This window comes from Vipera ursinii (assembly GCF_947247035.1).
Source record: "Vipera ursinii genome assembly, chromosome: 1".
NCBI lineage: Eukaryota > Metazoa > Chordata > Lepidosauria > Squamata > Viperidae > Vipera > Vipera ursinii.
In genome coordinates this window covers 160,963,506-161,107,684 of record NC_139512.1, presented here as the reverse complement: position 1 = coordinate 161,107,684, position 144,179 = coordinate 160,963,506, and the positions used below count along the sequence as shown (strand labels likewise).

General features: G+C 39.7%; 2 protein-coding genes and 2 long non-coding RNA genes across 12 annotated transcripts; 3 read left to right on the top strand and 1 right to left on the bottom strand.

The window, feature by feature from the left end:
- Positions 1–46,443: 46,443 nt before the first annotated feature.
- Positions 46,444–66,469, top strand: LOC310631727. 5 transcript variants are annotated; one of them, XR_014490681.1, is made up of 6 exons: positions 46,444–46,948; positions 47,199–47,304; positions 51,685–51,827; positions 54,282–54,364; positions 54,632–54,721; positions 66,362–66,469. It is a non-coding gene; the product is annotated as an uncharacterized lncRNA (long non-coding RNA). The 5 variants fall into 5 exon arrangements; XR_014490682.1 differs by lacking the exon at positions 46,444–46,948 and having other exon boundaries at positions 47,282–47,401; XR_014490684.1 differs by lacking the exons at positions 46,444–46,948; positions 47,199–47,304 and adding an exon at positions 52,191–52,276 and having other exon boundaries at positions 50,738–51,827; positions 54,290–54,364.
- A 6,969-nt stretch (positions 66,470–73,438) lies between these two features.
- NFE2L2 (NFE2 like bZIP transcription factor 2) lies at positions 73,439–105,320 on the top strand. 2 transcript variants are annotated; one of them, XM_083348182.1, is made up of 6 exons: positions 73,439–73,675; positions 99,177–99,446; positions 99,594–99,686; positions 100,923–101,120; positions 101,938–101,988; positions 102,742–105,320. In XM_083348182.1, the coding sequence occupies exons 1-6, from the start codon at positions 73,655–73,657 to the stop codon at positions 103,918–103,920; spliced, it is 1,812 nt and encodes a 603-aa protein (XP_083204308.1). In that variant the 5' UTR covers positions 73,439–73,654; the 3' UTR covers positions 103,921–105,320. The 2 variants fall into 2 exon arrangements, with proteins under 2 accessions (XP_083204308.1, XP_083204309.1); XM_083348183.1 differs by lacking the exon at positions 101,938–101,988.
- Positions 85,546–92,806, top strand: LOC310631607. Its single transcript, XR_014490669.1, has 2 exons — positions 85,546–85,713; positions 92,560–92,806. It is a non-coding gene; the product is annotated as an uncharacterized lncRNA (long non-coding RNA).
- Positions 105,321–107,989: 2,669 nt separating the features above from the next.
- HNRNPA3 (heterogeneous nuclear ribonucleoprotein A3) lies at positions 107,990–127,375 on the bottom strand. Of its 4 annotated transcripts, none has more exons than XR_014490667.1 (15): positions 127,296–127,358; positions 123,404–123,507; positions 118,881–119,003; positions 118,603–118,749; positions 118,268–118,478; positions 116,601–116,690; positions 116,420–116,512; positions 116,254–116,331; positions 115,530–115,667; positions 113,487–113,612; positions 113,122–113,193; positions 109,676–109,731; positions 108,879–108,940; positions 108,430–108,533; positions 107,990–108,149 (listed from the first exon to the last, which is right to left on the bottom strand). XR_014490667.1 is itself a non-coding variant. In XM_083348184.1 (12 exons), the coding sequence occupies exons 2-11, from the start codon at positions 123,464–123,466 to the stop codon at positions 113,138–113,140; spliced, it is 1,125 nt and encodes a 374-aa protein (XP_083204310.1). In that variant the 5' UTR covers positions 123,467–123,507; positions 127,296–127,358; the 3' UTR covers positions 112,672–113,035; positions 113,122–113,137. The 4 variants fall into 4 exon arrangements, 2 of the variants coding, with proteins under 2 accessions (XP_083204310.1, XP_083204311.1); XR_014490668.1 differs by having other exon boundaries at positions 108,430–108,481; XM_083348184.1 differs by lacking the exons at positions 107,990–108,149; positions 108,430–108,533; positions 108,879–108,940; positions 109,676–109,731 and adding an exon at positions 112,672–113,035.
- Between the last annotated feature and the right edge of the window lie 16,804 nt (positions 127,376–144,179).

Below are 144,179 nucleotides of genomic sequence, written 5' to 3'. Positions count from 1 at the left end.
GGGGTTGAATTTCACCCTTGAAAATGGTGTTTTTCATAGATTTTAAAAATCAAGATTTTTTGGTGTCAGGGGAAGAAAATTCGTGATGTCAGGGTCAGGGATTTTTGTTCCCAGGAGTTGAATTTTTTTTGTTGACCCAAATGTAAAAACGGATGCCAGAATTACATTCGGAGTTTAATTTCACGCTTAAAAATGGTGTTTTTTATACTTTTTAAAAATCAAGCATTTTTTGGTGTCCGGGCTAGTAAATTTCTGATGCCGGGGTCAGGGATTTTTGTGCCCAGGGGGTGAAATTTTTTTTTTGACCCAAATGTAAAAATGGACACTAGAATTAGTTTTGGGGTTGAATTTCGTCCTTAAAAATGGTGCTTTTTATAGTTTTTAAAAATCAAGAATTTTTTGGTGTCCGGGCAAGAAAATTCGTGATGCCGGGGTCAGGGATTTTTGTGCCCAGGAGGTAAATTTTTTTTTTGACACAAATGTAAAAACCGAGGCCAGCATGAGATTCGGGGTTGAATTTAATCCTTAAAAATGGTTTTTTCATAGATTTCAAAAATCAAGATTTTTTGGTGTCCGGGGAAGAAAATTCCTGATTCCGCAGTCAGGGATTTTTGTGCACAGGAGGTGAAATTTTTTTTTTGACCCAAATGTAAAAACGGACACCAGAATTAGATTCGGGGTTGAATTTCTTCCTTAAAAATGGTGTTTTTTACAGATTTTAAAAATCAAGGTTTTTTAGTTTCCGGGGAAGAAAATTCCTGATGCCGGAGTCAGGGATTTTTGTGCCCAGGAGGTGAAAAAGATTTTTTGACACAAATGTAAAAACCGAGGCCAGTATGAGATTCGGGGTTGAATTTCATCCTTAGAAATGGTGTTTTTTATAGATTTTAAAAATCAAGGTTTTTTGGTGTCCAGGGAAGAAAATTCCTGTTGACGGGGTCAGGGATTTTTGTGCCCAGGAGGTGAATTTTTTTTTTGACACAAATGTAAAAACCGAGGACAGTATGAGATTCGGGGTTGAATTTCATCCTTAGAAATGGTGTTTTTTATAGATTTTAAAAATCAAGATTTTTTGTGTCCAGGGAAGAAAATTCGTGATGACGGGGTCAGGGATTTTTGTGCCCAGGAGGTAAAATTTTTTTGACCCAAATGTAAAAACAGACACCAGAATTAGATTCGAGTTTTAATTGCATCCTTAAAAATGGTTTTTTTCATAGATTTTAAAAATCAAGTATTTTTTGGTATCCGGGCAAGAAAATTCATGATGCCGGGGGTCAGGGATTTTTGTGCCCAGGAGGTGACATTTTTTTTGACCCAAATGTAAAAACGGATGCCAGAATTACATTCGGGGTTGAATTTCACGCTTAAAAATGGTGTTTTTTATAGTTTTTAAAAATCAAGCATTTTTTGGTGTCCGGGGAAGAAAATTCCTGTTCAGGGATTTTTGTGCACAGCGGGTGAAATTTTTTTTGACCCAAATGTAAAAACGGACGCCAGAATTAGATTCAGGGTTGAATTTCATCCTTGAAAATGGTGTTTTTCATAGATTTTAAAAATCAAGATTTTTTGGTGTCCGGGGAAGAGAATTCCTGATGCCGGAGTCAGGGATTTTTGTGTCCGGGAGGTGAGATTTTTTTTTGACCCAAATGTAAAAATGGACGCCAGAATTAAATTCGGGGTTGAATTTCACCCTTGAAAATGGTGTTTTTCATAGATTTTAAAAATCAAGATTTTTTGGTGTCAGGGGAAGAAAATTCGTGATGTCAGGGTCAGGGATTTTTGTGCCCAGGAGTTGAATTTTTTTGTTGACCCAAATGTAAAAACGGATGCCAGAATTACATTCGGGGTTTAATTTCACGCTTAAAAATGGTGTTTTTTATACTTTTTAAAAATCAAGCATTTTTTGGTGTCCGGGCAAGTAAATTTCTGATGCCGGGGTCAGGGATTTTTGTGCCCAGGGGGTGAAAATTTTTTTTTGACCCAAATGTAAAAATGGACACTAGAATTAGTTTTGGGGTTGAATTTCGTCCTTAAAAATGGTGCATTTATAGTTTTTAAAAATCAAGAATTTTTTGGTGTCCGGGCAAGAAAATTCCTGATGTCGGGGTCAGGGATTTTTGTGCCCAGGAGGTGAAAAAGATTTTTTGACACAAATGTAAAAACCAAGGCCAGTATGAGATTCGGGGTTGAATTTCATCCTTAGAAATGGTGTTTTTTATAGATTTTAAAAATCAAGATTTTTTTGTGTCCAGGGAAGAAAATTCGTGATGCCGGGGTCAGGGATTTTTGTGCCCAGGAGGTAAATTTTTTTTGACCCAAATGTAAAAACAGACACCAGAATTAGATTCGAGTTTTAATTTCATCCTTAAAAATGGTTTTTTTCATAGATTTTAAAAATCAAGATTTTTTGATGTCCGGGGAAGAAAATTCGTGATGCCGGGGTCAGGGATTTTTGTGCCCAGGAGGTAAATTTTTTTTTGACACAAATTTAAAAACCGAGGCCAGTATGAGATTCGGGATTGAATTTAATCCTTAAAAATGGTTTTTTTCATAGATTTTAAAAATCAAGTTTTTTTGGTGTCCGGGGAAGAAAATTCCTGATGCCGGAGTCAGGGATTTTTGTGCACAGAAGGTGAAATTTTTTTTTTGACCCAAATGTAAAAACGGATGCCAGAATTACATTCGGGGTTTAATTTCACACTTAAAAATGGTGTTTTTTATACTTTTTAAAAATCAAGCATTTTTTGGTGTCCGGGCAAGTAAATTCTTGATGCCGGGGTCAGGGATTTTTGTGCCCAGGGGGTGAAATTTTTTTTGGACCCAAATGTAAAAACGGACACCAGAATTAGATTCGGGGTTGAATTTCTTCCTTAAAAATGGTGTTTTTTTATAGATTTTAAAAATCAAGAATTTTTTGGTGTCCAGGAAAGAAAATTCCTGATGCCGGGGTCAGGGATTTTTGTGCCCAGGAGGTGAATTTTTTTTTTGACCCAAATGTAAAAATGGACACCAGAATTACATTCGGGGTTGAATTTCACGCTTAAAAATGGTGCTTTTTATAGTTTTTAAAAATCAAGAATTTTTTGTTGTCCGGGAAAGAAAATTACTGATGCCGGGGTCAGGGATTTTATTTGCCTAAGAGGTGAACATTTTTTTTTTTACTCAAATGTAAAAACGGACGCCAGAATTAGATTTGGGGTTTAATTTCATGCTTAAAAATGGTGTTTTCTATAGATTTTAAAAATCAAGGTTTTTTGGTGTCCGGGGAAGAAAATTCCTGATGCCGGGGTGAGGGATTTTTGTGCCCAGGAGGTGAATTTTTCGTTGTTGACCCAAATGTAAAAACGGATGCCAGAATTACATTCGGGGTTTAATTTCACGCTTAAAAATGGTGTTTTTTATACTTTTTAAAAATCAAGCATTTTTTGGTGTGCGGGCTAGTAAATTTCTGATGCCGGGGTCAGGGATTTTTGTGCCCAGGAGGTGAAAAAGATTTTTTGACACAAATGTAAAAACCAAGTCCAGTATGAGATTCGGGGTTGAATTTCATCCTTAGAAATGGTGTTTTTTATACTTTTTAAAAATCAAGCATTTTTTGGTGTCCGGGCCAGTAAATTTCTGATTTCATAGTCAGGGATTTTTGTGCCCAGGAGGTGACATTTTTTTTGACCCAAATGTAAAAACGGACGCCAGATTTACATTCGGGGTTGAATTTCACGCTTAAAAATGGTGTTTTTTATAGTTTTTAAAAATCAAGCATTTTTTGGTGTCCGGGTTCAGGGATTTTTGTGCCCAGCGGGTGAAAAATTTTTTTTGACCCAAATGTAAAAACGGACGCCAGAATTAGATTCAGGGTTGAATTTCATCCTTGAAAATGGTGTTTTTCATAGATTTTAAAAATCAATTTTTTTTGGTGTCCGGGGAAGAGAATTCCTGATGCCGGAGTCAGGGATTTTTGTGCCCGGGAGGTGAGATTTTTTTTTGACCCAAATGTAAAAATGGACGCCAGAATTAAATTCGGGGTTGAATTTCACCCTTGAAAATGGTGTTTTTCATAGATTTTAAAAATCAAGATTTTTTGGTGTCAGGGGAAGAAAATTCGTGATGTCAGGGTCAGGGATTTTTGTGCCCAGGAGTTGAATTTTTTTTGTTGACCCAAATGTAAAAACGGATGCCAGAATTACATTTGGGGTTTAATTTCACGCTTAAAATGGTGTATTTTATACTTTTTAAAAATCAAGCATTTTTTGGTGTCTGGGCAAGTAAATTTCTGATGCCGGGGTCAGGGATTTTTGTGCCCAGGGGGTGAAATTTTTTTTTTGACCCAAATGTAAAAATGGACACTAGAATTAGTTTTGGGGTTGAATTTCGTCCTTAAAAATGGTGCTTTTTATAGTTTTTAAAAATCAAGAATTTTTTGGTGTCCGGGCAAGAAAATTCCTGATGCCGGGGTCAGGGATTTTTGTGCCCAGGAGGTGAAAAAGATTTTTTGACACAAATGTAAAAACCGAGGCCAGTATGAGATTCGGGGTTGAATTTCATCCTTAGAAATGGTGTTTTTTATAGATTTTAAAAATCAAGATTTTTTTGTGTCCAGGGAAGAAAATTCGTGATGCCGGGGTCAGGGATTTTTGTGCCCAGGAGGTAAATTTTTTTTGACCCAAATGTAAAAACAGACACCAGAATTAGATTCGAGTTTTAATTTCATCCTTAAAAATGGTTTTTTTCATAGATTTTAAAAATCAAGATTTTTTGATGTCCGGGGAAGAAAATTCCTGATGCCGGAGTCAGGGATTTTTGTGCCCAGGAGGTAAATTTTTTTTTTTTGACACAAATTTAAAAACCGAGGCCAGTATGAGATTCGGGGTTGAATTTAATCCTTAAAAATGGTTTTTTTCATAGATTTTAAAAATCAAGATTTTTTGGTGTCCGGGGAAGAAAATTCCTGATGCCGGAGTCAGGGATTTTTGTGCACAGAAGGTGAAATTTTTTTTTTGACCCAAATGTAAAAACGGATGCCAGAATTACATTCGGGGTTTAATTTCACGCTTAAAAATGGTGTTTTTTATACTTTTTAAAAATCAAGCATTTTTTGGTGTCCGGGCAAGTAAATTTTTGATGCCGGGGTCAGGGATTTTTGTGCCCAGGAGGTGAATTTTTTTTTTGACCCAAATGTAAAAATGGACACCAGAATTACATTCGGGGTTGAATTTCACCCTTGAAAATGGTGTTTTTCATAGATTTTAAAAATCAAGATTTTTTGGTGTCAGGGGAAGAAAATTCGTGATGTCAGGGTCAGGGATTTTTGTGCCCAGGAGTTGAATTTTTTTTGTTGACCCAAATGTAAAAACGGATGCCAGAATTACATTCGGGGTTTAATTTCACGCTTAAAAATGGTGTTTTTTATACTTTTTAAAAATCAAGCATTTTTTGGTGTCCGGGCAAGTAAATTTCTGATGCCGGGGTCAGGGATTTTTGTGCCCAGGGGGTGAAATTTTTTTTTGACCCAAATGTAAAAATGGACACTAGAATTAGTTTTGGGGTTGAATTTCGTCCTTAAAAATGGTGCTTTTTATAGTTTTTAAAAATCAAGAATTTTTTGGTGTCCGGGCAAGAAAATTCCTGATGCCGGGGTCAGGGATTTTTGTGCCCAGGAGGTGAAAAAGATTTTTTGACACAAATGTAAAAACCGAGGCCAGTATGAGATTCGGGGTTGAATTTCATCCTTAGAAATGGTGTTTTTTATAGATTTTAAAAATCAAGATTTTTTTGTGTCCAGGGAAGAAAATTCGTGATGCCGGGGTCAGGGATTTTTGTGCCCAGGAGTTGAATTTTTTTTGTTGACCCAAATGTAAAAACGGATGCCAGAATTACATTTGGGGTTTAATTTCACGCTTAAAATGGTGTATTTTATACTTTTTAAAAATCAAGCATTTTTTGGTGTCTGGGCAAGTAAATTTCTGATGCCGGGGTCAGGGATTTTTGTGCCCAGGGGGTGAAATTTTTTTTTTGACCCAAATGTAAAAATGGACACTAGAATTAGTTTTGGGGTTGAATTTCGTCCTTAAAAATGGTGCTTTTTATAGTTTTTAAAAATCAAGAATTTTTTGGTGTCCGGGCAAGAAAATTCCTGATGCCGGGGTCAGGGATTTTTGTGCCCAGGAGGTGAAAAAGATTTTTTGACACAAATGTAAAAACCGAGGCCAGTATGAGATTCGGGGTTGAATTTCATCCTTAGAAATGGTGTTTTTTATAGATTTTAAAAATCAAGATTTTTTTGTGTCCAGGGAAGAAAATTCGTGATGCCGGGGTCAGGGATTTTTGTGCCCAGGAGGTAAATTTTTTTTGACCCAAATGTAAAAACAGACACCAGAATTAGATTCGAGTTTTAATTTCATCCTTAAAAATGGTTTTTTTCATAGATTTTAAAAATCAAGATTTTTTGATGTCCGGGGAAGAAAATTCCTGATGCCGGAGTCAGGGATTTTTGTGCCCAGGAGGTAAATTTTTTTTTTTGACACAAATTTAAAAACCGAGGCCAGTATGAGATTCGGGGTTGAATTTAATCCTTAAAAATGGTTTTTTTCATAGATTTTAAAAATCAAGATTTTTTGGTGTCCGGGGAAGAAAATTCCTGATGCCGGGGTCAGGGATTTTATTTGCCTAAGAGGTGAACATTTTTTTTTTACTCAAATGTAAAAACGGATGCCAGAATTACATTCGGGGTTTAATTTCACGCTTAAAAATGGTGTTTTTTATACTTTTTAAAAATCAAGCATTTTTTGGTGTCCGGGCAAGTAAATTTTTGATGCCGGGGTCAGGGATTTTTGTGCCCAGGAGGTGAATTTTTTTTTTGACCCAAATGTAAAAATGGACACCAGAATTACATTCGGGGTTGAATTTCACGCTTAAAAATGGTGTTTTTTATAGTTTTTAGAAATCAAGAATTTTTTATTGTCCGGGAAAGAAAATTACTGATGCCGGGGTCAGGGATTTTATTTGCCTAAGAGGTGAACATTTTTTTTTTACTCAAATGTAAAAACGGACGCCAGAATTAGATTTGGGGTTTAATTTCATGCTTAAAAATGGTGTTTTCTATAGATTTTAAAAATCAAGGCTTTTTGGTGTCCGGGGAAGAAAATTCCTGATGCCGGGGTGAGGGATTTTTGTGCCCAGGAGGTGAATTTTTCGTTGTTGACCCAAATGTAAAAACGGATGCCAGAATTACATTCGGGGTTTAATTTCACGCTTAAAAATGGTGTTTTTTATACTTTTTAAAAATCAAGCATTTTTTGGTGTCCGGGCAAGTAAATTTTTGATGCCGGGGTCAGGGATTTTTGTGCCCAGGAGGTGAAAAAGATTTTTTGACAAAAATGTAAAAACCGAGGCCAGTATGAGATTCGGGGTTGAATTTCATCCTTAGAAATGGTGTTTTTTATAGATTTTAAAAATCAAGCATTTTTTGGTGTCCGGGCAAGTAAATTTCTGATGCCGGAGTCAGGGATTTTTGTGCCCAGGAGGTGAAAAAGATTTTTTGACACAAATGTAAAAACGGACACCAGAATTAGATTCGGGGTTGAATTTCTTCCTTAAAAATGGTGTTTTTTATAGATTTTAAAAATCAAGGTTTTTTAGTTTCCAGGGGAAGAAAATTCGTGATGTCAGGGTCAGGGATTTTTGTGCCCAGGAGTTGAATTTTTTTTGTTGACCCAAATGTAAAAACGGATGCCAGAATTACATTCGGGGTTTAATTTCACGCTTAAAAATGGTGTTTTTTATACTTTTTAAAAATCAAGCATTTTTTGGTGTCCGGGCAAGTAAATTTTTGATGCCGGGGTCAGGGATTTTTGTGCCCAGGAGGTGAATTTTTTTTTTGACCCAAATGTAAAAATGGACACCAGAATTACATTCGGGGTTGAATTTCACGCTTAAAAATGGTGTTTTGTATAGTTTTTAGAAATCAAGAATTTTTTGTTGTCCGGGAAAGAAAATTACCTATGCCGGGGTCAGGGATTTTATTTGCCTAAGAGGTGAACATTTTTTTTTTACTCAAATGTAAAAACGGACGCCAGAATTAGATTTGGGGTTTAATTTCATGCTTAAAAATGGTGTTTTCTATAGATTTTAAAAATCAAGGCTTTTTGGTGTCCGGGGAAGAAAATTCCTGATGCCGGGGTGAGGGATTTTTGTGCCCAGGAGGTGAATTTTTCGTTGTTGACCCAAATGTAAAAACGGATGCCAGAATTACATTCGGGGTTTAATTTCACGCTTAAAAATGGTGTTTTTTATACTTTTTAAAAATCAAGCATTTTTTGGTGTCCGGGCAAGTAAATTTTTGATGCCGGGGTCAGGGATTTTTGTGCCCAGGAGGTGAATTTTTTTTTTGACCCAAATGTAAAAATGGACACCAGAATTACATTCGGGGTTGAATTTCACGCTTAAAAATGGTGTTTTTTATAGTTTTTAAAAATCAAGAATTTTTGTTGTCCGGGAAAGAAAATTACTGATGCCGGGGTCAGGGATTTTATTTGCCTAAGAGGTGAACATTTTTTTTTTACTCAAATGTAAAAACGGACGCCAGAATTAGATTCGGGGTTTAATTTCACGCTTAAAAATGGTGTTTTTTATACTTTTTAAAAATCAAGCATTTTTTGGTGTCCGGGCTAGTAAATTTCTGATGCCGGGGTCAGGGATTTTTGTGCCCAGGAGGTGAAAAAGATTTTTTGACACAAATGTAAAAACCGAGTCCAGTATGAGATTCGGGGTTGAATTTCATCCTTAGAAATGGTGTTTTTTATACTTTTTAAAAATCAAGCATTTTTTGGTGTCCGGGCAAGTAAATTTCTGATTTCGTAGTCAGGGATTTTTGTGCCCAGGAGGTGACATTTTTTTGACCCAAATGTAAAAACGGACGCCAGAATTACATTCGGGGTTGAATTTCACGCTTAAAAATGGTGTTTTTTATAGTTTTTAAAAATCAAGCATTTTTTGGTTTCCGGGTTCAGGGATTTTTGTGCCCAGCGGGTGAAAAATTTTTTTTGACCCAAATGTAAAAACGGACGCCAGAATTAGATTCAGGGTTGAATTTCATCCTTGAAAATGGTGTTTTTCATAGATTTTAAAAATCAATTTTTTTTGGTGTCCGGGGAAGAGAATTCCTGATGCCGGAGTCAGGGATTTTTGTGCCCGGGAGGTGAGATTTTTTTTTGACCCAAATGTAAAAATGGACGCCAGAATTAAATTCGGGGTTGAATTTCACCCTTGAAAATGGTGTTTTTCATAGATTTTAAAAATCAAGATTTTTTGGTGTCAGGGGAAGAAAATTCGTGATGTCAGGGTCAGGGATTTTTGTGCCCAGGAGTTGAATTTTTTTTGTTGACCCAAATGTAAAAACGGATGCCAGAATTACATTCGGGGTTTAATTTCACGCTTAAAAATGGTGTTTTTTATACTTTTTAAAAATCAAGCATTTTTTGGTGTCCGGGCAAGTAAATTTCTGATGCCGGGGTCAGGGATTTTTGTGCCCAGGGGGTGAAATTTTTTTTTGACCCAAATGTAAAAATGGACACTAGAATTAGTTTTGGGGTTGAATTTCGTCCTTAAAAATGGTGCTTTTTATAGTTTTTAAAAATCAAGAATTTTTTGGTGTCCGGGCAAGAAAATTCCTGATGCCGGGGTCAGGGATTTTTGTGCCCAGGAGGTGAAAAAGATTTTTTGACACAAATGTAAAAACCGAGGCCAGTATGAGATTCGGGGTTGAATTTCATCCTTAGAAATGGTGTTTTTTATAGATTTTAAAAATCAAGATTTTTTTGTGTCCAGGGAAGAAAATTCGTGATGCCGGGGTCAGGGATTTTTGTGCCCAGGAGGTGAATTTTTTTTTTGACCCAAATGTAAAAACGGATGCCAGAATTACATTCGGGGTTTAATTTCACGCTTAAAAATGGTGTTTTTTATACTTTTTAAAAATCAAGCATTTTTTGGTGTCCGGGCAAGTAAATTTCTGATGCCGGAGTCAGGGATTTTTGTGCCCAGGAGGTGAAAAAGATTTTTTGACACAAATGTAAAAACGGACACCAGAATTAGATTCGGGGTTGAATTTCTTCCTTAAAAATGGTGTTTTTTATAGATTTTAAAAATCAAGGTTTTTTAGTTTCCGGGGAAGAAAATTCCTGATGCCGGGGTCAGGGATTTTTGTGCCCAGGAGGTGAATTTTTTTTTTTGACCCAAATGTAAAAACGGATGCCAGAATTACATTCGGGGTTTAATTTCACGCTTAAAAATGGTGTTTTTTATACTTTTTAAAAATCAAGCATTTTTTGGTGTCCGGGCAAGTAAATTCCTGATGCCGGAGTCAGGGATTTTTGTGCCCAGGAGGTGAAAAAGATTTTTTGACACAAATGTAAAAACCGAGGCCAGTATGAGATTCGGGGTTGAATTTCATCCTTAGAAATGGTGTTTTTTATAGATTTTAAAAATGAACATTTTTTTGTGTCCAGGGAAGAAAATTCGTGATGCCGGGGATTTTTATGCCCAGCAGGTAAATTGTTTTTTCACCCAAATGTAAAAACAGACACCAGAATTAGATTCGAGGTTTCATTGCATCCTTAAAAATGGTGTTTTTTATAATTTTTGTAAATGAAGATATTTTTGGTGTCCGGGGAAGAAAATTCCTGATGCCGGGGTCAGGGACTTTTGTGCCCAGGAGGTGAATTTTTTTTTGACCCAAATGTAAAAATGGACACCAGAATTACATTCGGGGTTGAATTTCACGCTTAAAAATGGTGTTTTTTATACTTTTAAAAATCAAGCATTTTTTGGTGTCTGGCCAAGTAAATTTCTGATGCCAGGGTCAGGGATTTTATTTGCCTAGGAGGTAAACATTTTTTTTTTTACCCAAATGTAAAAACGGACGCCAGAATTAGATTTGGGGTTTAATTTCATGCTTAAAAATGGTGTTTTTTATAGATTTTAAAAATCAAGGTTTTTTGGTGTCCAGGGAAGAAAATTCCTGTTGACGGGGTCAGGGATTTTTGTGCCCAGGAGGAGAATTTTTTTTTTTGACACAAATGTAAAAACCGAGGACAGTATGAGATTCGGGGTTGAATTTCATCCTTAGAAATGGTGTTTTTTATAGATTTTAAAAATCAAGATTTTTTTGTGTCCAGGGAAGAAAATTCGTGATGCCGGGGTCAGGATTTTTGTGCCCAGGAGGTAAATTTTTTTTGACCCAAATGTAAAAACAGACACCAGAATTAGATTCGAGTTTTAATTGCATCCTTGAAAATGGTGTTTTTCATAGATTTTAAAAATCAAGATTTTTTGGTGTCCGGGGAAGAGAATTCCTGATGCCGGATTCAGGGATTTTTGTGCCCGGGAGGTGAGATTTTTTTTTGACCCAAATGTAAAAATGGACGCCAGAATTAAATTCGGGGTTGAATTTCACCCTTGAAAATGGTGTTTTTCATAGATTTTAAAAATCAAGATTTTTTGGTGTCAGGGGAAGAAAATTCGTGATGTCAGGGTCAGGGATTTTTGTGCCCAGGAGTTGAATTTTTTTTGTTGACCCAAATGTAAAAACGGATGCCAGAATTACATTCGGGGTTTAATTTCACGCTTAAAAATGGTGTTTTTTATACTTTTTAAAAATCAAGCATTTTTTGGTGTCCGGGCAAGTAAATTTCTGATGCCGGGGTCAGGGATTTTTGTGCCCAGGGGGTGAAATTTTTTTTTTTGACCCAAATGTAAAAATGGACACTAGAATTAGTTTTGGGGTTGAATTTCGTCCTTAAAAATGGTGCTTTTTATAGTTTTTAAAAATCAAGAATTTTTTGGTGTCCGGGCAAGAAAATTCCTGATGCCGGGGTCAGGGATTTTTGTGCCCAGGAGGTGAAAAAGATTTTTTGACACAAATGTAAAAACCGAGGCCAGTATGAGATTCGGGGTTGAATTTCATCCTTAGAAATGGTGTTTTTTATAGATTTTAAAAATGAACATTTTTTTGTGTCCAGGGAAGAAAATTCGTGATGCCGGGGATTTTTATGCCCAGCAGGTAAATTGTTTTTTCACCCAAATGTAAAAACAGACACCAGAATTAGATTCGAGGTTTCATTGCATCCTTAAAAATGGTGTTTTTTATAATTTTTGTAAATGAAGATATTTTTGGTGTCCGGGGAAGAAAATTCCTGATGCCGGGGTCAGGGATTTTTGTGCCCAGGAGGTGAAAAAGATTTTTTGACACAAATGTAAAAACGGACACCAGAATTAGATTCGGGGTTGAATTTCTTCCTTAAAAATGGTGTTTTTTATAGATTTTAAAAATCAAGGTTTTTTAGTTTCCAGGGAAGAAAATTCCTGATGCCGGGGTCAGGGATTTTTGTGCCCAGGAGGTGAATTTTTTTTTTGACCCAAATGTAAAAACGGATGCCAGAATTACATTCGGGGTTTAATTTCACGCTTAAAAATGGTGTTTTTTATACTTTTTAAAAATCAAGCATTTTTTGGTGTCCGGGGAAGAAAATTCGTGATGCCGGGGTCAGGGATTTTTGTGCCCAGGAGGTAAATTTTTTTTTTGACACAAATGTAAAAACCGAGGCCAGTATGAGATTCAGGGTTGAATTTAATCCTTAAAAATGGTTTTTTCATAGATTTTAAAAATCAAGATTTTTTGGTGTCCGGGGAAGAAAATTCCTGATGCCGGGGTCAGGGATTTTTGTGCCCAGGAGGTGAAAAAGATTTTTTGACACAAATGTAAAAACCGAGGCCAGTATGAGATTCGGGGTTGAATTTCATCCTTAGAAATGGTGTTTTTTATAGATTTTAAAAATGAACATTTTTTTGTGTCCAGGGAAGAAAATTCGTGATGCCGGGGATTTTTATGCCCAGCAGGTAAATTGTTTTTTCACCCAAATGTAAAAACAGACACCAGAATTAGATTCGAGGTTTCATTGCATCCTTAAAAATGGTGTTTTTTATAATTTTTGTAAATGAAGATATTTTTGGTGTCCGGGGAAGAAAATTCCTGATGCCGGGGTCAGGGATTTTTGTGCCCAGGAGGTGAAAAAGATTTTTTGACACAAATGTAAAAACGGACACCAGAATTAGATTCGGGGTTGAATTTCTTCCTTAAAAATGGTGTTTTTTATAGATTTTAAAAATCAAGGTTTTTTAGTTTCCAGGGAAGAAAATTCCTGATGCCGGGGTCAGGGATTTTTGTGCCCAGGAGGTGAATTTTTTTTTTGACCCAAATGTAAAAACGGATGCCAGAATTACATTCGGGGTTTAATTTCACGCTTAAAAATGGTGTTTTTTATACTTTTTAAAAATCAAGCATTTTTTGGTGTCCGGGGAAGAAAATTCGTGATGCCGGGGTCAGGGATTTTTGTGCCCAGGAGGTAAATTTTTTTTTTGACACAAATGTAAAAACCGAGGCCAGTATGAGATTCAGGGTTGAATTTAATCCTTAAAAATGGTTTTTTCATAGATTTTAAAAATCAAGATTTTTTGGTGTCCGGGGAAGAAAATTCCTGATGCCGGAGTCAGGGATTTTTGTGCCCAGGAGGTGAAAAAGATTTTTTGACACAAATGTAAAAACCGAGGCCAGTATGAGATTCGGGGTTGAATTTCATCCTTAGAAATGGTGTTTTTTATAGATTTTAAAAATCAAGGTTTTTTGGTGTCCAGGGAAGAAAATTCCTGTTGACGGGGTCAGGGATTTTTGTGCCCAGGAGGTGAATTATTTTTTTTTTGACACAAATGTAAAAACCGAGGACAGTATGAGATTCGGGGTTGAATTTCATCCTTAGAAATGGTGTTTTTTATAGATTTTAAAAATCAAGGTTTTTTGGTGTCCAGGGAAGAAAATTCCTGTTGACGGGGTCAGGGATTTTATTTCCCTAGGAGGTGAACATTTTTTTTTTACCCAAATGTAAAAACGGACGCCAGAATTAGATTCGAGTTTTAATTTCATCCTTAAAAATGTTTTTTTTCATAGATTTTAAAAATCAAGATTTTTTGATGTCCGGGGAAGAAAATTCGTGATGCCGGGGTCAGGGATTTTTGTGCCCAGGAGGTAAATTTTTTTTTACCCAAATGTAAAAACGGACGCCAGAATTAGATTCGAGTTTTAATTTCATCCTTAAAAATGGTTTTTTTCATAGATTTTAAAAATCAAGATTTTTTGATGTCCGGGGAAGAAAATTCGTGATGCCGGGGTCAGGGATTTTTGTGCCCAGGAGGTAAATTTTTTTTTTTGACACAAATGTAAAAACCGAGGCCAGTATGAGATTCAGGGTTGAATTTAATCCTTAAAAATGGTTTTTTCATAGATTTTAAAAATCAAGATTTTTTGGTGTCCGGGGAAGAAAATTCCTGATGCCGGGGTCAGGGATTTTTGTGCCCAGGAGGTGAATTTTTTTTTTGACCCAAATGTAAAAACGGATGCCAGAATTACATTCGGGGTTTAATTTCACGCTTAAAAATGGTGTTTTTTATACTTTTTAAAAATCAAGCATTTTTTGGTGTCCGGGCAAGTAAATTTCTGATGCCGGAGTCAGGGATTTTTGTGCCCAGGAGGTGAATTATTTTTTTTTGACACAAATGTAAAAACCGAGGACAGTATGAGATTCGGGGTTGAATTTCATCCTTGGAAATGGTGTTTTTTATAGATTTTAAAAATCAAGATTTTTTTGTGTCCAGGGAAGAAAATTCGTGATGCCGGGGTCAGGATTTTTGTGCACAGGAGGTAAATTTTTTTTGACCCAAATGTAAAAACAGACACCAGAATTAGATTCGAGTTTTAATTGCATCCTTAAAAATGGTTTTTTTCATAGATTTTAAAAATCAAGAATTTTTTGGTATCTGGGCAAGAAAATTCATGATGCCGGGGGTCAGGGATTTTTGTGCCCAGGAGGTGAATTTTTTTTTTGACCCAAATGTAAAAATGGACACCAGAATTACATTCGGGGTTGAATTTCACGCTTAAAACTGGTGTTTTTTATAGTTTTTAAAAATCAAGAAATTTTGTTGTCCGGGAAAGAAAATTACTGATGCCGGGGTCAGGGATTTTATTTCCCTAGGAGGTGAACATTTTTTTTTTACCCAAATGTAAAAACGGATGCCAGAATTAGATTCGAGTTTTAATTTCATCCTTAAAAATGGTTTTTTTCATAGATTTTAAAAATCAAGATTTTTTGATGTCCGGGGAAGAAAATTCGTGATGCCGGGGTCAGGGATTTTTGTGCCCAGGAGGTAAATTTTTTTTTTGACACAAATGTAAAAACCGAGGCCAGTATGAGATTCAGGGTTGAATTTAATCCTTAAAAATGGTTTTTTCATAGATTTTAAAAATCAAGATTTTTTGGTGTCCGGGGAAGAAAATTCCTGATGCCGGGGTCAGGGATTTTTGTGCCCAGGAGGTGAATTTTTTTTTTGACCCAAATGTAAAAACGGATGCCAGAATTACATTCGGGGTTTAATTTCACGCTTAAAAATGGTGTTTTTTATACTTTTTAAAAATCAAGCATTTTTTGGTGTCCCGGCAAGTAAATTTCTGATGCCGGAGTCAGGGATTTTTGTGCCCAGGAGGTGAATTATTTTTTTTTGACACAAATGTAAAAACCGAGGACAGTATGAGATTCGGGGTTGAATTTCATCCTTGGAAATGGTGTTTTTTATAGATTTTAAAAATCAAGATTTTTTTGTGTCCAGGGAAGAAAATTCGTGATGCCGGGGTCAGGATTTTTGTGCACAGGAGGTAAATTTTTTTTGACCCAAATGTAAAAACAGACACCAGAATTAGATTCGAGTTTTAATTGCATCCTTAAAAATGGTTTTTTTCATAGATTTTAAAAATCAAGAATTTTTTGGTATCTGGGCAAGAAAATTCATGATGCCGGGGGTCAGGGATTTTTGTGCCCAGGAGGTGAATTTTTTTTTTGACCCAAATGTAAAAATGGACACCAGAATTACATTCGGGGTTGAATTTCACGCTTAAAACTGGTGTTTTTTATAGTTTTTAAAAATCAAGAAATTTTGTTGTCCGGGAAAGAAAATTACTGATGCCGGGGTCAGGGATTTTATTTCCCTAGGAGGTGAACATTTTTTTTTTACCCAAATGTAAAAACGGATGCCAGAATTAGATTCGAGTTTTAATTTCATCCTTAAAAATGGTTTTTTTCATAGATTTTAAAAATCAAGATTTTTTGATGTCCGGGGAAGAAAATTCGTGATGCCGGGGTCAGGGATTTTTGTGCCCAGGAGGTAAATTTTTTTTTTGACACAAATGTAAAAACCGAGGCCAGTATGAGATTCAGGGTTGAATTTAATCCTTAAAAATGGTTTTTTCATAGATTTTAAAAATCAAGATTTTTTGGTGTCCGGGGAAGAAAATTCCTGATGCCGGAGTCAGGGATTTTTGTGCCCAGGAGGTGAAAAAGATTTTTTGACACAAATGTAAAAACCGAGGCCAGTATGAGATTCGGGGTTGAATTTCATCCTTAGAAATGGTGTTTTTTATAGATTTTAAAAATCAAGGTTTTTTGGTGTCCAGGGAAGAAAATTCCTGTTGACGGGGTCAGGGATTTTTGTGCCCAGGAGGTGAATTTTTTTTTTTTGACACAAATGTAAAAACCGAGGACAGTATGAGATTCGGGGTTGAATTTCATCCTTAGAAATGGTGTTTTTTATAGATTTTAAAAATCAAGGTTTTTTGGTGTCCAGGGAAGAAAATTCCTGTTGACGGGGTCAGGGATTTTATTTCCCTAGGAGGTGAACATTTTTTTTTTACCCAAATGTAAAAACGGACGCCAGAATTAGATTCGAGTTTTAATTTCATCCTTAAAAATGGTTTTTTTCATAGATTTTAAAAATCAAGATTTTTTGATGTCCGGGGAAGAAAATTCGTGATGCCGGGGTCAGGGATTTTTGTGCCCAGGAGGTAAATTTTTTTTTACCCAAATGTAAAAACGGACGCCAGAATTAGATTCGAGTTTTAATTTCATCCTTAAAAATGGTTTTTTTCATAGATTTTAAAAATCAAGATTTTTTGATGTCCGGGGAAGAAAATTCGTGATGCCGGGGTCAGGGATTTTTGTGCCCAGGAGGTAAATTTTTTTTTTTGACACAAATATAAAAACCGAGGCCAGTATGAGATTCAGGGTTGAATTTAATCCTTAAAAATGGTTTTTTCATAGATTTTAAAAATCAAGATTTTTTGGTGTCCGGGGAAGAAAATTCCTGATGCCGGAGTCAGGGATTTTTGTGCACAGGAGGTGAAATTTTTTTTTTGACCCAAATGTAAAAACGGACACCAGAATTAGATTCGGGGTTGAATTTCTTCCTTAAAAATGGTGTTTTTTATAGATTTTAAAAATCAAGGTTTTTTAGTTTCCGGGGAAGAAAATTCCTGATGCCGGGGTCAGGGATTTTTGTGCCCAGGAGGTGAATTTTTTTTTTGACCCAAGTGTAAAAACGGATGCCAGAATTACATTCGGGGTTTAATTTCACGCTTAAAAATGGTGTTTTTTATACTTTTTAAAAATCAAGCATTTTTTGGTGTCCGGGCAAGTAAATTTCTGATGCCGGAGTCAGGGATTTTTGTGCCCAGGAGGTGAAAAAGATTTTTTGACAAAAATGTAAAAACCGAGGCCAGTATGAGATTCGGGGTTGAATTTCATCCTTAGAAATGGTGTTTTTTATAGATTTTAAAAATCAAGCATTTTTTGGTGTCCGGGCAAGTAAATTTCTGATGCCGGAGTCAGGGATTTTTGTGCCCAGGAGGTGAAAAAGATTTTTTGACACAAATGTAAAAACGGACACCAGAATTAGATTCGGGGTTGAATTTCTTCCTTAAAAATGGTGTTTTTTATAGATTTTAAAAATCAAGGTTTTTTAGTTTCCAGGGAAGAAAATTCCTGATGCCGGGGTCAGGGATTTTTGTGCCCAGGAGGTGAATTTTTTTTTTGACCCAAATGTAAAAACGGATGCCAGAATTACATTCGGGGTTTAATTTCACGCTTAAAAATGGTGTTTTTTATACTTTTTAAAAATCAAGCATTTTTTGGTGTCCGGGCAAGTAAATTTCTGATGCCGGAGTCAGGGATTTTTGTGCCCAGGAGGTGAATTATTTTTTTTTGACACAAATGTAAAAACCGAGGACAGTATGAGATTCGGGGTTGAATTTCATCCTTGGAAATGGTGTTTTTTATAGATTTTAAAAATCAAGATTTTTTTGTGTCCAGGGAAGAAAATTCGTGATGCCGGGGTCAGGATTTTTGTGCACAGGAGGTAAATTTTTTTTGACCCAAATGTAAAAACAGACACCAGAATTAGATTCGAGTTTTAATTGCATCCTTAAAAATGGTTTTTTTCATAGATTTTAAAAATCAAGAATTTTTTGGTATCTGGGCAAGAAAATTCATGATGCCGGGGGTCAGGGATTTTTGTGCCCAGGAGGTGAATTTTTTTTTTGACCCAAATGTAAAAATGGACACCAGAATTACATTCGGGGTTGAATTTCACGCTTAAAACTGGTGTTTTTTATAGTTTTTAAAAATCAAGAAATTTTGTTGTCCGGGAAAGAAAATTACTGATGCCGGGGTCAGGGATTTTATTTCCCTAGGAGGTGAACATTTTTTTTTTACCCAAATGTAAAAACGGATGCCAGAATTAGATTCGAGTTTTAATTTCATCCTTAAAAATGGTTTTTTTCATAGATTTTAAAAATCAAGATTTTTTGATGTCCGGGGAAGAAAATTCGTGATGCCGGGGTCAGGGATTTTTGTGCCCAGGAGGTAAATTTTTTTTTTGACACAAATGTAAAAACCGAGGCCAGTATGAGATTCAGGGTTGAATTTAATCCTTAAAAATGGTTTTTTCATAGATTTTAAAAATCAAGATTTTTTGGTGTCCGGGGAAGAAAATTCCTGATGCCGGAGTCAGGGATTTTTGTGCCCAGGAGGTGAAAAAGATTTTTTGACACAAATGTAAAAACCGAGGCCAGTATGAGATTCGGGGTTGAATTTCATCCTTAGAAATGGTGTTTTTTATAGATTTTAAAAATCAAGGTTTTTTGGTGTCCAGGGAAGAAAATTCCTGTTGACGGGGTCAGGGATTTTTGTGCCCAGGAGGTGAATTTTTTTTTTTTGACACAAATGTAAAAACCGAGGACAGTATGAGATTCGGGGTTGAATTTCATCCTTAGAAATGGTGTTTTTTATAGATTTTAAAAATCAAGGTTTTTTGGTGTCCAGGGAAGAAAATTCCTGTTGACGGGGTCAGGGATTTTATTTCCCTAGGAGGTGAACATTTTTTTTTACCCAAATGTAAAAACGGACGCCAGAATTAGATTCGAGTTTTAATTTCATCCTTAAAAATGGTTTTTTTCATAGATTTTAAAAATCAAGATTTTTTGATGTCCGGGGAAGAAAATTCGTGATGCCGGGGTCAGGGATTTTTGTGCCCAGGAGGTAAATTTTTTTTTACCCAAATGTAAAAACGGACGCCAGAATTAGATTCGAGTTTTAATTTCATCCTTAAAAATGGTTTTTTTCATAGATTTTAAAAATCAAGATTTTTTGATGTCCGGGGAAGAAAATTCGTGATGCCGGGGTCAGGGATTTTTGTGCCCAGGAGGTAAATTTTTTTTTTTGACACAAATGTAAAAACCGAGGCCAGTATGAGATTCAGGGTTGAATTTAATCCTTAAAAATGGTTTTTTCATAGATTTTAAAAATCAAGATTTTTTGGTGTCCGGGGAAGAAAATTCCTGATGCCGGAGTCAGGGATTTTTGTGCACAGGAGGTGAAATTTTTTTTTTGACCCAAATGTAAAAACGGACACCAGAATTAGATTCGGGGTTGAATTTCTTCCTTAAAAATGGTGTTTTTTATAGATTTTAAAAATCAAGGTTTTTTAGTTTCCGGGGAAGAAAATTCCTGATGCCGGGGTCAGGGATTTTTGTGCCCAGGAGGTGAATTTTTTTTTTGACCCAAGTGTAAAAACGGATGCCAGAATTACATTCGGGGTTTAATTTCACGCTTAAAAATGGTGTTTTTTATACTTTTTAAAAATCAAGCATTTTTTGGTGTCCGGGCAAGTAAATTTCTGATGCCGGAGTCAGGGATTTTTGTGCCCAGGAGGTGAAAAAGATTTTTTGACAAAAATGTAAAAACCGAGGCCAGTATGAGATTCGGGGTTGAATTTCATCCTTAGAAATGGTGTTTTTTATAGATTTTAAAAATCAAGCATTTTTTGGTGTCCGGGCAAGTAAATTTCTGATGCCGGAGTCAGGGATTTTTGTGCCCAGGAGGTGAAAAAGATTTTTTGACACAAATGTAAAAACGGACACCAGAATTAGATTCGGGGTTGAATTTCTTCCTTAAAAATGGTGTTTTTTATAGATTTTAAAAATCAAGGTTTTTTAGTTTCCAGGGAAGAAAATTCCTGATGCCGGGGTCAGGGATTTTTGTGCCCAGGAGGTGAATTTTTTTTTTGACCCAAATGTAAAAACGGATGCCAGAATTACATTCGGGGTTTAATTTCACGCTTAAAAATGGTGTTTTTTATACTTTTTAAAAATCAAGCATTTTTTGGTGTCCGGGCAAGTAAATTTCTGATGCCGGAGTCAGGGATTTTTGTGCCCAGGAGGTGAATTATTTTTTTTTGACACAAATGTAAAAACCGAGGACAGTATGAGATTCGGGGTTGAATTTCATCCTTGGAAATGGTGTTTTTTATAGATTTTAAAAATCAAGATTTTTTTGTGTCCAGGGAAGAAAATTCGTGATGCCGGGGTCAGGATTTTTGTGCACAGGAGGTAAATTTTTTTTGACCCAAATGTAAAAACAGACACCAGAATTAGATTCGAGTTTTAATTGCATCCTTAAAAATGGTTTTTTTCATAGATTTTAAAAATCAAGAATTTTTTGGTATCTGGGCAAGAAAATTCATGATGCCGGGGGTCAGGGATTTTTGTGCCCAGGAGGTGAATTTTTTTTTTGACCCAAATGTAAAAACGGATGCCAGAATTACATTCGGGGTTTAATTTCACGCTTAAAAATGGTGTTTTTTATACTTTTTAAAAATCAAGCATTTTTTGGTGTCCGGGCAAGTAAATTTCTGATGCCGGAGTCAGGGATTTTTGTGCCCAGGAGGTGAAAAAGATTTTTTGACACAAATGTAAAAACCGAGGCCAGTATGAGATTCGGGGTTGAATTTCATCCTTAGAAATGGTGTTTTTTATAGATTTTAAAAATCAAGGTTTTTTGGTGTCCAGGGAAGAAAATTCCTGTTGACGGGGTCAGGGATTTTTGTGCCCAGGAGGTGAATTATTTTTTTTTGACACAAATGTAAAAACCGAGGACAGTATGAGATTCGGGGTTGAATTTCATCCTTGGAAATGGTGTTTTTTATAGATTTTAAAAATCAAGATTTTTTTGTGTCCAGGGAAGAAAATTCGTGATGCCGGGGTCAGGATTTTTGTGCACAGGAGGTAAATTTTTTTTGACCCAAATGTAAAAACAGACACCAGAATTAGATTCGAGTTTTAATTGCATCCTTAAAAATGGTTTTTTTCATAGATTTTAAAAATCAAGAATTTTTTGGTATCTGGGCAAGAAAATTCATGATGCCGGGGGTCAGGGATTTTTGTGCCCAGGAGGTGAATTTTTTTTTTGACCCAAATGTAAAAATGGACACCAGAATTACATTCGGGGTTGAATTTCACGCTTAAAACTGGTGTTTTTTATAGTTTTTAAAAATCAAGAAATTTTGTTGTCCGGGAAAGAAAATTACTGATGCCGGGGTCAGGGATTTTATTTCCCTAGGAGGTGAACATTTTTTTTTTACCCAAATGTAAAAACAGACGCCAGAATTAGATTCGAGTTTTAATTTCATCCTTAAAAATGGTTTTTTTCATAGATTTTAAAAATCAAGATTTTTTGATGTCCGGGGAAGAAAATTCGTGATGCCGGGGTCAGGGATTTTTGTGCCCAGGAGGTAATTTTTTTTTTACCCAAATGTAAAAACGGATGCCAGAATTAGATTCGAGTTTTAATTTCATCCTTAAAAATGGTTTTTTTCATAGATTTTAAAAATCAAGATTTTTTGATGTCCGGGGAAGAAAATTCGTGATGCCGGGGTCAGGGATTTTTGTGCCCAGGAGGTAAATTTTTTTTTTGACACAAATGTAAAAACCGAGGCCAGTATGAGATTCAGGGTTGAATTTAATCCTTAAAAATGGTTTTTTCATAGATTTTAAAAATCAAGATTTTTTGGTGTCCGGGGAAGAAAATTCCTGATGCCGGAGTCAGGGATTTTTGTGCACAGGAGGTGAATTTTTTTTTTTGACCCAAATGTAAAAACGGACACCAGAATTAGATTCGGGGTTGAATTTCTTCCTTAAAAATGGTGTTTTTTATAGATTTTAAAAATCAAGGTTTTTTAGTTTCCGGGGAAGAAAATTCCTGATGCCGGGGTCAGGGATTTTTGTGCCCAGGAGGTGAATTTTTTTTTTGACCCAAGTGTAAAAACGGATGCCAGAATTACATTCGGGGTTTAATTTCACGCTTAAAAATGGTGTTTTTTATACTTTTTAAAAATCAAGCATTTTTTGGTGTTCGGGGAAGAAAATTCGTGATGCCGGGGTCAGGGATTTTTGTGCCCAGGAGGTAAATTTTTTTTTTGACACAAATGTAAAAACCGAGGCCAGTATGAGATTCAGGGTTGAATTTAATCCTTAAAAATGGTTTTTTCATAGATTTTAAAAATCAAGATTTTTTGGTGTCCGGGGAAGAAAATTCCTGATGCCGGAGTCAGGGATTTTTGTGCCCAGGAGGTGAAAAAGATTTTTTGACACAAATGTAAAAACCGAGGCCAGTATGAGATTCGGGGTTGAATTTCATCCTTAGAAATGGTGTTTTTTATAGATTTTAAAAATCAAGGTTTTTTGGTGTCCAGGGAAGAAAATTCCTGTTGACGGGGTCAGGGATTTTTGTGCCCAGGAGGTGAATTTTTTTTTTTTTGACACAAATGTAAAAACCGAGGACAGTATGAGATTCGGGGTTGAATTTCATCCTTAGAAATGGTGTTTTTTATAGATTTTAAAAATCAAGGTTTTTTGGTGTCCAGGGAAGAAAATTCCTGTTGACGGGGTCAGGGATTTTATTTCCCTAGGAGGTGAACATTTTTTTTTTACCCAAATGTAAAAACGGACGCCAGAATTAGATTCGAGTTTTAATTTCATCCTTAAAAATGGTTTTTTTCATAGATTTTAAAAATCAAGATTTTTTGATGTCCGGGGAAGAAAATTCGTGATGCCGGGGTCAGGGATTTTTGTGCCCAGGAGGTAAATTTTTTTTTACCCAAATGTAAAAACGGACGCCAGAATTAGATTCGAGTTTTAATTTCATCCTTAAAAATGGTTTTTTTCATAGATTTTAAAAATCAAGATTTTTTGATGTCCGGGGAAGAAAATTATTGATGCCGGGGTCAGGGATTTTTGTGCCCAGGAGGTAAATTTTTTTTTGACACAAATGTAAAAACCGAGGCCAGTATGAGATTCAGGGTTGAATTTAATCCTTAAAAGTGGTTTTTTCATAGATTTTAAAAATCAAGATTTTTTGGTGTCCGGGGAAGAAAATTCCTGATGCCGGAGTCAGGGATTTTTGTGCACAGGAGGTGAAATTTTTTTTTTGACCCAAATGTAAAAACGGACACCAGAATTAGATTCGGGGTTGAATTTCTTCCTTAAAAATGGTGTTTTTTATAGATTTTAAAAATCAAGGTTTTTTAGTTTCCGGGGAAGAAAATTCCTGATGCCGGGGTCAGGGATTTTTGTGCCCAGGAGGTGAATTTTTTTTTTGACCCAAGTGTAAAAACGGATGCCAGAATTACATTCGGGGTTTAATTTCACGCTTAAAAATGGTGTTTTTTATACTTTTTAAAAATCAAGCATTTTTTGGTGTCCGGGCAAGTAAATTTCTGATGCCGGAGTCAGGGATTTTTGTGCCCAGGAGGTGAAAAAGATTTTTTGACAAAAATGTAAAAACCGAGGCCAGTATGAGATTCGGGGTTGAATTTCATCCTTAGAAATGGTGTTTTTTATAGATTTTAAAAATCAAGCATTTTTTGGTGTCCGGGCAAGTAAATTTCTGATGCCGGAGTCAGGGATTTTTGTGCCCAGGAGGTGAAAAAGATTTTTTGACACAAATGTAAAAACGGACACCAGAATTAGATTCGGGGTTGAATTTCTTCCTTAAAAATGGTGTTTTTTATAGATTTTAAAAATCAAGGTTTTTTAGTTTCCAGGGAAGAAAATTCCTGATGCCGGGGTCAGGGATTTTTGTGCCCAGGAGGTGAATTTTTTTTTTGACCCAAATGTAAAAACGGATGCCAGAATTACATTCGGGGTTTAATTTCACGCTTAAAAATGGTGTTTTTTATACTTTTTAAAAATCAAGCATTTTTTGGTGTCCGGGCAAGAAAATTCGTGATGCCGGGGTCAGGGATTTTTGTGCCCAGGAGGTAAATTTTTTTTTTGACACAAATGTAAAAACCGAGGCCAGTATGAGATTCAGGGTTGAATTTAATCCTTAAAAATGGTTTTTTCATAGATTTTAAAAATCAAGATTTTTTGGTGTCCGGGGAAGAAAATTCCTGATGCCGGAGTCAGGGATTTTTGTGCCCAGGAGGTGAAAAAGATTTTTTGACACAAATGTAAAAACCGAGGCCAGTATGAGATTCGGGGTTGAATTTCATCCTTAGAAATGGTGTTTTTTATAGATTTTAAAAATCAAGGTTTTTTGGTGTCCAGGGAAGAAAATTCCTGTTGACGGGGTCAGGGATTTTTGTGCCCAGGAGGTGAATTTTTTTTTTTTGACACAAATGTAAAAACCGAGGACAGTATGAGATTCGGGGTTGAATTTCATCCTTAGAAATGGTGTTTTTTATAGATTTTAAAAATCAAGGTTTTTTGGTGTCCAGGGAAGAAAATTCCTGTTGACGGGGTCAGGGATTTTATTTCCCTAGGAGGTGAACATTTTTTTTTAACCCAAATGTAAAAACGGACGCCAGAATTAGATTCGAGTTTTAATTTCATCCTTAAAAATGGTTTTTTTCATAGATTTTAAAAATCAAGATTTTTTGATGTCCGGGGAAGAAAATTCGTGATGCCGGGGTCAGGGATTTTTGTGCCCAGGAGGTAAATTTTTTTTTACCCAAATGTAAAAACGGACGCCAGAATTAGATTCGAGTTTTAATTTCATCCTTAAAAATGGTTTTTTTCATAGATTTTAAAAATCAAGATTTTTTGATGTCCGGGGAAGAAAATTCGTGATGCCGGGGTCAGGGATTTTTGTGCCCAGGAGGTAAATTTTTTTTTTGACACAAATGTAAAAACCGAGGCCAGTATGAGATTCAGGGTTGAATTTAATCCTTAAAAATGGTTTTTTCATAGATTTTAAAAATCAAGGTTTTTTAGTTTCCGGGGAAGAAAATTCCTGATGCCGGGGTCAGGGATTTTTGTGCCCAGGAGGTGAATTTTTTTTTTGACCCAAGTGTAAAAACGGATGCCAGAATTACATTCGGGGTTTAATTTCACGCTTAAAAATGGTGTTTTTTATACTTTTTAAAAATCAAGCATTTTTTGGTGTCCGGGCAAGAAAATTCGTGATGCCGGGGTCAGGGATTTTTGTGCCCAGGAGGTAAATTTTTTTTTTGACACAAATGTAAAAACCGAGGCCAGTATGAGATTCAGGGTTGAATTTAATCCTTAAAAATGGTTTTTTCATAGATTTTAAAAATCAAGATTTTTTGGTGTCCAGGGAAGAAAATTCCTGATGCCGGAGTCAGGGATTTTTGTGCCCAGGAGGTGAAAAAGATTTTTTGACACAAATGTAAAAACCGAGGCCAGTATGAGATTCGGGGTTGAATTTCATCCTTAGAAATGGTGTTTTTTATAGATTTTAAAAATCAAGGTTTTTTGGTGTCCAGGGAAGAAAATTCCTGTTGACGGGGTCAAGGATTTTTGTGCCCAGGAGGTGAATTATTTTTTTTTGACACAAATGTAAAAACCGAGGACAGTATGAGATTCGGGGTTGAATTTCATCCTTAGAAATGGTGTTTTTTATAGATTTTAAAAATCAAGGTTTTTTGGTGTCCAGGGAAGAAAATTCCTGTTGACGGGGTCAGGGATTTTATTTCCCTAGGAGGTGAACATTTTTTTTTTACCCAAATGTAAAAACGGACGCCAGAATTAGATTCGAGTTTTAATTTCATCCTTAAAAATGTTTTTTTTCATAGATTTTAAAAATCAAGATTTTTTGATGTCCGGGGAAGAAAATTCCTGTTGACGGGGTCAGGGATTTTTGTGCCCAGGAGGTGAATTATTTTTTTTTGACACAAATGTAAAAACCGAGGACAGTATGAGATTCGGGGTTGAATTTCATCCTTGGAAATGGTGTTTTTTATAGATTTTAAAAATCAAGATTTTTTTGTGTCCAGGGAAGAAAATTCGTGATGCCGGGGTCAGGATTTTTGTGCACAGGAGGTAAATTTTTTTTGACCCAAATGTAAAAACAGACACCAGAATTAGATTCGAGTTTTTATTGCATCCTTAAAAATGGTTTTTTTCATAGATTTTAAAAATCAAGAATTTTTTGGTATCTGGGCAAGAAAATTCATGATGCCGGGGGTCAGGGATTTTTGTGCCCAGGAGGTGAATTTTTTTTTTGACCCAAATGTAAAAATGGACACCAGAATTACATTCGGGGTTGAATTTCACGCTTAAAACTGGTGTTTTTTATAGTTTTTAAAAATCAAGAAATTTTGTTGTCCGGGAAAGAAAATTACTGATGCCGGGGTCAGGGATTTTATTTCCCTAGGAGGTGAACATTTTTTTTTACCCAAATGTAAAAACGGACGCCAGAATTTGATTCGAGTTTTAATTTCATCCTTAAAAATGGTTTTTTTCATAGATTTTAAAAATCAAGATTTTTTGATGTCCGGGGAAGAAAATTCGTGATGCCGGGGTCAGGGATTTTTGTGCCCAGGAGGTAATTTTTTTTTTACCCAAATGTAAAAACGGATGCCAGAATTAGATTCGAGTTTTAATTTCATCCTTAAAAATGGTTTTTTTCATAGATTTTAAAAATCAAGATTTTTTGATGTCCGGGGAAGAAAATTCGTGATGCCGGGGTCAGGGATTTTTGTGCCCAGGAGGTAAATTTTTTTTTTGACACAAATGTAAAAACCGAGGCCAGTATGAGATTCAGGGTTGAATTTAATCCTTAAAAATGGTTTTTTCATAGATTTTAAAAATCAAGATTTTTTGGTGTCCGGGGAAGAAAATTCCTGATGCCGGAGTCAGGGATTTTTGTGCACAGGAGGTGAATTTTTTTTTTTGACCCAAATGTAAAAACGGACACCAGAATTAGATTCGGGGTTGAATTTCTTCCTTAAAAATGGTGTTTTTTATAGATTTTAAAAATCAAGGTTTTTTAGTTTCCGGGGAAGAAAATTCCTGATGCCGGGGTCAGGGATTTTTGTGCCCAGGAGGTGAATTTTTTTTTTGACCCAAGTGTAAAAACGGATGCCAGAATTACATTCGGGGTTTAATTTCACGCTTAAAAATGGTGTTTTTTATACTTTTTAAAAATCAAGCATTTTTTGGTGTTCGGGGAAGAAAATTCGTGATGCCGGGGTCAGGGATTTTTGTGCCCAGGAGGTAAATTTTTTTTTTGACACAAATGTAAAAACCGAGGCCAGTATGAGATTCAGGGTTGAATTTAATCCTTAAAAATGGTTTTTTCATAGATTTTAAAAATCAAGATTTTTTGGTGTCCGGGGAAGAAAATTCCTGATGCCGGAGTCAGGGATTTTTGTGCCCAGGAGGTGAAAAAGATTTTTTGACACAAATGTAAAAACCGAGGCCAGTATGAGATTCGGGGTTGAATTTCATCCTTAGAAATGGTGTTTTTTATAGATTTTAAAAATCAAGGTTTTTTGGTGTCCAGGGAAGAAAATTCCTGTTGACGGGGTCAGGGATTTTTGTGCCCAGGAGGTGAATTTTTTTTTTTTGACACAAATGTAAAAACCGAGGACAGTATGAGATTCGGGGTTGAATTTCATCCTTAGAAATGGTGTTTTTTATAGATTTTAAAAATCAAGGTTTTTTGGTGTCCAGGGAAGAAAATTCCTGTTGACGGGGTCAGGGATTTTATTTCCCTAGGAGGTGAACATTTTTTTTTTACCCAAATGTAAAAACGGACGCCAGAATTAGATTCGAGTTTTAATTTCATCCTTAAAAATGGTTTTTTTCATAGATTTTAAAAATCAAGATTTTTTGATGTCCGGGGAAGAAAATTCGTGATGCCGGGGTCAGGGATTTTTGTGCCCAGGAGGTAAATTTTTTTTTACCCAAATGTAAAAACGGACGCCAGAATTAGATTCGAGTTTTAATTTCATCCTTAAAAATGGTTTTTTTCATAGATTTTAAAAATCAAGATTTTTTGATGTCCGGGGAAGAAAATTCGTGATGCCGGGGTCAGGGATTTTTGTGCCCAGGAGGTAAATTTTTTTTTTGACACAAATGTAAAAACCGAGGCCAGTATGAGATTCAGGGTTGAATTTAATCCTTAAAAATGGTTTTTTCATAGATTTTAAAAATCAAGATTTTTTGGTGTCCGGGGAAGAAAATTCCTGATGCCGGAGTCAGGGATTTTTGTGCACAGGAGGTGAAATTTTTTTTTTGACCCAAATGTAAAAACGGACACCAGAATTAGATTCGGGGTTGAATTTCTTCCTTAAAAATGGTGTTTTTTATAGATTTTAAAAATCAAGGTTTTTTAGTTTCCGGGGAAGAAAATTCCTGATGCCGGGGTCAGGGATTTTTGTGCCCAGGAGGTGAATTTTTTTTTTGACCCAAGTGTAAAAACGGATGCCAGAATTACATTCGGGGTTTAATTTCACGCTTAAAAATGGTGTTTTTTATACTTTTTAAAAATCAAGCATTTTTTGGTGTCCGGGCAAGTAAATTTCTGATGCCGGAGTCAGGGATTTTTGTGCCCAGGAGGTGAAAAAGATTTTTTGACAAAAATGTAAAAACCGAGGCCAGTATGAGATTCGGGGTTGAATTTCATCCTTAGAAATGGTGTTTTTTATAGATTTTAAAAATCAAGCATTTTTTGGTGTCCGGGCAAGTAAATTTCTGATGCCGGAGTCAGGGATTTTTGTGCCCAGGAGGTGAAAAAGATTTTTTGACACAAATGTAAAAACGGACACCAGAATTAGATTCGGGGTTGAATTTCTTCCTTAAAAATGGTGTTTTTTATAGATTTTAAAAATCAAGGTTTTTTAGTTTCCAGGGAAGAAAATTCCTGATGCCGGGGTCAGGGATTTTTGTGCCCAGGAGGTGAATTTTTTTTTTGACCCAAATGTAAAAACGGATGCCAGAATTACATTCGGGGTTTAATTTCACGCTTAAAAATGGTGTTTTTTATACTTTTTAAAAATCAAGCATTTTTTGGTGTCCGGGCAAGAAAATTCGTGATGCCGGGGTCAGGGATTTTTGTGCCCAGGAGGTAAATTTTTTTTTTGACACAAATGTAAAAACCGAGGCCAGTATGAGATTCAGGGTTGAATTTAATCCTTAAAAATGGTTTTTTCATAGATTTTAAAAATCAAGATTTTTTGGTGTCCGGGGAAGAAAATTCCTGATGCCGGAGTCAGGGATTTTTGTGCCCAGGAGGTGAAAAAGATTTTTTGACACAAATGTAAAAACCGAGGCCAGTATGAGATTCGGGGTTGAATTTCATCCTTAGAAATGGTGTTTTTTATAGATTTTAAAAATCAAGGTTTTTTGGTGTCCAGGGAAGAAAATTCCTGTTGACGGGGTCAGGGATTTTTGTGCCCAGGAGGTGAATTTTTTTTTTGACACAAATGTAAAAACCGAGGACAGTATGAGATTCGGGGTTGAATTTCATCCTTAGAAATGGTGTTTTTTATAGATTTTAAAAATCAAGGTTTTTTGGTGTCCAGGGAAGAAAATTCCTGTTGACGGGGTCAGGGATTTTATTTCCCTAGGAGGTGAACATTTTTTTTTTACCCAAATGTAAAAACGGACGCCAGAATTAGATTCGAGTTTTAATTTCATCCTTAAAAATGGTTTTTTTCATAGATTTTAAAAATCAAGATTTTTTGATGTCCGGGGAAGAAAATTCGTGATGCCGGGGTCAGGGATTTTTGTGCCCAGGAGGTAAATTTTTTTTTACCCAAATGTAAAAACGGACGCCAGAATTAGATTCGAGTTTTAATTTCATCCTTAAAAATGGTTTTTTTCATAGATTTTAAAAATCAAGATTTTTTGATGTCCGGGGAAGAAAATTATTGATGCCGGGGTCAGGGATTTTTGTGCCCAGGAGGTAAAATTTTTTTTTGACACAAATGTAAAAACCGAGGCCAGTATGAGATTCAGGGTTGAATTTAATCCTTAAAAATGGTTTTTTCATAGATTTTAAAAATCAAGATTTTTTGGTGTCCGGGGAAGAAAATTCCTGATGCCGGAGTCAGGGATTTTTGTGCACAGGAGGTGAAATTTTTTTTTTGACACAAATGTAAAAACGGACACCAAAATTAGATTCGGGGTTGAATTTCTTCCTTAAAAATGGTGTTATTTATAGATTTTAAAAATCAAGGTTTTTTAGTTTCCGGGGAAGAAAATTCCTGATGCCGGGGTCAGGGATTTTTGTGCCCAGGAGGTGAATTTTTTTTTTGACCCAAGTGTAAAAACGGATGCCAGAATTACATTCGGGGTTTAATTTCACGCTTAAAAATGGTGTTTTTTATACTTTTTAAAAATCAAGCATTTTTTGGTGTCCGGGCAAGTAAATTTCTGATGCCGGAGTCAGGGATTTTTGTGCCCAGGAGGTGAAAAAGATTTTTTGACAAAAATGTAAAAACCGAGGCCAGTATGAGATTCGGGGTTGAATTTCATCCTTAGAAATGGTGTTTTTTATAGATTTTAAAAATCAAGCATTTTTTGGTGTCCGGGCAAGTAAATTTCTGATGCCGGAGTCAGGGATTTTTGTGCCCAGGAGGTGAAAAAGATTTTTTGACACAAATGTAAAAACGGACACCAGAATTAGATTCGGGGTTGAATTTCTTCCTTAAAAATGGTGTTTGTTATAGATTTTAAAAATCAAGGTTTTTTAGTTTCCGGGGAAGAAAATTCCTGATGCCGGGGTCAGGGATTTTTGTGTCCAGGAGGTGAATTTTTTTTTTGACCCAAGTGTAAAAACGGATGCCAGAATTACATTCGGGGTTTAATTTCACGCTTAAAAATGGTGTTTTTTATACTTTTTAAAAATCAAGCATTTTTTGGTGTCCGGGCAAGAAAATTCGTGATGCCGGGGTCAGGGATTTTTGTGCCCAGGAGGTAAATTTTTTTTTTTGACACAAATGTAAAAACCGAGGCCAGTATGAGATTCAGGGTTGAATTTAATCCTTAAAAATGGTTTTTTCATAGATTTTAAAAATCAAGATTTTTTGGTGTCCGGGGAAGAAAATTCCTGATGCCGGAGTCAGGGATTTTTGTGCCCAGGAGGTGAATTTTTTTTTTTTGACACAAATGTAAAAACCGAGGCCAGTATGAGATTCGGGGTTGAATTTCATCCTTAGAAATGGTGTTTTTTATAGATTTTAAAAATCAAGGTTTTTTGGTGTCCAGGGAAGAAAATTCCTGTTGACGGGGTCAGGGATTTTATTTCCCTAGGAGGTGAACATTTTTTTTTAACCCAAATGTAAAAACGGACGCCAGAATTAGATTCGAGTTTTAATTTCATCCTTAAAAATGGTTTTTTTCATAGATTTTAAAAATCAAGATTTTTTGATGTCCGGGGAAGAAAATTCGTGATGCCGGGGTCAGGGATTTTTGTGCCCAGGAGGTAAATTTTTTTTTACCCAAATGTAAAAACGGACGCCAGAATTAGATTCGAGTTTTAATTTCATCCTTAAAAATGGTTTTTTTCATAGATTTTAAAAATCAAGATTTTTTGATGTCCGGGGAAGAAAATTCGTGATGCCGGGGTCAGGGATTTTTGTGCCCGGGAGGTAAATTTTTTTTTTGACACAAATGTAAAAACCGAGGCCAGTATGAGATTCAGGGTTGAATTTAATCCTTAAAAATGGTTTTTTCATAGATTTTAAAAATCAAGGTTTTTTAGTTTCCGGGGAAGAAAATTCCTGATGCCGGGGTCAGGGATTTTTGTGCCCAGGAGGTGAATTTTTTTTTTGACCCAAGTGTAAAAACGGATGCCAGAATTACATTCGGGGTTTAATTTCACGCTTAAAAATGGTGTTTTTTATACTTTTTAAAAATCAAGCATTTTTTGGTGTCCGGGCAAGTAAATTTCTGATGCCGGAGTCAGGGATTTTTGTGCCCAGGAGGTGAAAAAGATTTTTTGACAAAAATGTAAAAACCGAGGCCAGTATGAGATTCGGGGTTGAATTTCATCCTTAGAAATGGTGTTTTTTATAGATTTTAAAAATCAAGCATTTTTTGGTGTCCGGGCAAGTAAATTTCTGATGCCGGAGTCAGGGATTTTTGTGCCCAGGAGGTGAAAAAGATTTTTTGACACAAATGTAAAAACGGACACCAGAATTAGATTCGGGGTTGAATTTCTTCCTTAAAAATGGTGTTTGTTATAGATTTTAAAAATCAAGGTTTTTTAGTTTCCGGGGAAGAAAATTCCTGATGCCGGGGTCAGGGATTTTTGTGTCCAGGAGGTGAATTTTTTTTTGACCCAAGTGTAAAAACGGATGCCAGAATTACATTCGGGGTTTAATTTCACGCTTAAAAATGGTGTTTTTTATACTTTTTAAAAATCAAGCATTTTTTGGTGTCCGGGCAAGAAAATTCGTGATGCCGGGGTCAGGGATTTTTGTGCCCAGGAGGTAAATTTTTTTTTTGACACAAATGTAAAAACCGAGGCCAGTATGAGATTCAGGGTTGAATTTAATCCTTAAAAATGGTTTTTTCATAGATTTTAAAAATCAAGATTTTTTGGTGTCCGGGGAAGAAAATTCCTGATGCCGGAGTCAGGGATTTTTGTGCCCAGGAGGTGAAAAAGATTTTTTGACACAAATGTAAAAACCGAGGCCAGTATGAGATTCGGGGTTGAATTTCATCCTTAGAAATGGTGTTTTTTATAGATTTTAAAAATCAAGGTTTTTTGGTGTCCAGGGAAGAAAATTCCTGTTGACGGGGTCAGGGATTTTTGTGCCCAGGAGGTGAATTTTTTTTTTTTGACACAAATGTAAAAACCGAGGACAGTATGAGATTCGGGGTTGAATTTCATCCTTAGAAATGGTGTTTTTTATAGATTTTAAAAATCAAGGTTTTTTGGTGTCCAGGGAAGAAAATTCCTGTTGACGGGGTCAGGGATTTTATTTCCCTAGGAGGTGAACATTTTTTTTTAACCCAAATGTAAAAACGGACGCCAGAATTAGATTCGAGTTTTAATTTCATCCTTAAAAATGGTTTTTTTCATAGATTTTAAAAATCAAGATTTTTTGATGTCCGGGGAAGAAAATTCGTGATGCCGGGGTCAGGGATTTTTGTGCCCAGGAGGTAAATTTTTTTTTACCCAAATGTAAAAACGGACGCCAGAATTAGATTCGAGTTTTAATTTCATCCTTAAAAATGGTTTTTTTCATAGATTTTAAAAATCAAGATTTTTTGATGTCCGGGGAAGAAAATTCGTGATGCCGGGGTCAGGGATTTTTGTGCCCAGGAGGTAAATTTTTTTTTTGACACAAATGTAAAAACCGAGGCCAGTATGAGATTCAGGGTTGAATTTAATCCTTAAAAATGGTTTTTTCATAGATTTTAAAAATCAAGATTTTTTGGTGTCCGGGGAAGAAAATTCCTGATGCCGGGGTCAGGGATTTTTGTGCCCAGGAGGTGAATTTTTTTTTGACCCAAATGTAAAAACAGATGCCAGAATTACATTCGGGGTTTAATTTCACGCTTAAAAATGGTGTTTTTTATACTTTTTAAAAATCAAGCATTTTTTGGTGTCCGGGCAAGTAAATTTCTGATGCCGGAGTCAGGGATTTTTGTGCCCAGGAGGTGAAAAAGATTTTTTGACACAAATGTAAAAACCGAGGCCAGTATGAGATTCGGGGTTGAATTTCATCCTTAGAAATGGTGTTTTTTATAGATTTTAAAAATCAAGGTTTTTTGGTGTCCAGGGAAGAAAATTCCTGTTGACGGGGTCAGGGATTTTTGTGCCCAGGAGGTGAATTTTTTTTTTTGACACAAATGTAAAAACCGAGGACAGTATGAGATTCGGGGTTGAATTTCATCCTTGGAAATGGTGTTTTTTATAGATTTTAAAAATCAAGATTTTTTTGTGTCCAGGGAAGAAAATTCGTGATGCCGGGGTCAGGATTTTTGTGCACAGGAGGTAAATTTTTTTTGACCCAAATGTAAAAACAGACACCAGAATTAGATTCGAGTTTTAATTGCATCCTTAAAAATGGTTTTTTTCATAGATTTTAAAAATCAAGAATTTTTTGGTATCCGGGCAAGAAAATTCATGATGCCGGGGGTCAGGGATTTTTGTGCCCAGGAGGTGAATTTTTTTTTTGACCCAAATGTAAAAATGGACACCAGAATTACATTCGGGGTTGAATTTCACGCTTAAAACTGGTGTTTTTTATAGTTTTTAAAAATCAAGAATTTTTTGTTGTCCGGGAAAGAAAATTACTGATGCCGGGGTCAGGGATTTTATTTCCCTAGGAGGTGAACATTTTTTTTTTACCCAAATGTAAAAACGGACGCCAGAATTAGATTCGAGTTTTAATTTCATCCTTAAAAATGGTTTTTTTCATAGATTTTAAAAATCAAGATTTTTTGATGTCCGGGGAAGAAAATTCGTGATGCCGGGGTCAGGGATTTTTGTGCCCAGGAGGTAAATTTTTTTTTACCCAAATGTAAAAACGGACGCCAGAATTAGATTCGAGTTTTAATTTCATCCTTAAAAATGGTTTTTTTCATAGATTTTAAAAATCAAGATTTTTTGATGTCCGGGGAAGAAAATTCGTGATGCCGGAGTCAGGGATTTTTGTGCCCAGGAGGTAAATTTTTTTTTTGACACAAATGTAAAAACCGAGGCCAGTATGAGATTCAGGGTTGAATTTAATCCTTAAAAATGGTTTTTTCATAGATTTTAAAAATCAAGATTTTTTGGTGTCCGGGGAAGAAAATTCCTGATGCCGGAGTCAGGGATTTTTGTGCACAGGAGGTGAAATTTTTTTTTTGACCCAAATGTAAAAACGGACACCAGAATTAGATTCGGGGTTGAATTTCTTCCTTAAAAATGGTGTTTTTTATAGATTTTAAAAATCAAGGTTTTTTAGTTTCCGGGGAAGAAAATTCCTGATGCCGGGGTCAGGGATTTTTGTGCCCAGGAGGTGAATTTTTTTTTTGACCCAAGTGTAAAAACGGATGCCAGAATTACATTCGGGGTTTAATTTCACGCTTAAAAATGGTGTTTTTTATACTTTTTAAAAATCAAGCATTTTTTGGTGTCCGGGCAAGTAAATTTCTGATGCCGGAGTCAGGGATTTTTGTGCCCAGGAGGTGAAAAAGATTTTTTGACAAAAATGTAAAAACCGAGGCCAGTATGAGATTCGGGGTTGAATTTCATCCTTAGAAATGGTGTTTTTTATAGATTTTAAAAATCAAGCATTTTTTGGTGTCCGGGCAAGTAAATTTCTGATGCCGGAGTCAGGGATTTTTGTGCCCAGGAGGTGAAAAAGATTTTTTGACACAAATGTAAAAACGGACACCAGAATTAGATTCGGGGTTGAATTTCTTCCTTAAAAATGGTGTTTTTTATAGATTTTAAAAATCAAGGTTTTTTAGTTTCCAGGGAAGAAAATTCCTGATGCCGGGGTCAGGGATTTTTGTGCCCAGGAGGTGAATTTTTTTTTTGACCCAAATGTAAAAACGGATGCCAGAATTACATTCGGGGTTTAATTTCACGCTTAAAAATGGTGTTTTTTATACTTTTTAAAAATCAAGCATTTTTTGGTGTCCGGGGAAGAAAATTCGTGATGCCGGGGTCAGGGATTTTTGTGCCCAGGAGGTAAATTTTTTTTTTGACACAAATGTAAAAACCGAGGCCAGTATGAGATTCAGGGTTGAATTTAATCCTTAAAAATGGTTTTTTCATAGATTTTAAAAATCAAGATTTTTTGGTGTCCGGGGAAGAAAATTCCTGATGCCGGAGTCAGGGATTTTTGTGCCCAGGAGGTGAAAAAGATTTTTTGACACAAAAGTAAAAACCGAGGCCAGTATGAGATTCGGGGTTGAATTTCATCCTTAGAAATGGTGTTTTTTATAGATTTTAAAAATCAAGGTTTTTTGGTGTCCAGGGAAGAAAATTCCTGTTGACGGGGTCAGGGATTTTTGTGCCCAGGAGGTGAATTTTTTTTTTTTTGACACAAATGTAAAAACCGAGGACAGTATGAGATTCGGGGTTGAATTTCATCCTTAGAAATGGTGTTTTTTATAGATTTTAAAAATCAAGGTTTTTTGGTGTCCAGGGAAGAAAATTCCTGTTGACGGGGTCATGGATTTTATTTCCCTAGGAGGTGAACATTTTTTTTTTACCCAAATGTAAAAACGGACGCCAGAATTAGATTCGAGTTTTAATTTCATCCTTAAAAATGGTTTTTTTCATAGATTTTAAAAATCAAGATTTTTTGATGTCCGGGGAAGAAAATTTGTGATGCCGGGGTCAGGGATTTTTGTGCCCAGGAGGTAAATTTTTTTTTACCCAAATGTAAAAACGGACGCCAGAATTAGATTCGAGTTTTAATTTCATCCTTAAAAATGGTTTTTTTCATAGATTTTAAAAATCAAGATTTTTTGATGTCCGGGGAAGAAAATTCGTGATGCCGGGGTCAGGGATTTTTGTGCCCAGGAGGTAAATTTTTTTTTTGACACAAATGTAAAAACCGAGGCCAGTATGAGATTCAGGGTTGAATTTAATCCTTAAAAATGGTTTTTTCATAGATTTTAAAAATCAAGATTTTTTGGTGTCCGGGGAAGAAAATTCCTGATGCCGGGGTCAGGGATTTTTGTGCCCAGGAGGTGAATTTTTTTTTTGACCCAAATGTAAAAACGGATGCCAGAATTACATTCGGGGTTTAATTTCACGCTTAAAAATGGTGTTTTTTATACTTTTTAAAAATCAAGCATTTTTTGGTGTCCGGGCAAGTAAATTTCTGATGCCGGAGTCAGGGATTTTTGTGCCCAGGAGGTGAAAAAGATTTTTTGACACAAATGTAAAAACCGAGGCCAGTATGAGATTCGGGGTTGAATTTCATCCTTAGAAATGGTGTTTTTTATAGATTTTAAAAATCAAGGTTTTTTGGTGTCCAGGGAAGAAAATTCCTGTTGACGGGGTCAGGGATTTTTGTGCCCAGGAGGTGAATTATTTTTTTTTGACACAAATGTAAAAACCGAGGACAGTATGAGATTCGGGGTTGAATTTCATCCTTGGAAATGGTGTTTTTAATAGATTTTAAAAATCAAGATTTTTTTGTGTCCAGGGAAGAAAATTCGTGATGCCGGGGTCAGGATTTTTGTGCACAGGAGGTAAATTTTTTTTGACCCAAATGTAAAAACAGACACCAGAATTAGATTCGAGTTTTAATTGCATCCTTAAAAATGGTTTTTTTCATAGATTTTAAAAATCAAGAATTTTTACGTTTACGTTTACGTTTTATTTAATTTATATACCGCCCTTCTCCCTGGGGACTCAGGGCGGTTCACAGGGCATTTTTGGTATCCGGGCAAGAAAATTCATGATGCCGGGGGTCAGGGTTTTTTGTGCCCAGGAGGTGAATTTTTTTTTTGACCCAAATGTAAAAATGGACACCAGAATTACATTCGGGGTTGAATTTCACGCTTAAAACTGGTGTTTTTTATAGTTTTTAAAAATCAAGAATTTTTTGTTGTCCGGGAAAGAAAATTACTGATGCCGGGGTCAGGGATTTTTTTGCCCAGGAGGTAAATTTTTTTTTACCCAAATGTAAAAACGGAGGCCAGAATTAGATTCGAGTTTTAATTTCATCCTTAAAAATGGTTTTTTTCATAGATTTTAAAAATCAAGATTTTTTGATGTCCGGGGAAGAAAATTCGTGATGCCGGGGTCAGGGATTTTTGTGCCCAGGAGGTAAATTTTTTTTTTGACACAAATGTAAAAACCGAGGCCAGTATGAGATTCAGGGTTGAATTTAATCCTTAAAAATGGTTTTTTCATAGATTTTAAAAATCAAGATTTTTTGGTGTCCGGGGAAGAAAATTCCTGATGCCGGAGTCAGGGATTTTTGTGCACAGGAGGTGAAATTTTTTTTTTGACCCAAATGTAAAAACGGACACCAGAATTAGATTCGGGGTTGAATTTCTTCCTTAAAAATGGTGTTTTTTATAGATTTTAAAAATCAAGGTTTTTTACTTTCCGGGGAAGAAAATTCCTGATGCCGGGGTCAGGGATTTTTGTGCCCAGGAGGTGAATTTTTTTTTTTGACCCAAGTGTAAAAACGGATGCCAGAATTACATTCGGGGTTTAATTTCACGCTTAAAAATGGTGTTTTTTATACTTTTTAAAAATCAAGCATTTTTTGGTGTCCGGGCAAGTAAATTTCTGATGCCGGAGTCAGGGATTTTTGTGCCCAGGAGGTGAAAAAGATTTTTTGACACAAATGTAAAAACCGAGGCCAGTATGAGATTCGGGGTTGAATTTCATCCTTAGAAATGGTGTTTTTTATAGATTTTAAAAATCAAGGTTTTTTGGTGTCCAGGGAAGAAAATTCCTGTTGACGGGGTCAGGGATTTTTGTGCCCAGGAGGTGAATTTTTTTTTTTGACACAAATGTAAAAACCGAGGACAGTATGAGATTCGGGGTTGAATTTCATCCTTAGAAATGGTGTTTTTTATAGATTTTAAAAATCAAGATTTTTTTGTGTCCAGGGAAGAAAATTCGTGATGCCGGGGTCAGGATTTTTGTGCCCAGGAGGTAAAATTTTTTTGACCCAAATGTAAAAACAGACACCAGAATTAGATTCGAGTTTTAATTGCATCCTTAAAAATGGTTTTTTTCATAGATTTTAAAAATCAAGAATTTTTTGGTATCCGGGCAAGAAAATTCATGATGCCGGGGGTCAGGGATTTTTGTGCCCAGGAGGTGAATTTTTTTTTTGACCCAAATGTAAAAATGGACACCAGAATTACATTCGGGGTTGAATTTCACGCTTAAAACTGGTGTTTTTTATAGTTTTTAAAAATCAAGAATTTTTTGTTGTCCGGGAAAGAAAATTACTGATGCCGGGGTCAGGGATTTTATTTCCCTAGGAGGTGAACATTTTTTTTTACCCAAATGTAAAAACGGACGCCAGAATTAGATTTGGGGTTTAATTTCATACTTAAAAATGGTATTTTTTATAGATTTTAAAAATCAAGGTTTTTTGGTGTCCGGGGAAGAAAATTCCTGTTGCCGGGGTCAGGGATTTTTGTGCCCAGGAGGTGAATTTTTTTTTTACCCAAATGTAAAAACGGACGCCAGAATTATATTCGTGGTTGAATTTCACGCTTAAAAATGGTGTTTTTTTATAGTTTTTAAAAATCACGCATTTTTTGGTGTCCGGGGAAGAAAATTCCTGTTGCAGGGTTCAGGGATTTTTGTGCCCAGCGGGTGAAAATTTTTTTTTGACCCAAATGTAAAAACGGACGCTAGAATTAGATACAGGGTTGAATTTCAAACTTGAAAATGGTGTTTTTCATAGATTTTAAAAATCAAGATTTTTTGGTGTCGGGGGAAGAAAATTCGAGATGCTGGGGTCAGGGATTTTTGTACCCCGAGGTTAAATTTTTTTTCACCTAAATCTAAAAACGGACATCAGAATGCGATTCGGGGTTGGATTTAATTCTTTAAAATGGTGTTTTTCATAGCTTTTAAAAATCAAGAATTGTTTGGTGTCCGGGGAAGAAAATTCCTGATGAGGCAGCAAAACCAACTGAATGGTAATAGGGAACATGTTTCACTTAGTGACGTGTTTCACTTAGTGATGGTCAGACCATGTCAATGGTAACAGCCAGTGCATGTTTAGCTCACTCAGATGTGGGAAGACCAACTCAATGGTAACAGACAACACGTGTTTCACTTAGTGACGTGTTTCACTTAGTGATGGTCAGACCACGTCAACGGTTACTGTCAGTGCACATGTAGGTCACTTAGAGATAGCAAGATCAACTCAATGGTAACGGACAACACATTTGTTTCACTTAGTGACGTGTTTCACTTAGTGATGGTCAGACCAAGTCAATGGTACAAGCTAGTGCACGTGTAGGTCACTTAGAGACGGCAAGATCAACTCAATGGTAACAGACAACACATGTGTTTCACTTAGTGACGGTCAGACCAAGTCAAAGGTAACAGCCAGTGCACGTGTAGGTCACTTAGAGGCGGCAAGATCAACTCAATGGTAACAGACAACACATGTGTTTCACTTAGTGACGTGTTTCACTTAGTGACGGTCAGACCAAGTCAATGGTAACAGCCAGTGCACGTGTAGGTCACTTAGAGACGGCAAGATCAACTCAATGGTAACAGACAACACATGTGTTTCACTTAGTGACGTGTTTCACTTAGTGGCGGACAGGCCATGTCAATGGTAACAGCCATTGCACGTGTAGGTCACTTAGAGGCGGCAAGATCAACTCAATGGTAACAGACAACACATGTGTTTCACTTAGTGACGTGTTTCACTTAGTGACGGTCAGACAAAGTCAATGCTAACAGCCAGTGCACGTGTAGGTCACTTAGAGACGGCAAGATCAACTCAATGGTAACAGACAACACATGTGTTTCACTTAGTGACGTGTTTCACTTAGTGACGGTCAGACCAAGTCAATGGTAACAGCCAGTGCACGTGTAGATCACTTAGAGACGGCAAGACCAACTCAATGGTAACAGACAACACATGTGTTTCACTTAGTGACGTGTTTCACTTAGTGGCGGACAGTCCAAGTCAATGGTAACAGCTATTGCATGTGTAGGTCACTTAGAGACGGCAAGATCAACTCAATGGTAACAGACAACACATGTGTTTCACTTCGTAACGTGTTTCACTTAGTGACGGTCAGACCATGTCAATGGTAACAGACATTGCACGTGTAGGTCACTTAGAGGCGGCAAGATCAACTCAATGGTAACAGACAACACATGTGTTTCACTTAGTGATGTGTTTCACTTAGTGAAGGTCAGACCAAGTCAATGGTAACAGCCAGTGCATGTGTAGTTCACTTAGAGACCACAAGATCAACTCAATGGTAATAGACAACACATGTGTTTCACTTAGTGACGTGTTTCACTTAGTGACGGTCAGACCAAGTCAATGGTACAAGCCAGTGCACGTGTAGGTCACTTAGGGACGGCAAGATCAACTCAATGGTAACAGACAACACATGTGTTTCACTTAGTGACGTGTTTCACTTAGTGATGTTCAGACCAAGTCAATGCTAACAGCCAGTGCAGGTGTAGGTCACTTAGAGACGGCAAGACCAACTCAATGGTTACAGACAACACATGTGTTTCACTTAGTGACATGTTTCACTTAGTGGCGGGCAGGCCAAGTCAATAGTAACAGCCAGTGCACGTGTAGGTCACTTAGAGACGGCAAGATCAACTCAATGGTAACAGACAACACATGTGTTTCACTTAGTGATGTGTTTCACTTAGTGACGGTCAGACCAAGTCAATGGTAACAGCCAGTGCACGTGTAGGTCACTTAGAGACGGCAAGAACAACTCAATGGTAACAGACAACACATGTGTTTCACTTAGTGACGTGTTTCACTTAGTGACGGTCAGACCAAATCAATGGTAACAGCCGGTGCACGTGTAGGTCACTTAGAGACGGCAAGATCAACTCAATGGTAACAGACAACACATGTGTTTCACTTAGTGATGTGTTTCACTTAGTGGCGGACAGGCCAAGTCAATGGTAACAGCCAGTGCACGTGTAGGTCACTTAGAGACGGCAAGATCAACTCAATGGTAACAGACAACACATGTGTTTCACTTAGTGACGTGTTTCACTTAGTGGCGGGCAGGCCAAGTCAATGGTAACAGCCAGTGCACGTGTAGTTCACTTAGAGACGGCAAGACCAACTCAATGGTAACAGACAACACATGTGTTTCACTTAGTGACGTGTTTCACTTAGTGACGGTCAGACCAAATCAATGGTAACAGCCGGTGCACGTGTAGGTCACTTAGAGACGGCAAGATCAACTCAATGGTAACAGACAACACATGTGTTTCACTTAGTGATGTGTTTCACTTAGTGGCGGACAGGCCAAGTCAATGGTAACAGCCAGTGCACGTGTAGGTCACTTAGAGACGGCAAGATCAACTCAATGGTAACAGACAACACATGTGCTTCACTTAGTGATGTGTTTCACTTAGTGATGGTCAGACGAAGTCAATGGTTACACCCAGTGCACGTGTAGGTCACTTAGAGACGGCAAGACCAACTCAATGATAACAGACAACACATGTGTTTCACTTAGTGACGTGTTTCACTTAGTGGCGGACAGGCCGTGTCAATGGAAACAGCCATTGCACCTGTAGGTCACTTAGAGTCGGCAAGATCAACTCAATGTTAACAGACAACACATGTGTTTCACTTAGTGACGTGTTTCACTTAGTGACGGTCAGACCAAGTCAATGGTAACAGCCAGTGCACATGTAGGTCACCTAGAGACGGGAAGATCAACTCAATGGTAACAGACAACACATGTGTTTCACTTAGTGACGTGTTTCACTTAGTGACGAGCAGGCCAAGTCAATGGTAACAGCCAGTGCACGTGTAGGTCACTTAGAGACGGCAAGATAAACTCAATGGTAACAGACAACACATGTGTTTCACTTAGTAACGTGTTTCACTTAGAGGCGGGCAGGCCAAGTCAATGGTAACAGCCAGTGCACGTGTAGGTCACTTAGAGACGGCAAGATCAACTCAATGGTAACAGAGAACACATATGTTTCACTTAGTGACGTGTTTCACTTAGTGACGGTCAGACCAAGTCAATGGTAACAGCCAGTGCACGTGTAGGTCACTTAGAGACGGCAAGATCAACTCAATGGTAACAGACAACACATGTGTTTCACTTAGTGATGTGTTTCACTTAGTGAAGGTCAGACCAAGTCAATGGTAACAGCCAGTGCATGTGTAGGTCACTTAGAGACCACAAGATCAACTCAATGGTAACAGACAACACATGTGTTTCACTTAGTGACGTGTTTCACTTAGTGACGGTCAGACCAAGTCAATGGTACAAGCCAGTGCACGTGTAGGTCACTTAGGGACGACAAGATCAACTCAATGGTAACAGACAACACATGTGTTTCACTTAGTGACGTGTTTCACTTAGTGACGTTCAGACCAAGTCAATGGTAACAGCCAGTGCAGGTGTAGGTCACTTAGAGACGGCAAGACCAACTCAATGGTTACAGACAAAACATGTGTTTCACTTAGTGACATGTTTCACTTAGTGGCAGGCAGGCCAAGTCAATAGTAACAGCCAGTGCACGTGTAGTTCACTTAGAGACGGCAAGATCAACTCAATGGTAACAGACAACACATGTGTTTCACTTAGTGACGTGTTTCACTCAGTGACGGTCAGACCATGTCAATGGTAACAGCCAGTGCACGTGTAGGTCACCTACAGACGGCAAGATCAACTCAATGGTAACAGACAACACATGTGTTTCACTTAGTGATGTGTTTCACTTAGTGACGGTCATACCAAGTCAATGGTAACAGCCAGTGCACGTGTAGGTCACTTGGAGGCGGCAAGAACTACTCAATGGTAACAGACAACACATGTGTTTCACTTAGTGACATGTTTCACTTAGTGACGGTCATACCAAGTCAATGGTAACAGCCAGTGCACGTGTAGGTCACTTGGAGGCGGCAAGAACTACTCAATGGTAACAGACAACACATGTGTTTCACTTAGTGACGTGTTTCACTTAGCGACGGTCATACCAAGTCAATGGTAACAGCCAGTGCACGTGTAGGTCACTTGGAGGCGGCAAGAACAACTCAATGGTAACAGACAACACATGTGTTTCACTTAGTGATGTGTTTCACTTAGTGGCGGACAGGGCAAGTCAATGGTAACAGCCAGTACACGTGTAGGTCACTTGGAGGCGGCAAGAACTACTCAATGGTAACAGACAACACATGTGTTTCACTTAGTGACGTGTTTCAGTTAGCGGCGGACAGGGCAAGTCAATGGTAACAGCCAGTGCACGTGTAGTTCACTTGTAGGTGGCCAGAACAACTCAATGGTAACAGACAACACATGTGTTTCACTTAGTGACGTGTTTCACTTAGTGACGGTCATACCTAGTCAATGGTAACAGCCAGTGCACGTGTAGGTCACTTGGAGGCGGCAAGAACAACTCAATGGTAACAGACAACACATGTGTTTCACTTAGTGACGTGTTTCACTTTGTGACGGTCATACCAAGTCAATGGTAACAGCCAGTGCACGTGTAGATCACTTGGAGGCGGCAAGAACTACTCAATGGTAACAGACAACACATGTGTTTCACTTAGTGACATGTTTCACTTAGCGACGGTCATACCAAGTCAATGGTAACAGCCAGTGCACGTGTAGGTCACTTGGAGGCGGCAAGAACAACTCAATGGTAACAGACAACACATGTGTTTCACTTAGTGACGTGTTTCACTTAGCGACGGTCATACCTAGTCAATGGTAACAGCCAGTGCACGTGTAGGTCACTTGGAGGCGGCAAGAACAACTCAATCGTAACAGACAACACATGTGTTTCACTTAGTGACGTGTTTCACTTAGTGACGGTCATACCTAGTCAATGGTAACAGCCAGTGCACGTGTAGGTCACTTGGAGGCGGCAAGAACTACTCAATGGTAACAGACAACACATGTGTTTCACTTAGTGACGTGTTTCACTTAGTGACGGTCATACCAAGTCAATGGTAACAGCCAGTGCACGTGTAGGTCACTTGGAGGCGGCAAGAACTACTCAATGGTAACAGACAACACATGTGTTTCACTTAGTGACGTGTTTCACTTAGTGACGGTCATACCAAGTCAATGGTAACAGCCAGTGCACGTGTAGGTCACTTGGAGGCGGCAAGAACTACTCAATGGTAACAGACAACACATGTGTTTCACTTAGTGATGTGTTTCACTTAGCGACGGTCATACCAAGTCAATGGTAACAGCCAGTACACGTGTAGGTCACTTAGAGGCGGCAAGACCAAGTCATTGCTTCAGATGTCTCAGAATCAAAAGCGGGTCATGGAGGCAACAGGAGACTTGAGTCTTTGCAGAGTCTGGCTTGCAATTTTGCTAGTTCCTCCCAGTCGCAGCTGCCTTCACTGATCTATTGGGTGTGGCCAAGGTAGAAGGCTGAGGCCAGTGCTATAAAAGGCTGCTGGCTGAGCAGAGCGGTTCAGTCTTTTGGAGCCAGCTCTGGGGAAAGAAGCGCTGCTGGATGCTGACCTGTCCTGCAGGCTGTTGCAAAGGAGCTCAGGAAACTGGATAAGTAGTCAATGGGGAATTTGGGGTGTCTTTCTTTCTTTCCCAGTTTTATTGAGGTTCAGGCTTTTTCCTTTTAAAGTGATGGGGATGGAAATTGAGTATGTTTGGGAGCCAACTAAAAGCTGTAACAGGTGGCTAACCCTGTTTCCCACTGCCTGTTGTAGCTTTTAGTTGGCTCCCAAACATACTCAATTTCCACTCTACATATTGCAGTTTGGGTGGGAAATAGCAGGATGGACCTTTTGAAATGTCTTCCCACAGCCCAGGTCCGGAGTTTTGCAGTCTACTGCAAAGGGCCCTTTAGCTTGCCTGCCAGGTGGTGCTCGTGGGCCCCACTTTCCAGGTATTTAGAGACAAGGTAGGAACGCATCTCTTTTGCCGAGCTTTTGATTTCTGAATGATTCTCTTGTGTAATTTTAAGAGCAATTTTAATTGCATTATTTATAGATTACCTGTTAGTATTTTTTGAGGCACTTAGATGGTAGAAGAAACAAAAGCTGGATAGACATAAAGCAACTTAGAAACGTACAAATGTACAATTAGAAATAACTCTAAATGTAGGTTATACCTTAACCTTAGTCTACTAAACAATAGGAATAAATGTAACCTAAACTTTTAAAATTGCTAAGGTTAATTGCTGCCCACAGTTATAACATAAAAAAAAACAGAAATGTAACCATCACTGTGCCTGCAGCACCAGTACTTTTGTTTTTTTAAATCATCAAGGTGCCTACCATGATAAAAAAAAATACCAATTGAAAATTGGAGCAATTGAAATTAGTTCAAATTAAGCTTTGGGAATAAGTTTCAGATTGAAGCTCGGTCAAAGAGATGTACGATTATCCTATTCTCAAATCCTCTGAGGGTTGGGCAAAGAGGAGAGATTTAGAAAGACCTCCAGGGGCCATTTTAGCAACAAAATCCAAAACAAAGTGATAGGACAAGGTAGTTGAGTAGCTTTGTGGCAAGCTAGTGGCTGGTGAAACGCAGAATTGTTCCAATATTTTGGGTCCTATTCACTTCACACACTTTTTTTCTGAGCATAGATAGGGTCAACTTCAGTAGCTGTTTTGCATTAATCAATTTGCATTTAGCCCTCTTTTGGGACAAGAAGCAGTCTTTAACCACCTGTTTCTTCCTCTTTCTAGAATTAGCCTGCTCGATGGATGGACGTAGAGCCCTTCTGCGAAGACCTTTCATCAGCCTGCCTTTTGGAGAAGAGAGATACCAAGATGACCACGTTTTCCTTTGTGTGGCGGGACAGCGAGAGCTTGGAGTTTACAGGTAAGGAGCAGGTGATTTGAGTCATATTTCTTAATGGGCACTACTGGGTTGGGTGATGTAAATACTGGCCCCTCAAACCCATTGAAAGCTTGTCTTTTCCCCACCGGGACACTGCATCAGTTGGTGTTCCTAGTAGAGGCAGAGGAGAGGAGAGGCTAGTGCTGTTCCCCAAGCTTTACCTTCTTGAGAAATCCTGAGAATAACTTTTGTTTTTTACTTATTTAGGCTTTTTTTGTACTTTTTTTTGCAGAGTAAACGTATTCAGCTGGAGTCATCCTGCTCAGAAGATATTGCACCTGCATGTTTCCGGATGAAGGAAGGGGGGCCCCCCTACGTCGTTGCAGATGGAGTTACTTGTATGCTGCTGCAGCTGCTGCTACGAAGGAACCCTGGGAAAAAGCTTTGACACGTGCCCAGAACGATTGAGATGGAGGATAACAGAGCAGAGATTGGGTGGGGTGATGGGTGGGGTGGCACAGCTTCCCTTAAGTGTAATGTTTTTTTTCTTTCGTTCCCTTCCTTGACTTTGGTGCCGCCATTGTTTTCTCTCGCCGCCAGCATACCCGCCGTATCTTCTCTTCCTCTTCTTCTTCTTCTTCTTCTTCTTCTTCTGATCTTCAGAGGGCCTGCGTGCCTCGCTTCTGGCACTACACCTCTCTGATGCTTTCATTCCCTTCCTTGACTTTGGTGCCGCCATTGCTTTAACTTGCCGCCAGCATACCCGCCGTATCTTCTCTTCTTCTTCTGATCTTCAGAGGGCCTGCGTGCCTCGCTTCTGGCACTACACCTCTCTGATGCTTTCATTCCCTTCCCTGACTTTGGTGCCGCCATTGCTTTAACTTGCTGCCAGCGTACCCGCCGTATCTTCTGTTCTTCTGATCTTCAGTGGGCCTGCGTGCCTCGCTTCTGGCACTACACCTCTCTGATGCTTTCATTCCCTTCCCTGACTTTGGTGCCGCCATTGCTTTAACTTGCCGCCAGCGTACCCGCCGTATCTTCTCTTCTTCTGATCTTCAGAGGGCCTGTGTGCCTCGCTTCTGGCACTACACCTCTCTGATGCTTTCATTCCCTTCCCTGACTTTGGTGCTGCCATTGCTTTAACTTGCCACCAGCTTACCCGCTGTATCTCATTTTTTTCCTGATGTTCTCATCGCCTGTGTGGTTCCATTCTGGCACCGCCACCACTTGGCATTGACTCTCTGATCTTGGCACTCTTTGTCTCTTAAGTGTAGTCTGCCTTTTGTTCCCTCCCTTTGGTGCCACCATTGTTTTCCTTTCCTGCCAGAGTACCCGCCGTATCTTCTCTAACCGATGTTCTCATTGCCTACATGCCTCAATTCAAGCACTGCTATCATTAATCAGAGTGTCAGTGCCCAGGGGTGGCAGGGCCACAATGGAGACACGCAGGCAATTACAACATGAAAGCTAGAGAAGATACGGCAGGTAAGCTGGCGGAAAGGAAAAGCAATGATGGTACCAAAATCAAAGAAGGGAACAAAAGAGTCCGGTGGATTATACACTAAAAAGACAAAGAGTGCCAAGTTCAGAGAGTCAATGCCTACTGGTGGCAGTGCTGGGATTGAGGGAATGTTAGGCAATTTGAACATGAGAGCTGGAAAAGATCGGGCAGGTACGCTGGTGGCAAGGGAAAGCAATGGCGGCACCAAACTCAAGGAAGGGAACGAAAGGCAGACTACACTTAAGAGACAAAGAGTGGCAAGATCAGAGAGTGGTGACAGTGTGGCTGCTTTTTCTTGCCACCAGCTTACCCGCCATATCTTCCCTTGTTCTGATATTCCCAGGGCCTGCGTACCTCGATTCTGGCACTGCCACCATGGGACATTCACACTCTGATCCTGCCAATCTTTGTCCCTCAAGTGTAGCCTGCATTTTGTTTGCGTTGCATGGAAGAGTGCATCCGCTTCCCGCAGACCCGGCCCATTCCAAGGGGGGCTAGACTCACGCATACACTCAGCTTCTTACAAAAACCATAGCTCTCCTCAGCTGATCAGGAGAAAAATGTGTCTGGTTTTTATTTTAAGGCAGAAAAGCAAACTGTCGACTCTATAAATAAATAAACTGGCTACAGCCATCTTACTAGGTTTTGGTTGCCACAAGAAGGGGAAGGGGGAAAAGCAAGGCAAGGGCAAGGGCAAGGGCAAGGGCAAGGCTCCAGAGAATAGCTAGAAGAGATAAGAATGCCTACTTAAATGAACAGTGCAAAGAAATGGAAGAAAAAAAATAGAATAGGGAGGACCACAGATCTTTTCAAGAAAATTGGAGAGATGAAAGGAACTTTTCATGCAAAAATGGGCATGATAAAGGACCAAAATGGCAGGGACCTAACAGAGGCAGAAGAGATTAAGAAGACGTGGCAAAATTACACAGAAGAACTATACAAGAATGAGCTTAACATTCCTGATAATCACAATGAGGTGGTCACTGACCTTGAGCCAGACATCCTAGAATGTGAAGTGAAGTGGGCCTTAGAAAAGCTGAGCAACAACAAAGCTACTGGAGGTGACAGTATTCCAGCTGAGCTATTCAAAATCTTAAAAGACGATGCAGTAAAAGTGCTACACTCAATTTGCCAGCAAATTTGGAAAACTCAACAGTGGCCACAGGGTTGGAAAAGATCAGTTTACATTCCAATTCCAAAGAAAGGCAGTGCCAAAGAATGGTAAAACTATTACACCATTGCACTCATTTCTCATGCTGGTAAAGTTATGCTTAAAATCCTACAAGCTAGACTTCAGCAGTATGTGGATCGACAACTACCAGAAGTACAGGCAGGATTTTGAAGAGGCAGTGGAACTAGAGATCAACATATGCTGGATCATGGAGAAAGCTAGAGAGTTCCAGAAAAACATCTACTTCTGCTTCATTGACTATGCTAAAGCCTTTGATTGTGCGGATCACAACAAACTGTGGCAAGTTCTTAAAGAGATGGGTGTACCAGACCATCTTATTTGTCTCTTGAGAAACCTATATGTGGGCCAAGAAGCAACAGTAAGAACTGGACACGGAACCACTGATTGGTTCAAAATTGGGAAAGGAGTCCAGCAAGGCTGTATACTGTCGCCTTGCCTATTTAACTTATATGCAGAGCACATCATGAGAAAGGCAGGGCTAGATGAATCAAAAGTTGGAATTAAGATTGCTGGAAGAAATATCAACAACCTAAGATATGCAGATGATACCAGTCTAATGGCAGAAAGTGAAGAGGAACTAAAGAGCCTCTTGTTGGGAGTGAAGAAGGAAAGTGCAAAACCTGGGTTGAAACTGAACATTAAGGAAACCAAGATCATGGCATCCGGCCCTCTCAATTCCTGGCAAATAGATGGGGAAGAAATGGAGGTAGTGACAGATTTTATTTTCCTGGGCTCCAAGATCACTGCAGATGGGGACTGTAGCCAAGAAATTAAAAGACGCTTGCTCCTCGGGAGGAAAGCCATGGCAAATCTAGACAGCACACTAAAAAGCAGAGACATCACCCTGTCAACAAAAGTGTGTATAGTCAAGGCCATGGTCTTCCCAGTTGCAATGTATGGCAGTGAAAGTTGGTCCATAAAAAAGGCTGAGCGTCAAAGAATTGAGGCCTTTGAACTCTGGTGCTGGAGAAGACTCCTGCGAGTCCCTTGGACTGCAAGGTGATCAAACCGGTCAGTCCTAGAGGAGATCAACCCTGAGTGCTCTTTAGAAGGCCAGATCCTGAAGCTAAAACTCAAATACTTTGGCCACCTAATGAGAAGGAAGGACTCACTGGAGAAGAGCCTAATGCTGGGAAAGGTTGAGGGCAAGAGAAGAAGGGGACGACAGAGAATGAGGTGGCTGGATGGAGTCACTGAAGCAGTAGGCGTGAGCTTAAATGGACTCCAGAAGATGGTAGAGGACGGGAAGGCCTGGAGGAACGTTGTCCATAGGGTCGCAATGGGTCGGACACGACTTCGCAGCTAACAACAACAAGCTAAAATAGTAATCTAAAACAATTTTAAAAACCTCATTGTTCTTCTATTGTTGTTCTATTTTCTTTGTTTTGTTTTCTATCATAGTGTTCTGGACACATTTAATCAGTTCAACTTAGTCCTGTTTCTAGTCCTCCTGGTTGCATCACAAACTCAATTAGAATTGGTACTATTTATAGTTAACTTCTCCAAAAAGATGCAGGCAACATTTCAGAAAATAGATCTGTAATCAACTTTGGGGAGACTTCACTTTTTACATGTTAGGATTGAACCTAGTTTTTCTCAGCCACGGTAGTTGGAAAGGCAAAGAGAGGGTTATCTATTTATAAGATTTTTAATCCCACTTTTATTACTTTAATAGTAACTTAAGGGGCAAGCATATCTAGTACTCCTTCCTCCTCCTATTTTCTTCGCAACAACAACCCAGTGAGATGAGCTGAGCTGAGAGACAGTGACTGGCCCAAAGTCACCCAGCCAGATTTCATGCCTAAGGAGGACCTCATGATCTTCTGGTTTGTAGGCCAGCACTTAACTATCACCCCAATTGATTCTTAGTTTGAAGGAGGCTTCTGCTTCCCTTACGGGGAAAAAAATCTGTTTAGGAATTCTTAAATCTTGATGACATAAAATTCCAGCTATTCAATGAGAAAAAAGATCACTTTGGGAACCCAGGCAGTATGTAATGTGTAAACCAGGTCGTCTCTCTCTGATCTGTGACCGTGATTTCAGTAATTTCTAACTAGTTTCCACATTTTTATTTATGAATATGAGGCAAGAACAATGTGAAGCTGGAATGCAGGAAAGTCTCTATGATCGTCTTATTTCCCAAACTGCTTTGGCACCCAAACGAGCTCCATGAACTTTCTTAGAGGATAAAAGCCCTGAGTGTCTACCTATCCTGAATGGGGATAAAGGTAAGCAGGGGAAGAGGAGCATCCATCTTGTGAGAGGGAGGAAGGTGAAGTGTGGTAGGTTTGCCAGTGCACAGCTGCAAATTTCAGATGGCTACTGGATGGGAGCAAAAAGCTACACTTTGCTGTGGTGTTTTGCTGCCTTCCAGTGCTAGCAAATGTTTTTAGTCTAGATCTGGTAGTCCTACAAGATGGGAATACAGGGAGGATTTTGGTAAATCTCACTTTATATTTGGTTATGTCCCACATGGTATAGTAAAGAACCCATTTAGAATTTTCAAAATTCTAAATGTACCCATCAGCCCAAAATTAGGATACCTGATTCATAGTAACACCAATGCAAAAGTATCCTTCTTCTCGATTTAGGCTTCTAAGAAAACAGCATGGCTTTGCAGATGGTAGTGTCAGTAAGGATCCCAAACTGAGCATTTGCTCGGAGAAATTCTAATCTGGTACGTCCTACTTCTTTGCATCTAGCATGGGATTTGTGTTACCAACCACTTGTTGATCCAGTGCAGTTGAAAAGTAAATTACTAACTCATGACTAGAAGTGGCTTCTGTGGTATGAGCGTAAACCGTGGCAATATGGCAGTAGTAGTATTCTAATGCAAACCTTACTCCCTTTGGTATGTTATCATGTACATGTACACCCAGAAGGACTAGGGCTTGCATTGCAATGTTCCATCTGCCAGTTTACAGGTAATCCTCAAGGTATGAATATCAATAGCACTTAGACTTATATACCTTTCATAGTGCTATACAGCACTCTCTGAGCAGTTTACAGAGTTGGCATATTGTCCCCAACAATCTGCGTCCTCATTTTACTGACCTCAGAAGGATGGAAGGCTGAGTCAACCTTGAACTGCTCAGGATTGAGCGCCTGGCAGTGGGCAGAGATAGTGCATTCTAATGACTGTGCCACCACAGCTCCTGAATAGCATTTATTTATTTTATTTTATTGGATTTGTATACCGTCCTATTCCCGTAGGACTCAGGGCGGTTTACAGGGCAGTTAAAACCATGAATACAAAAAATTAAAAACAATTAAAACAATTAAATTAAATTCAAGCCCCAAGAGTAAATCTAAAACCCAGTTAAATTAACCCCACAGTCTGGACCAAACAGATCGAAGAGCCAAGTTTTCAGGTCCCGGCGAAATGAGCGAAGGTCGGGGGCAGTCCTAAGTTCTGTGGTTAGTTGGTTCCATAGGGCAGGCGCACTCACAGAGAACGCCCTTCCCCTGGGAATAACCCGCTGGCATTCATTAACCGGCGGTACCCTGAGAAGGCCCTCCCTGTGGGGGCGTACAGGACGATGGGAAGATGATGCCGGCAGCAGGTGTTCCCTTAGATAGTCCGGACCCAAGCCATTTAGGGCTTTATAGGTCATTACCAGCACCTTGAATCTCACCCGGAGGGCAACCGGAAGCCAATGTAGCTCAAGGAGAAGAGGTGTTACACGGGAGTATCGGGAAGCTCCCATCAAAACTCACGCGGCTGAATTCTCCACCAGTTGAAGCCTTCGCATGGTCCTGAAAGGCAGCCTCATGTAGAGGGCATTTCAGTAGTCTAACCGGGAGGTCACGACCGCATGAGTGACTATACATAGAGCATCTCGGTCCAGATAGGGACGCAACTGGTGCACCTGGTGAATCTGGGCAAAAGCCCCCCTGGTCACGGCTCCTATATGATCTTCCAAACTGAGCCGTGAATCCAGGAGGACGCCCAAGTTGCAAGCCCTATCAACGGGGGGTAATACCTCATCCCCTATTGTTAATGATGGAGAAGGCTGGTCAGCCCGAGATGCCGGTATGAACAGCCACTCAGTCTTGTCAGGATTGAGACGAAGCCTGTTTCTCCCCATCCAAACCCGGACTGCCTCCAGGCAACGGGACATCACGGTGAGGGCATCACTGGGCTGGATCGGGGTGGAAAGAAAAAGTTGGGTATCATCAGCGTACTGGTGATACCCCACCCCGAAACCACGAATGAGCTCACCCAGTGGCTTCATGTAGATGTTGAACAGGAGGGGAGAGAGGACCGACCCCTGAGGGACTCCACAAACGAGAGATCTCGGGGTGGACCTCTGTCCTTCCGTCAACACCGACTGCGAGTGGCCCAGGAGGTAGGAGGAGAACCACTGTAAAACAGTGCCTCCCACTCCCAGCCCTGTTCAAAGTTATAAATGCATCCCTAAAGCATGCTTGTGATAAGAGTTCAAAATTGCAACCAACATGAAGTCTCTGCAACCATGTGATCTGGATTCCATCACTCCTAGAGCAGTGGCCATTTTTAGTCCCATGACTGTCCTTTGTCACCTGCCATTATGACAGGCAACTTCTGATGCCCATATGTTTGCTGCATTTTTTTTGCCCCTGGTCTCATGGGCAATCAAGATCCAGGAACTTTGCATCAGGTTTTTCTCTTTTTTTTTCTTCCTCATCACTGCTGGATGGAGGACTAAAGGAGTGAATCATTCATTGCTGCCCTGCTGCTTCTTTTGTTGCTGTTCACTTGAAGACGGGAGTACTGTTTTGATTTGTAAGTACTCTAAAATTTTCTTTTCCATTATAATACTGTGCTTGTTTATAAATACTTTACAAACTGCTAGGGGGGGGGGGAGGCAGGCAGTTTGATACGAAAAATCAGTGACAGTAGCCTAGTGAATAATTTAGCAATTTCTGATCCTGCAAAGAAGAGGGGATAGTACCTCAATAGCTAAATGGAACAATCTTTTTTTTAATTTAAAAGCCAAAAAGAATTTCAGGTTGTGGGACAACTGTCCTCTTTATTTCTCCTCTATTTCAGCTTGTGGGACAACTGTACTCCTCTTATTTCTCCTCTATTTCTATTTCTGTTCCTGAAATTGATACGGTTGAGAGATAGACCTGAGTGAAGGTAAGAAACAAATCAAATATAGCTTGTCTGTCATTTTCTCTCCATGTGAATTATTCAAGGTTTACCTAGCAGCAAAGAGGGAAAAGAAAAAGAACTAAAACATACTGTATCAAGGAAGCCCTCAGAACTTGTGGCTATCCCACATGGGCCTTCATCAAATCCAGGAAAAGATCCAGTAGGATTATTTCCATAACAGATAAAGAAGAGAACAAACAGAGCAACATTCCATTCCATATGTTGCAGGAATATGATGATGATAACTTTATTGTCAGTTTGAATGTACACCAATCGGCATACATCAAAATGAAATTTCGTTGCATACAGCTCTCAAAGGGTCACCACCTCCGATATATACTTCTTGTTTGTGGCCCGCTCAAATTTCACATTGTCCATTTTAGTCTCTAGGGAGTGAACGATGGCACACAGGACAGATGGAAATGGGGCTCCATGTGGATTAGCCCTCAAATTCGCTTGTATTCTGACAACCTCGCCTTCTTTCCTTTTTCTGATCCTGACTCTTCCACCTTTTCCTTAAAGAGGCCTTGCTTCTTTTCGCCCCTGGAGCACGCTGCTGCCGCCGCCACCAACTCCTCCAAAAGCCTCTCTCTCTTCCTCTGGGCCTGCCGACAGCCTTATCCAGTTCCTTTGCTCCATAAGCTCCAGGTCCTCTCCTCCTCTGCCTCCTCTGGAAACAGCCCTGATTTGCAATACAATCCATCACTGGGCCAGCAGTCAGATCTTGCTGCTGATAGAACAAATTCAAACAGTGCCAACGACTTTTTTTTATTGAAAAGTTTTATCATACATTTTATCTTTAACAATCCCCCCTACCCCTCCCCTATCCCTCCCTCCCTACCCCTCCCCCCCTCCCCCCCACTTCCCAGAGCTAAGTACAAGGTATAAAGAACAAAAAAAAAACCAATCGTAAACATTCATATGCTAACAACCATAAACTCTGAAATCCATCTCTCTCTAGCTCATATAGGGTAATTACAAACACTATTAATATAAGATATATAAAAAAAAGAAAAGAGAAAAAAAGAGAAAAAAAAGGAAGACTTATTCAAATGCTACATGAAACTTCTTAGTCCCATATTTGTTCTGGATATACTCAATCCATTTTCTCCACTCCATAACATAACGTTCTTGCGAGTGATCTTTCAAATAAGCCGAGATCTTTGCCATCTCTGCCAGGTCCGAAACCTTTAAAGTCCATTCTTCTACAGTCGGCAGTTCCTCCTTCTTCCAATATTGGCCTATTAAGAGCCTTGCTGCCGTAATTAAATTCAACATCAGCTTAGTGTCCACAACCGTAGCATCTGTAATTATACCCAGCGGCGTAGCGTGGGTTGTCAGCACCCGGGGCAAGGCAAGTAATTTGCGCCCCCCTAACCCGTGGATTTCTAGCACTCGCGTCTCTTCCACTAGATGAGTTAAAGAAACCCTTACCCCCTAAGCACATGTATTGTTTGTGATGAAAATACTGATGTAATTAAAGTAAAATGCATCTAATGCGCCCCCCCAGATGTTGCGCCCGGTGCGGCCGGCCCCCCCTGCACCCCCCACGCTACGCCACTGATTATACCCAACAAAAAAAGTTGCAGACAAAACTTTATCCTTTGCTTGAAAATCTTCTGCATGTTCCACCAATTTTTTATCCAAAAGGCCTTAACCTTTTTACAAGTCCACCATATATGAAAATATGTTGCATCTTCTTCACCACACCTCCAGCATTTAGGCTGATAGTTCGGATGCATACTTGCCAGCTTTTTAGGATCTAAATGCCATCTGTAAAACATTTTATAAAAAAATTTCTCTTAAATTTTGAGCTTGTGTGAATTTTACGTTCCTCACCCAGATCTTTTCCCATGTGTCCATTGTAATAACTTCTTGGATATTTTGGGCCCATTTAATCATACAATCCTTAACGAGTTCTGTTTCTGAGTCAATTTCTATCAAGGCAAGATATATCCGTTTAATATGTGCTGGACCCTGATTTCTGATTTGCTTTATCAGATTTTCATCAGTCATTGTAAAACCATTTTTCTGATCTTCTTTCCACCTGGCCCGTAGCTGAGTATATTGAAACCAAGTCTGAACAATCTTCTCATCTCGCAAGAGACTATATGGTTTCAAACACCAGACATTTCTTTCCAAGCTTAGAATCTCCTTGTACGTAGTCACATCATGTTTGAAACCAGCATGTATATTTTCTATTGCGTGTTTTGGGATTGCCCACAATGGTATCTTACAATCTAATTTATGTCTGTACTTCTTCCAAACCCTCAACAATGCCTGTCTTAAAATATGCACTCTAAAAACATTATCTACCTTCTTATCATACAACAAATATGCATGCCAGCCAAACAACAAGTCATGGCCCTCAAGATTTAATAATCTCTCTTGTGTCAAATTGATCCAATCACTTATTCCTGCTAAAGCAGCAGCTTCATAATATAATTTAAAATTAGGCATTTTAAGACCACCTCTTTCATGAGTATCCTGTATTATCTTTAGTTTAACTCGTGGCCTTTTTCCTGCCCATACAAATTTATTGATACCTCGCTGCCATTCCTCCAAATTAGAATCTTTCTTAAGAACCGGTATCATTTGAAATAAAAATAAGAATTTAGGCAGGACATTCATTTTCACTGCTGCGATTCGCCCCAACAAAGACAATTGCAATTTTTCCCAACTCTCCATTTCTTTTTGAATTTTCCCCCATAATTTTTCATAGTTATTTTTATATAGCTTTGTATTAGAGGGCGACAAAAGCACCCCCAAATATTTAACCCTTTTAACAATCTCAAATCCAGTTAATCCTTCTAGGAGAGCCTTTTGCGAAGCTGTCATATTTTTGGCCAGAATTTTAGTTTTTTGTGTATTAACTTTAAATCCAGAAACCTTCCCATATTGTATTATTATCTCCATCAGGTCCACAACAGAGTTCTCCGGCTGGGTCACTGTAACAACCAGATCGTCGGCGAACGCTCTCAATCTATAATCCTGATCTCTAATTTTTATACCCTTAATTTTTTCCGAATTCCGTATTTTAACCAACAATATCTCCAATGTTAGTACAAATAACAAGGGCGATAACGGACACCCTTGCCTTGTGCCCTTCTCAATATTACATGCTTCTGTCAGGCTATTATTAACTATTATTCGGGCAGTTTGTTTTTGATATAATGCCCTAATTGGTTGCAAAAAATTATCCCCAAAATTCATTTTATCCAAGACTTTCATCAAAAATTGCCAATTCAATTGATCAAAAGCTTTTTCAGCATCTAAAAAAATTAGCGCCGCAGGGATCTGGTTATTCCTTTCCAAAAACTCTAACACATCAACTATATGCCTCACATTATTTTTCATTTGCCTACCACTAATAAACCCCGTTTGGTCCCCATGAATCGTCTGTTGCAGAACCCTCATCAATCTATTAGCCAACACCTTAGCAAATATCTTGTAGTCTGTATTTAAAAGCGATATCGGTCTATAATTTTTAACTTGAGTAGCATCTTGGTCTTCCTTCGGAATCAAAGAAATAAAAGCAGTTCTCCAAGATGGAGGCACCTTTCCCCCCCTCTGAATTGTCTGGAACAGTTCCTTTAACGGTTTTATCATCTCTAATTGTAGATTTTTGTAATAAGCCGCAGTCAAACCATCCGTGCCTGGCGCTTTGTCCACCTTCAATTCCTTAATTGCTATAAGAATTTCTTCTTCTGTTATCAATTGATTAATCCCCTCTTTTTGTTCTTGCGTAAGAACCGGGATGCTAGCATTCTCCAAATATATATCAATGTCTTTTTCATTAATCTTCTCCTTAGCATATAATTTAGAATAAAAATCCACAAAAGCATCCTTAATAAGATCCTGTTGAAACACAACCCTTCCCTTATGCTCAATTTTATCTATATTAGAAGCCCTTTGCTTTTTCCTCAGTCTATAAGCTAACCATCTACCTGGTTTATTAGCATTGCAAAAGGTGTTGTGCCTGGCAAACCGCAAATTGGTTGCCACTTGGTCAGCCATTAATTTATCAAATTGTCCTTTTAATAGCTTAATAATCTCCTTAGTCTTCACATCCGCTGGATTCAAAATCAAAGCCTTTTCTTTTTCCTTAATTTCATTCTCCAATTCTTTCCTCCTGGCTTCCAAAATACGTCTATGTTTATTATTCATATATATCAACACCCCTCTCATATAGGCCTTGCTAGCATCCCAAACCATGTCCATAGAAGTGTCTTTGTTCATATTAATTTCAAAAAAATCCTTCATCCGCTGTTTACATTCTTCCACATTTCTATGATTTCTAAACAAATTCTCATTTACGCGCCACGAGCGCCTATCTCTATTCTCCTTATTAATCTCTAGCCAGACTGGGCTGTGATCAGAAATAGTTCTTGCACATATCTTCACCTTTTTAATCCTTGAAAAAAAGTCATTAGTCAGCAAAATAAAATCGATCCTGGAAAAAGATTGATGTCTGTCAGAAAAAAAGTATAATCCTTTTCATGCAAATGTATTTCACGCCAAATATCTCGCAGTTCCAAGTCATCCTTCATTTCAAAAAAGGATTTAGGCAGTCTAGCATGACTTGGAACGTGTTTAAAAGAACCAGCCTTATCCATCTGTACATCCAAAACACCATTCCAGTCCCCCATAAAAATGAACGATTTATAATCCAACTGAGTAAGCTTTATGTGAAGTAAACTAAAAAAATCAGCTTGTTGTTGATTAGGAGCATATAATCCAACTAAAAGCGTCTTTTTACCTTCTAACAGCAACTCTATCATAACGTATCTTCCATGCTTATCTGCTTCAATTAAGTCCGCTGTTAAGGCACTTTTAACATAAACAACCACTCCATTTTTCTTATTCATTGCAGAAGCAACAAATTGCGTGCCCAACCTTAAGTTCAATAAATACTTTTGGTCCATAGCCCTAATATGCGTTTCTTGCAAACATATAACATCTATCTTGAATTGTTTTAAATATTGAAAAACTTTCTTCCTCTTCTGTGGTGAATTTAGTCCATTAACGTTCCAAGTTAAGAATTTAGTCGCCATGCATGTCATCCCAAAGCTGTTGGAGCACATCTTTAATAGGCTCTCCTTTAGGCCGTGCTCCTCCCACTGCTTGGCTGTAAGTACGTTTTGGAAGTTCCATAGACTTCTGCTGATCTAGTTCTTTTATTTTTTTTGCTCGTTTTAAAGCAGCACGCATCACCCTCTGCTCTCCAGGATCAACCAAAGAAGTTGTAGCTTGATCTCCTCCAGCACCATTCTCCTCTGTCTGTCCAGCTTCAGCCTCTTGAAGTTTTCCTTCTCCAGATCCCTTTGCAGCTTCCAGAAGTGATAGTGGGGTTGCTTTTAAAACATTGTTATAAAAATCCCGCGCCTGTGTCACAGTGACCAGACGGTACCTTTTGCCTTCATGCATCGCCACCAAACCAACTGGAATCTCCCATCTGAACCTTATATCACGTTGTTTGAGCTCCTGCACAAGAAATGCATAATCTTTTCTTCTCCTTAAGATCTTTGGAGGAATTTCTTTTAAAACCAAAACTTCTTGGTCAGCAATCACAACTTTAGTATCATAGGCAGCTTGAATAACTTCATCTCTAATTTCCCTCTTTGCAAAATATACCACCACATCTCTAGGTAACTTTTTCTGTCTAGCAATCCATGAATTAACACGGAACACTTTATCCATGCCTCCCTTTATTTCAGATGCTGGCTGACCCAATACTGCTTCCAGAGCTTCAGAAATCAGCTGCTTTAGATCTTCCTTAACATTTTCTTTTAAACCTCTGATTCTAACAGCATATTGCATCTGGTAATATTGAACTAGACACAGTTCTCTGTCCATTTTGTCTCTTAAATCTTCATTCTCCAATACCTTTGCTTCTAATATGGCATTCTTTTGAGTCAGGTCCTCCACTTTTTCATCCAGATCTTGCACACATTCAGCCACACTACGCACTGTAGACAAAATGTCTACCCTCATCGCACTAAACTTCTCCTCCATCCTCTCCTCCAATTTCTCCTCCATCTTTGCCAATTTATCACCCATTGATTCCAAAATTACCTGGGCATGTTTTTCAAGAGCATCTTGTAAGTCCTTCGATGTCAGTGCAGCAGGAAGAAGCAAAGCTTGCAATGATGTCTGTTGCACCGGAGAAGTTCCAGCACTCCGAAGAGTTTTTGGGGGAGGTTTAGCCGCCATCTTTTTACTTTCACTTGTGACGCACTTTCACTTTAAGTTTATAAAGTCCATTAAGCTAGAGAGCAAAAATAAAAGTCCTCTTCACCTTGTCCTCCTGTACCGCTCTGCCTGCTCTTTTTATCCCATGGTCTTTCCTTCTGGCAGGGGTGGTCGCAAACGCCTGGCTCCGCTCCAGAAATCACGGAGCAGAGACGCTGAACAGCTGGGAGCAACCCAGGCTACGGGGGAGTTCGATCCTTCAGCCGCCCAAGCTTTAAGCTCAGGCGGCCCCGGAGAACTCAACCCCTACCTGGGGCCTCTCCCCCTCCTCTTCTCCCGAGGAGGGGGCTTCAAATTCACCCGAACAGCTGATCGGCGCTGTTTCGGGTGAAAACAACACAGCTGAGCCGCGGGCAGCCCGAAAAGGCTGTCTCCGGTGCCGCGCCGCCACCGGAAGTCCAGTGCCAACGACTTTTAACGGTCTCACCAACAGTTCCAAAACAACTAGAAACTTGCCATGCCAGCAAAGATTGTCGGTCGTATGTCGTATGTTACCTTAGTTCCACCATGTTGCTGAAAAGCTCAGATCTATCTACTGCATTTCCCCAAAAGTAAGAGCAGATCTTTTTTTTTGCATCCAAAAGAGGCACCAGGTCTTATTTTCAGGGGATGTCTTACCTTTGGCACTGACAGCCCCACTCAGCTGGTCTACTTCTTCTGCAGCCGAAGAAGCAGCTTCATTCTGTAGCTACATTCCGGTCTGCATTTTGCAGTCAGGCCTTTCCGAAAGGCTTCTGCAGCTGAGCACCGAGCTATGAATTGAATCCATAGCTTGGTTCTCGACTGCAGAGGTCTTGCAAAACCGAGCTATGGATTGAATTCATAGCTCGGTGCTCAGCTGCAGAGGCTTTCTGGAAAGGCCTTTGATTGAGAAATGCAGGCCTGGCTGCAGAAGATGCCACAGAAGAAGTGGGCCAGCGAGGAGGCCTGGCTGCAAAGTAAGTGGGTGCAGAGCGCATGCCTCACCCCAAAACTAGGACTTATTTTGGGTAGGGCTTATATTGGGCCCACCCTCAAAAATCAAGCTAGGCTTACTTTCGGAGTAGGCTTTACTTTCGGGAAACACGGTATCTATCTATCATCTATCTATCTATCTATCTATCTATCTATCTATCTATCCATCCATCCATCCATACATCCAACTCTAACTATACATATTTATAACAGACATAAAACTTGGTTTTTAAAGAAATTAAACCTTACCATTCAATTCATCAATCTTTCCTTTATATCAGTAAAGAGCTAACCCAATTTATTCACTGTTCTTGAATGGTTATGTAGTGAAGGTAGAGACACAGGGACTACTGCCCTTGTGAGCCACTAAGTGGCGCTGTTTAGTAGAAATCCAAAAATGGGGATGCTGGAAACAGGATTCCCCAATCTTGCTAAATGTCTATGGAGTTTCTCAAGTCATCTAGGTCACGGTTGTCCTAAAGGTACTTTTTCAAGAGGCAGTTGGACTTCCTTGTTTTTCTTTGAAGACGTTTCGCTTCTCATCCAAGAAGCTGAAGCTGAAGAAGCCTCTTGGATGAGAAGTGAAACGTCTTTAAAGAAAAACAAGAAAGCCCAGTTGCCTCTTGGAAAAGCACCTTTGGGAAAATTTTGCTAAAGTACAGGCAACCTCAGGACACTTTTCCAACATGGCTGTATGCATTGCAGCAGCTGTATTTGTGCAAGGCTACCTGATTCGGGCTCCAAATATCAGGATTATCTCTAAATAGCGGCACAAACACAGAAAATCTTAAAATGTTAACTACCACCTAGTGGCCATCCAGATATTTGCATCCCAGATATGGTAGTCCCAATCACAGCCCCTTGAGGATGGAATATTTTCCTATGCCCTTCTTGTTTCCTTCAGACACTGCCACCTCCATTATAGACTTTCAAACACCAAATAAAAACATTTGTTTTATGGCCTCAGTTCATCAAGTTTTTTTTCCCCACTATGCAAATGAGATACACTATTTTGTTTGTTGTATTCAACTGGTTCCTTTGACTGGAGCTCCACAGGCTTTTTTTTTCTTCCTTATCTTGAAAAACAGCTGCATTTGGCTTTGGCTGAGCACAGCAGCCATCTGAGCTGCTTATTCCCCTGAGCTAAAGCTTATTTTGTACCCAAGAGGTAAAAGAGATGAGGACCAGCTAAGAAGATGGAAAATTTAGGGAAAAAAAGAAATGGAAATGGTAAAACAGCCTTTTAGCTGGTACTCCAATCAGCCATAATGTAAAATAAATCAGTTTATGTTTGGAAATGAACATTAGATAAGTTTGCCTCAGTACAGGAATATATTTTGCTTTCTATAATCAATGAATTTTATTAAAAAATTGATATTCAAGTTCAAGTTTATTTCATCTCGGGTCAACATGCTTAGGAATAAGCAAACAAAATTCACAGACACATACAGTGTGTATATATATATATATATATATATATATATATATATATATATATATATATATGTTTTCTGAGGTTTTCGTGGGTGTTTGTATGTAGATCTTTGGTCATTCTACCTTCAATTCTACGTGGGAAAAACCCCGAATGACCAAAGATCTATCTATCTATCTATCTTTCTATCTATCTATCTATCTATCTATCTGTCTGTCTGTCTGTCTGTCTGTCTGTCTGTCTGTCTGTCTGTCTGTGTAAATTTTAGATTACACAAATATGAGCTGTCACTGTTGTGACTACTGCGTGGTATCGGCTGACTGAAGGGATCTGAGTGCTACTGGCTGGCTGCCCTTCCTGACGCCTACATGGAGCTCCCAGCAGATATTTTCTCTTTGTACCCAGAGAAGGAAATATCTGCCGATACATAGGATTGAATTCACAGCCTCCTGATTGTGTGGTGAGAGCTCCACCTCTAGGCCACCATGCCACTCATTTATATGTTATATACTGTATACACACACACACACACACACTTATTCACAGATGTGTATGTTTGTGTATGTGTATGTATGTATGTGTCTATGTATATATATCCTCCCCACACCTAAAAAAAAAATCAGAAGCATGGGCATCCATTCCTAAATTTGATGATGCCAAAATGGCAAAATATGTACTGTTACATCATAATGCAAACTCTGCCCTTTTGTATTTGTGCATGTACAGTACATAGTGCAGAGTTTGCATTGTGATATTTCCTCAATCCCCCAAAGATGCCTATGGCAGTATTGGTAGGGATAATACTTTTAACATCAGAAACTGAAACTACGTAAACAATATTTCAAGTGTCAAAATACAGATTCTGAGTCTTGGTTCCTCCTGGTTTTTCCCTTGAAACTTTTTTTACTGTAGGTTTGGAATATCTAACTTTGCTTTAGTACAATGCGGAAATTGATTTCTTCACTTTCCAGTGTTAACTTTTTTGTGCCCGTTTCTCCTAATCAGGAAAAATGAAGAAATATTACATTCCTTGAGATTCAACAACTTGAAAAACAAGTATTACATATATTGTAAAGTATCTCACTCTGTGGATGTACTTGACTATGCTGCCAGGTGGACTGGTGGGAGCTACAGTCAAGTTTTGGCTGGAGGGTTAATGAATTTGAGCATCAGGGAACATACTGCTCTGAAAATGATTTCCAAAATACATTCAAGGTAGAGCATGCTTCACACAGCAGTCTGCTCATTAAGTAGGGGTATAATTATAATTGCTTCTCCTAGCACAGGGGTAGGCAACCTCGGCTCTTTTATGACTCATGGACTTCAACTCCCAGAATTCCTGAGTCAGCTATGCTGGCTCAGGAATTCTGGGAGTTGAAGTCCATGAGTCATAAAAGAGCCGAGGTTGCCTACCCCTTCCCTAGCAGTACAAGTAGTTCTCAACTTACAATTATTATTATTATTATTATTATTATTATTATCCCAACAATCATATGACAGGCTAAGGCCTTAAGGAGTTTTCCAGGTCTTTTTAACCTATTTAAACTTTTTAAACTAATCAAGCCCAGAATATTATCGAAGGAGTTATCATGTCCCATCCCTATGGGCCAGGAACCTCAATTGCAGCACAAAGAACATACAATATTCATTAATGTAAGAAATTGAACAATTAGAACAATTAACCGGTGGAACAACCTGCCTCCAGAAGTGGTGAATGCTCCAACACTGTAAGTTTTTAAGAAGAGACTGGACAGCCATTTGTATGAAATGGTATAGGGTTTCCTGCCTGAGCAGGGGGTTGGACTAGATGACCTCCAAGGTCCCTTCCAACTTCAACAACTTCTTCTTCTTCTTCTTCTTCTTCTTCTTCTTCCTCTTCCTCTTCCTCCTCTTCTTCTTCTTCTTCTTCTTCTTCTTCTTCTTCTTCTTCTTCTTCTTCTTCTTCTTATTATTATTATTATTATTATTATTATTATTATTATTATTATTCTCCCAACAATCATATGACAGGCTAAGGCCTTAAGGAGTTTTCCAGGTCTTTTTAACCTATTTAAACTTTTTAAACTAATCAAGCCCAGAATATTATCGAAGGAGTTGTCATGTCCCATCCCTATGGGCCAGGAACCTCAATAGGCTTTTTTGATGACCAGACTGGTTGAAAATAATGTTTTGTAAGTTTACCCCTATATATCCCAGCACCACATTGAAAATTGTTAAACATAGCTGGATCAAAAGAGCTCTCTTCAGGAAAGGATGAACATCTCTCAAAGAAACACTAACCATCTTCTGATCTAGCCATCCAGGCCCCATTCTGGCACACAAAGGAGCCAGCAAGACAGGGATGAAGCCTACCTGTGGCAGACCTTATACCAGGGGTGTCAAACTCAATTTCATTCAGGGCCGCATCAGCATTGCGGTTGCCCTCAGGGGGCCGGGTGGGTGTGGCCATGGTGGGCGTGGTCTACTGGGTGGGCATGGCCAGCTCTACATCGTTCACATCAAGGGTGCCTATGGGGGCCTGGGCAGGAGTGGGACAGATCTGGGGATCTCTGGCAGAAGGAGGGTCTCTGGGCCAGGGCCAAGGCAGTGGGGGCCGTTCCCTCCCTGTTTCTAGGATGGCTTTGTGGGCCACATGAAAACACTTTGTGGGCCGAATCTGGCCCCCGGGCCTTGTGTTTGACATGTCTGCCTTATACCAAAGGCCCCACAATACACAATGGGCCCTGACCCTGATGGTCTTTTGAAAGATAGTTAAGACCTTTGAAAGGTCTTTGAAGGGGAAAACACTGTTGGTTGTTTTGATCAATTTGGTTAGTTCACGATTATGCACATTTGGGTTACTTTAATGAGATATGGCTTTGTTTTGTTTCCCCAACACCACCGTTGTTTACTTTGTTGCATAACACCCAGAGTCACCTTATTTTAAATTGGGTGGCCATATGAATGCTTGGGATAAAAGTGTATTAAACCCTTTTTTGCCTCCTCAGATTCCACAAGTTCAGCAGCCTCCAGATCATAATGCAAGATGCTGTCCCACTTACCTCACTTGAACATGCCAAGGCAAAGGAAATACAAATTATTTTACCTACAAGAAACCGTGTATTAATTTTTTCTGAACCATTGTGATTTGGCTGCTTCATTAGTGATCTGGTACTTTCTACCCTTTTATTCATGGAAAAACTGGACCAGCAGTGTCGGGGGGGGAGGGGGGATGGAATATTCTGATATTTCTGGAATGTCCTGTCCCTGGAACAGTGAGTACTGCATATTTCTAGTAATGGTAAGGCACTTATGGTAAGTATTAAAGGCAACCATGTTAACAAGAAACTAGTTCCTCAGAAGTCATTGTGCAAAAGTCTATTTGGACCTCAATATATCTCCATCTAGACCAGATATAAAGTATTGGGACAGATCAAAAGATAGCAGATGATGTTTCTACTAGAAACTTGATAACAAAAATACTTAAGTTGATAAGAAAAGATAGTGACATAAATGTTAGTATGTGAATAGATAAATGAAGAATTACTATAAGCATCCTATGGAGTCAAACATAACTGCACACTTGAGGAGTATCAGTAGTTACATAAAAGATAATGTCTTAGAAAAAAGATAGTCTTCTAAATTCTGCTTCCTGAAAGTCTGGCTTTCCACCCAGTAGCAGGAAATTTGTCTATGCCTTTCCTGTTTGTACAGTCTTCTTCAATATTCAACAGCATAACTTGAGGACAATCAATTCTACATCTGAAATCAAATTATTGCCACAGAGTTTGGAGAGGCTACTGAACAGATGAAACAGGCTTACATCTTACACATGGAATTTCTGGAGTGTGAGACTCCCCAGTTATACTTCAGTTTTCATGCAAAAGAAATAGGAGAGTTGCCACTGTCATTCTAACCAGGATGTAACTGCTTATTAAAATATGTTTGATATGCTTAGGAGACTTCAAGAGGCTACCTGAACAGACAAAACAACTCTTTATTTTCTTGCCTCTATGAGAGTAGAATTATGAAGCAATGGATCACAGATCAGTCATTTCCTTCAGTTATAGACTAAATTGATAATGCAAGTTATCAAATGTCTTAAATAAACAAACATGGGCATTAGCTTTGTGCTAATTATGCATAGTGATCAGCATTATGCTAATTATGCCTAAGAACAGGTCCCCCCTGGTCCTCCAGATATTGCTGTACTAGATTTCTGAGCACCTGTTATTTATTTATTTATTTAATTTCATTAGACTTATATACCGCCCTTCTCCCATAGGACTCAGGGCGGTTCACAAGGTTTTTTTTAAAAACAATACAGCAAATTACAAAAATTAAAAACAATTAACATGATTACATTAACCTTGACATAAATACCCCAATTAGAATACAATTGAAGCCCCAGTTAATACTCTCAGTCCAGGCCAGAAAGCTTGAAGAGCCAGGTCTTCAGGTCCCGGCGGAATGAGCGAAGGTCAGGGGCAGTCCTAAGCTCCACGGGCAGCTGGTTCCAGAGGGCAGGCGCACCCACAGAGAAGGCCCTCCCCCTGGGTATTCTCCGCCGACAATCTTTTACCGGCGGCACCCTGAGAAGACCCTCCCTGTGGGAGCGCACAGGACGAAGGGAGCTTGATGCCGGCAGCAGGTGTTCCCTCAGATATCCCGGACCCATGATAGTTTGGGTTACAGTGCCTGGGACTGGTAGGAATTGTATTTAGTAATATCAGAAGGCCTGATAGGTAATATGACCAATTGTTAATCTTTTAAGAAATGTTAGTAAGCCTATACTTGGTCGAAGCACGGTATCCACACACAAAGGCAAGCTCTGATATGCTAGAAGCTTTCAATGTTTTTCCTAAACTTTATATCAAAAAGGTATTGCTTCACACCTCCTCTCTCTGAGCCTCTGGGCTAATTCAATCTCCATGACCAAGCTAATAATGCCTCTTGAGAAGATCTGGGTTTTGTTTTGGCAGGTGGCTCTTGGCTATGGCCACTGTGTACTGCAACCAATTTGCAATTCAATCCACATTTATTGTGCTGTTACTCCACCAACCTCTGGCAGCATTGCAATGATATTGTTGACAATCCACTTAGGTGAATTGTTACGTGATATTTCATCACATGCAGAACTCTCTGGAGTCACTCAGTCTAAATTTTCAGGACATTTAATCAAAAAAAGCAACCTAAATTAAAAGGCATGCATTAGGCTCCCTCTCCCTCTAGGTAAATATTGGCTTTGAAAAAGCTGCTATGTAGGGAAGATTAGAAAAACAGTGCATGTGTTTTCGCTCCCAAATTTATCCCACAATCAACAGCTGTTCCCAAACTAATTTCTCCCTGTTCCCATGGATTCCAATAAGGCAGGCATGTCAAATCATGCCGAAACCGCACCCACCCCATTGCCGGCAATGGGGAAAAAGTTGTGATACGTTGCGTGACATCACGTGAAGTCGCAGGTTTGACATGCCTGCAATAAGGCATTTCCTCTCACATAAATCCATATTATTCCTCAAACATGTGGACAATTAGGGAACAATAACATATCACCAATATGTTACGTACCCAAAGCTTTGATATAATGCCAACTCAGTGGCCTAAAATGCCAAGTAGATTAGCTTTTAAGTTTCCACTGTTGGAATCCATTGCCATCTATTTCATTTGTGAAGTGTCCTAAACATTTCACACCAAGATGTCTACTGGTTTAAGTAGTATTGTCATATAATGTATAACTTATTATAGTGTACACTACAGGGTAAGGAAAGTCTCATCAGTCAATAAATGATCTAAAGGAGACCGTCACATTAGAATTTGTGAACATTGGAGAAAATATTCCTATCCTTCAAAGATCATGTATCAAACAAGTTTAGAAGAGAATGGCAACCAACTTGACCATTTGATATAATTTAAGTAAAACTGTCTGTGGGGCCTGACTTTTAGTACACCATCTATTGCATACTAAGGGACGCGGTGGCTCAGTGGGTTAGGACGCTGAGCTTCTCGATCAGAAGGTCGGCAGTTTGGCGGGTCGAATCCCGAGTGCCGCGTAACAGAGTGAGCGCCTGTTACTCGTCCCAGCTTCTGCCAACCTAGCAGTTCGAAAGCACATAAAAATGCAAGTAGAAAAATAGGGACCACTACGGTGGGAAGGTAACAGCGTTCCGTGTGTCTTTGGCGTCTAGTCATGCCGGCCACATGACCACGGAGACGTCCTCGGACAAGCGCTGGCTCTTCGGCTTTGAAACGGAGATGAGCACCGGCCTCTAGAGTCGGAAACGACTAGCATGCATGTGCGGGGGAACCTTTACCTTTTTTACCTATTGCATACTAATTTACTAATGTTTGTATGCTGTGGCTGGCAGGCAGTCTGGAGGCCTCAGAATGGTTTCAAATTACATTTAACAATCCCACAATGTTGTCAGTTTTTCCCTCTTGCAAGTGATTCATCTTTTATATACATCACTGTCATGGCAATAAGATTACAAAGCTTGTTTGCATACTGCAGTATTTCTCAAATTTTCTGTTTCTACAAGTTGTGGTAAGATCTTACAAAAATCAGGAAATTATTTTATCTATTTATAATATTCTACTCCTACTTTCCCACTGAGGAAGGCAGGGCACATTAACCCTATCTCTTCCTCTTCTGCTCACCACCAGCACTGGAACTGTGCATTATAGCTTTGAAAGCTAAGAACCGTGCTGGAATTACTCATTGACCTTCAGGACTGATGAACATCAGTCTGCAGCATCCTAGGCTAGCATTCTGAACTGCTATATTATGCTGGTTCATGTCCCAATGAGAAAGATTATGACTGGAGCTCTCATATCTTGTATAAATGGGTTGTCTGGTTTGGATTTGCTGTGTTGAGAGAAGCTTGTTAATGTGATTTGCAAATGCTGGTTATGCCTTAATGTGGAATATTTATTTATTAAATTTATGTCATTTGTCTCACTGTCATGTGACTCTAGGCAGCTTACCTCATCATAAAACAGGGGTGTCAAACTGCCGGCCTGCGGGCCGGATGCGTCACAACAAAACCACGCCCACCCCATTGCCGGCAATGGAGAAAAAGCTCTGTGACGTCGCGAGTTTGACATGCCTGTCATAAAAGGACAATATAAAATAATGAAACCATTAAAAACATATTATATTTATATAGCCTCCCATCTTTCAACCTTCTCAGAACACATAAAACAAAATAATAATAATAATAATAATAATAACAATAACAATAACAATAATATTAATATTAATAATAATAATAATAATAATAATAATAATAATAATAATAATAAGCGCCTTGGGTGCAATCCCAAAACAAATGGAGCACCACTTGAACACCATTGGTACTGACAAACGGGCCATTAGTCAATTGCAAAAGGCGGCCTTACTAGGAACTGCTTCCATCCTGCGACGATACTTATTAATACCATCAAATATCCACATCTGCCTATCCCAGGTCCTTGGTAAGGACTCGATAGGTAGACAAAAATGCCAAATCCAGTCTGAACATCTGGCTGACTGTGCAATGATCAATAATAACAATAATAATAATAATTTGGAAGGGACCTTGAAAGTCATCTAGTCCAACCCCCTGCTCAGGCATGAAATCCTATACCATTTCAGACAAATGGCAGTGTTGGCGCATTCACAACTTCTGGAGGCAGGTTGTTCCACTGATTAATTGTTCTGTCAGGAGATTTCTCCTTAGTTCTAGGTTGCTTCTCTCTTTGATTAGTCCTGCCTTCAGGTACTTTGGAGAATAGCTTGACTCCCTCTTGTTTGTGGCAACCCGAGATATTGGAACACTGCTATCATGTCAACCCTAGTCCTTCTCTTCATTAGACTAAACATACCCAATGCCAGCAACCATTCCTTATATGTTTTAGCCTCCAGTCTCCTAATCATCTTTGTTGCTCTTCTCTGTACTCTTTCTAGTGTCTCAACATCTTTTTTACATCGTGGTGACCAAAACTGGATGCAGTATTCCAAGTGTGGCCTTACCAAGGCATTGTAAAGTGGTATTAACACTTCACGTGATTAGATTAGATAACCTGTCCTATATTGTCATTTTTTCCCCTTTGGGGACGACACACATTAAAAATAAAATTTAGTTGCTTGCTCTCAAAGTGTACACATACATAACACACATTTAAAACATTATATATCAGGGGTGTCAAACTGCCGGCCCCCAGGCCAGACGTGTCATCAGGAAACCGTGCCCACCCCATTGCCGGCAATGGAGAAAAATACGTTGTGCAACATCACAATTTTGACCTGTCTGTGTTATATGATCTTGATTCTATTTTTAATCCCATTTATATCCCGCCCTTCTCCGAAGACTCAGGGCTGCTTACAATTTAAGGACAAACCAATGTTAATGCAGCCTAGCACTGTGTTTGCTTTTTTGGCAGCTGCAACACACTGCTGGCTCTTATTTAAGTGATTGTCCACTAGGGCTGCAGGATCCCTCTCACAGTTACTACTACTGAGCAAGGTACCACCTATACTATATCTGTGCATTTGGTTTTTCTTGCCTTGCCTAAATGTAGAACCTTAGTTTTTTCACATTGAATTTTATTTTGTTAGATATGAAGAGACCAGGCTTGTTGAGCATAGGTTTCTCTCTCTCTCTCTCTCTCTCACACACACACAAACACAAAGAGAGAGAGAGAGAGCAATTTTCTTGGCAAGTTTTCAGAAGTGGTTGCTTTGCTTGCTTCCTAGGGCTGAGAGAGTGACTGGGCCAAGGTCACCCAGCTGGCTTTATACTTAAGGGGAGACAATTCTCTGGTTTGTAGACTGGTACCTGCCCCAAACTAGTTCTCACCCACCCTACCTAGCTCTTTACAAAGAATGAGCCATATGAAGGGCTTGAAATTGAACAGCATTGCTTCAGTTCAATTTACTTCTGAAATGCATCTTTTCAAGTTTTTTTTTAAAAAAACACCTCCTTCCAGTTTTAAGGAATGTGGATACAATTTATATGGGATCAGATACCGGCATCTGCTTGAGAAGTAAATATCTGCATCCACAGGCTCTTTCAGAAGCTCAGCTGGCTCATCCAGGAACCTTCCAAAGCTAAATCCTATCAGCTGTCCAAGAGAAGCCACCAAAGGTCCTAGGGTGGCCTTTTTTTGTGGACAACTCCCTTGCCCTTGGCAGTGGTGCTTCTTTCAGGCCTCCGTTCCCTTCAGTGTGAAAGCGGCCAAGTGAATGTTAGATCAGAGAATAAATCTGTTTCTTTTCATCATTCTCATCTTCGCCTCAGCGGACGCCCAGGTCCAGTGACAATCTGCTTGACCAGAGAAGCAAGGCATTTGGGCAAGAACCAGCTGCCTCCTCCACTGTGTGCCGAAGTCAAAAAAAGGGCAAGAGCCAAAAAAGGAATTGCAGCCCTGCCAGTTTAGGAGAGGAACCAGGGCAGGGGTAGGCAAACCTCGGCTCTTTTTTGACTCATGGACTTCAACTCCCAGAATTCCTGAGCCAGCTTGGCTGGCTCAGGAATTCTGGGAGTTGAAGTCCATGAGTCATAAAAGAGCTGAGGTTTGCCTACCCTTGAACCAGGGAAAGAAAGCAGCTGCAAACAGCTGCCGCTGACTTATCCCTGGACCCTCTGGACTAGGGGTCTTCAAACTCGGCCCTTTTATGACTCGTGGACTTCAACTCCCAGAATTCCTCAGCCAGCATGCCTGGCTGTGGAATTCTGGGAGTTGAAGTCCACAAGTCACAAAAGGGCCCAGTTTGAAGACCCCCTGCGTCTGGACGGTCCCAATCCCACCCATCACATCTTCCCCGCTGCTTCTCGACACTTAATTCGATTTGCCTCGCAAAGAACAGCTCCCGCCGCTTCCGCGCGCTGCCCCGCTTTCCTCCGGGGGTCCAGGCTGGCCACAAGGAGAGGCCTCCGGCTGCCACCCGAAATAACACCCCCCCCCCGACTCCACCAGCGGACGAGATGGGGCGAATTGGCTTCCGCCAGCCAGTCCCGCCGGATCTCGGCTCCGCAATGGAGGAGGAGGAGGAGGGGCTTTTTCCTAAGCCGCCTTCCTTCCTCTCCAGGGCAGCGAGTGGCTCGGGAGCAACGGGGCGGGGCAGCCGGCCTTTTCCCGGCAGTCTGGGACGTAGGAAGAACGGGAGGGCCGAGAAAGCGGCTGGCTGGGCGCGGAGAAGTTCAGTGGGCGGCGGCGGCCGAGGATCTGGAGCTTTGGACGCCGCGGCCCGGCTAGCTCCGTCGTCTAGGAACGGGGAGTTTTGAAGACGCTGCTGGCAGCCGTGGCCAGCGCCGGTCCCCATGGAAGTCGAGATGCCGCAGGTGAGATCCAGCACCCTCGCGGGCAGAGGGTCGGTATCGAGGCGGACATTTCCCCAGCGGAGCGGGGGGGGGTTTTGGGGGGTGGGGAAGACGGGTCTAGCAGCTAACTAGCGAATTTAGTTCTCTGAGTCGGACCCAGAGGTCGCGTTAAACAGGCGGCGTTCCGCCCACTCTCCCCCCCCCCCGCGACTAACTCTGGACTCTCTGGCTTCCGCCTAGCTCCGCCCTCCCGTCGTGACGTAACAGTCACGTTGCACCGCGCTGACTCATCGACGCCTCTACCGGTCTCGTCGGCGAGTGGGGCTGGTGTGGGGGGGGGGAAGGTTGGAGGAGTGGGGAAAAGCTTTGGGACTTTAGGATAGAATCGAGCTGGAGGGGACCTTGGAGGTCTTCTAGTCCAGCCCACCCCACCCTCGCTCAAGCAGGAGACCCTATACCAGGGGTATTTATTTGTTTGTTTGTTTGTTTGTTTATCTATCTATCTATCTATCTATCTATCTATCTATCTATCTATTTATTTATTTATTTATTATTTATTTGATTGGATTTGTATACCGCCCTATTCCCGTAGGACTCAGGGCGGTTTACAGGGCAGTTAAAACCATGAATACAAAAATTTAAAAACAAATAAAACGACAATAAAATTAAATTCAAGCCCCAAGAGTAAATCTAAAACCCAGTTAAATTAACAACCCCACAGTCTGGACCAAACAGATCGAAGAGCCAAGTTTTCAGGTCCCGGCGAAATGAGCGAAGGTCGGTGGGGCAGTCCTAAGTTCTGTGGGTAGTTGGTTCCATAGGGCAGGCGCACCCACAGAGAATGCCCTTCCGCTGGGAATAACCCGCCGGCATTCATTAACCGGCGGTACCCTGAGAAGGCCCTCCCTGTGGGGGTGCACAGGACGATGGGAAGATGATGCCGGCAGTAGGTGTTCCCTTAGATAGTCCGGACCCAAGCCATTTAGGGCTTTATAGGTCATTACCAGCACCTTGAATCTCACCCGGAGGGCAACCGGAAGCCAATGCAGCTCACGGAGAAGAGGTGTTACACGGGAGTATCGGGAAGCTCCCATCAAAACTCGCGCGGCTGAATTCTGCACCAGTTGAAGCCTTCGGGTGGTCCTCAAGGGCAGCCCCATGTAGAGGGCATTGCAGTAGTCTAACCGGGAGGTCACGAGCGCATGAGTGACTGTACGTAGAGCATCTCGGTCTGGCTCAGGAATTCTGGGAGTTGAGGTCCACGAGTCATAAAAGAGGCGAGGTTGCCTACCCCTGCCCTATACCATTGCAGACAAGTGGCTGTCCAATCTCTTCTTAAAAACCTCCAGTGATGAAGCACTCGCAGCTTCTGTGGATGAAGCGGCGGGTCCCGACGTATTGTTTTAATGCGTTTGTTTTCCCCCTCCAGTCCTTCATTTCTAGTGATACCTGGAGTTGGGATTTTAAGATGTAGTGTACAGCTTTCCCCCCCCCTCCTCCGAATAGCTGCAAAAGTGAGGACTGAGAACAAGGTTGGCTGCGGTTCCAAGGAAACTTGACAGCAACGTAGAGTTCGTTTTAGAGTTTACACAACTATAGAAATCCGCGTCTTTCATATTGTGATGGACAATTCACGGCTTGCATGGTGACTTGTAGGCACGCTCCTGGAAGGCTGGGCTACCGACGGCCCTGCGCCTTAAGAGTCCAACTCCTGGGTTGGTACAGCAGGGAAAGTCTTGCTGTAAATTCCTCTCCCGTGTTACATAATGAACGTCCTGAAGCTTCTGATAGCCAGCTTGTGACTAAAGGGAACTTTGGCTAGATCTAGCAGAACTCTTAACTGTGTTCCTAGCTTCAGCCCTGGGGTTCCCCCCCCAGATCTGGAACTTTCTGGTAAAAGATCCCTCAGATTTGGAACTTTCTAGAAACAGGGCTTGGGCAAAATATCTTTAGGCAATTTGTAATTCCAAAGTCCTTCAAAGAGCAGAATGGGGGAAACCCAAATCCTGGTGACTTTTTGTCTTGGGTTATGTGTGTGCATGATTAAAGGAGGTTTTCCATATGAATGCTTGTGGTGTATTTAATTATAATGGCTTCAGTTTGGAAGATCCAGAGCACCGTGTGCATGAAATTACTGTTAAAAAAGGAAAAAGCAGGCATTTTGTAAATACTTTTATTTTGCCATTGTGAAATGGATCAGGAACCAGATACATGTCTGTACATGCTCAAAGGCTAGAAATCGATTTAAAGTTGTATTTTCCCATGTCAGAATTTACTTGAATGTAAATGTGCTGCTTTGCCTTATGTGCACTAATATCCAAAACATTTATTTAAAATACTTTCTAGTGACATGATTAGTTTGAACATGATAAAAAGTATACTCTGTTTTTTTCCAGTAAAGTAAATTTTATAATCCATTGCATGTTTACTCAGATATACGGTAAGTCCTATTATGTAACTTATCTCCTCGGAGGGGAACCTTAATGCTAATGTCAGAAATAAGGAGAAGTAGATGTTTTGGGCATTTATCATAGTTTATTTGAAGGATTTTTGATAAAACTAATCTAAAATAAAATCAGTATAGATGGGCCTTATAAAGAAGCACAGAAAAACCAGCAAAATTCAATTAAAATATTCTAAAAAATTTAATTAAAAAATAATTCACAGAAAGATTCCAGATGTGTACTTCTGCAAAAGGGTGTCTTCTGTTCATGGAGACCCATGAGAGTCTCTTCATCAGAGGAAGCTCAGAAGAAGTGTTGGTTGTTGCTATTGCTACCAAATTCCTTATGTTACCACCTCCCACTGGAGACTGATTTAGCTGTCTGGAATACCCTTTCAGGATTTTGGAAAGTTCCAAGGAGGATGAGGAATTGGCAAAAGTCAACTGCCTCCTTTTTTTTCTATGCACAGAATCTGAAGTCAACCAAAGAAATGCTGAAATATCGGATACTAAATCTTGGAGAAGTAAATGGTATTACTTTCTCATCAAAGTGATAAAAGTGTTGCTAACTTGCTTGCCTGGGGAAGATATTTCATAAACACAGGTGCCCCAATGAGAATGAACTTTCCTTAAATCACCACAGGTCTAATCTCCGAACCCTTAAAAGTGTACTTTATGCCAGTTGTCAAGCATCAAATACACAAATTAGTAGAACTGTCATTAAAAAAACAACTTTTTTTTAAGCCTTGAGAAATTTTGCCTAAAATTCTGAGATTCTTTCTTATGAATACACATTCAAAAATGCCAATTACTTGTTTGTCCTCAATAATCATATTCTTAAAAGTTTGCACGCAATGTGGAACATGTCTGTTAAACCTGTGTTTAAAAAATAGTATTAAATCTAAAACTGAATATATACCATGTTTCCAGAATCAGATAAACTGCAAATAGGTATATGATGCTCAAAAAGGAACAGAAGGATTTTTTTTAACATCATTCTTATTTCCCCAGATTGAGGTCTTTTTAAAAAGATAGGGTAGTGTTTACTATCTCCTGTATTCTCAAGAATGGGGACAAGCAATGCTATAATAAGATTTTTATAGTTTGCTTGAATACAAGGCTGATATACATGTAAATGGTGTACGTTTTCCTGCCTGAGCTGGGGGTGGACTCCAAAGACCTCCAAAGTCCTTTCCTTTTCTGTCATTCTGTATTTTTACAATCTATAAAAGAGAATTTGCTCTGTCACTGATTTACACTTGAAAGAGTGGCATGGGAAACACAGATGCAAATGAAATTCTATTGGTGTTTCTCCATCACCACCCAATTGTGCATCTGGTCTCTTAAGACTTGGCCTTCTGGACCTTCAGTTTTATGGTATTGTTAATTATCTACTTACCTCTAAGTACAAAGATTGCCACTGTCAATTGTTCTATGGGAAGCCAAGCATGGCGATAAATAAGGAGAGATAGTTTACAATTAATAATAGTTTTGCTATTTCAAAAGAACACTAAATATATTAATATTATGCACACAGAATGATAACAATATCTACTGGGTAAGGGAGTAGCCATGATGTATTTAGATAAATATGGTCCTCCTGGCTACGGAATGGTTATGGTTTGCAATATGGGATTGACTGGGAAAAGACATGTAGCAAAAGTGTTCAGCTTTACTGAGGTATATCGAGGTTTTCAGTGAAATGGAAGATCTCAGTCCCACCTGCCTCAATTCAGGAGTAGTACCGGCCAGTGCTGTTTACAGGTTGCCCTTTTTGTACTAACAACTCTTGAGCAGACTTGTGTAGCTCAGAAATTTGGTCTTGCTAGAAGTAGAACCTACACCACAACTTTGTGTGTTGGATGGGGAAATTGGAAAAACAGGAAACCATTTCTGTATTGCTACCAATTCCCCCTTTCCCCCCCCCCAATGTGTGTCCGTGAACTCACCAAAAATCAACTTAAAAGAAACATAACCTTTGTGGGAAATAAAACATCTTTTTAAGCTTGTACTTAGTAATAAATACAAAAAGAGAGACTTTTCTTTCTGTGGCAATTTTATTAAACAGAAGATTCTGATACGAAGTTGATCCTCTAGGGCAAGACAAGCTGAGTCACGTGGATTTATACATTCATTTTTGAACTCTTATGAAAGGCAGTTGCCAGGAGTCAACACTGACTTGAAGGCGTAAAGAAGTTATGCCCAGTTTGTAGATGCTTTGTACAGAGCAAAAATAAAGCTGTGGCTTAAGACTGAAGAACTAACTATTTGATTGCATCACAGTGTTACATTGGTCTGGCAGGTAAATAAAATTGTGGACAAATTTGTGGACCAGCACCGGTCCACAGCATGCCAGTAACCGGTCCGCGCAAACAAGCAAAGCCCCATCCATGGGATGCAGGCAGCACACAAAACCACACCCCCTCTAGTCCTCGGAAAAACCTTTCTCCACAGAACTGATTTCTGGTGCCCAAAAGGTTGGGGGCCCGCTGCTGTATAGAGAAAAGAAATGACATGAATTTTGGCCCTGAAAACAGGACTACATACTGGGTGAGCAGAATATTACTACTGTGACTTTAAACTATAGTGGCTACATTTACACTTTATGCTGAATTGAAAAAGGTTTGTTTGGCTTTGGTTGAACATATCCAAGGTTAGTATTTATCAGATACATTATGCTAAATTATATCAGCCATGGTTTGTTGAATAGAGGGAATTGCCCATTGTGCTAAGCTATATATACCTTTGACAATATACCAATTACATTTGCAAGCAGCCATATCATTGTGGGTTTAGGCCCAACATAATATTCAAACCTGAAACAGGAGTAAAATTGTGGCTAAGGTAGAGGGATGCAAAATGTTCTCTCAACCTGCAATGTCTCTTGTTCTGCTTTTCCTACCATCTGTGAACAGATCTGGAGAACTAGTGAGGTGTCAGAAGATTGGGGAAGAATAAACTCAATCCCAATATCAAAAAAGAAAAGGGAGGGGGAATACAGAACTACAAATTATTTAAAATCTATATTGAGCAAGGTGCTAGAAGAGATTGTTAAGCAGCATGTCTATGAACACTTAGGGAGAAAATGCCACCAATACTGTTAGACTAATCTCTTCTTATGACAGAATAACTAATTTGGTAGACAAAGGGAATGCAATGGAGGTATTATAACTTGATCACAGTAAAACATGGGACAGGTTTTTCCATGATACCTTTGTGGGCATAATGGACAAATGTGAATTTTCATCAGGTTTGATATCCGGCCCAAAGAGACTTTATAAATAGATGTACATCATCCAGGAGCTAAAATATTGAATTGTGAGTTGACATATTTAGAAATGATCCAGATGATGGAATAGAAATGAAACTTATCAGGTGGACTGATGACACTAAGATAGTCATTAGCTAATACTTTAGATGATAAACTAGGTATTGACTAATAGAGGACAAAAATCAGAATTTGAAATTACCTCAGAAATTTGAACATTGGACTAAAAGCCAATGAAGATATTAGCTGTGAGGAAGGTAAGGGTTTGCATCTAGGTTAGAAAAACTAAATACATAGCTATAGGGTTTGGGAATTGTGGCTTGGTGGTCATATATGTGAGAAGGATCCTTACAAATTAGCTGAATCTGAGCAAGAGTAGGATACAGCAGGTACAAAACTGAGCTTTAGTTAGTAGAAACTTTGTGCCCAGATTGCAGAATGTAATTGTTGCAATCTGTGTAATCAGTACTCTGTGTGGCTAGAAAACTCCTGAAATACTGTGTAGTTCAAGGCATTGCACTTGGAAAGAAAGAGACTGGTTGGTGCACAGGAGAACTATCAGAATGGAAAGTGGTTTGGAAGCCAACTCTGTGAGAAATAGCTAAAGGAGCACACATAAGAAAAGGCATATAGGGGAGACAAGTTGCAGTCTACAATTAACTAAAAAGGTGCTAGATGCAAGAGGAGATTAAATCTGTTCTTTGCTGAAATTTAAGAGCAAAATACGGATTAACAGATTAAATTTAGAAGAAAGAAGAGTCAAGCTGAATATGAGGAGGAATTTCTTAAGGGTAAGAACTGTAAGCAGTGAAATAGTTTATTATGCTTTATTTTCTTTCTTTCAAAATTATAAAGCAGCCCATCTCGCAAGAAGCGTTTATGGGTGGCTACATAACAGATCAGAACACTTAGATGAGGAAAAATGGGAGGTTTTCAAAGTAGATTGGGATGTCTACCTCTCTGAGAAAATGTACAGGTATCCTCACTTACAGATTGTTCGTTCAGTGACCATTGAAATAAGGACAATGCTGAAAAATTGGGTTATGACCGGCCAGAACTGATGCCTTAAGGCATGGTTTCAATTCACCACTGTGTCACTTAGTGAGCAACTTGCTGGTCACAATTGTGGTCTGTAAGAGAGCACATACCTGTAGTGTGTTCCTCCACTGAGCAGTAGCTTGACCAGATGACCTATAAATCCTTTCCAACTCATACATTCCTTGATTCTGCGGGTATGATTTAATGAATGGCAAATAAGTTTTTATCATAGCACAATTCTGAATTTTGAAAGTGACAGTTGTTAGTCGTGGCTTCCCTAAAATGGCCCTTTTTTGTTCTTTAGCGTGCAAACTTTGTGTTCTGAATACCAGAGCGATATTGAGTTGTGCAATAATTTCTTTTTCCCCAAGGCAGCTTTGTTCTTGGAATGTGCCTTTTCAAATACTGCTCTCAAAGAGAGGTATGCTGGTTACCAAAAGATTGCAGTTGTAATCTGTAGATATTTTGAACTGACTTTTGCATTGAAGATATTATTTTGCCTAATACAAGGGTCTTCAAACTGGCCCTTTTATGACTTATGGACTTCAACTCCCATGCCTGGCTGAGGAATTCTGGGAGTTGAAGTCCACCAGTCATAAAAGGGCCACATTTGAAGACCCCTGGCCTAACACATCAACTTTTGCAATCAGAAAACAAACAGAATAGAGGAAATGAAAATTTTTCTTCTTAAAGGAACAGATTTTTTTTAAAAAAATGAGTTTTTGTATAATTAAAATATTTTTTCATATAAAAATACATAATACAAAATATTCAATTATCAATCACTTTTACTTTTATTTAGCAAAAGATGACTGGATGAAATTTAGGTAACATAAGATGATGCAATGGGCCCAGTCACGAAGTAATTATTGTTGGAGGGCAGAAACTGAATGTTGTCATGTGTCAGTTCTCAAAATATTGAGAGCACCCCTCTTGCTTTTAGTGGTGGCTCTCTTACTCACAGACAAAATACGGAACGAATTGGCAGAGAAAACAGAGAAAAGGAATGGGAGTGGAAGGTAGGAAAAGGACATGAGGGGAGGGGAGGGGAGGAGGGAGACAGAGGAAAGAGAAAGAAAGGAAAGAAGGAAGGAAAGAAATAGAAAAAGAAAAGAAAGAAAGATGGGGACATATATTTCCTGTTTATTCACATGTCAGATTATTGGAGAAAATTATTCCCTTTTCCATCAGAAAGGTCTCAATTGCAACTTTCTTCAACTATACAGGCAATCCTCATATAGTGACTGCCTCCTACAGAAACTCTTCGCACTGACAACAGTGACAAAAAGTAACCTTGTGACCAATCCTTGCATTTATGATCTCCACATATTTATTTTTATTTATTTATTTTAATCCCATTTATATCCCGCCCTTCTCCGAAGACTCAGGGCGGCTTACAAGCTTAGCAGTAGCCTTCATTCTATGTATATGCCTGCTTGTTAGGGCTTTCACACACACACCCCAAGCGGCATTATTACAAAGTCAGCTTAATTGCCCCCAACAATCTGGGTCCTCATTTTACCTACCTCGGAAGGATGGAAGGCTGAGTCAACCTTATAAAGCTGTAAATCGGAGGAAAGCTGAAGAAAGATTGTAAGAACAGTTGTGGTTTAACTTGGCAACTCTTTCGCTCAAATGACTGTGTTGCTGGTCCCAATTGTAATTGCTTGAAAGAGGACTACCTGTACAGTGCCCATGATTGCAGATAATGTCTCATTCCGTTACAGTGTAGGTTTTTTTTTTTTTGGTGTGGTTTCCAGTGGGTGAGCCTGTGCAATTCTCGGCATTTTGAATTTATCTGCTGGAAGGCCAAGGTGGGCTAGTCTTTAAACTGGTTTTGAGAGTTTGGGAAATGAAAAGGAGGGCAACGCTGGAAAAGACTGGAAATAAAAACAAATACAGCATTATAAACCCCACACAAAGAAAAGCCCCAGAATAAACTTTTGCAGGTAAAACCACAACCATTGTGAGAACTGGGTGATTTGGAATGAGGCAGCAGCGGCGGCAGTATGAGAGGCTTCTTGATATACCTTTCCGCCCCACAGCTTCTCAGCCCAGTTTGTTCTCCACCCACTGGCTTTCAGTTACAGCCTTGCAAGAGTACAAGTAGAAGCTGGAGAGAAGAGAGTGGAGAAATTTTCCCTTTGCCATTTCCTGTTGTGCAAACTTACCCCTGTCTACCGTTTGTACATTGGACTGTGGCTTGCTTGTTTAACTCTGCTGCCCTTGCTTGGTTCACAGAACACGTTAGTCCATAAACTCCAAAGGTGGGTTCAGGCAACACATGTTAGGGCTATGTCGAAAACTATGGCTAGGTAGAATGTGTGAACCTAGAAGGCTTAATATTTGCCCAGAAGGAAGAAGGTTTCTAGTTAAGTAATTGCCCACCAAGACAGGGAAGTTGGTGTTGAAAGTTAGGGAGTGGTCAAGAGATCCAATCATGTAAACCAGCGTTTTCCAACCTTAGGAACTTGAAGATGCGTGGACTTCAACTCCCACCTGTGGTACATTGGCACCTGGCAGGTGGTACACGACCATCCTAGAAAAGTGGTAGCAGGGGAGGGGAATGAGCTGAACCGGTGGCAGCACTGCATAAGCCTGAGCGAGAGATGGCTGCAGTTGCAGGGCTGTTGGGGCTCAGCGGAAGCACCAGGATCAGCGCCAGGCTTCAGCTGGAGCTCGGCGCTGATCCTGGCGCTTCTGCTGAGCCCAGAAGAAGCGCCGATCAGCTGGAATGTTGCAGCATCTCCAGGGTCTTGTGATTTACATTCAGATGCTTGGCAACTGATTCATATTTATGACGGTCACAGTGTCCCAGGATCATGTGAAGTGACCAAAACCCAGCAGGGGGGGGAATAAAAACCACACACCCCCACCCCACCCCCACTGCCAATCCTCAACAGAAATGCTCACAACAATGAAAACCTCGGACAGGAGGAAGAGTTCCGCTGGGCAGGTAAGCAGATGTCTTGCTCGGCTGTGGCTTGGGGGGCACTTTTTTCAGTGCCATTGTAACTTCGAACAGTCACTAAGCGAACTGTTGTAAGTTGAGGACTACCTGTACTTCATCACTTTTTTTTCTTTTTTTTTGGTCATCAAGTTTTCGACACCTTGCTAGGCGACTGGTGGTACTCGGATGTTGCCATATCCTAAAAATGGTACAATGGGTGGAAAGGTTGAAAAGCCCTGATCTAACATACTTTATGTGAAAGGAAGAGCCTCAGAGCTACTTACTATACATTAAGCATGTTTGGGATTAGAATTGTGGGATCCAGATACTTCTTTTCCTGGTGCTTTTTGTGGGGAGAGGGCGAGACTACCATTGGTGCAGATGGGGAATCAATTACTTTTACAGATAGGGCGCCTGATTTGACAGAGAGTTATTTTTAATCAATAGACTTCAAGACAGTTTTCTGGGTCTTGCCCTTGTTTCACAGTTGCCTGTAGGCAAAGGCAGATGATAAGGAAGCAGGCAAAGCTGTCATGTGCACTCATTTGTTGAGAGAGGGGAAAAATCTGTGGGACTGGTTCTTTGAAGAGCAGGGTTGTCAAATGACAAAGTAGAGAAACTTGGGCATATTTTGTATGTGCCTTTATAGGTAGTCCTTGACTTACATCAGTTCATTTAGTGACCGTTTGAAGTTAGAACAGCACTGAAAAAAGTGACTTGTGACCATTTTTCACATTTAGTTGCAGCATCCCCGTGGTCATGTGATCAAAATCCAGGCATTTGGGAACTGGTTCATATTTGTGATGGTCGGAGTGTCCCGGAGTCGCAGGATCATCTTTTTCAACCTTCTGACAAGCAAAGTCAATGGGGAAGACAGATTCACTTAACAACCATGTTACTAACTTAACTGTGGTGACTCACTTAACAACTGTGGCAAGAAAGGTTGTAAAAATGCGAAAAATTCACTTGACAAATTTTTTGCTTAGGAACCAAAACTTGGGGCTCAGTTGTCGACGTCTACCTGTACAGCCTTTTTTTTTTTTGCTTGTTTTATGTTTTGTGAGAGATTGTCTTACATTCAGGATTGCTTTTATGATGGGTTAGTATTTGTTTTAAAATGGTGCAGAAAGTGTTTATGATGGCAGTGTGTGTTTGTAAGGTAAGGCCTTAGTGTTGCACGGTTCTAAGCAGAAATTTGTTGCTAGAATTAATCATTAACTGTATAGTCTGGGTTACAATAGCAGTCTGAGTGAAAAATAGATATAGATTAACATGCTAGTTAAACTTTATTTTGGCCCCAACAGCCATATTCCATTCCAAAGGAATCTAATTTTGTGTGTGTGTGTGTGTGTGTGTGATTTTTTAAAAAAAATCTTTAGAAAACAGTTTGAAGCTTCAAATGACTTCACGCATGCACACAAACACTTGCACCCTCACATATAGTCATCAGAATGTACCTCATTGGGGGGGGGGGGGAAATGGAGACTTCATAGAAAAGTTTTCATATAAATGTTGGTTAGGAGCAGTAAAATCAGACTTAATTATTTCTGGAATATTGCCTGTACTGTGTATGCAGTTGTCCAGTTTAATAAGAAAGAATAGTCTAACAATAGTCATTTGTGCTTCCCACCGTGTTGGAAACAAATTTCATTGAAAAGAAAGTTTATTACAAATTAATGGATTTTTTTTTAAAAAAATCTATTTGAAGTATGACATCTTTGTCCTATCTCTTCTATATTTTGGACGCGAGAAGCTGACTTGCCTGACTTGGAATCGTCTCCCCCATTTTCTCAGGTTCCTCTGTTTTTTCTTTGTCAGTTATAAGAGGGTTTTCCCCAGATTAAGACCATCTGATTCCGGCAGGTTAACCAATCCCTGTGAGTGATTGCCGTTAACCCTCGTGAGAAGCCAGAGTTGAGCAGAGTTGAGTGAGGGTAGTAGCCTTTTCCCAAGAATGACTGTGGGTTGTGCAATCCAGTGCTTCTTCCCTGAGGTCCTTCTTGTTAGTACACAACCACAAGAACTGATGGGAAGTGCCTCGTGGAACTTGTCATGTGGTCGCAGAGAGATAAGAATTCTAAGGAGGTAGAGATCGTAACTTTCTTGTCCAGAACTGATGGGAAGGGCCTTGTGGAACCGGTCACTGCATGTGGTCACAGAGAGATAAGAGTTGTCAGGAGGTATAAATCATAACTTTTTTGTCCGACTGTTGCCTCTGGTCATTCTAGTTCTGCAGGTTTTTGAAGAGCTGAACAAGGACATGGAAAGTTAGATATAAATATGGGGAAAGAGCTAGAAAAACGGTAGGATTGGATCCCCCACTAATAATATTCTTGGTGGCACTTTTGCTTCTGATATTGGTAAGATTCCATGGATTTGTTTTAACATCTAATATTTTGTATAAATTATAAATAATTAAGGATAGTTATAAACATTTTATTTTTTTTAAAAAATGTTTTATTAATTTTTTAACATAATCACCTTACTATTCGGTAAGCAGTGTGTTGTCTGGGTTTACATTTAAGAAACATTCACTAACAGTTGATTTCTATAATCTATAATCCACACAATAACTTTACCGTATTTTCCGGCGTATAAGACGACTTTTTAACCCATGAAAATCATCTCAAAAGTTGGGGGGTCTTATACGCCCAGTCGTCTTATACGCCGGAAAATAGTACATAAATCAATCGAGCGCCCCCGTTCTTGCAAAGCAACTTCAAGCCTCATTAGTCCAGTCCCCCCTCCAATGTGACTCTCCCCACCCTCAAGAGCCTCTCAGCCCCTTTCCCTCCCCCTTGCAAACGCCAGATCCCGGGAGCTCTTGCGTCTATTCCAAAGGGTGGGTGGAAGGAAAAGCCCCTTTCGGCTCTGGCTTGGCTGCAAGTCAGCGAGCCCGGGAAGGCACGCCCTCACCTCTCACTGTGGAGGAAGCAGGGTAGGCTGGCGTCTGGCGGGAGCCGGCAGGGCAGTCCTGCACACACGCCCACTCCCCGGCTCCTAAGGAGTCCTCGGGGAGCCGTAGAAGGCGCCTCACGCTCTTCCCTCTTGAGGCAGCATCAGCGGAGCCGTCCGGTGTCGGGTGGGAGCCGGCAGGGCAGTCCTGCACACGCGCGTGCTCCCCGGCTGCTAAGGAGTGCTCGGGGAGCTGTGGCAGGCACCTCACGCCCTTCCCTCTCGAGGTGGCACCGGCGGAGCCGTCCGGCATCGGGCAGAAACCGGCAGGGCTTTGCATCATCTGCATCAGACGGGTCTGAATCGGGCTTGTGTCAGACACTTGGCAACTGGCATGTAAGTATTTTCCGGCGTATAAGACGAAAAATCTTGAAAATCATCTCAAAAGTTGGGGGGGTCGTCTTATACGCCCAGTCGTCTTATACGCCGGAAAATACGGTACTTGATTTCCTCTTTTTTCCCATAATGTTCTCTTTTACCAACCTTAATACAATTCTTGTTGTTTTAATGAATGATGACTGAGTATAAAAGTTTTCTAATATTTCTATAGATAATCACATCAATATAATATTGCTTTTCTATCTAGTCATTCTGGTTGTCTTATCATAGATCCTGTTTACAGTTCTTGTTTACATTTGTTTTTCCCACAAAGTTCAAAACATTCTTGCTGGTTAAGAATTTCTCAAAGTTAATTACATTTAAATATTTAAGTCTATTTTTTCTCATGTAAGTCAACCCAATACTTTTACCTTTCTTAAGGAATAAATAAGAAAGAAAAAAGAATAAGAAAAAAATAAAAAGATAGCATGCTTTTAAAATCCCTATTTCCTATAAGCTAATACATATTTATTTCCAAAATTTTTTTGTTCTCTTTTATATTTTATATTCTTTTAAAAATATATTTAATCTTTAAATATTCCATTTAATAAACCTAGTCCTCTAGTCTTTTAACTCTTATTCAAAACATTTTTTAATCTATTATAATTTTCTTAAAGTCAATCACCTTTAGATATCTAAAACATTTCCTTTATATAAGCCATTCCAACTCTTGTATATTACTCAAGAAATAAAATAAAAAAAGAAGAAAAAGGAAGTACTATGCTAGTTGAGGGGCTCTTCCTTCTTAAAGTTAAATTCACATCCAAATTTTTCCTATTTCTTTAACCATATTCAAACAGGTGTTTCTTTTTAAAATATTCTCTCTGATACGCCCCATCGTCTATTTTCTTAATTTTCACTTTAGCATTTTTCTTTTGCCCAGTATCTTCCTTAATCAATATGTTCTGCCGAGTCAAAGAATCTTTCCATATTCTTGTAGGTGTTACTGTAGATATAAAAGGTAAGTCAAATACAATATATTTGTGAGAGGCATTTGCCCATTCATTTTTGTTGAAAATCTTTTTCTTTCTTTTTCTCTCTGCTTCTCTTACCATTTTTTGTCTCACCAGTTCTAGTGTTTTTCCTATCATGTCTGCAGTCCATTTTGTCCAATCTTTTTTTCTTATCCTCAAATTTGTTTTGTGGTGTTAAAGTATGAGTTGTCTTTTCCAAATCCAGTATTTCTTGTAATTTTTCCCCACTTGGGTTAAATCATACTTCTTTGTTTTGTTAGGTTCCATCTTTAAGTCTCTATCCTAACATTTGTGTTCAGTTGTCTGTTTCATCTGTTCCTTCTCTTTTGTTGTTTCCTGGGATTTTTGTTGTAAAGTTAAATTGGAGATGAATTGGTTTATATTTTCAAAGTTATTTTGGATTTCTTTGTGGTTTGAAATCATTGTTATTTAAAATAGTTGCAACATATCATATGTCTCCTCTTGAAAAGTATTTATTTTTTCTTGATAGGTTCTTTCTATAAATCTCTGATTTTTCATGATGACCAAGAATCCAAATTTTCTTTTCTCTGCAAATAGCTTTGGGGTCAGAGTTAAATAGATTCTTGTAATCCAGAAAGTTCAAAAAAGGGGTTTTTTATTGTTGTTGTTCCCTGAAGTTTTTAAGTCTCACTTTGTCTGCAGCCAGGATTGTTTTCTTTTTTGTCACAGCTGTTCTCTATTGTTAGAGCTTTGAAGGTCACAAGTAGAGATTAGGTTTTTCCAGATTTTGCCAAGTCCTGCATGAAAGCCATAGCTGTTATAGTCTTCATCCACCACTAGATGTCAGCACTGGTTTATTTTTCAAATTTTCAAAATGAACAAATTGCCTTTAAAATGAGAATCTTAACCATTCAGTAACTTCAAACTTATCCAAATTTAGGTTGTAGAGTCATTTCATTTCACTTCAATACGTTTTGGTCCTCCATAAAAGGTTTAATTCTCCGCTTCCATTAGTAAAAGGGTGGGGCAAAAATCCCCCTCCTTCATTTTCAGAGATAAGTAGGATAGAGAAAATAGATGTTCTTACCTAGATTCAAAGACGCTGTTTACAATCAGCTTAAATAGTGCTTTTGATTTCGGTTGCTTGCAGTTTGGGCTAGACTCTGAAGTTAGACTAGCCTTTCTCCTGTTGGTTTCTGGAAGGCTTCTTCTGGACCGATTGGGTTAATCGCCGTCTCTCCGAGGTCTCCGGGACTTCCTTCTTTGCCGCCTCTTCGGGGTGACTTCTGGCCCATTTAGGGTTCCCTAACAGGACGAAACTCAGCCAAAGGGCACGGAGTCCCAAACCCCTTGACTGCTGCGCTGCTGTGCAGGACCGGAAGTCTCAGGATAGTTATAAACATTTTAACCAACTAAAACTAACTTGTAGTTTTGAACTGTAATTCATACTCGGTACATAGCTGCATAGGGAGAGTTATAGATAGATGATTTCTTTCTCTACTTAAAGCACTTCCTGAATTCAGCTTTTATTGAATTAATAGTTTGTTATTATTAAATAAATTAAATATATTAAATAATGAAGATCTTAATAAAACTGACAATAGTGAATATATGCACCAATGGTATTACCTAGTTTGGTAATGAAACATCTACAAGAAGATTACCATGCTCAGAGAGTACCAAGGACCCCACAGTACTGAATATAATCAGGTATCCCAGCACACCACTTCTTCCTGAAGATTATAACAAAACACAGGTGGTTTATTCTGTTAGCGTGTACTTAAATGAACCCTAAAGCAGCACGTAAGTAATTTTTTTCTAGTGGAGATATACGAGATACATAATAGTCGTACATGGCATCTCACCCTCCCCCAAATTACAGCTTGGATGAAAATTTAAAAAGAAAAGAATGAAAACAGTGGAAAAGAACTTTGTTGTAAATACATTTGAATGAGATAGGTTTGATTACTTATTTGTGCGGTAGTTGCTTCCTTGAAAATAGCTGTTTTGATCCAAAGATGTGCTCACAGAGATCCATAGGCATTGTGCTGTGAAAGATAAACACCATAGATATTTCAGCTTGAATGGATGAAAAATAAATAGAGAAGAAGATAAGGTCTTTCTGGTTTAGGTATTTGTGTGTGTACAAGGAAGGGACTTTCCACATGTTTAAGTCATATGGAGAAGGCTATATTTTGCTTTCATTTTGACAAGCAAATGGAATGTGAAGCATACAATAAACAAAATGTGTCTACTTTCAAGGACACATGAGTACATGAGTTGTTCCTTGACTTTCATCACAACCCTTTGAAGTTTTACCAGAACTTCTAGAATTCAGCTCTAAGGTGTGTTTTAATAAATCACTGTAGGAATATGATATTCTGGCTATTCTAACCAAACCATTTATTTTGTGTTCACCTGGCCTAGGCATTTATGGATCTGGCACTTAAATGTGATGGATGTGTTGTGATTCAGGGTCAGCCTGTGGGTTCGGCAGTTGGGTCGGATGACTCAGAGGAGGAGGAGGGGGGTGTTGAAGACCTTGCTGAGGAGGTTGAAGATCTTGCTGAGGGGGTTGAAGATCTTGCTGATGAGAGCCCTCAGCCAGGCCCCTCCCACTTGGTCACCACGGAGACAGCTGGCCCTGTTCAAGGACGCCCGACGCAGGAGGCAGTCAATGAGGAGTAAACAGAGGAAGGCAATGGGGCTTCTCGGAAGGAGGCAGAGAGAAGCCACGCCCTGAACTCTATATAAGGGGAATGTGTGGGGAGGGCTGGTTTGCTGAAGGCAACCGCTTGGATACTTCGTGTTCCTTAAAGCTCTTGTTTCTTGGTTCGTGTCTTGTATGTTTTTGTAGCTATAAATTTGGCAGGCGTAATTCCAGCCTCTTGCCGTTTGTAAAGGGGTCGTCCCTGCTTTTGCTGCAGGGCCGGTAGCAGGCTGGTACAGAACAGGATGTCACAAGGGTATATATATCATTGACTATCATTCTCATTTCTTATACATAATAATGGCAAGTCTCTTGACAGAAAAATAACAAAGTCAGTCTCACCAGACATTTTCTTAGTGTAAATTAAGAAGGAAATCCTGTTTTGTAGGTGCGGATGGGATTGTAGTATTTGTAATCCAATTTCCTAAAGTATTTTACCTATGCCATTTTAAGATGTCTTAGCCACTTGCTTCAGGTTTTATCAGTGTTGTGCAATAATAGCAAGAAAAAAAGCTCCCAATCTAAAGACCAAAATTAGTATATGTATAGCTTTCAGCAGTGTTTTTTTTTTGTAAAAGAAAAAGGTGCCGGAACTCACACATGTCATGCAACCTGCCTTGCCTACCCTAAAAGGTTCCATCCAAAAAAGGTGCCAGAACTCCGTTCTGAGCGCTCTATGAGAAAAAAAGCCCTGGCTTTCAGTATTGACTTTCTTCACAGTAATGAGGTAATAACCTACACTGCTTATCAGCTAATTTAAGATACTCAATCCAGGAAGTTATAACTCAAGCTTAGATCAACAATAGTTCCTTTTAGATTTAACTGAACAACAGAGTTGGAATGAACCTTTGGAGTCTTTCTAGTCCAACCTCCTGCTCAAGCAGGAACCCCAGCCTATACCATTTCAAACAAATGATTGTCTAATGTCTTCTTAAAACCTCCAGTGTTGGAGCACCCACAACTTCTGGAAGCAAGTCGTTCCACTGATTAAATATTCTGTCAGGAAATTTCTCCTTAGTTCTAGGTTGTGTCTCTCTTTGATTAGTTTCCATCCATGGCTTCTTGTCCTGCCTTCAGGTGCTTTGGAGAATAGGTTGACCCCGTCTTCTTTGTAACAGCCCCTTAAATATTTGAACACTGGTATCATGTCACCCCTAGTCCTTCTTTTCATTAAACTAGACATACCCAATTCCTGTAACTATTCTTTGTAGATTTGGGAGAAGTAGGCCTGCCTTATTTTTATTTTTATTCTAAAATTATTTTTTCAAGCTGATTGGGTGGTTTTTAAGAGTCACGCTTCGAGGATTTTTCTCTTTTGACAGTAAGTATGTGAGTTAGGATCAATGGCAGGGCACTGAAAAGTCTTTTCTCCTCATTCACAAACTTCATTACATATGTTTTTGTACAGATTATCTACTCTATAAGTTAATTTATTTGTAAAGCCTGTTGCAAATATATACACCATAGGAAATATTTCTTATGTAGCTAATACACAATTCTGAATATGGATTATTGTATCTAATGCAAATGTGTTTGCTAAAAAGCTATAGGAGTGAATTGTCAGACTTTACAATACACCCACAAGAGTTTCACATAAAATAACCAATTGTCTACCCCAGTGCCACATGTTAATACATAAACCTAAAGACAAATAATTCCTTGGGGGCCCAGATGACAATTCACAACTTAATGTGAATTGTTTAACAGTTACATTTATCTCATTAAAATTGCTTTCTATAAACTCAAACTAAGCTATTAATGTGGCTTGGAACAGAGAAAGCATATAAGAATTGACTTAATGACGAATGCCAGTCAGTGTTTAATTTCTAAAAAGAGAGCTGTTTACAGCTGAACCTACTTGGGGAAGCCTTCTCCTCACTATCTCAAAGGTGCTTTTTCAAAAGACAACTGGAGTGTTTTTTCCTTGAGGAAGAAGACTTTTCTCTTCTCATCCAAGAAGCTTTTTCAGTTGTGACAAGGAAAAAACAGTCCAGTTGTCTTTTGAGACAACTACGACCTGGATGACTGAAAATCTCCAGAGACACTTCTTCTCAACCAATGGAAATGAAGAAGCAGTGATTATTTTGCGCCGGAGCAAAGACATTTTATACCAAGAATTATGTCAAGAATTTTCTTTGAGTTGAATACTAGCTAACTATGAATAAAGATTATTCACAATGAAAGAAGAATGAGGCATGCTTATTTCCTATACTTCCTTTTCCTTGCAGCCTGATGTGCCATTAAAAGTGCTGTGGAGGATGAGCCAATCTTCTGAAAAAAGGAGGAAAGGAGAGACCATTAAAAAAAACACTTTCTGCTACCACCAGCATTTCTGGAAACGTTCAATAAATCCAAATCGCTTTAGAAATTGGAGGAGTTTTTGTTTTGCAGGAGGACAAATCTAAACATGATCCTTGTTGATTCAAGACTTGGCCCTGAAGTTAAGGACATGTTGTAGAGCTTAATACTAAGATACCGTAAATAAAACACTGATGTCAGGGGAAAAAAATGGCTTCATTTTTCTATCCTCCTCCTCCTGCTGTTGTATAGATTTCTGGTTAAAATTAGATTATATTTTGGAAGACAGTAAAATTCAGATTCAATCAACTGTTTTTCTTCAGAGTGTCCTCACAAGGTTGTTGTTAATATGTAAACTGAGGTATTGTGTATTATGTTGGCTTGTTTTGAAAAACAGTAAAAACATAGAAAAGAAAAGGCATTATCCAGGAGTCCAGTGCCACTTGTATTCTGATTGTAAGGTTGATTTCAGGCTCTGGATTCAGTTCACAATACATAACTCTATAGTTGTTTAACAGAAAAATCAGGGGTTCGTGTCAGTATTAATGCAATATGATTCTACTGGTCAGATGGTGGGAATATCTACACTGCACCCGAGATAACAGAAAAAAATATTTGTTTAGAGCACCCTAAGATTTTGAATCCCTTTTTAGGCCTTTTTCTTGGATATTTTCCCTTTCTTGGATTTGCCCAAGCAGTTATATAAATGCCCTGATGCAATATGAGAACTTGAAAAACTAAAAACAGAATAAAAGACTTATTGAAGAACAAATCACATGGTAGCCCACTGAACTGTTTTAAAGATGTAATAAATCATTATCTGAAAAACAAGACATGTGGCTCGGTGTATGTACCGTTATCACGAACACTTTGCTCCTTATTTTAGCATTACCGTAATATCAACCTACAGCTAATGCGTTTAGATTTTTAAAAATCATTTAATGAAATTAGATTTGTAATAAATAATATATTTAGGATGCCACATTAATTATTTTGAAAGGGAAAACAACTTTATAGGAGTGGTTGGTATACTGAACTAAAGGTGCTACACTAGCTGGTATTCTTACCATTAGCAAGGAATTTTGCATGTGGGTCTAAATCTGGTAACCTTGTCTACCTTTGCCCTTTCTTATTAAAAGCATTGTGTGAAATATTGAAGTGCCCAAACCCTGATGGGCATAGAAATTAAATATTCAGGGGTCTATTTTGTGATCATTGCATAATTAGGATTGTAACATGCAAGAGAAATAAATAATAAAGAGCCTGAAAGAAAAATATTTTTAATGCCTGAAATGAAGACAAAGAATGCTGTAAAAGATTCGAAGATGATTTCAACTTATGGAATTGATGTACATGAAATTATAGTATGGAACATGAAAGGATAGTATGAGTAGACATTATCTAGATTCTTGGGGTATATTAAAATAGGAAAGTATAGACTGTAGTTATATTTTGTGCTCCAGTAATGGTGATAATGGAAAAATCAGAAATGAGTCTGAGGAAAAAATATACAACATTATGACTGAACATGACCCCAGAAAATAAATTATTCTGTTAGGTGAACATGAATGGATGGGTGAGAATGTAATGACAGATAACAGAAAAAGTGATTGAGCAAGAATGAATGAAAATTATGAGGTTATGTCAAGTGGTCAGTATCTGGTTAGAAAATGTTTCTTTTTAAAAGATGTATGGCATAAGCAGAAGTCTATTCATATATAGACATGACAAAGAATAAATATACGGTAAATTTAAAAGCATGATTGATTTCATTTCTTATGATGAAAGGTTGTGGGAATTTGCAATGAATATAAGGTAGTATGGGAGAAATAAAATTGCAAAAATTGTAGTCGGAGGAAACAAGGAATAATTAAGACCAGGGCTTTTTTTCTCATAGAACGCTCAGAACGGAGTTCCGGCACCTTTTTTGGATGGAACCTTGTAGCGTAGGCAAGGCGGGTTGTATGACATGTGTGAGTTCCAGCACCTTTTTCTTTTACAAAAAAAGCACTGATTAAGACTATGCTGAGAAACTGCAAGGAAATTAAGATAGAAATTTTTTAAAAAGAGCGGAGAAGTGGGTGAAGTAGATTAAGGTGTCATCGGAATGAATGGAATTAAAAAAAATGATGAAAATTACTTTAGAGATTTGTATGGGATTTTGTATGGGAATTATATTGATATGCAAAGTAGCCATAAATGTCCAGGAAAGAAACTGATGAAATGAAAGAGATGTATGTTGTGAAAATGCTATGAGATACAAATAATATATCTGGAGAAATATTAAAATATTGATGTGGCTTCCTTGGAGAATGACTGTGCAACGTGATTTAATATGTGTGTGATGTTTTCATTTCTGTCTGATGTTTGGAAAAATGCAATTATTCTATTCTAATGGAGAGGTAGCAAGACTACAGGAACAGGAGAATTATATTAAGTGTCTTGCCAGAATTCTGATGAAAATCTATTTTGATCTATGACTAAAATTTGGACTTTGGAGTGTCTGTATGCTGAGCAGAGAATGTGCACACCAGATTTTTGCCCTTTAGTTGGTCATTGAGAAATGTCTACATGTGAGAAATAAAATTTATTGTATATCTTTAATTTGGAGAAAGCATATGATAAAGTGAGTAGGTATGTATTATGGGATTTTTTGTGTGAATATAAGGTTGAAGTTCAGGCATTTACAGAATTCATCTCTGGTGATCATCAATCCCATAAATGTACATAAAAAACAAGTTTTGTTTTTTTTAAAAAAAAGTTCGATATTTTATAACTAGAGTATGGGATATTCAGTTTTGAGTAAATTTTGAGATCCAAAAATCCAGTTACTGTATTAAATATTTAGTGGTTTAGTCATTCTTATTTTCAAGAGTGTAGATTATGATGTCTATATAACATTTAGAAATTTGAGAAATGGAATTGGCCTTTGGGATTGTATGAATAAGATTTTTTTGTGGGGGGGAAATCACTTTTATTAGTGGAAAATTATTTCTAAATCAAAATTGATAAGATCCCCAAAATTGTGGTTGATAGGACAGACTAAACCTCAGTTAGAATCCTCCTGGATAGTGTAAGTTACACATTACATTAGGAGCTGTGGACTTCCTGCTTTTTGTATCTGGGTAATAAATTAAGAAAATTATTGTGCAAGGAATCTCTGGCATAGAAACTCAAAGAGAGATACAGTAGCTACTCTCAGCAGGACTGAAATGTTTAAATGGATGAACCACTACAAATATAATTTTCCAATTGAAAAATATTCAGTTACAAAAAGCCCAATATCTTAGATGGAAGTTTATTTGTGCACATTTTTAACAGTTAGATACAGTGGTTAATCTGAAAAGCTTAATTGAGTTCACTGTCATGAACATATATTTATTTGTGGTTTACCAGACATTGAGGATACACCACATATATTATCTGAGTACCAGTTGCATTGCCTAGAACAGGGGTGTCAAACTCAATTTCACTGAGGGCCACATCAGCATTGTGGTTGCCCTCGGGGGGGCCGGGTGGGTATGGCCAGGGTGGGTGTGGCCTACTGGGTGGGCACAGCTGGAGTGCGTATGGCCTACTGGGTGGGCATGGCCAGCTCTACATCATTGGCATCAAGGGTGCCTATGGGCAGGAGTGGGACAGATCTGGGGGTCTCTGGCAGGAGGAGGGTCTCTGGGCCAGGGCCAAGGCAGTGGGGACCGTTCCTTCACTGTTTCCAGGATTTCTTCGGGGGCCAAATGAAACCACTTTGCGGGCCGGATCTGGCCCCTGGGCCTTGTGTTTGACATGTCTGGCCTAGAAGAAGATAATTATTTTAGAACACAGAACATAGAATAATAAAGTTGGAAGGGATCTTGGAGGTCTTCTATTCCAATCCCTTGTTGAATCCTATATAAGTCAAACAGCTTTCAGGGATCCATATCTTAGACTTAGAGCAATATATATACCGTATATGTGGTTAGAATACAAACATGACATATAAAACAATGTCCTTGTTGAATAAAGCAGCACAATTGCATTTGCATACTTACGTCTGATTGAAGTAACTTGTAAAGGATGATAAGCTCATAAGATGATATGAGCTAAGTTTGTTTTTAGTTATTTTGCAATGAAGGTCTTATTCCAAAATTTTATATGACAGTATGAATTTATGGCTGAACAATAAAGTCTTGCTGTTGTCATCTAGCAGAATAATTTTTCTCCTGGATTTTTCCCTAGATTCATTTTTATAAAAGAATTAAGCTTGCAATATCTGGTGTCATTTACTGTCATAACTTTTGGAAGTCTCCTTAAAGAGAGATTTGCCTTATCTATACTTCAGTATTGAATATTCTTAGCTGGCCAGTTTCTCTAGTAAGACAAAATAGTAGTGAAAAACTGGAGATAACTTAATCAAGCTGACTTCTAAGAATTGAATAATTTAAAAAAAAAGATAAAAGAATAGCTGTCATCTGTTCATGTAACAGGTGGTAAATATTAGTAGACATGATATAATTCCTATCAATATCAGTAGTAATGAGTAATATCAAGAATGTATTACATAGCTGTGTTTTGGCAATCTTGAAAATAACAACAATATTAACAACTTTATTGTCATTTTGAATGTACACCAATCGGCATACATCAACATGAAATTTTGTTGCATACAGTTCTCAAAGGGTCACCACCTTCGATAGACGCTCCTTGTTCGGGGCCAGCTCAAGTTTCAGAATGTCCATTTTAGTCTCTAGGGAGCGAACAATGGCAAACAGGACAGATGGAAATGGAGTTCCATGTGGATTAGCCCTCAAATTAGCTTGATAACCTCCCCCTTTTTTTTTCTTTTTCTGATCCTGTCTCTTCCACCTTTTCCTTAAAGGGGCCTTGCTCCTTTTCGCTCCTGGAGCACACGCTGCCACTGCCTCCAACTCCTCCAAAAGCCTCTCCCTTCCTCTGAGCCTGCCGATAGCCTCATCCAGTTCCTTCGCTCCATAAGCCCCGGGACCTCTCCTCCTCTGCCTCCTTCAGAAACAGCCCTGATTTGCAATAGAAACTCTTGCTGGGCCAGCAGAGATCTTGCTGCTGGCAGAACAATGACTTTTAATGGTCTCACCAACAATCACTGACATTTAAAAAAAAATGGCAAGATTACTAGTACTGTATTTTCCAGCGTATAAGACGACTTTTTAACCCATGAAAATCTTCTCAAAAGTTGGGGGGTCGTCTTATATGCCCAGTCATCTTATAGGCCGGAAAATATGGGTACATAAATCAATCGAATGCCCCCGTTCTTGCAAAGCAACTTCAAGCCTCCTTAGTCCAGTCCCCCCCTCCAACGTGACTCTCCCTTCCCACCCCCAAGAGCCTCTAAGCCCCTTCCCCTCCCCCTTGCAAATGCCAAACCCCTGGAGTGGCAGGAAGCCCCTCCCCCTCGCCCAAGCGGCATCTGAGCATAAGCAGAGCGTGCCCTGCTACCCGCAATCTCTCCCGGCTGTCTGGACAACGGTACTTGGCAGCCTGGCACCCCTCCAGCCCGCAGACCACGCAGCGGCCCTCGCAAGCCGGCCTCAGCATGGCCGCCCCAAGCCCGGCTCTCCAGCGCGTCTTCCGGGCCCGCCTGGCCGACTGCCTCCTGGGCGGGGCTTGGCTCCAGACGCGGCGGCTGCTCCGTCTGCAAATGTGCTCTCAAAGCCGGATTGCGCTCAGCTGTGCAGGCTGCCGAAAGGCGGGGACTCGGAGTTCCCGCGGTGGTTGTGGCTTCTGGCGTGCCGTTTGCAGAGTCTGGCCTGGAAGAGCCTGTCGTGTGAACGCAGCTCTTGCGTTTATTCCAAAGGATGGGTGGAAGGAAAAGCCCCTTTGGGCTTCAAAAGGGAGGCTTTGCACCATCTGCATCAGACGGGGCTGAATCGGGCTTGTGTTGGACACTTGGCAACTGGCATGTAAGTATTTTCCGGCGTATAAGACAAAATTTTTTGAAAATCTTCTCAAAAGTCAGGGGTCGTCTTATATGCCCAGTCGTCTTATACACCGGAAAATACGATATTCACACATTTATAATAACATTACGTCATTCTGTGTTGAACTACTTATTAATGCTTACCGGTGCATGCCTTTGAATATTTTTTGGAATCTGATCTACTTATTTATGACATGGACAATTCAGTCCTATTTACATTTGCTAATAAGCCAATAAACACATTTAAGACTACAGGTGTGCAATCAGACCCCAGTGCATGCTTCTTTACAAATAATCGATAGGATTGTTTTCAAGTAAGTGTTTACAGTACATATATTTTACGTTAACTTCAAACAGCACTCAGAATTACAGTGCCAGTAATTTTTTTTCTTTTAACCACTATTCTTATTCCTACATTTCCATGTTTTGTAATCAAATGCCTACTGAATTTTATATTATGGGGATATAACATTGATGTTAATATCGATCCATAAACTTTGGGCTTTGGTTCTGTTTTCAACCGTTTAGGTATAATGGCCACTCTTTTTGAATACTACATTTAAAAGGCAGACAGCCCTGATGGTCTTTATTTTCTTTCTCTTATGCATATAGGATGTGGCTCTGATTGACATTCTCTGGAGACAAGACATAGATCTGGGAGCAAGGCGTGAAGTTTTTGATTTCAGTCAAAGAAAGAAGGAATATGAACTTGAGAAACAGAAAAAGCTTGAAAGTGAGAGAGAAGAGCAGCTTCGGGAAGAGCAAGAAAAGGCTTTTCTTGCCCAGTTGCATCTGGATGAGGAAACCGGGGAATATGTTCCTATCCAGCCAGCTCAAGCTGTTGAATCTGGAAATTCTGCGATCTCCAACAATTATTCACAGGTATAGCTGTAAACATAGAAGCCCTTTTGTTCTTATTGATTGGAACACCGTATTCCCTCTTCCTTGTTTCTTTCACCCTGGTTGCTGTGGGTGTCTTCAATGAATCTGCATTTAACACAGTTCTAACTTCCTGTGCTTCCTACACAGAGTGTGCATATTTCCAAACAAGATGCAGATGATCTGTTTGATGACTACATACAGATTTTAGCAGAAACATTTTCATTTGGAGACGAGACTGAGGTAAATATTCACCACTTTGACAGTCTTTATGGACTTAACTGCATCTCTGTCCTTTTCCCTTTTTACATTCCTCTTAATATTATGAGCCACAGATTTGATGATCTACATCAGGGGTGTCAAACTCAATTTCATTGAGGGCCACATCAGCATTGTGGTTGCCCTCGGGTGGCCGGGTGGGTGTGGCTGGGATGGGTGTGGCCTACTGGGTGGGTGTAGCTGGGGTGGGCATGGCCTACTGGGTAGGTGTGGCCAACTCGACATCACTCACTTCAGGGGTGCCTGGGTAAGACTGGGGCAGATCTGAGGGTGATGGGACTGGGGCGAGCGCCGGGACATGGTCCCTCCTGCCCTCCCTCCCTTTTTTCCTTCCTCCCTCCCTCCCTCCCACCCTCCGTTCCTTCCTCCCTGTTCCTTCCTCCCTCCCTTTTTCTTTCTCTCCTCCCACTCTTCCTTCCTCTCACCCTCCGACCCTTCCTTCCTCTCATCCTTCATTCCTTTTTCCCTGTTCCTTCCTCTGTTCCTTCCCTCCATTTTCCCTCCCTCCTCCCCACCCTCCCTTCCTCCTCCTTCCATTCCTTCCTTCGCCTTCTCATCTCTTTCCTTCCCCTGCACTCAGGAAGGGGTGATGGGAGGGGGAGGGATTGCCAGCACTAATATGCTGCTGCCGGCCATTCCTATACCATGTGGGTGGGCGGGGGCAGTCCTGTTCAAAAGGATGCCTCGTGGCTGCAAGGCTGGAGGTGCTGGTGGGGGGTGGGGGTGTTGCGTCCATCAAACCCAGAACGTGCTCAGCCTAAGATCCACTGGAACCAGCAAGGAGCTGCCCCGCCGCCTCTGTCCTGCCCCCTGGTTATGCGCACAGGAGACGGCCAGTGCCGGCATCCTGGCTGAAGTCAGCCTGCAAGGCAAGACAGACAGCAGGGACGCCGGACTATACTTGCACGCACACCCAGGGATGGGGTGGCGCTGCCCTGTGGATTTAAGGCTGAGTGCATCCTGGCTTTGATGGACACAACCAGGTTGTAGATCAGCACCCGGTCGGCCTGGACCGGGCTGAGGTGTGGCGGGCCAGTCCTTCACTGTTTCCAGAGTAGGTCCCTGGGCCGGATGGAACCATGTGTCGGCCTGCATCCAGCCTGCGGGCCTTGTGTTTGACATGTCTGACATACATCTTTTCATGCTAATGTTTAAGGTTCCAAGCACAGGTATATCAATGATCTATTGCATATATTCTAGATTTCTCCAGCTGAATTTCAACAAGTGGCACCTTTGGAAATGACTGCCAACCAGGTCTTTGTTGAATCTAACCATATGCAGCGGCTTGACTCATCTGTACTTCAGTCTACGATTCCAGAATTATTAGATACAAAAGTGGAGAACACACAAGATATAGAACAAGTGTGGGAAGAACTCCTGTCTATTCCAGAACTGCAGGTAATACTTGCTGTTAGTGTTTTGCTATGTATTTTGGACAAATATTTTGGTAAAAGGAAAAATGACTGTTGACATTTTTGTCTTTTCAGTCAATTCTCTCCCACATCACTCTGCATCGGATAATTCAGTGTGTGTGTGTGGGGGGGGGGAAGAAACGTCACCAAATAACAACGTGACAGTGTTCTAATAGCTGTGAACTACTTAACTTGCAACCAAGATTTATTTGTAGTGCAAATGAAATATTTATTTTCTAGACAGAATTTGTACTATAAACTAAAGCTCTAACTTGCTACAGTCCAGGGGTAGGCAACCTTGGCTCTTTTATGACTTGTGGACTTCAACTCCCAGAATTCCTGAGCCAGCCATGCTGAGGAGAAATGGAGAGATTTCCATGCTTAGCCATGGTGGCTCAGGAATTCTGGGAGTTGACGTCCACGAGTCATAAAAGAGCCAAGGTTACCTACCCCTGCTATAGTCCTGGTTATATTTATTGGGAGAGAAATCTTGCTATTTAATATCCTTTTGATAATTGGGGAGGTGTTTTTTTTAAAAAAAATCTTGCTAAGTTTTATCCATAATTGCATAGGAAGAGTAAGTCTGCTTTTTCTTAAAAACAAACAGAATCCTCAGCTTGGTACTCCAGAAATCCCATTATTTGCAAGCTCATCAGAGACATTAAAATATTTTAAAAGCCTAAATTTTTTCATATGTCATGGATTTTGTTTTGAGAAATAACACTTTGTAAATCTAGAGTAACAATAATCACAAGGAGCAGGAATTTATAAACAAAACACAAATTATTTTACCCTGAATGCAGGGAAAACAGAAATTTCTCAAAAAGAAGTTCATTCTGGAGGAAAGAAACCTGGTAGGTCTACATTTATTTATACTGAAAGGCCATATCACTTTTCAAAGACCACTCAGTCCTAGAAAAGAAATGGTTCCATTCCTATTATGAGGAACAGCGTAAACTCTTGCAAACTCTTACATTTAAACAAATTTGTTGAGCTAGGCAACTGATTCAAATACAAGTTGAATGACTGAAGAGTTGATAGTTGTAGTTTCAAGGTTCTGATGCATTTCATCCCCTTCTCAGTATTCACATTTCCTTTTTGAAATTGTCAGTGGAGAAAAGGGGAATGATACTAATTACTTGCATCTCTCTCCCCCTCATTTCTCTTGCTTGATGTTTGTCTCACCAGGTTTTCTAGTCTCATAGTATGTAAAAAGGTGACAGTGAAGACTACAGTGTCCATGTGTGTGGCACAAGATTACCCATAAATACTGCCTCCCTAGCTCCAGAGATGCATCACCTGCTCAGAAACTGCTAATGTGTAAAACACGGTTAGGGAGATTGTCCTTCTCAGAGGTCCTCCCCCAGGTTGTCATTTTTCATCTGACAGAAATGTTAAACAGATGGAAAGGAATCATATCATTACTCAGAATTACATTTAAATTGAATTAAACCAAAGCTTAGTTGTTATGCGGCATGCAAGCATGCTGGTAAAAATTCTAGTGTGGCTTTCAGACCAGAAAACCCTCCAGTACAAATTCTAAAATGAAATACATAAGATTATTGTGTAAGTTTTATTGAACATTTTTGGAACCTTTATTTCTACAGTGTCTTAATATACAAAACGACAGTCTCGCCGATGTAACATCAGACCCATTTGCTGTAAGTACCACTTCAGAGGCAGCCGATAACTTTACCTTCTACAATTCAATATCTGCCATGGAGAAAGAAGTTGTTAACTGCAGTCAAGACTTCCTGAAACCTTTGGAGGATCCCTATTCCAGTCTGGGGTTGCCAGAAGATTCTAGTCAACGTAGCACTGATTTCTGTGAGGATTTCTATTCCTTTATTGATGTGAAGATGGACACCAGAGCGGCTACTCCACCATCTCATTTTGTGGATCCGGCAATTGCTGGCTTTTTAAGTGAAACAATAGATCTTTCGGATTTTGCTCAGTGCAAAGCTTTTAACCAAGACCTTGCAGGAAATGCCCCAGAGTATAATGATTCGGATTCTGGTATTTCACTGAATACAAGTCCCAATACAACCTCCCCAGCTCATTCTGTTGAGTCATCTTCGGTCTGTCAGGATACAGGCTTTGGATGCAGTGATTCAGAAATGGAGGAGATTGATAGCGCCCCTGGAATTGTGTCACCGACCAATGCAACGATTCACTCATTTCACCTGCAGGTTCCTGCCTCTCCATCCCTGGAGCAAGGCACCCCAAAGCCTGACTTACCGCTTACTAGTACACCTCAAAGAGAATTGCCTGCCAATCCTGGCCACGTTGAAGCTCCATTCATGAAAGATAAGCCCTTCAACCAACAAGAAGCTCATCTCACTAGAGATGAGCTGAGAGCAAAAGCTCTGCAGATCCCTTTTCCTGTTGAAAAAATCATCAACCTCCCCGTGGATGACTTCAATGAAATGATGTCCAAGCAGCAGTTCAACGAGGCTCAGCTCACTCTGATTCGTGACATACGAAGGCGAGGCAAGAACAAAGTAGCTGCTCAAAACTGTCGTAAAAGGAAACTGGAAAACATTACTGAGTTGGAGCATGATTTGGATTACCTGAAGGAGGAGAAAGAGAAGCTCCTGAAAGAGAAGGTGGACAATAACAAAAGCCTGCAGCTGCTGAAAAAGCAACTGAGCACCCTCTACCTTGAAGTCTTCAGTGTGCTTCGGGATGAAGATGGCAAGCAATACTCTCCAAATGATTACTCACTGCAGCAAACCAGAGATGGGAGCATTTTCCTTGTGCCTAAGAGCAAGAAGCTAGAGACTTAAGTTCTGAAGATCAGGGAGACAAAAAAAAATATTTCTATGATTATTTTTACATTGCTATTTTCTATTGCTAAGCATCATGTAACCCAACATTGTCCTTTTTCAAGTGACTATACCCGTGGTGGCGAACCTATGGCACGGGTGCCACAGGTGGCACGCAGAGTCCTCTCTGTGGGCACGTGCGCCATCGCCTAGTCCTTCAGCTGGGTTCAATCAATCAATCAATCTCTTCTCGCGGGGAAAAAAAAGATCTCACAAAATTGGAATAGATTGATTGAACTTTTTAGTCCCACCCAGTCTGCTGTTACCACTGCAGCCACGCCCACCCAATGGGCCACACCCACCCTATTGGCCACACCCACCCAGCACCTGATGATACATAGGTGGGTTTAGGGTTGCAGTTTGGGCCCTCAGTCTCTAAAAGGTTCGCCATCACTGGACTATACGTTTCTTTAGAGTCAAATGTATGAACACACTAAATCATTAGCGTAAAACAAAATGTATGCACAATGGATAATACTTCCACAATACACTAGTTCTTCCTGTTATATAATAGCAGCTTAAGCAGTTTTTGTGCTTGTGTAAATATTTCAAGATGTCTTATTTATATACAATTTCTATAGTTGCTTTATTCAAATAAGTATCAAGCGTGATTTAACTGCTGATCCTACATAGTTACAAAATTAATTTTCTGTCTTAAGGTACATCACTTTATAAAATACAAATGAATTTTTTAGTTTACAAGTGTATTTACTTTAATATAGCAGCTTGAATGCAGTGTAAAGTGATATGCATAGTGCAGCAATAGGGCACAACCCAACCAAAGACAAGCACTTTGAAGAATAGTTTAGAGTAGGAACATTAAGCATGTGCTTAACATTCTTTCATTAAAATTAATGGGAGCTTCAGGAACCTGATCACTGGAAGATTGTTAGAAGATAAAAGAGTTTTGTGCTTTTAAATTTTTTATTTGATAATTTAGTAAATTGTTATGTAAAGTATGATTTTGTTTCAGCCAAAGCTGCACAGCTATGTTACTGAATGTGGTTGAAATGGGGGAGTGTAGGTCACTGGATAGAGACACACAGCTTCTTGTGAATCTAAGCTTTTATTATCCCAACTTTTATTCTAGCTCTTATATTTCCATATATTTGACCTGAAATGTATTAAAAGTCTGAAGCCAGATTGGGTAGTTGAACAAGGCTTTATTAATGAGTGGGGGATCTTTGGCATCCTAAACTTTAGGTTTTTAAGAAGAGATTGGGACAACCACTTGTCTGAAATGATATAGGGTCTCCTGCTTGAGCATGGGGTTGGACTAGAAGACCTCCAAGGTCCCATGGTCCCATGGTTCTGTTAAATAACCTCTCGGTCATAATTCATAGTTTTGCCGTTTGGGTGCACTAGACCAGTGTTTTTCAACCACTGTTCCGCGGCACACTAGTGTGCCGCGAGATGTTGCCTGGTGTGCCATGGGAAAAATTGAAAAGTAATTATAAAATACTTTCTTTGTGTTTATTTGATTCCTATTCAAGAGAATTACTTTATATATAGTCAATATAGGCACAGAGTTAAATTTTTTAACATTTTCTAATGGTGGAGTGCCTCGTGATTTTTTTCATGAAACAAGTGTGCCTTTGCCCAAAAAAGGTTGAAAAACACTGCACTAGACAAATAACTGCACCATTAGATTTAAGTCCAGCACTCTTGCAAAGTTGGACTTTAAATAAACTAATGGGATTCAGTTATTCAATTCAATTTTATTAAGCACATTTGCAATTTAGTTTCAGAGTGCAGCTATTTATTCTATATTTCAGAAGAAAACTAAGAAGAAAAAACAATACTAAGAGGTAGTTTTCAGGAAACTTTTTTTTGAAGATCAGTTGTCTCTTGAGAGGAGCAATGGACAGTACCTTAGTTTGATATATAACATTTATCCCCAAAGGATCTACATAAAAGTATGGTAAATGATTACGTGCCATTAATTCGGTGTCAATTCAGCAACCACATTGATTTCCATGACAATCTGCCCCTGGCCCAGTCTTTCAGGTCTAGTATGCACCCACAGTGACTATGTCCTTCATCCTTGGTGCTGGTCATCCCCTTCTCTTTCCAAGCATTTTAATGGCCCTCCTAAATGGCTCCTAGAGAGGGGAGCCATTCTGACTTTGAGGGACAGATTGTGGGAGCCAAGCAGTTCATTTCTAAACCCCCCCTCCTTGTACATCCCATTGTGTGGAAACTTGAAACATCCCCTTTCAGCTGATCTGTGCTGACAAGATACACTTGATACTCAGGACCACAAAGGGTTTAAAGGGAATAATCAGCATTTAGGACGCTGAGCCTGTCGATCAGGTCGGCAGTTTGGTGGGTCGAATCCCAAGTGCCGTGTAACAGACTGAGCGCCTGTTACTCGTCCCAGCTTCTGCCAACCTAGCAGTTCGAAAGCACGTAAAAATGCAAGTAGAAAAATAGGGACCACTACGGTGGGAAGGTAACAGCGTTCCATGCGCCTTTGGCCTCTAGTCATGCCGGCCACATGACCATGGAGACGGACAAGTGCTGGCTCTTCGGCTTTGAAACGGAGATGAGCACCGGCCCCTAGTCGGAAACAACTAGCACGCATGTGCGGGGGAACCTTTACCTTTTTAGGATTGCAGCCAAAGCAACTCTTATTTCAAGACTATTTAGAATGGCATCAGGTTAAAAAATAAACAAACCTGCAATTAGTGCAGGTTCGCATCCCACCAGGCTCAAGGTTGACTCAGCCTTCCATCCTTCCGAGGTAGGTAAAATGAGGACCCAGATTGTTGGGGGCAATTAAGCTGACTTTGTAATAATGCCGCTTGGGGTGTGTGTGAAAGCCCTAATAAGCAGGCATATACATAGAATGAAGGCTACTGCTAAGCTTGTAAGCCGCCCTGAGTCTTCGGAGAAGGGCGGGATATAAATGGAATAAAAATAAAAATAAAAAATAGATCCCTTTGCCAGAAAGATTGACTGAAAATAGATTTCACCCCTTGTTTTTCTGTAATGAAATTCAGTCCAGCGTAAAGGGAACAGCTATCATTGGTCATCCAACAAGTTTTGTGCTTGAAGGATTTGAACGTGGATTTCATCTCCACTCAATACGGGAGAGAGCATGTTACTCTGATTTTAGCATTGGAAGTGGCATCAAGATGCAAATTGTCCCAGTTTGTTGTTGCTAATTTAGGCTCGAGTGACTTCTACACTGAACTGGAACAGAACCAGGGCTTTAGAATGAGATCCACAGCACCGAAGAGCTTTGTTATACAGTATCTTCTAATCCATTCATGAGCGTTCCTGCTTTTCCACCATTTTTTACTTTTGTTGGGTTCTTTTCACCTTAAAACTAGCACTGCTTTATCTTTCTACCATTAAGAAAAAAAATAGCATTTTTGTGAAGAGTTTATTGAATGCCACTTTTATGTGGTAAAAGAAATAGATTACCTTATTTGAGAGAGCACTGCAATGGTTACAATTCTCATGGGTTTTAACTAGTTTTATGGAAAGTCAGTTATGTGGTTTGGGGTCTTCAGCTTTTTATATCTCATACTTAATTCTTTGAAGACTTAGGGAAGAAGAAAAAAGCATCTGATTACTGTTTTACAGTGAAATTGCACAAATACGTCATTGTAAAATTACTGACGCTTCAAAATTAAAGAGGAACATTGGAAAATTGTAATGTGAAACAAATTTAAGTATGTAGCTTGTATTCTTCATTCTCAGATCATTCACAGTACACTGACATATCAACCTAAATTACTAATCCATAATGTCAGCTAGAAATTATGAAAGTGTGCTTGTTCATGTAAGCATGCCCTGAAGTTTTGTTCTAGCAGGATGTGACCTTAAACTCGAGACATATCCCCTATAGTAGAGCCAAACATTTGTGTAGGACCTGTTGTTTCATGTGGCACTAAATGAGCAATGTGAATCCGACATTCTTTTAAGTGGCTTCAAATATTTCAACTTTGCGTCGTAACAATTCAGAAGAAATCATGCAAGTCAGTTGCTTAAGGCAGAAATAAATGATGATCCAGTACTAGAATTCAGATTCATCAACTATCGTAATTGTTTTATTATAAGCATTTGATTATTACATGGTTCAATTTTTGCTCTCATAGCTATCAGTTGTATGCATGTTCCATTGAAGAATCAAAAATTTCTATTTATGGAAACAGACGATTGTTTCTTCAGGATTAGTCATCCTGCAGAGCAGAAGATAAAAGCAAACAATTTAGCACATTAACAGTGGTAACCTACTGAATATCATAACTTTGCTAAGTTTATTGAGAACCGTAAGATCCTAATGCTGGTGGCACTGTTCTAGCACCGTAATGTATATAAAGCCCATCACCAAACGCAGTTGGTTAATGTCCGTCTTGTTTGGGAAAATATTTAGCTGAGCGCATACAGGATTCAGGTACTCTTTTGTCGATAAAAATATCAATATCCAAATTTGAGGCACAGAGAAACACACGCACTCACCCCATTTCCATCTTGCTGGGGATTGCTGAGATTACCCATTTTAGCCTCAACCCTGTTTTCATAAGACAAAAAGGGAGCATAGGTGCTCTTTGCCACTCATAGTCCTAGGATTAATAGCAAGACACAGTCCATAAATATTCTAATATTCAGCTTCAGTTAGCCACAGTTCCTATTTACTTTAACATAACAAGTTGTACATTTGATGCTACTATAGATAGGTACAGAAATTGTAAACTACTCATAAATTCATAATTTGCAAGTTAAACTGAGATGCTGACAGCCAGAAAAGGCAGACAACCGGGAACCACAATCCTATTCTTTTACATGCAGAATAACAGAATAAGGCAAATGAATTTCAGTATTACACAATTAAGATTTATAAAATTTTAAAAATCCAAAAAAAAAACAAAACAGAAAAAACCCAGAAACTCATTTTAAAGATTTGTTACCTGAAAATTAATTTAGAGGGCACATCAAGTATTCCAGGTGAGAATGTTACTGATTTTCGTGCCTGCAATTTGGCAATTAGAAACATTACCAATAGGAATCCAGCAATGCTAACTTTATATTGGCTACTTTTCTAACTGAAAAATCACATAAGTAATAAAATCAGGATTTTCAGGTTGTGTGAAAGGTGGTGGTTTTTTTTATTTGCCTGTACGCAATTAGGTACGTTCAACAATCTGTGATGCATCATACACCTTTCTTACCCAAATTACTGGGAAATTATCCCTCCAAAATAGCGATTCTTGCCAAATTTTGGCAACAGCATTAAGAGGCTATATGCCAGGAGCATGGAAATAGCAAAAAGCAATCAATCACTGTTCTTAAGATTTCCCAAAAGTAAAACAAAATAATTTGTTCCGTTGCTTTCCATATTCTGCTACAATAACAATGGGAACTTTTTGTTCTAGGAAAGCAAAACATGTTTCAAGAGTACCCGTTTTTCCTATGCTAAAGTGGTCAAAGGTATGTTGTTTCATGAGGAAAAAAAATCCCTCTCAAAATATTGAAAATGTTTTGTTTCAGGCTCAGAGTAGTCCTCCCCCCCCATTCCATTCATGCCATTACTACACGTTAGACCTAAATGCCAATTAGATGATTTAATATACCCATCCACATTGATTTGAATACAACAATTATTCAATATATTTTACATTTACCCAGTTTGTTCTGGTCTCCAAAACTAAAATTTTCAGAGCTCAGGAATACAATAAAAGAAATTATCAGTGTAGTACATTCTTACCAAGCCAGTTTTCCAATAAGATATCCACCTCTGGTCACAGAGGTTTCTTCAACAATCTGCAAGTCAAACAGATCTTTCTTACCACGTTCAAAGAGGAATTATTTTTTTTAATTCATGGAAAGTGTTAGAGACAAACCTTACCTAGTCTTACTCCCCTTTCAGGTCTAAATGCTAGACCTACGACTGGGCCAACTCAAGTAGCTATGACCTGGGGAGACTCCAATTGGTGAAGAACTCTTCCTAGACTTTCTTCGTTATTGCATCACTGACGGGCAGATTTAACTATTTTGGGGAAGCTGCTCACTATCAGCATAGTATATTTATGCCTTCTCTTGTTTGGAAGTTGAAGCTTGTTGCTGCCTTGTCCTTTCATTTTGCTGACCTGGGCGCTGAAGTCCTGTCTGAATCTCGTTTGATCCTCATTTCGACTAAGACATCTTTAATGCCGGTTATTCACTGTACACTCCTTTTACTTGTCAGAATTCACAGAGATCTAGGTCTAAGTCACTGATTACAAGTTTCACATTTTCACAAAAGATTAACACACTAGTGTTTTGTCTTTATAACATCGAGAGTCATTCCATCTCCATTAAAAACAGATTGAACGTTCTTAACCGATTACTCCAGTTATGCTGTTGAATTCAGTGTTACAAGGGATGAGTTGTATCTGATCTACCTTTACAGGAAATGCACGTGTGTACTAATGTAAGGTCCCCCCAGAGTCACTCTACTGGGGAGATGGGTGACATAGAAATTTTAAAAAATAAGACAAGTACATAAGAACGCTACAGTAACAGCTGAATCCCTTTCAACAAGCTTTGACTATTGCAGGAGTAGGCAACCTTGGCTCTTCAACTTCCAGAATTCTTGAGCCAGCCATGCTGGCTGAGGAATTCTGGGAGTTGAAGTCCACGAGGCATAAAAGAGCCAAGGTTGCCTACTCCTGGACTATTGGAATGCACTTTCTTGGAGATAAGACACATCGAGAAACGAACACTTCATTCCCACCTTTACTCATATGAAACTGTAGGTTTTTGGGAGACTGATACTCTTGAGTTGGGTTCACATGTAGCAATAGCACTTAGACTTATATATCACCCCATGGTACTTCATAACAGAGATCCCCAACCCCTGGGCCGTGGCCCACTACCAGGCTGTGGCCTGTTTGAAACTGGGCCGCGGCAGATATGGGCAACTGTCCGTATGTAAAGCTTCACTCACGTGTGGCAGGCAAGGGTGTGTTCGTGCATGAAGCTCCACTCGTGCGAGTGAAGGGCATTTGCTGTTGTGTGCGAAGTTCCGCTAGCCACAAAGCTCAATTCGTGTGAATGGAGCTTTGCACGAGAGCCGCCTCTGTTCGCACAAGTGCTGCCTCTCGTCTGAGTGGAGCTTCGAGCACAAACAACCTCCGTTCATGCACAAAGCTCCATTCATGTGAGTGGTGTGTGCACCCAACCGCTCCCACAAATGGGAGCTGTACACGCTTGTGCCTGCCATTCACATGCCCCCTCCTAGGCCGGGTCATCAAGTCTGAAAGGTTGGAGTCTGTTGCTTTGGAACACTCTGAGCAGTTCACAAATGGCAGCATATTGTCCCCAACAATCTGGCTCATTTTACCAACCTTGGAAGGAAGGAAGACTAAGTCAACCTTGAGCTGGTTAGGATCAAACTGCTGTCATTTGGCAGAGCTAGACTGCAATACTGTATTCCAACCATCGCACCACTATGTTTCCTTATATATAGTTTTAAAGTAAATTTTAACCATAGCATTCTATACCCAATGATGACTTCATGTCTGATTCTTGAGCAATTTGTTCAGCAATCAATTCCTACACTGGAATTAAGTTTTTCTTAAACTTATTGACCTACAGAAGAAAGAGGTGAAAAATGTCTGAATTTCTTCTACTCACTGTGCCCTACTCTTCTGGATGTGTACTGACAGAAAGGACTGCTCTGGCAATAGTTCAAAAAGAAGTCTGATCAGATTAAGAAGGATAGCAAATTATTAGGGAACGTGGCTGTAAATAAATCTAGGTAAGTGAAGGAGTAAACAACTCAGTCATGATTGTGACTTTAATAATTTTTATCAAATCATTCCAACGCACAGTATTTATTTAATTGTAGTCATAGGACCCTCATTAGCAACAACAGGTTCTACCAAATTAGCTCCTATTTCTTTCCCTTTACCTTCAAGACCCATTATCAGGGCATTAGAAAATGTGTGAAACATCTTGATGTATTCATGCTCAGAAGAGTTATACTTATTCCAACAAACTCAGATTATTTCTGTGCTGCAAATTAGCATCAGATAGAAAGGGGCATACAGAATTATACACAGTAGAACTTAGGCACCTTTATAGATGAACCTATATTTTGGGGGCAGATATATATATATACATATGAAACTGTAGAACTGTAAGCTAAGTAACAGACCCACGCTATTAGATTCAAAGTTTTAATTCAATTATATGTGTGCATTTAATCTGTTTGCAATTTGAGGGAAACTGAGTCTCAATAATTATAAAAGGCAGAAACCTGTTCTGCCAATGTTTCTTGTAGCTCCTTTATATATTAGCAAAGTGGGAGGCAAACTGGATAAACTTTAAAAGATCTCTTCAATGCTTATTTACTTAGGTTTAAACTAAAAACAAATGCTACAAATTATGATATGCACAGCCCAGAAATATCTGGAATTCTCATTTGAAAGTAAAGCTTTTATCATTCACAAGCATTGGTTTAAATTGACTCAGTCCTAATTATACAGCTACACAAGCTTTAATGCAAACATCTTTCCTCTCCCTATGCATGTGCAACTCATGTCATTTGGTTACATATGCAGAAAAAAATTAAGGTATTTAAAATGGTTCAGCAGTTCTATTGGTTTAAATTAATACAGATTATAATGCACTGATTTTTTTCCTAGCAAGAATATACCCTAAAACTACATTTCTTTGTTTAAAGAAGTTTTGGTAAGAAAAAACTGAACTACACAAGTATTGAAAAAAATTAAAAGTTCCTTAATTATTTTTAATTCCTGGTACCACTACCACAAATTTACAGGGTAATATACCTGATTTTATGAAGAAAAGACAAAGCTACAACAACAAATTAAAAAAGTCAGGAATGTACATCTAAACACTACATTGCATTAAATCAATAGCTGCACTCTTTGCAAACTGTGGCTATAACAGTCCTTAAGAAGGGTTTCCTGTTTTAAGCTGCAGTAACTTTTCTGACTATGGTTCATCGCTCCTTCTGTGGCAGATTTTACAGTTCCTCTAATTCATTTGGGACGACTGTCTCAAAGTAACCTGCAGCTTTCCTGACAACTCCTCGCTTTCTCCTGCTAAGAACTGTAGCCTGTTGAATACAGGATAAAAAAAAAAGATTACTCTCAAATAAATGTTGTAAGCTTAATGAAAAACACTTATTTGTAGCATACATACCATTATCCACTAGTTTTTAGAATCTTCTTCCACCATAGCCGCCACTCCCTGTGCCACTTGACCCATAGCCACCTACAAATGAAGCATAATAACCGTTTATATTCAAGCTTTTGTTTAAAGATCCTAGCCTTCCATCCTTCCGAGGTAGGTAAAATGAGGACCCAGATTGTTGGGGGCAATTAAGCTGACTTTGTAATAATGCCGCTTGGGGTGTGTGTGAAAGCCCTAACAAGCAGGCGTATACATAGAATGAAGGCTACTGCTAAGCTTGTAAGCCGCCCTGAGTCTTCGGAGAAGGGCGGGATATAAATGGAATTAAAATAAAAAATAAAAATAAAAAAAATATATTTTAATGCTGCATTTACCACCGTAGGGACTGCCTGAACTTCTGCCACTGAAACTGCCACTTCCTTTCATGGGCCCATAACTTGAAGTCTGCTGTCCACTGTAGTTGCCAAAATCATTGTAGCTTCCACTGCCACCATAGTTGCCTAAAAGAGACATTTAATTTTACGTTCGTTAAGTCTGTTATACAATTTGAAATTACAAAAGTACTTCACTAGATTGAATAAATGAAGCGCTATTGCATACAATTTAATATGCAACATATGCATTTTAGGGATTTACTGAAGGCAAATCTATGAAATTTCAATGTACAATGTGAGTTGTATATCATAGAAACATATGCAGTTTTTAAGCTACAAAAATAGAAGTCATTAAGTCATTGTTTCTCTTCTTTTCCCCACTGGTAAGAAACAAGCAACATTTGGTTCCAGCTAGTAACTTTGGTATGATAAGCCCTAGGAACACTGGGAAGAAGAAAAGTCACGGGTGTGACTTCACTTTAAGTGTACCAAAGTATGTTTTTTTCAATAAGGAAAAAAACAGTCTGTAAGAAAGTGACATACCAGCCTCTCCATAAACCAGCTGGCAGATAGCTGGCTTTCTGATGACTTGATATACTGTAGAAACTCCCAAATTTTCTCAGTTCAAAGTATCCCTAAGTGTCCCATAATTTTTTCATGATGCCCTGTAGTTCCCAAACTGTGCCCTGCAGCGAACTTGTAAGAATGTTATGGGATATTTTAAACTTTTGAGCAAAACTACTCAACAAGTTTCTAACTAATCACATCATGGTCAATTCTGTCAGAATTCTAAAGCATCCAGAAGTTATGTGTCTGTGCATCTCAGCCTATTGTATTGCAGTACTACAGGCAATACCCTGAAGGGGTTCAAGGTTGACTCAACTTTCCATCCTTCTGAGGTTGGTAAAATGAGAATTGTTTTTTGGAAGCAATATGCTGTCAATGCTGCAAACATTGGATGTTTTTGCTTTGACAATATAAGAGGCAGCCTTTTCCTTTAAATTGTTTTGCTCTAGATGAAGCTGGGGGGAGGAGAATGTTATCCCACTTGTTTTTAATAAGAACAGAAGGGAAGCTTTGCCCTTCAAACTGATTGGAGAATGTGAATTATGACTGCAAATTGGAGGAGGGAACTGTGTGTCGGATATTAGGTGCTGAAGGGAGGGGAATTCAGATTTTGGCATCTCAACATGCCATGGCGCTTTGTTCTCATTATTATAGACTTTTTAGAATAAACAATGCCTGAAGGTTCTTTAAGTGTTTCATTAGTTGGAACCATGACACTGACACTGTAAACCGCCCAGAGACTGCTCTAAAGCACTATGAGGTGGTATAGAAGTTTAAGTGCTATTGCTATATAAATAGTACTGGGGAAAATTTCACAAAGAATGTGACATTTACCTACTGTTAATCCTACATGTAGATCAGACTAAGAAACAAATGCCACGAAGGCCAGTATTACTGTTATTATACAGCTATAGCAAGAAAATTTTGCATGTCTGAATGTGCTTCTTCCTCCTTCCAATTTATCTGAGCTAGGTAGGGGGCAGGTGTGAGATTATTTTCTGGCCCTGGTGCTTATCTGACTACTACCTAACAGTGGCTCTTCCTTCTGTCCTTTAAGGCCAATCCCTATGCCCTTTATATCTCCTTTAAAAAATAATACAGAATGCTACAGAAAAATTAACAGAACAGACTACTTATAAAACAGATACAGGTGAAAAAAATCAATGCCATATCCCTAGCAGCTAGCATTGGAGGTCTTGAAAATTAAGCTACCAATCTAACATAGATGATAGCAAGCATTGAAACATGCCTCTGAGTCCTTCAGAAATTTTTCAAATGTGATTTCACAACACTGGAAGTGTACTTTGAGAACAAGTTTACAATGCACAACCTTTTTCTTAATGAAACCTACATGATGTTTTGAAGCAACAGGTAAAAAATTGCTTTATTGAAATTTTTAATGATCAGGATAAAATTTTATTTATTAAATTTATATTTATAAATATTTATAATTCTAATGCAATTTAGGCTTCTCACCTCCAAAGCTTCCTCCTTCACTATAACCATCATAGCCTCCACTTCCTCCGCCATATCCACCACCTGGATTTCCATAGCTTGGGCTACCACCATAACCACCTCGGCCACCATATCCAGGGCTACCACCATAGTTTCCACCTTGAATTAAATGTAAGAAACATTTGTTATCAATAAAAAGGAAGTGGAACTTGGGAAATAAAATCAATCAACTTTCTGCAATGCCTCTTTATTTCAGATGTTTTGGCTCGCAGCATGCATCATTCCTGATTAACAACCACGTATGCCTTTGGCTGATCAGAACTGTTTTATCAAAACAAATGGAAGTACCTAGCTTGAAGAACATAAGCAATATTCTGTAGGAAGACATTAGGTCATATTTTAGCACATGCTTTGAAAGCAATGACTGTGCTCCACTGAAATTAATGGGTTAAGCTACTATGTCAAGATATTCCATAAGTTACTAAAAATGTGTCCTATTATGATACTTTAGTTTTCTTTAATGATAATGTCTTACCCCTTTTCATACCAGGGACAGGAGTGGTTGCAATGGGGAATTATACAGAAAAATGTTATCCCTTAAAAACCTTTCCCAATCTGATCCTTGCTAGGTCCACTTCTGGACTGAAATCATTTTGACACCAGTGTAACCAGGAATGACTGTCAAGCTATTGAAAGTTACACATCTCAGGTATTATGCAAGTGGTATTTGCACTACCATGCTTACCATCACCAAAACCATTATATCCATCGCCGCTGCCAAAGCTTCCTCTACTGCTGCTGCTACCCCCACCACTGTAGCCTCCTAAAGCAGAACAAAAATATGTTATGAACAAATCAACGACAGTGTAAAATAGCATCTTGGAAGGACACTGGGAAGAACTAACATGTACCTCTACTACCAAAACTTCCACCTCTGTTGTAACTTCCACCACTGCCTCCAAAATTCCCACGACCCATGAAGTTGCTTGAACTACTCCCACGACCTTAAATAAAAACAACACAGTAAATGCCTAATAGTGTTTGTAGATAGCATAATTGCTGTATTTTGGACTCCTACTGAGTAAAACTCACTTCGTTGTGCGGTTGCAGTCTGCATTTCTTGCTTGGAGAGAGCTTTCTTCACTTCACAGTTATGTCCATTTATAGTGTGGTATTTCTGAACTAAAATAAATTTCAAAATAAGTAATACTATGAAAATATGCAATCTGCTCAGTAATGATTTATGCAAAATATTGTAAAATATACCAAAACAATCAAAACAAACAGGAACATAAAATAAAGAACCTATACTGACTCTCCTATCCATAGGTAATTAAAAGTATGATGAAAACTCTTCATTTTCTAGGTTATCCACAAACACTTGCAAAGTAATTTATCTATACTTAACTTAACTTAAGTCTAGATAAATTTAAATTAACTTTAAACTGAGTCAAAATTGTTTTGATCTCTAATCTGGCTTGGTTTGCCTTGCAACTCTGGGTAGAAAAAAAGCAGAATTCTGGTTTCCAATCAGCTTGCCACCTCCTCCTTTTCTCCCTAGAATATGTGGACCCAAGAGAATTTTAAAGAGAAGTAAAAGAGCTCAAGTAGCAAGCAAGCAAAACATGACAATGAGGAACCAGAGGCTGGTGCTTTCCAATCAGCCCAACTCAGTTGAATGAGTGTAGAGTACAGATAAAATTCTGCTTGTACAAGTAGGAAGCTATTAGATTGGCAAATCTTGTTGCAACAGAGCTAAAAGTTCTTGGATTTAGGGAATATCTGGTTTGTCAAACAATTTTTCCTTCAGTTTCTTTTGTGCTTTCCTCAGTAATGACCCAATTATACTAAATCAGGGGTCTTCAAACTTGGGCCTTTTATGACTTGTGGACTTCAACTCCCAGAATTCCTCAGACAAGCATGCTGGCTGAGGAATTCTGGGAGTTGAAGTCCGCAAGTCATAAAAGGGCCAATTTTGAAGAGCCCTGTATTAAATTACAGTGAAGAGGTTATGATCCTTCTGGTCCATCAATATTTACTTTTTTGTTACTTTTAAACTTTAACCTTTTATCTCCTTCCTTTTTTCTTTCATGTTAGTTTGTATTTTATTGTTATTTAATATAATAAAGATATTTTAAAATTTGAAACTGTAATTAGAGCTTTGACCTCAATCCAACCTGTCTTTGCGTAATTAACAATCACTTGAGCTGGAATCTCTCAAATTCATTCCCCTATTTATTTCTCTTGTTGTAAGTATAGCATATCTTTCCTTTGAAATCAGGGTTGTTGTTTTTTTTTAAAAAAATGTTTTTTACATTCTGCTAAAGTTAGGCTGTTCAATTTAGTTTGGGAAATTCAACCAGGTACTAAAGTGGATTTCTGTGTACCAATAACAGCAAACAAGTGAACTGAGAATAATATACTTTATATGAGAAATATTACCGTAACTATCATACTGCCTCCCAAGCAGACATTTAAGTATATTGGAAAAATTCAAGAAAGCTCTAGGTAACGGAAATGATGGAGTCAAACATTTGCTTGTGAATAAACAACTGTTAGATATTTGAAACTGTAGGAACTAAATTAAAAACACATGAGAAAAAAAGTCAAGAATTGAATTTGGGGCTACAAGGTACAATCTTTTAAAACACTGAACTATGTTATACTATTCCTACAATGAAAGTTCTTTGTTTATTAAAACATAGTATAAATCAATATTTATTGAACAGAAGTTACTACAAAGACAAAATACTACATACCAACAATTTTGTCTACTGTATCATGATCATCAAATGTCACAAAGGCAAAACCTCTTTTCTTTCCACTCTGCCTGTCTTCCATTACTTCAATGGTTTCAATTTTGCCATATTTTTCAAAATATTCTCTTAAATTATATTCTTCTGTGTCTTCTTTAATTCCACCAACAAATATTTTCTTCACTGTTAAATGAGCACCAGGTTTCACAGAATCCTATGAAATTTTAAGTTAAATTTAGTATTTCAAACTTTTAAATTAGTTCAATATTTGAAAAACACATTTAGAAGTAAGCAAGCGTTTGTATAATCAAGATGTAACATTTTTAACAATTACTTACTTCTCTAGAAACGGCTCTTTTTGGCTCTACCACACGGCCATCAACTTTATGTGGTCGAGCTGACATTGCAGCATCTACTTCTTCCACGCAAGAATAGGTCACAAAACCAAAGCCCCGAGACCGTTTTGTCTGTGGGTCTCTCATCACCTTCAAGAAATATATAATACAGAGAATGCTGATTGAAACATTTTTTGTTTAAAATCTAATGCTCTAATCCCATTGACTAGTATATGGGTTTTTCCCAAATGCACAGACATACAAATGTTATAATTTCTCACCACACAATCTGTGAGCGTGCCCCATTTTTCGAAGTGCTCTCTTAGGCTATCATCTGTTGTTTCAAAGCTCAAGCCACCAATAAACAGCTTTCTCAATTGTTCTGGTTCTTTAGGATCATGACCCTGAAAGAAGAAGAGTTTTAAAATCTGCACTAGATTCATACTGCTACTCAGAAATTCACATTTGTTTCTCCATACAGTTTGCAATTATTAAATAACTTATTGCTTCTATAGCTATATGCTTAGTATGATACAAATGCACTTACGTACTTACTTTCTAACATGTGGACATACAGCTATAATCTGAGGCTACAATTCTATTCATAACTGCTTTAAGTTTTGTCCAACTGAAATCTATGACTTATGAAAAGTAGAAAAGGAATCACAAGTACAGTAAAACTGCCAATATCCCTGTTTATAAAAAAAACTTTATTTCCATACAAAGGGCTATTGATGCTAGAATTTCATTACATTCTATCTAGCTATGATTAAAGGACCATACTTAGAAAATTTTATTAATCTTTTTTTTTTAAAAAAACTTAGCAAGATTCCAATTTTTTTTGCAATGTTCATACTATTCTGTTCAAAACATTCTAACAAAGTTAAAAGCTATTGGGTTCTAGTCATACTATTCCAGGGATCTCAAATTTGTGGCCTGTGGAGTTTTTCTGTAAGGCCCATGATGGCTCACACATCAGATGCTATTTCAGCTTTTATTCCTGTACCAATGTATGCATTTGTCCCAGATTTTTGAGTCCTAGGCATCCTTCCCCTCCCCCAAGTCATGTCTTCTGCAAAGCTAGCTTGTCCCACACAGTGCAAGCATCGAGTATCCCTCACAGCATCAAGTAGCTGGTGCCACCGCAAAGAAATCAATGTTGAACAAAGTGGTACTGTGGGGAAAAGCAAAGATGGCTTTGCATAAGCCATGCTATAGAGGAGGTGGTATCTGCCTAGACTCTATGCAAGGGAGGAAAAAGTGGGGAAAGAGTACTTCTAAGCCATCTCCCCAAGTCACTTAGTAATCCGCCTGCTGATGACAAAAAGAACCAAAGCTGGAATTGCCAGACAGGCTGATAAGTACAGAAAGCAAGATGAAAGGGAAACACAGGGAAATATATTTCCAATTGCTATATGATTTTGAGCTTCCAGACAACCCATGCGCAGTGTGAAATATTTGCATTCCACATGCTTTGCTTAGTTTAGAATTGAGTGACTGATGCCAACTTTGGATGTAATGCCCTGGACATGCCTCCAGAGCCTCTAAAAATCATGCAAAAAACAGGGCATGCTTTCACACAGTTTTTGGAGGCAGTGGAAGAGCATTCTATGAAGATGCTTCACAAATGAAGGTGTCATGCAACCCAGCAGCCTTGTATAGGCCACAAGGGCCTGTCAACAGAAAAAGAGCACCGCCTGAAAGTAAATTATGCGTGGCAATTCTTGGACAGTGCTGGGCTATGGGGCAATCACACAATTCTTCAAGGCTTGTGCTTCTTAGGGAATGGGGCAAGGCCGGTTTTTTTGAGTGGCAGCAGAGGTGCAAGGACTGAAGATGAGACCTGGGCTTCTACTTCAGACCTAGTCTCGGTTCTGTGAGTGCTGTTGTTCATGGCAGCCTAGATAATGGAGAGATACAGAATTGTTTCTTTCGTTCATGGTGGAGACCACGTCAGCAGTCAAATTATACATTTTCTGAATTTTTGATATGCCAAGCCCAAAAGGTTCACCATCACTGACTTATATCTTCCATATTAGTTAAGATGGAGGGATAGATGGCAACCAGCCAACCACAGACGGAACTTTTTAAAATAAATATATCCCAGGCTATAGAAACTGCACATCCTTTTACTTGATGGCAACCCGCCAGTGCCAAGCTGCCAAAAAGGATGGGGACTATACTTCTTTAAACACTAGGTTGAGTGTTTAAAGAATCTGGCCTTTCCTTTCTAGATATCACAAAAAAGCAATAAAAAGTCAGAAATTATTCTCTCTTCTTGCTGCTGTTCAATAGTTTCCTAGTCCAGTCTCTCAATTTGAAAATCTTGTTTCCTCTACCCCAGGGGTCCCCAACACCTGGTCCGTGGACTGGTACCAGGCTGCGGCATGCCAGCAACCAGTCCTCACGAACAAGCAAAGCCCCATCTGTGGCATGCAGGCAGCACATAAAATCACGCACTCTCTGGTCCGTGGAAAACCTCTCTCCACGGAACCAGTCCCTGGTGCCCAAAAGGTTGGGGACCTCTGCTCTATCCAGAACTTCCGGATTTGCTCCAAATTCTAGACTAATAGAATTCAGAGCAGATGAACAGTTATGGATCCTTCTCTCCAAAAACAGTCTCATGTGGGCAGAATGAAACAACAGACCTTGAAGAGAATGTGTGCAGAGTTTAATACATTTTCTTTCCAAACATATCACTAGTTACAAATGGATAAATCCAGGTAATGGATTAAAATATTTTTCATATTAACATTCTCACTTCCCTGTTTAGCAACTCTTCATTTGAAACAATTCACCAAGAGAAACATAAATTTGCTATCATTAAGTTCAATGTGCATATTAGAAATTGTACATTTCTTTGAATTAATCAGATTAATTGGTAATTATCAAAACAGATCACAATTTTTTTCTGCTTCAGTAACAGCACATTTTAAAAGACTGAAGTCATTAACTCAAATTCTAAGATTGCAAAGGAAGGAGGAAGTTATTTAACTGTCATTTTGTCAGCGAATCAAATTGGGTGTGTCTAATAAAGGCACAAATAATAGGAAAAAACCTGCATTTGAGTTGTAAAACTATTTGATTTTTATCACAACAGCTGACTTCAAGGGAGTTTTAATTAGTATCTGAATAATGGAAACTAAACATTGAATTGTGAATAGCCTTAATAACCTAGCTAAAATGTTTATTCTGATCTCCTATGATGTTTTCAATTGTAATCAGTGGCCATACTTGACAAAACAGCTAGCCTACATTTCCCCTTTGCATAGTTGCATTTATAATGAGTCAAACACTGCTTGTATACTTTAATCTTTCCCTGACACAAGAACAAGAATATATCACCTGTTGTAAAGCAGTAAAAGGTCTCCATGACCCTTAATTCTAAAGCCTTTCCTTACCAAATTGCTAGCCCCAACAATCTCTTTCTTAGAGATGGAAAAGGCCATGGACCACTAGGCCTTTTTCTGCCGTCAGTTTTCTATGTTTCGATAATCTCTATTTAATTCAACACTACAAGTGAAATAAAGGCTCCACTAAATAAACTAAAAGTAAGTCTGGACAGTTACAATTTTATCAAGAACTACCACTGTATCTGTTCTAATTCTCCCTAATCCCTTAAGATACATTTATGCGGGTTATACAAGCCATCTGTCTATTGACAGTAGCAAGTCCCTGCAGTTCCTTATAACCATGTTATAACCTGGAAATCGTAATGAATATAAGAAGGAATCCTCAATTATAGGAGTTTAAAGTTTCATTCTTTAAAGCATATATTGATTACTTCTAATATTTTGAATGTTATTTGCTTAAACACTGTTAATAATTACAATTTCTATAGTTAATTTTCAACAGATGGCAATAGTTCTCAAAAACAGCTTAATTGCTGAACATACATAAATATTACATAACCCAAAGATTCAGGTGTGTATTCAAGTGAAGCTAATTGATCAATTCATAGCTGCATTTGACCTAGTTTTGAATGATGCAATAAACAACTCTTGAGTCTAGATTCAGTTTACCAAATGAAACAATGTACTTTTTTAAAGAATGTAAAATTTTAATTCTCAATGTTATGGAACAATATCGATGCAATAGCAGCAATACAGGCAGTCTTCGATGTACCACCACAATTGACCCCAAAATTTGTTGCTAAGTGAAACATTTGTTAGGTGAATCTTGCAGTTAAGTGAGTAACACAGTTGTCAAGTGAATCTGGCTTCTCCATTAACTTTGCTTGTCAGAAGGTTGCAAAAGGCGAGCACAGGAACCCGGAATATTGCAACCGTCATGAGTCAATTTGCCAAGCATCTGAATTTTGATCACGACCATGGGAATGCTGCAACAACCGTTAAGTGTGAAAATGGCCATAAGACACTTTTTTCAGTGCCATTGTAACTTTGCACTGTTGTAAGTCGAGAACTACCTGTAGTTATCTCAATGCAACTTGGATTTTAGTCAACTAGACATGCCCATCCAAGCAGACAGAACCACCAGGAATTGCCTGTTTCTGGACTTTAATAATTTAACTACAATTTTAAGATTTATTTAGATATTAGTTTTTAAATTATTCCCTTTACAGTAATATATTAATTTATAGAATTTTACATATAATACTGAACTTACTGTAAGCATTTATACAGGGAAAAGGAAAAGGAAAGAATATTGTCTTTTCAAAAGCGAAGCAGAACAGAGTAGTGCAATGTGAAATCTGAGCCACATAAAGACTGATCAAAGCAGCAGCAAGCAAAAACTGACTCCAGTTAACTCAAGTAAAAAAGCTAAAATCATAAAAATATTCCACCTGTGAGGATCTTCTTCCCCTTCTCTTGTAATCTTCAGCCTCTCTCTCCTCTTTACACGCCATTTTGGGAGTGAGTGTGTTCTGACTCAGTTGCTCCTTTTAACCTAGGTAACAAGTAGTACGAGTTCCTGTGAGTTTTCTTCTTACTCTCATACAAAATAAAGGGGCCCTAATTTTCAATGGACAACATATTGGAGCCACTTTAGCTTAAATAATGTTACTGTATGAGAGAATAAGTAAAAAAGGATGGGCTTCTATTATCAACTGATGAAATATATTTTTAAATAAAAATACAGGGAGTATCAACTGAAAAAACAAGCATGTTCATCATCATATGCCATAAAGATAGCAAAATGAACTGCTAGCCAATTAAACTGTATTCAAAACTATGCAATAAGAATAGACTAAAATTGTTTCTAAATAGATACTATATTTATTTGCATTCATCATAGGGACTAAAGAAGCAAATCCCACCAGGGGGGAGAGAATCAAGAGCATCTCCATTTTACTCAGTTTATAAACACCCTATTCCCTGGATATTACTCTTGACTGTGCTATTCTAGATCTGGGAGGGGTTACTAATATAGTACTTTAAGGCTTTTGCTATAGCAATGCTTTGAAAGCTATCTTGAGCATTTGGAAAAGAAGCTTTTCACTATTTTCCTTAAGAACATCTTAATTCAAGCTTGGGCATGTAAGTGCTCAATAACTTGTTCACATATATATTAATTAAAATGCACCATTTAAGTGCAGTTGTAACTGGGCACTAGTATTTCACTGGCCAAAATTATTAAGTAGTTAACAAATTATTTAACATGTTTCACATTTAAAAACAGCACTTCCACTGCACCAAGTTATTAGGTGCTGCTTTCAGAGGGGTGAACCTAACTGTTGGATAAGAATATCTCAAAAAAGCCTTCACACTATGGGAAGTGATGGAGATAGCAATAGCACTTAGACTTATATACCACTTCATAGTGCTTTACAGCCCTCTTTAAGTGGTTTACAGAGGCAGCCTATTACCCCCAACAATCTGGGTTCTCATTTTACCAACCTTGGAAGGATGGAAGCCTGAGTCAACCTTGAGCTGGTGAGACCTGAACTGCTGGCAGTGGGCACTCAGCAGAATTAGCCTGAAATACCACATTCTAACACTGCCACCATGGAGATAAGGTCAGGTGGCAAGCCCTCTTTGTTAGTCTCTATTCTTTGGAACTCCTTGCCTTTAGAGGTTTGAGCATCTTTTCTGGTATTTCATAGAGTTGTCCTACCCCTATATCATTCTTTTAACCAGGTCTGAATGTTTCTGGTGTCCATCAGAGATATTTCTATTATCTCTTTTAAAAAATGTTGCATTGGGAAGGGTTATAAAAACTGTACAAAAAACATATTACCCAAAGACTATAGATTTGAGTGAGCTGAATCTAAAATTGATAAAATTGCATTCAGCTAAAATAATTGCTTGCAATAGTCCTGAAGTAATTGAATTACAAGTAGAATTGAGACTGGTATAATCACAAAAAACACCCTTTCCAATTAAAAGTATTCTTGGGTTTCAACATACTTTTCAATACTTTCTCTGCTCTCTTTTTTGCTAAGATTCTGATATGCATACAAAACTTTTCTTGAAATAAAAAGATTAAAATGGGATATAACTTGGACAGTTCTTCGAATCCATTTTGCCTTCATATTATATCTGCCCACTTAAAAATGTGTAGATAGAATTTTAAAACTGTGGGCTTTTCTACTAATGTATATAGGAAACTCTGCCTTCTACAAGGCCAGAAAAAGAAAAATCAAACAAGAAATACAAGAAAGGCCCTTTCTGTTTTTCCCTTCAAAACTATAGGTGACACAGAAGCATCAGTTGCTGACACAGGTTCCCAAATCATAATTTGGAAAAGCAAAGATAGAGAATGCAAGCCTGGAAACAACACACAATAGCAAGCCCCAGCAGAGTCCCACACAGCTGATTTCAGCAAGAAACAAGCAGCTAGATTAGAACCTTAGATCACTGATCTTCAGTGTTAAAAATATAATACGAAAGTCATCTTCGGACCTTGAATTGCTGTTGAAAAAGACTGTTCACTAGTTGAATCCTTTGACAATTAAAACAATTTGTACATTTTATGCCCCAAATTATGATTATTTTCAAAATGAAGTGTTTTAGGTTCAACCATAGTATACTTCAGCCTACTTGGAACTCAACTGAGGGGCACATTTCTCAAATAAATTGGTAACGTATAACCAGAGCTGTCTGTTCTTCTGCAATTTAGACGTGTATAGGTTAATGATTTCCTAAAATTGAATAGTTTGGCAATTTATGTGACAGAGGCAAAAAAACCCTTTTAAAATTGTAGCTATGAGGATAAATTAAATACAAAATTAAAGGGTCTAGAAAGTTAATCTATTCTACAGTGTAATCTTATTATATACACACAGTTTACTGACTTTTATGTCACATCTGGATTCAAAAAGAGCAGAATTTAATTACAGTACACTAATCCTGTGGTACTTACAAGCGTGGAGAGCACTCAAAGACATAACAGGATCAGGTATAGTATGAACATTCACTTTTATGTAATTACAAAACAGAACTTAGGTTTGGATATTAGTCATTTAAGAATCTAAACATTGAAAATGTTCATTAAACCTGAGATAGAATTGTGGTTATCTGAACCAGCAAAATTCATACTCATAGCTTCAAGAAGAAGAAAAAAAACTGACTCCAAACAAATACATTGTGATCCAGCACCACTTTTAAGAACGATCAGAAGCGCAATGGCTTTCATATCGAAACCATTCAAATCCTACCAGAAAGGACTGCTTAAACAGAAAACTAACCCTAGCACCTATGGTATTATTTCCGCGGTGAGCTGGCGACGTACCCAAAGTATCACTCCACGCGGGGTTGGGGTGGGGGGGAAAGAGACGTCCCAGACAGAAATCTTAACTCTGCAATATTTAGCATGTTTTCAACGACCAGAAGCAGCGTTCAACATTTCATATTTAGGGATCCTAATTCAAAGGGATTTGCTCGTGGATTGCAAAAATATCACACGCAGTTGTAAAAGGGAAACGTTTTCCTAAGGGATTAACCAAACCCTGCACAATTACGTGCGCCCGCCCTGTGGAACCAGCTGCCTGCGGAGCTTAGGACTGGCCTCCAACCTCCGTTCATTCCGCCGGGACCTGAAGACCTGGCTCTTCGAGCTCTCTGGCCCAGGCTGAGGATTTTTTTTAAAATTTTAATTTTAACTGGGTTTTTAATTTTCTCAGGGTTCTATTTAATCTTTTTTTAAAAATTTGTTTTAATGTTTGTATTGACTTTCTTTTAAATGCCCTGTAAACCGCCCTGAGTCCTTCGGGAAAGGGCGGCATGTAAATCTAAATAAATAAAAAATAAATAAATAAATTACGAGGCGGCGGCGGGATCTGCACGTGCGTCGTCTCTACTGCGCGCGCTTGTATCCTCTGTTAGCCGCAGCCATCCCTCCAAGGAAACTAGGCCGGCTGCCTCAAAATTTAGAGCTAACGGGCCCCGCTGACGATTCTTCCCTCCACCCCTCACCCCTCCGCTGTACTGCGGCTGCTTTCGCTGGAGCTCAGCCTCTCTGGTGTCCCCCCCGCGCGGGGTCACAATGGCGGCCGAAACAGCCGCCTTCCTCACTCCAAGCCTTACTCCTCCTCCCCCTCCCCCTCGTCGCGCCATTTCGGAGACGTCGCGCGGCTAAGCTGGCGAAGGCAGAGAAGCGAGCCGGCTCGAGAAGCGAGCCAGCCCCCCCCCCGCGCTCGTTTGCTTCGTCTGCCGCGCCTAGCCGTCTTTCCGGGGTCCGCCGCTGGCGGAGCCCCTTGCCCGCCGCTCTTCCCGCGCGACGCCGAGCATCGTTACCTCCATTTTGTGACTGGGGTTTTTTTTTGCCTCCTTCAGCCTCAATATGGAGTCCGAGAGGAAGAAGGTGGGAGGAGCGGGTCAGAGGAAAACGAGGGCACGTGAGAGGAAGGCAGGCTCGACGGCCAGGAAACCGGGCCGGAGGAGGAGGAGGGGCTCTTTCAAATTTATAATTTTGATGACGAACTGCTTGTACGGCGCAGTATTTCACAAGGCGGGGCTGGCGGGAGGACCAGGTGGTCGTGTCATCGATTACCTGAAGAGGAAAGAGCGGGAGGGGGATTGCCACGAAAGAGCGCAACGGTAGAAGCTGGGAGGAGAATTCCACGCGCGCGCTTGGCGCGCGCGGCTGTCCATCACCTTGCGGCGCCTCCCTTTAGACCAGGGGTAGGCAACCTCGGCTCTTTTATGACTCATGGACTTCAACTCCCAGAATTCCTGAGCCATGCATGGCTGGCTCAGGAATTCTGGGAGTTGAAGTCCATGAGTCATAAAAGAGCCGAGGTTGCCTACCCCTGCTTTAGACCATCGAGGCGAAGTGGATAGAAAGAACGGAGCGCTTTCCCTCTTGCTCAGCTCGTGCCTCGGACCGAAGCAAGCTGGGTTCGAGATGGCGACGACGGCCTAGTCGTGTTTCTCTCTTAAGCGGCTTTTTTTTTTAAAGAGAAAGCGTGTATAACAGTCGCATTATATAGCTTTTCCCGAACTGGCGCGCCTTTTCCTGGTTTATTGGGAGTACAAACCTCACGTGATCTGACCCGCCCTAGTGGGTTCTCGGTGTAGTGTAGCAGTGCAAGGCAGCGCCGGGTTGAAAAAGGACAGCGAGGGAAGGAGGGAGGGAATAAACGGTCGGAAACCCCGGCTGCTTTGTCTTAAGACGGGGGTAGGCAACCTCGGCTCTTTTCTGACTCCGTGGACTTCAATTCCCAGAATTCCTGAGCCAGCCAAGCTGGCTCAGGAATTCTGGGAGTTGAAGTCCACGAGTCAGAAAAGAGCCGAGGTTGCCTACCCCTCTCTTTAAGAGCAGCGTGGTTGTTCACTTGGTTCTTTCTGGGCCGCGCTTTCGCCGTCCTAGAAAGAAGGTACCGGGCGAAAGACAAGCGCCCTTTCTGAGGTGACTGGCTCCATCGCCAATCTCCCATCTTGGGCTCCGCCGCAATGGAGCCGAGTTGCCTTCGGCTTCGCAGGGTGAAAGGCGCTTTGATGGCGCTTGTTGCTTTCCCCCCCCCCCACACACACGCAAGAAGCTGTTAACCGTGCAAATTTGGTCGACCCCGCTGACCGAATTCGAAATAAATGTTCAGGTCAGGTTGGTTTGATAAAGATACCCATCCTGTGTTTTCTCCTGGCTTCCCCCATCATCTTTCCACAAAAGAGACCCTCAAGAGGAAATGGGAGTCTCGCTCACCCTCTTTTAACTGAATACTCAAGAGGCGGCTTCAATTGGAATTTTCATCGGTCAGATAAATAAACGTTAGTTTTCTGCCAAGCAGCGCTCTTCGGCTGACCCTTTCGCTGTTGCTGGGCTGCCCGAGAACGGGTGCCATTCTCGGCTGCGCCTCCTTAAAGCTGAGGTGAAAGAGGCGCCATTGTTGTCCCCAGCGGAAAGAAAAGCGCTTTTCCCCTCCCTCCGCCTCCCTAGAAGAACAAAATCTCTCTCGGGAACAACGGCTAAGGCCTTACCAGAAATCTTTTCTTCAGAGGCGTAGGGGCGGTTGTTTGGCTTCCTCAGTTTGTTATTATGCACAGTTGCGTAGGCTGGGTGAAATTCAAACAGCAACGTTTGTCCTGTTCAGTTGAAAAACGCTCCAGAAGACGGATGATAACTTGGGTTAGGATTAGAGTTTTGGTTTTCATGATCTTCAGCTGAAGTATTTAGATTAATACTAACCAAATCTTATAAACAAGTGGTAACGCTCTTACAAATTTACAGCACGGCAAGTAAACACTTTTCACATTTTAGTTGAAAAAGGACCATTAACGACAATTTCATATCTTGACCTCCGCTTTTAATCAATGGTTTGGGTTATTATTAGATTTCTCATAAGATTCCTGGGAAGTAAAGAGGCAGATAATATATGCACAAATGATTTGATGAGACATTAAATACATGCACTTAACTGTACACAAATATATAATAGGATTTATGGAAAACAATGCTCCAAAATAATGTTAACAGTGAGAACATGTTCTGAGTTGCAGTTTAATAACAGTTAAACCTACTTCAAGCATGGGAAAAAAGTTCCCTTTCAGACAGACCTGACTTCTGGTGATTTCATGGACATAATTTGGGTTGTTGTCACCTTGTTTCAAAATTATTTTTGACTTCCTGACCTAGTCGAACCCTTTAGCTTTTCAGGATCAGTTAAGATTGTCTTACGTGCTTTCACTTAGCTGGGCAATCTGAGAACAAGCAAGAATTTTTAAAATCAAATTAATTACATGGTAAAATGAAGGTAATATATCTTTGCTTCACATTCATTCATATATATGTACCTATTTATTTTATCCAGAAATCTGAGACTGGAAAATTTATTCTTGAAAATAAGGTTTATTAAAATGTGTGCTAGAAAATTAAAGCAGCATGATCTCCTGTGTTTGTCTTTCTAAATTTTTCTTAAATGTATAACATCAAATTGCTAATCTCAGGAATAAAACCTATGAGGGGTGAATGTGGAGACGTTTCCTAGTGATGCCAAGATGGCCAACTGCTCAGGCGTTATTTTGCACAGCTTTCTCTTTCAATTATAAAGAATCAATTTTTAAGAATCCATGTCTAGAACATGAAAAATATTTTTGATTAAATCTTAAGACACATATTCTAGAAAAATCCAACTTCTCTAAAACTGTTATTTGACATTTTAATGCTGCCTTAAAAGAATGTAGTCAAAGAGCTGGTGTTAGTTTTTCAGAAATAGATTATCTTGCTTATTTTTCAGAAATAGATGATCTTATTTGTAACTCCATGTGTGGTAACAATCCAGATTTTTAGTATTTCTTTACCATTTTTTTAATATCATACTACATATTTTATTAGATAATCGAGAATAAACATTTAAATTTGTCAATTATATACTTACGAACATCTGCTGTGTGCTTAGAACTATGGTGATTAGGTTTTTGATTTTGTATCTTGGGTTTTATATCTCTGCAGTTCATTTACTAGCAGATGGATTCTATCCTGTGCAATAATTACTGCTGCATGGATAATGTATCTGTCTTTGTATATTCTTTCTCAAGGATGACATCCCTATGAAAGAATGTATTTGGAGGAGGCTTTAATAATGTATACAGAATTACTGTATACAGAGCAACCTCTTCCTTTTTATTTCAATAATTTTACTTATCCCTACTGGCATACCAGCAATATTATACAATTCAGGAATGCATGTTTTTATCTTGTGACTGGTAACATTTTTTTTTATTCCACCTCCTGTAAATGTCTAGGCTAGTCCATAAAATATATGTCTATCAGAGGGAGTACTTAAAATGGAAGGGAGATTGTTCATATTTTACTGAAGGATAACAAATTTCATTTGTTTTATTTTAGCTTATGTTAGTGACTGCTGATTTCACTTAAGTATGTTCCTTTGTAATCCCTTTAATTTCCATGATGAGGTTTACAGGGGGAAAATAGATGTTATCATACTTACAAATAAGATGTAAACTGTTGATAATACCCGATTTTAAACATCAGAATTTAGGAGATATGTATGTGCCCTTTCTGACTGTCTCTACTGATGAGCAGGATTAAAAAAAAATCCATGACTGCAATGCAGGTCTGTACGAGGGAGGGGGGGGCGGAGTAGCTGCCTGCAAAAGCCCTAGCTTGTGTTTCAACCAATAATAGTCAACTCTCTGCAGCTGGATTTGACTATAAGTTGTTGATCTGAATTTTCAAAATTTAGCAGAAGCAAATTAGACCTGAAATCATAACATTTTATTGTAGACATGTCAAACACAAAGCCCGGGGGCCAGATCTGGCCCGTGAAGTGGTTTCATGTGGCCCGCGAAGCCATCCTGGAAACAGTGAGGGAACGGCCCTTGCTGCCTTGGCTCTGGCCCAGGCCGGCCAGGAGCCAATGTACAATTTTGTGGTGGTCATCTATTTAATTTAATTTAATAATTTAATTTGTATACCGCCCTTCTCCCGAAGGACTCAGGGCGGTGAACAGGGCAATACACAAAATTAAAAAGCCATTAAACCTTATGCCCATAAAATTAATACATATTAAAATTAAAACTATTTATAAAAACCCAACCCCATCCCATCAGACCAGGCCAGCTTGTTCGAAAAAGAAAGTTTTGAGATCGCGCCGGAAGGAGCGAAGGTCGGGGGCCATCCGGAGCTCAACCGGTAAGCGGTTCCAAAGGTCTGGCGCGCCCACAGAGAACGCTCTCCCCCTGGGGGTCACCAATCGGCATTCTTTGATCGGCGGCACCCTGAGGAGGCCCTCTCTGTGGGAGTGCACTGGACGGAGGGAAGTTGACGCCGGCCGCAGGTGTTGCCGTAGGTAATCCGGCCCCATGCCATGAAGGGCTTTGTAACTCATAACTAACACCTTGAACCTCACCCGGAGAGCAACCGGTAGCCAATGCAACTCGCGGAGCAAAGGTGTAACATGGGAGTATCGGGAAACTCCCAAGACAACTCACGCGGCTGCATTCTGCACCAGCTGGAGTCTCCAGGTGGACCTCAAGGGCAGCCCCATGTAGAGAGCATTACAGTAGTCTAGACGAGAGGTCACGAGCGCATGAGTGACTGTGCGCAAGGCATCCCGGTCTAGATAGGGCCGCAACTGGCGCACCAGGCGAACCTGGGCAAAGGCCCCCCTAGTCACAGCTCCAATATGCTCTTCCAAAGAGCTGTGAATCTAGAATGACCCCCAAGTTGCGGGCCCTATCTACGGGGGGTAATAGCTCACCCCCCCATGGCCAATGATGGAATAATCGGAATTTCCTGGGATGCCGGCACGAACAGCCACTCAGTCTTGTCAGGGTTGAGTCGAAGCCTGTTCCTCCCCATCCAGACCCGGACCGCCTCCAGGCAACGGGACATCACGTCAAGGGCATCGCTGGGGTGGTTTGGGGTCGAAATAAAAAGCTGGGTATCATCAGCATATTGGTGATACCCAACTCCAAAACCACGAATGATCTCACCCAGCGGCTTCATATAGATGTTGAACAGGAGAGGCGAGAGAACCGATCCCTGAGGAACTCCGCAAATGAGAGGTCTCAGGGTCGATCTCTGCACCCCTGCCAACACCGACTGCGAACGTCCCAGAAGGTAAGAGGAGAACCACTGGAGAACTGTGCCTCCCACTCCTAACCCTCTGAGACGTCGCAGCAGGATACCATGGCCGATGGTATCAAAAGCCGCTGAGAGGTCTAAAAGGACTAGGACAGAGGAGCAACCTCTGTCCCGAGCCCGCCAGAGATGCCGTCTCCGTGCTGTACCCGGGCCTGAAACCCGATTGGTACGGGTCTAGGTAATCAGCTATGCTGAAATACATTCAGTCTTAGCTCCACAAGGCCATCTGGAAACAGTGAGGGACCGGCCCCTGCCGCATCAGCCCCGCCCCTGGGTGCACGCTAGGGAGATATCACCCTTTCTGAGGAATGAAGAAATGCACCATCGCCTGGAAGTGGCCAGCACATGTCCCTGCCTACTTTGGGCAGGCTAGGGTCTGGGCAGCGTTGTGCTTTTCTTCAGATTTGTGCCACCCGGCTCAGCCTCTCGGCTGTGAGGAGAGGGCCATGTGCTGGCCACTTCCAGGCAATGGTGTATTTCTTCATTCCTCATGAAGGATGACACTTCCCCAGCTGCGTTTCTTGCCTGTTTTTCTCCCTCATCTCAAATATTTTCCCATCACTCTGTTCTTAGGAAGGAAGGAAGGAAGGAGAGGGAGGATCTGAGGAAAGTCCTGCCTTAGTCCTTCCCTGCTGCCCTTTCACCATCCCCTTGCCCCCTCCTCCTGGCCTAACCTGGGTGGTCTCCCATCCTATTGCTAAGGAAGCTTTGGAAACAAAGCCAGGTCTCCTCACATGGAGAGGAAGTGGGCCTCCCTCTTGACGTTGCCCTCATACACATCATGAGCAACCTGGCTAAGGAGAGCAAGCACAGAAGCTGGGCACCCCCTTGGGGAAGTGGGGGTGGGCTTAGTGCTGCGGGTGCTTGAGGGCTAGGCTGGGCATTTGACCTCTGCATCACTGTCCAGCCTCCCCCCCCGCATGGCCTGAGAGGAACAGTGAGGCTCCTCCAGTGGACCATGCCTCGGCACTTGCCCCAGTCCCATCTCCTTCTGCCAGAGACCCTCAGATTTGTCCCACTCCTGCCCAGGCCCCCATAGGCACCATTGACGCAAACAATGTAGAGCTGGCCATGCCCACCCAGTAGGTCACACACACTTCAGCCACGCCCAGCCAGTAGGCCACGCCCACCCTGGCCACACCCACCCGGCCCCTCAAGGTTAACCGCAATGCTGATGCAGCCCTCAATGAAATTTTTTTATTATTTTTTTTATTTTAATTCCATTTACCGGTATATCCCGCCCTTCTCCGAAGACTCAGGGCAGTTTACAAGCTTAGCAGTAATTGAGTTTGACACCCCTGTTTTAGTGGGACATTGTGATTTATGATGGGCAGTTCAGTGGGATGAATCAGGCAGCCTAAAAGACTGCTAGCTTATGGCCTGCTTAGTCAAAATTCCAAATATTCAGAGTTGCCAAACGGAAGAAAATGATCATGCCTGCAGAGAAAACACCAACTTAACAGCAGTCTCCATAGAATTTATAGATGACATGCATAACCTCAGACTCTCACTCCCCATCCAGATTCCTCCACATTTTTTTTATCAAGGAATTGCCTTCCTTGATTCTCTCCTTAACCCTAAAAAAGGGGACACTGTTGACAAGATAATTGTAATAACTAATTGAAGAAAGATGACTTGTTATCAGAGAGTTATTGATAACGTGGAAAAGACTAGCTTGTTTTGTTTGGCCTCTGAAAAATTGACTTCCTGTGCAAGTAAGCTTTCTTGTAGACTCTTGATGTCAGTGGCTTGTTTTGAAGCTTAATTGCAGTGAAAAGTGTTGATGTGTATGTGCATGGTAGAAAGTAATAAAAGTGTTGCTCCAAGAAAACATTTAAAAGACTGCATGTATGGTGGCGTCCTGCCTGTTATTAGTACAAAATTTATCTCAAGCTTAGTTTTGATGGTCGTTCCAAAGGTGGTATACGCATCCCAGGCAACTAGGAGATAGCTTTGCACCTTATGGCTGCATTAATTTTTGAGGAAGTATACTTTATTTGTGCTAGGATACTTTTTAAAGCATCTCCTTTGAATGTTTTGCATAACTGCCGAAAATGACCTCTGCTTGAAATCTGAGCTTTGCCACCATTATACCCTTAATTGGCTGAAATAGGATCCATATAAGTGCCTGTGGTAGCTATGGTTAGGCAACTTTATCTATAGATTGAGACAGAACAACTCCAGGATATGACCCTAATTCAAAACAGCAGACATACTGTAGTTGCAAACTTGGCGAAACTATGTTTTGTCAGGGCAAGTGGCAATAATACTGATTGTAAGAGTCTTCAGAAAGTTTCTCAACCCTAGCAACTCCCAGGATTCCCCAGCTACTATGGAATTGAAGTCTACACATCTTAAAGTTGCTAGGGTTGAGAAACACTACTATAGAGAATGAAGATTGCTAAATTTGCAGGGTCTCTGGGCAAAGTGTTTTCAAAATATGTCATCATGACTCTTGGTTCAAACAGCAGGCTTTTCTCTGATCTATATTAAGGAAGGCCTCTGCTGGTCTCAAGGTTTTTAGGGTTTTATCTTCCGAAACTGGTTGAAAAGTAGCACAATTACTCCTTTCCTTAATGCAATGTGAACATAACCAGATATCCAGCCTGGCCTTAGTGTTCCTCATGGATGCCGCTTCTGCAGTAAAGAATAGCTTCACATAAAGCGCTGGAATTATCTAAACATGGGAACACAGTGTGTAGACTATGCTACCTGTTATCTGTATCCAGAAAAGGATGGTGCTGTAGTTGGTATGTCAGTGAAACTGGCCTAATAAATCATTGGTTAAGCCCCCTAACAGTAATCAAGGAAAGTAGATTCTTGCACAATATTTTTGGTCAGGTTTATTGCAAAGAAAAGGGTTACAGAACCTGATAAACTGGACATGAGTGTACTTCAGCTCATCTTATGAGTAAATTTAAGTAGGTCTTGCTTGATGTCCTTGATCTTTCTACTTCATTTAAGGTGTAACTAGTTAGCCTTTAGGTAGGAAACACAAAGGAGTGTCATCTGCTCTTCTTTATCAATGTTAAGAAAACATCTGTTCTCACTCCCAGAGTGAGAAAGTTCTGTCACAATCGAATCTACAGTATAGACGCTAGAAGCACCCCCAAATTATATTTTTGCTGCTTTGAAAGGATTGTAGCCTCAACTAGAACAAGCAAATTTCTTAATTCCCATATTCTGGAAGCACTCGTTAATAACAGTTTAGTAGGAGAAAAATAGTAGGAGACTACTGGGGTGTTTTTTTACATTATGCTGTTTTTATAGGATGGGTATAACACCCTCCCTCAGAATATAGATATAAGATCTGAAGAATCAGTTCTTATTGCTAGTGGATTTGAAAGATAACACTCTGTCTAACACGGTCTGTCTAATAATCTGTTTCTACTTCATTCAAATGCAACAGTTTTCTCTTGTTGACTGATTGCTTTTAATGTGTGACATGGCTTCCCATAAATGGGTTGATTTTTGGGAGTGTGATAAGCATATTTTAAGCATAAGACGAAATGTCTTGGCAGAATTAATGAACACGATCATTTGCCAAAACTAAATTCATTAAATACAGAACAGATAGCAGTCTAAGTACTGATGAACATATTAAAGCATAAATCCATTGGTTTATCACTGATACATTTGTGTTTCTTTTCAGTACAGTAATGTACATCCAAATGCTTAATCATAGATTACATTGCAACAGGCACTATAGGAAAGTGCTGAATACTGCAGATATTTCTGGCAATATATAACTTGATGACATTTCTTGCCTTTAGGACACCCGTGATTTGAGGTCTCTTGCTTTCATAGAACATATGATTAATCATACCCCTATGCTAACAAAAAGAAGAGTAACATAAGCAGTTTACACAAACAAAAAATTAAGTTCAGGTCAACTGTACAATACATATAATGGAATATCTGTGTGATTAATTCTTATGCATATGATTTCATGAAACTGAAATACCCTTCAGATCAGAACAATCACTTTTTGAGATAAAAGCATATGTTAATGTGCATGGATAAAAAAAGAATAGAAAAAGTTTCTATTCTTTGTTAAGAGTATAAAGTATATTTCAGTTAAAATATATTTATAATTCAGTAATCAGCAACAAGGGTTTTACATTCTAAAACATTTTTACAATTACATACCTTTTAATAGGTCCAATCTGTACCTAGACAATCCAGCATAGGTAAATGATAGTAGGAGTCCTATCGTTGATCTAATCAAAAGTAACCAAATTAATAGATTAATTTGAAAATGAATAGATAAAATAAAAGCACTAGTTGTTTTTTTAGGTTTTATTTGCTTTAAATAGCAGTGAACAGTGAAGCACTACCCATATTGGGTTCTGTGATTGCAATGGCAATGCACCCTTGAATGGGGCAAACAGAGAGTATTCATATGCTGCCACACATCCTTGCAGAACAGGTGAAAGCTGCATTTGGTGCAAATGGACCCTTATAATACCAGTCCTGAAAGTTCTACATCTTGAACTCCTGAGCCCAATTGAAGGAATCAGAGTGAGGGTTTTTCCACACCCAAGAGCCTTGCTGATCAGAGACTGTAAGTTATTTGTGTGGTGACTTGATTATTGTGTTATTGCACTTTGTTTTATTCTATTTTATATTTTTTATTATTTGTTAGGTGCCCAGAGTTCCTTGTTTATGATAGTAACCATATAAACTATGTAAATAATGTTAATTTAAACATTACTCCTGTACTTTGGGAGCTGTGTTAATTAACAAGAGAAATTAATTGGCTCAATTTTCAATCCAGAGAAAATATTGTAACAAGACGTTTGCAGTTCCACATTTCCTTTGGAGGGAAATATAGGGTGGATTTCTAATGATGAGCAGTCAAAGCTTGTCCTGCATCCCATCATTAAAATTTCTCCATTCTTTAGAAACTTAAGGGCTACTAGTGCTTGACTCCTCTCTGTTTTTACGTACTTGTTAGGCATATGGTGTTAGCCTACAATGTTGGGTTGAAAATATATTAACCATGATGTTATGTCTTTAAGATGTTAATTGGCCAATGGGTGTGTAAGTGTTCTCATGGCCATAAGAGGGAGCTAGTAACGTACCTTCTTTCTCTCTCTGAATTCACTGCTCTCTACTATTACTGTTTTTGCTCTGTTACCTGAACTGTGTATTGACCTCTGGACTGGTAAGAAGACTTTGTATTTTGGATTGCTACTTGGACTGTTTATTTTTGACCGTGCATTTTTGTTCTTACACCACCTTAAAGTAAACTACTTTTTGCTTTTACAACTCAGTGTACTCTTGTGTTTACTGTGTGACTCTTGCTGTTCTCAGTACCCTTCCTTGTCTGTGCAACTCTTTGGTAGCACAAGGAGACCTCTGCACAACAAATTCCTTAACAGTACTGCATGAGGAGGCAGCTCTCCTGTTCACTTGGTAGAATTTCTATTGCTTTTTTTCTTCACCTGTCTTGCTTGAAAAGCGAATGGGCAAAAGTGAAGAGCACGTAAGATACATCTGTGAGCGGGCATATCTTTTGAGGATCTTCTTATATAGAACTTGATTTTGAGTTACCTTTGTATTTTTCCTCTCATTAATTCTCTCTACTTACTGAGATCTTCTGAAAATGTTACTGTATTATTTTTTTGGCTCACAAACTGCCCAGAGCAGGACTTCTATGGTGCTGGCGATGGAATTATTTTTTTCACAGAGATTTCCCAGATTATACTTTCATATACTCAAGATGTATATTAGTAATATAGAAGAAGCAAAGTAGTGTCCTATTTATAATATCAATTATCATATGAGAAGTTACTTTAAAAAAACCCAAATATCTCAATTTCTCATTTTGATCTAGTGAGTTTGATTTAGTTCACTTATTAATTATATGTAAAACTAACTGTCTATTTCTACAAAAGACACAGAGTAACATAAACATGACATAGGACAGTGTACTGCATATCTAGAACAAATAGAAAAATTCAATAATTGAAATTAAAATATAGTACACCTCACCACATATATATATAAATTCTGTTGCAAAGCCAAAAAAAGTAATTACTAACTAGTTACAGGACACACACACACACACACACACACACACACATATATATATGTGTGTGTGTGTGTGTGTGTGTCCTGTAACTAGTTAGTAATTACTTTTTTTGGCTTTGCAACAGAATTTAGTTGTGGGTGATGGTTCCCCAAAAACAGCCATTAAACCACAAAGGGAGGAATGGAATCAATCAGGGATTACATGTGTAATATGATGTATTACTGCTAGAGTATCTACATGTCATTTTTTATCCATAACTATTTTTCCACTCCACAAGGTTTAAGTTGCTGCATTTTGGCATGTTATACAACTGTGAAAAGCAGAAGAGTTAGTTTCCCATTCATACCAATCCTAAACTAGAAAGCTTCATGGGTGAAATAACTGTAAATCTGTCATTATGTAATCCCTAGCTGTCAGAACTACATCAGGTGCAAAATGGTTAAAACATTTCAGTAACGATCATGTTTGGGAGTATAATTTTTAAAAGATTTATAATACCCAAGTTCCTAATAGCTGTGCTTGAAGAAGTTCAAGATTAAATGGTTAAAGAAGCAGCACGTGTGTTTATTATTTATTTATGCTCCATAATAGGAATGTTATCAGCACTGAACAGTCTTCCTTTCTTCCGAGAAAGAAATTTATTTCAACTGCAACATGCTTTGAGAACATACTAGAGCAGGCGTGTCAAACTCAATTTCATTGAGGGCCGCATCAGCATTGCGGTTGCCCTCAGGAGGCCAGGTGGGTGTGGCCTGGGTGGGTGTGGCCTGCTGGGTGGGCGTGGCTAAAGTGCGTATGGCCTACTGGGTGGGCGTGGCCAGCTCTACATCGTTCGCATCAAGGGTGCCTAGGGGGGCCTGGGCAGGAGTGGGACAGATCTGAGGGTCTCTGGCAGGAGGAGGGTCTCTGGGCCAGGGCCAAGGCAGTGGGAACCGTTCCCTCACTGTTTCCAGGATGGTTTCGCGGGCCGCATGAAACCACTTTGCGGGCCGGATCCAGCCCCCGGGCCTTGTGTTTGACATGTCTGTAGTAGAGTTTCCTTCTTTCTGCACAATTCTCCATTTCTCCTGATACTGTTGCATTTAGTACCTCAAGAAATTGCATGGCAAAACTGAATATGCTGCAGTGTTGCCACCCTCATTCTTTTGTTTACAATCCACTCCCTCTGCCTATGCTGCCCTATGTTAAAACTGTAATAGCTTTTGTCACCGGGTTGATCTTTCGTTTGCTTTCAGTAAAAATCACTTCTCTGTTACCAAAGATCAGGCAAAGGGCTTTCAGTGAATTCTTAGATTCCTTCTTATCTGGAATGCCTGTAGGAGTTGGGGGGGGGATCATTTGTGGCCCTCCAGATGTTGCTGAGCTTTAACTCTTAGGAGCCCTATGCAAGTAAGGCCAGCGATGAAGCTTGCTGGAAATTGTAATTCAACATCAGGAATTTCTAATCTAGATTCCTTATTAAGTCCATGTCTGATATTTGAAACTACTTTTTTATTTCTTTTCCCTGCGCTAGCAACCTGGGTTCTGCACTAGAGATATCTCTATTCCTCTGTTGGTGTGCTAGTTACCTGCTGCAGACAATACTGACAACTGTTGCCTTTAATTTTACCTTTATTGTGCCACGGGCAGGAACTGATGCTGCAAACTAGCAAAACCGCAGTCTGTGTGATCATTATAGTCATGCTTCTGTCTTCTCCTACCTTTTAAATTTCCAATCCTCTTCCTTTTGTGATTTTACTGCTTCCATGAAATATACAGGTAATCCTTGAGTTATGACAGTTCACATAGTGACCGTTCAAAGTTACGACATAACCCCGCCAAGTACTTATGACACAGTCCTGAAGTTACGAATGTTGCAGTGCCACGGCAGATGTTCACTCTTATGAACAACCACAACTGCAACATTCGCCCCGCCTATTCCACACACCCCTCCCCGGGCCTCCACAGACACTGGGCCTGTGGATACTGACTACTTTGCGAAGATCTGGTGAGCCTCCGGTTTCTTGGCCTTTTTTGGTGCTCCATGCTTTTGGTGTGTTCGCAGAGAATGGAGGTGTAAAGTGCCACAAGTTCACGTGAAATCAGTAGATCAGTAGATCACGGTATTTTAGGCCTCTGTTCTCTGCAAACAGAGGCCTAGACGAGATCTGCAGCAAAAGGCTTTGCAAACAGAGGCATCAAAGCCTTCCCTCTGTTTGCAAAGCCTTTTGCCATCTTTGCCAAAAGCCTTTGCTGCTGAGAACAGAGGCTGGGAGGGGCTAACAGCAGAGAATTCAGTGCTCCCAAGCCAACATCTTGTACTAAGGATGAAAAAGATGCAGCTGCTTGGTTGGGATGGTGATTAAGAGCCACCAAATGAAACTTTTCAGGATCAAGTTAAGACACTACACTTACATTTAATTAGAAAATAAGCAGCAACAATTTTATTCCACTCCTGGCCACTGTGGTTTTTGCTTTATTTTAAGCTACTTCAAGCACTATCAAGTCAATGATAGTGAAATTAATGAAGCTGAAGTTAAACAGACTGATAACTCTCTAACCATGGATTTTAAGGGTATATAGAAAGGGGTTATAACGTAAATTTCAGTGCCAGTGATCAGGATATTATGATCTGAGAAGCAATGCTACTGCCTTCAGTTGTGCCAGCAAACTTTCTTGGGCCTTCCCCACTCTCCCATTTTTTTTTACTGAATGCTGGCTACATTAGTGTTTAAAATATCCCTTTTAAGCTGAGCTTGTTTTTCTTACCTGAATTTTGCTTTACCTGGTTAATGTTTAACTTCAACATTAGGAAACTTCTCAGCCACTCATTCAGGTGGAAGTTGAGAAGGTTACAAGTAGGAGATGGAAGATGTCAGGTCATTTGTACGTAACAACTTGCCCCATTAAATCATATACTGATTTCAAGATTGGATTAATAATAGTCAGCCAGTCTCTATACAGCTAGAAATAGACGTGGTTCATTATTCATTTAATCAGCTTTAGAATTAAAATCTATTTTAAATAAGAAAAGGAAATTAAACCCATAGAATGGAAGTGATTTCTTTTAATCCCTCATCTTAGGCTATTCAGCTTTAAGAGATTATATAAATAACTATTCAGCTACATGAATACAAATCTGTGAAGAATCACCCTTCGCTTAGGAAGGAAGCTTATTTTGGCTGTGCTTTGGGCAAGTTCCTGTCTCCTGAGTACCAAAGTACTTCCTGTAAAAATGCAGCCTGAGGTATGGCTCATAAAACTTGTCATGCAATTAAATGAGTGGTTTCTATTGGAAATAAAGTCGGCATGTTGCCTGGAATCTGAATTAAACCAAGCATAAGCAGACGGCAGTTAGCACCAGCCATTCTCAAATCAGCAAATAAATAAAAGCCGGTCAGGAAATAAGGCGATTTTTTTTAAATTAAAAAGCTTAAAAATGTTTTAACCTGCAGTTTAGTCCAATGAGTGGATCTGTGAACCATGACAGAGAGCTGAGCACCATTCCTATATTATAGACAGGTTTGGTGCGCAAATTTATCCAGTCCACTACACTCTTCTACAGGAATAAGGCAACATGGTGCCCACAGATATCAGCTTATCTCTATATAACTTTCATAATGCTGACCAAGTTTCTTGTCCCACTTGACTAAAAATAAATGTAAAATTAAGAGACCTGGCATACTGCAGAGCCAAGCTCCATTCTTTCATTCATTCTCACAAAAGACCTAATGATAGAAATGGCAGATTGATAGAAAGCATCCTGTGGAATTACTTTGTTTTCTAGTAAATAAGAATTGGGGTCTGGTCCTGCCCAGTACTGTATAGCAGATATTTCACAAACCAGTAGGTCTTCTGTAGCAGCAATTTTGTGAATGTACCTACTACCTGTTCAACAAACACCAAGCTTGGAAGATTTATCTATCCTTGCTTTTCTCCAAATATTAGGGCTAACCTGTCAAGGTATAAATCACCTTAGTAGAGGGCGAAGGACCGTGCTTCAGAGAATGCATGATGTGCATGCAGGAAGGAAATAAAACACGACGCATAATCGTACTAAATACCTTTAATTACAAAAATATAAAAACTAAAATATAAAAACTAAATATATATTATAAAGAGAGCTAGCTAACTACATCCTAACGTAACAGACAGTAACAGCAAAGTGAAACACAATAAAAAAATAACTCTGGGAACTTTTTCTAGACATGCGCACTTGTTGTGACTCAGGGCCAGCCTGTGGGTCCGACAGCCGGCTCCGATGTATCGGATGACTCAGATGTGGGGGAGGAGGGAAACGAACCGGCTGATGATGATTTGGAGGCTTTGCAGAGTCCTCAGCCGGGGACCTCTTCTCAGCTGCGTGAGCCCGAGAGTGCGGAGGAAGATGACCCACAGCTGGCCCTGTTCAAGGACGCCCGACGCAGGAGGCAGTCGAGCAGGAACAAACAAAGAAAGGCTGTGAGACTCCTCGGGAGGAGGCACAGGGAGACCACGCCCTGAGCTCTCAATAAAAGGAGTGTTTGGGGAGGGGCTGGTTGCTGAAAGCAACTTTTCCGCTTGAGAAGACAAGCTCTTGTGTTTTTGTTAACTGCGTAATTAAATCTTGGCAGATGCCTTTTAGCCTTGGAAGCTCTCCAGTCTCTTCTTCTTAAATAGGGGTTTGCCTTTACAAGGCCAGAAGAGGGCTGGTTCAGAACAGTTTGCTTTCAGCCCCCACCCCTTATTACTACGATGGAGCAGCTTCTTGCCGAGAATGCCCAGCTCACTCAGCAACTTACTTTGCTGGCAGCTCAGGTGGCTCAACTGCAAGCTCAGGTACATGCTGCACCCCCACCCAGGAGGAAATGTCAGATAGCTATGCCGGATAAATTTGCTGGTAATCCAGAACTGTTTCCTGCCTTCCTGGGACAATGCCAGCTTTTTATCAGCGTGAGAGCAGTTGATTTCCCCACTGACCGAGATAAGGTGGGATTCGTGTTGAGTCTTCTGTCGGGAGATGCAGCTCGTTGGGGCACGCCTCTGTTGGCACAGCCTAGCCCTTTGTTGGATAACTTTGGGGGGTTTTGTGACCATATGCGCCTCATGTACGAGGACCCGATTAAGGCGCAGACTGCCACCCGACGCCTGAAAGTTTTGAGGCAGGGTCAGCGCCCTCTACAGGCCTATATCAGCGATTTCCGGCTGCTTAGCCAGGATTCCGCCTGGAATGAGGCTGCGCTCGTGGATGCCTTTCAGGATGGCTTGTCAGAGGAGATGTTGGATGAGCTGGCCCACGTGGACATTCCCTCAGATCTGAATGGGCTGATCCATCTTTGTCTGCGGATCGATGCCCGGTTGCAGCAGCGAAAGAGTCGCCGTGCCACCCCACAGACCCCTGCCGCCCCTGTTGTGCGTGAGCCCCCAGTCCAGAGGGAGGAGCCAATGGAGCTGGGTGCCGCCAGGTCCCGTCTATCGGTGACGGAAATGGACAGACAACGATCGGAGGGGTTGTGTTTTTACTGTGGGGACCCTGGACATTTGGCTGCTTCTTGTCCAAAGAAGCGTCAGCGGGCAT

Coding starts and splice junctions, on each gene's coding strand:
- NFE2L2 (XM_083348182.1), top strand. CDS start 73,655: ATGGAAGTCGAGATGCCGCAG. Junction 73,676..99,176: donor TGGAAGTCGAGATGCCGCAG/GTGAGATCCAGC, acceptor TTATGCATATAG/GATGTGGCTCTGATTGACAT. Junction 99,687..100,922: donor CATTTGGAGACGAGACTGAG/GTAAATATTCAC, acceptor CATATATTCTAG/ATTTCTCCAGCTGAATTTCA.
- HNRNPA3 (XM_083348184.1), bottom strand. CDS start 123,466: ATGGCGTGTAAAGAGGAGAGAGAGGCTGAAGATTACAAGAGAAGGGGA. Junction 116,332..116,419: donor TGGAAGTTTTGGTAGTAGAG/GTACATGTTAGT, acceptor GTTCTGCTTTAG/GAGGCTACAGTGGTGGGGGT. Junction 113,194..113,486: donor TTCAGGCAGTCCCTACGGTG/GTAAATGCAGCA, acceptor CTTCATTTGTAG/GTGGCTATGGGTCAAGTGGC.